This window comes from Panthera pardus, unplaced genomic scaffold, assembly GCF_024362965.1.
Source record: "Panthera pardus isolate Hobbes unplaced genomic scaffold, ASM2436296v1 HiC_scaffold_20, whole genome shotgun sequence".
In the NCBI taxonomy this organism is placed as follows: Eukaryota; Metazoa; Chordata; class Mammalia; order Carnivora; family Felidae; genus Panthera; species Panthera pardus.
In genome coordinates, this window is record NW_026526766.1 from 22,951,687 (window position 1) to 23,095,865 (window position 144,179).

Consider the following 144,179-nt stretch of genomic DNA (forward strand, 5'->3'; position numbering starts at 1 on the left):
TATTCAAGCAGAAAATGCTTCTCCAGCACTTTGAGGGAGAAGAAATTTCCCTAAAGAAATCATTTAGTCCTTGTTGAGAAAGCTCACAGTTTTCACAATAACATATCCTCTGATCAGAACAATCTTTCTTCAGCACAACCAAGAATATTAATCCTCCTCAATAAACGTTTGTTCTAATAGAGAGTGGGGGTGTTTCTGTGTAGTGCACTGGGATTGTGGGGTGGTGGCGTACAGGAGGGGGGACTTGTGCTTTGGGAAAGGAAGAAGTGAGTTCAGCTCTTACCGATTTCCTCTTTGGGCTTCTACATCCATACTGGTCCCTTGTAAGAAGCTTGACAGTGGCCTTTTCAGTTTTATCCTGGGGCCCTTTATTTGACCCTTTTCAGGGGTCCTGTATTTAAGACGTAGAATTGTTTTCATAAAAAGTACAAAAGGCTTACTCTGAAAACGTTCAGGCCTTCACCAAGTGAGAAAACCCCTTAAAGTCTACACCTTGGCTCCACCTGTTTGTTCATCTGCTCCCAAACTATCCTGACATATATACAGATGTAGGGTGCGATGAGGTACTATGGCATGTAGGCGTCACCTCCCGGAGCCTACTCAGGGCTTATGAGAGCACAGGGATACCATTTTGGCCTGAGAGAACACAAGATCGTCTTTGAGCATGAAGACAGCACCTCCAGGATGTTGTCAGGGAAGCTGTGCTCCTATATGGCGCCTGCTTTCCCAGACATGATACATTTTACACCAAAGTGACAGTAATTTAGAGGTGCATTAGTTATGAATTGCTGTGTAATGGATATCCCAAAATTTAGTGGCTTAAAAACACATATTTATCATCTGACAATTTTTGTGGGTCAGAATCTCAGGCTAGGCCTATCTGGATTTTCTGCTTCAGGGTCTCTCGAAAGGCTGTCATTAAGGTGTCAGCTGAGGCTAGGTTCTCATGTGAAGGCGTGCCTGGGGAAGGACCCACTTCTGTATTCACTTACAGTTGTTGGCAAGATGCATGCCTCAAAGCCTGTTGGCCTGAGGTCCTCAATACCCTGTTGGCCCTGGGTGGGAGTTCGCTGGTTCCTGGTCACGTGGGTTTCTCTGACACAGCAAGTTCCTTCATCAAAACTAGGAGAGAGTGTGCAAATAAGACAAAAGTTATAATCTTTTATAAACTAATAATGGAAGTGGCATCCCATTACCTTTCCTTTATTCTGTTGGAGACAAATCACTAAGGTCAACCAGTGCTCAAGGGGAGGGGTAATTACCTACAATTGTAAACTTCAGGAGGTGGGGATCATTGGAATCTTAGGAGTCTTCCTAAGGCAAGGGTTCCTTCTTGGACACCCTACTCAGTCCACTGAAGCAAAAGGGGCCAAAGGTGCCAACTGGATCCTTCTCCTCATCCATATCCATGTCCTCAAGGTCAAAGCTGTTTAATGGCTACGTGGAATGGCAGCTGGTAACAAAACATCCAACAGATTGGAGCATCCAAAGAAGGAAGAACAGGTGATACAGAGGTAAAGTTGATGTGGGGTCATCCTGAAAGTAAAGTAAAATGAACACTTGCAAGCACCTGACTCCCCAGCATTCAGACTTAAGAGGGGAAGAAAGCTTAGGTGCAGTATGGCTCATCCTATCTCTACCACTTTCTCCACTTTGCCCTAGCTCCCAGGCCTTAGGGCTAAGGAAGTAACCTTCAGCTTCTGTAGATATAGACAAACCAAGAGAGGAAGCAAACCCTACAGGCTGCAAGACTCAATTCCTATTATTAATATATTTAGTATAGCACATCTCTGAGTTCAAATTTGATTCTTCAACCTAGCACATCAGAGAGAATGAGTCGCCCAATTGATGGGAAAGCTAGCACTGGGATCTAAGAACATCTTGGGGTGTAACTCCCATCTTGGGATATCTTCCATGTACCTATGACTTGAGGACTTCTAACCAAAGGAGATGTCTTGGTTTAAAGGGGTTGAGTTAATGGCCTGGGGTCACATGACAAGTCACACCTAGTGTCCATTGCCTCCATTCTGAGAAAATATTGAATGAGTTAACGAGACAGAATTTGCATACTCAGAACATCCAGGACGTCATCTGTCTAAATGATATGGTAGTACCATCCATGAATGATCTTATACTTTTCTTCGGCTTCTAGGATTACTACTGCCCCTTCTTCAGATTCTTGTTCCTATAGGAAAGCAGTACTGTCATAAAAAGCAAGAAATTGTATTTGCTGAAAAATGACTGGACAGATGATCAATTTTTCCAGAAAAAGATGTGCTTTGTGCCTACTCTCAAGTATCGCTGTGTTATGAGAAGCCGGGGGAGTATCATTTACATGATATAGTGTTGCACCTCAAGAATTGTCACTGACTTATAATGCAGTGGGAATGGGCTACCTGAATTTTTACAACCTTAAATCTAACTCCAAACCTAATGTCAGGGTTGCCAAAATGCATGAATTGATTGGCACGTTGATACGTTGATACGGATTGGCCATTGGGACCCCAGATCCCAGCTTCAGGCACTGGGAACTTTTCTGCTGTCAGGTGCCGCCTAAGGCAATCAAGTTCATAGAGGCAGCCTTCAGAGGGATTAACATTGAGAACTGTGTCCCAATCAGCAGTCGCAGTGAAGGAGCTCAGGCCTCAAGAAGGGGCTCTTCTCTTGAGGCTTTTCCCCTAGGACTTCCATTGGCCCTGCATCAGAGACTAAATCAGGGTATTTTCCTGTCTCCCAAGGGCACATACGGTCTTCATTAGGCAGGCGAAGTGGCAGGTTCAGAGACTTGTGGAGGCTGCCTCCTTCTCTCCCAGGCGACTCAAGATCTATTCCTTCCTTCATAGGTGGGGTCGGGGAGCAGGGAAAGAACCGATTATTAAAGAAGTGTATCAGTGGGGGCACCCGGGCTGTTGAATTGCTTGAGCATCTGACTTCAGCTCAGGTCATGATCTTACGGTTCGTGAGTTTGAGCCCTGCATCAGGCTCTGTGTGGACAGCTCAGAACCTGGAGCCTGCCTAGGATTCTGTGTCTCCCTTTCTCTCTGCCCTTCCCCGCTTGGGCTCAGTCTCTCTCTCTCTCTCTCTCACAAATAAATGAACATGAAATAAAAATTAAGTGAAGCAGTGCTTCCCCCTGGGGTGGAGGCTGGGCTGGCAATGACAAGAGTGGGTCATTTTCCTCTGTAGGGATTCTTTCCAAGTTTGGGTAACCTTCATTTGAGGCAGGATAATTGACCAAACTATTGAATGCTTCCTCTCTATTCCCTGTCAGAGGTGACTCCAAAATGAATAAAAAGTTAACATCCCCTTTAGTCTTACAGGAAGCTCTGGGCTTCTCCTCTCAGGGGTCACAAACGGCCTTCATGTTTTCTGACCCCAAAGAGAAGTTGCGAGGCACGTATCTCACAGTCCTCTCAAGACTCTTATAAGTGAGATGAAAATCTGGCCAAGTGTCCTCAGGAGAGAGGAGAGACGGGATGACAGAAGTGCTAGGGTTAAAGGAGAGTTGCTTAAGGTACCAGTGGTCCAGCGACTTGATCATAATGATGTAAAGATGTGTTCCTTACGTAGAGGGTTCTGTGTGGCAGTTCTCTAGGAGACGAGACAATTCTTTCAAAGGATGAAATGATGTTTGCTGAGACGGTGAATCATCAACCCCATTATTTGGGAGCTGCCACAAAACACCACATTGCCCGCGCTCGGAATAGAGGCTCTACAACCAGCTGCCTTTCAATGGGCCAAATGAGCTTGGATGATGACCATCCCAGTAGCAACCATGGTGGGCTTAATCACAGAGGCTCTTTGGTATATACTTACTTGCCTGATAGCGAATATTTGCTTGATAGCAAAATTCTCCCCCACCAACCCCACTGACAGTCATGACTAATATAGGATGCCTTCCTTTGACATGGGGGCTTTGAACAAGATTTAATTTAATTCTGAAAAATTAGGCAATGCTTATTGCACTTCAATTTTGCAAAACATGCTTTTATGTGTATTTTCCCATTTAATATTTACGATCCTTCACAGGTTTCTTAATCCCCTCTTGTAGAAGGGCAATCTGGAGGACAGAGAAGGTAATATATATTTAGAGTGCTAGCATGGGAAGAGGGAGCTAGGCTGGAGAGTGCCCTTGCACTGTGAGGAATTATTTGGCTGTCAATGACAGCAAAAACAATGGGACTGACTTAAGAAGGAGAATCTGTTGACTCGGGTACCTGAGAAAATCTAGCAGTAAGGCTGGCGTCAGGCAGGACGGTTCAAGTTGGGGCTCAGTTGATGCCATCAAGGTTCAGTTTGTATCCGTTTCTTGGCACTATATTCTGGACTGACTTTCTGTCTGTCATTTTGTACCTTCACGTGTACTTTTCAAGCACTAAGTAGAGCTGAAAATGGGTTGTCTCTCTCATAGTCCCTGCAAAAGTCCCATTGTGCCTTACTGTCTCCAGCTGGGTCACATGCCGTCCCCGACCAGTCACTGCTGCCAAAAAGCATAAAACCATCTTTTGGCCAAGCCTTGAGTTATACACCCATCTTAAAATAAGACCGTCTGGGAAAGACAACTCCATCTTTACATGGACTGAGACTGAGAATGGGGTTAATTCCCTGGGGTCAACAGAGGGACTATTTCCAGAAGGTGAGTGAAGGCTGGGTGTCAAAACAAAACCAGATCGGCTACATCCCTCTCTCTCACTGCCCCAGTTCTGCCTTCTTGTCCGGAGTTATGCCACTGACTAATGCTTGGGAGTTGCAGGAAATGCTGATTCTGCACAGACCCTGGGACAGGCCAGAAGTGGGATGGAGCCCAGGACAGGAACTTGAGGTGGCAGCAATCACAGGCCCCAACATCCATGTGGACAGACCATCCCATAATCCGTCCTCTCACTGTCTACCCCTTCTCATCCTAGAGCCCTTTACCTGCATTCCAGTCTAGTTGTGGCCGTAGCCCAGAACTTATCACCGGGAACACTTCTGCTTCCTGAAAAAGCAGTCTGACATTCCACCCGGTTTTCTTCTTTCAGTTTATGCCCTCAGTATGCCAATTCTTCAACCTATTCAGCAGGAACTACAAGCCACTTTATATGTCTCCCTGGGCCTCTGACAGCGTTTTTCTTCATTTCTTCCCTCTCCAAGGAAAACTTCGTGGTCCACCACTTACTTAATCCCAAACCTAAAGAGCTCTACTCTCAACAGCTTTCCCCACTTGCCTTTCATCTGTCACCCTTGCCAAAGTCAGTTCTGTCCTTTTTAGACCCGTCTTCCGATAAGGGGCTGACCCCTCTTGGATAAAACCATACAAGAAAGTAACTGATGCCACCATAAATGTTCCATACCAGTGGTCAGCTCCAACACTGCCTGAAGACAATCCATTCCTTCCCTCGGTGTTTACTGTGTACTGGGCTTTCTTCTAAGCATTGGGGGCGCACGGGGAAGGAAACAAAGCTCCCTGTCTTCCTGGAGCTTCTAGGACGGTTCCTCAGTCAATTCTCTTGCCTAAGCGCTCAAAACGGTTTCACTCGCCTACAATTTCTCCACAATCCCCACTCGTCCAGCATGGGTGCTGGATCACCACAGGGAAATGAGAAGTCACCGGATCTTTTCATCGCTAGCAGATATCAAAGAGTAACAAAACCAAAACGTGAATCCCCATCCCTTCTTTCCTCTTTCCTTCCTATTATACTGTGAAGGGTTCCCCGGGGATCTGTCCCCGCTTCCCAATTTAGAACACTTTTCCCACTGTGCTGGAATGTTTGGCTTAGTCATCTACTTTTTTAGAGGACCGAACCATGCGTACCTCACCACAGTCTGGCTGGCAGACGCAACGGAGCTGGAAAACCTCTGGCGGGAAGTAGGAGCAAAGGGAGGCTTTTCCCAGGGGAGGTCGGTCTGGCCTTGGGCCACGTGCAGAGGCCAGTAACACTCCGGGGCGGCTCCGCCCCCAAAGTGAGCTGCACCCAGAGCGGGGCCACAGCCCCTTAAGGACAGGCGCAGAGGCGTGGCGACGTCCCGGAGAGCCACGCAGCGGGGCGAGTAGGGCCCAGGGAGTCACACGCAGGGGCGGTTCCGCGCTCAAAGGGAGCGGCACCAAGGGCGGGGCCACGTCCTGCTGGGGACACGCACAGAGGCGTGGCGACGTTCAGGGCTAGCCATATCAGGGGCGAACGGTCCCGGGAGCCACCCCCAGGGGCGGCCCCGAGAGGTTGTGATGTTTGCCCTGGCGATGGCGGCCATGTTGGGCAGTCTAACGGTTAGCCCTCTCACTTCAGACTTCTGGAATCTGTGTCCATCACTTCTGGAAGAGGAGAGTTTTGTTTGCCTCCAAGATAGATTTCGACGAAGGTTTCTGGATGCTGGTTGACCTCGTCTCCTGCGCTGACAGAGGGATCCTTCCCAAAGTCTGCCATTTCCATCCCGGCGGTTGCTCCTTCAGGCCGCGCAACCCCTGACTCCCTCCCACAGGAGGCTGCTGCCTGGGAAAACGTGCTGACGCCCGGGGGTGGGGCTGCGCCTGGGCCGCGGGGCCCCCTTTGCCGAGGTCACTGGATGGGGCTTGCGCGGGTGAACCTAGTGTGGACTGTAGCGGCGATATTGGCTGATGTTAAGACGTCACTTTACACCAGCTGCCTGGTCTTGCCCAAGAAGCCTTTCTCAGACGTCATCTCTAGGTGCAGAGATAAAATATCTCATAGGGGTGGTCCTGAGGCCTGGAATGATCAAATGAAGTTTTGAGTAGTGTTAAGCGCCGATGTTACTGCACGGGTTGGGGGTGCAGATGGTGACCACGTGGGCCTTGCAGCCCCTAGACGCCAGTGCCTTGGAAATGCCTGCACCAGTCAGGAGAGTGAGGCTTCGAGATGCAAGTTCGTACCCTAAATTAGGAATCCTCATTTCTGATTCCCTGCGAAACCTTGGTAACTGGTAGGATGCTCACAGTCTGCCAGTTGTTTTCAAAGGAGCCACAAGAGCTTTAATTGCTGCTTGGACCTAGCGGTGAGTCCAGGGGGAATGGTTTGGGCGAACCCCAGGTATAAGCCAATGGAGGCGTTCTGGATGGAGAGGAAGAGGCAGAACCTTCTTTCGGCCTTGCAAGATCAGGGATAGCAGGACGTGAGTCTCTCCATGAAGCGGATATCATGTTTTTTATTAGGCAGAAACTCTCAGGTAATTGCCCTAAATTGCAGGTATTGATGTATTGATGCCTCTGTGTGTCCTGGTTCCGTGTTGGGAAGCGTCACCATGTTTATCGTAGTAAGAGGTGGAAGAGAATCGTATTCGTGACTATTTCCCCTACTAGAAAGTGCACTGTTAGTGTATTTGGAAGATATGGAAAAGTAGTAGAGGAGAAACCTCATAGATTCCCAGCTTCAAAACAATCACCCTTACCCCTTTCGTGCATCCTAGAGATTTCGCTATTCCTGTTTTTTTTTTTTTTTTAATTTTTAATGTTTATTTAATTTTGAGAGACAGAGAATAAGTGAGCAGGGGAGGGGCAGAGACAGAGGCACAGAATGTAAAGGAGCTCCAGGCTCTGAACTGCTAGCAAATAGCTGGACGGGGGGCTTGAACCCGTGAACTGAACCGTGAGATCATGACCTAGGCTAAAGTCCTGCACCCCTTGGTGTGGCTGTTTTTAACATTGCTTAAATGATATGTAGTCCAAATGAAAAACACTACCATAAACATATTTATGTCATTGTGAACTTTCATAACCGTTGTATGATAACTTTTTATGAAGTGGTAGAATATGAAATTCTACTTTCTGTTGACATTTGGGTGGTTTCTGACTCTGAATTTTTAGTATTTTGCTTACCATGTTTAGTCATAATTGTGCTTGCTTATAAACCATCCTGTTCCAAACAGCACAAAGCTTTTCCTAAATGTCTGATTAACCCAGGAATCTGCCCTGGTCCAAATCCTTTCTCTTTCTCCAGCCTCTTTAGGTGAGTTATCTGCTCACGTGGTTAGGCGTTTCAGTGCCTGTACTCCTCTGAGTTTCAAAGCAAGGAAACCCCCTGCTTGCTAACACATCCTCAATGTAAGATCTTCCAAAGTTAACCTGTTGTCTTCCTTTATCTCCAACCTTCCCTTCCCCAGACGGTCTCAGTATCCGCAGCACCTGAACATCCAAAGAAGAAATACAAGAGTCATTTTACATTCCTCCCTCTTCATTTTTCCTGTAGCTACTCAGCTACTACCTAGAGGAACTGGAAAAATATGCTGTGCAGAAAAGTCCTAGAGGTCTCACAATATATCACATCCCTCCCAAATGGAAGGTAAGACCCTTCAGGTCATGAGCTACATTTTTGTATTTAATTTTTAATTGTGTTAGTAATATATATTCACATTCTCCTGAGTCAATATTGAAACATTTTTATTAAATTTGAATACCTCATTCCAAAACAAAAACCAGTGTCTCATTCCACGTCAATTAAGTAGTTAATTAATTTCCTTGCTATTTATATCAATATAGACAATTGGTTTCCCACTTGGTTTAATTCAGTCTGCCACTATCAATATTTTGGTGTCCAAATTGCCACATTTAGCTCATGACTTCAGTCTGACTTCTCTGTTCTCTTGATTTCTCTCAATCGATTTCTACTTTCTGACACAAAAAGATGTTTTAGACTCACTGTATACTTTTCCCTGCATAATCCTGGGTTCAGCCATTTTTCCAGGTAGCCCTGTTTTCTTTAACGGAGAATGGTATTGATAAGCCAAGATCAGTGTGCTAGATGTATTCGTTATTATTAGGACGTTGCTGCTTGTAGATTCTTTCAGTAAACAGAGCTAGAGAATATGTGTATGTATAAGCATGCACACACATACACACGTGTTCACACATTTAAATCTCAGTTTATTTCTGTCTATATCTATATATGTTGAGATTCACGAGTTCACACCAGTACCTCCAGTTACCATCTAACACCACAGGGTTCATTCTAGTTTTCTACCTTTCCAAGTTTTTAACTTCTTTCTCTAATAGTGAGAAATCTGGTTCCATTACTTTTTTAATATATGTACTTGTTCAATCAGTCATCCTGTATGGAAGCAATTTCTCATCACTGCCACTGTCTCCTCCATGTATGGATATCCACTTCTACTGCTTAGATATCAATGTGTGTGGCAGCTCTGTCACCTAGACACCCATGCTGCACCAGGCAACGCTTCTATGCCAAGCCTCTCTTCATGCTGCTTAGGCTCTGACTTTCAGCTCTGGGACACTGCCGATGCCTCTCTAAGTGCCCTCTTCTCGCCCTTTTGGTGTCTGTGCCCATTTTGCTTGGTTCACCTATTGGCTTTAAGACTGAATTACTCAGAAAGGGAAAGGAAGAGAAATACAGTATCTTCCCCCTACCCACCTTTCTTGAGACATAACTGATATGCAAAAAACTGCATACACATTAAAATGTACCCCTTGGTGAGTTTGAAACTGTCTTTTGTTTTAATGATTCTTTATTTTTTTGAGAGACAGACAAAGAATGAGGCGGGGGTGGGGGAGAGGTCAGAGAGAGATGGAGATACAGAATCTGAGGTAGGCCTCAGGCTCCGAGCTCTGCACAGAGCCAGATATGGGGCTTGAACTCATGAAGTGCGAGATCATGACCTGAGCTCAAGTTGTACACTTCACCGACTGAGCCACCCAGGCACCCCAGAACTTGATGAGTTTTGAATGAAATCGTAATCAAGCTCACAAACATTCATATCTTCCCATTCGTTTTGAGTGTTTAAAATTAAAGTTTTTATTTTGAGACGTAGGCAGATTCACATGCAGTTGTAAGAAATAGAGCTCGCTTCAGATTCTGTGTCTCCCTCTCTCTCTGTCCATTCCGTGGTCATGCTCTTTCTGTCTCTCAAAACTAAATAAACATAACAAAAATTTAAAAAAAGGAAATAGAGCTCATGTATACTTTATCCAGCTTCCTCCAATCAGAATATCTTACAAAACTATAGTATAATATGACAACCAAGATATTGACATTGATACAGTCAAGGTATAGAATACTCCTGTCACTAAGCTTTTCCTCCAATTGCCATTTTATAGCCACACTTCCCACATGCCCGTACCCTCCTGCATCTGTTTTTCCATTTTTATAATTTTGCCATTCCAGTAGTATTTTACATATATGGAATCATAGCCTGACGTAACTTGCTGGAATTTGCCTTTTTTACTCAGCTTAGTTCTCCGGAGATTCATCTAGGCTGTTGTGTGTATCAGTTCACTTTTTTTTAATGCTGAATACTATTCCATAGCATGGATGTTCTCCAGTCTTTTTAACCACTGGTTGAACAACAGCTGGGGTTTTCTGGTTTTGAATAAAAACACTGTGAACATTTGTGTACATGTTTTTGTATGAACATAAGTCTTTGTTTTTCTGTGATAAATGCCCAGTAGGATGATCACCAAGTTGCATGTTTAGTTTTTTTAAGATGCAGAAACTGTGGCTGTTCTGTTTTATATTTTCATCAACAGCGTGAGTGATCCAGTTTCTCATCATCCTTGCCAGCATCGGTGTTGTCACTATTAAAAAACTTTTTTTCTTTAGCCGTTCCAATAAGTGTGTAGTGATATATCATTGTGGTTAGAATTGCACTTCCTGAATGACAAATGATATTAAACATTTTTATTTGGCTTCTTTGCCATCTGTCTTTTGGTGAAAAAATGTCTCTTTGTGTTTTTTGTCCATGTTCTAATTGGATCATTTGTTTTGTTTTGTTTTGTTTTGTTTTGTTTTTGTTTTGTTTTGTTTTGTTTTACCAGCGAGTTGCCAGAGTTCTTTATATATTGTTGACACTAACGTTATGTGAGACATGTGATTTGCAAGTAGTATTTCCTCCCAGTCTATAGCTTGTCTTATCATCTTGTTAACAGTGTTTTGCAGAGCAATAGTTTTAAAGTTTGATGGAGATCAGTTGGTAAACTTTTCCTTTTATGGGTCATTTTTTGGTGTCACATCTAAGATCTCTGTGCCTGCCTTTAGATCTTGAAGAGTTTGTCCTATTTTTTTAAAGTTTATAGTATTATGTTTTATATTCAAATCTGTGATCCATTTGAGTTAATTTTTTAAAAGGTTTATTTATTTTGAGAGAGAGAGAGAGAGAGAGCGTGAGTGGGGGTGGGAGGGGCAGAGAGAGAGAGAGAGAGAGAGAGAGAATCCCAAGAAGGTCAGCTGTGCTGTCAGCACAGAGCCAGAGGCAGAGTTCTATCTCACAAACAGGGAGATCATGACTGAGCCAAAATTAAGAGTTGGACGCTTAATCAACTGAGCCACCCAGGCACCCCTAGTTTTTATGTAAGGTATGAGACTTTGGCTGAAGTTCATTTGTTCTGGCGAAATGATGTCCACTTGCTCCAGTGCTGTTTATTGAAAAGCTGGCTGTTGTACTTTGAATTGCTTTTGTACCTTGTCAAAAATTCATTGAACATATTTGTATGGTTCTATTTCTGGGGTCTCTATTCAGTTTCATTGATGTATGCGTCTATCCGTGTTAATTATGCACATAGTCTTGATTATTGTAGCTGTATTAAGCTAAGTTTTAAAATTGGATAGACTGATGCTTTCTGCTTTGCTCATTTTTTTCAAAATTGTGTTAGCTACTCCAGTTCCTTTGCTTTTCCATATAAATTGTAGACAGTTGTGTCTATTAAAAAAAAATCTACTGGCATTTTGATAGCAATTGTATGTCAGTGGGGGAGAACTGACTTTAGTATGTTGAATCTTCCAGACTATGAACATAGTATAGCTCTCCACTTGTGTCTTCTTAAATTTCTTTCGTAAATATTGTGTAACTCTCAGCATCTAAGTTCTGAACATGTTTTGTACACATAAATATTTTATTTTGTAGTGATTGTATGTGATAGTGCATTTTAAACTTTTGTGTCTGTGTTCTCACTGATAATATATACAAATAGAATAGATTTTGTATGCTTATTTTGTATTCTTTGACCTTGCTGACCTCACATATAAATTCTCAGAGATGTTTTTATAGATTCCTTTAGATTTTTTTTGGACAATCATATCATCTACAAATAGGGGCAGTTTTATTTCCCCCTTTATTATCTCTGTACTTTATTGCAGTGGCCAGAACTTTGAACACTGTGTTTATTTGGTGAGAGTGGGCAAACTTGCCTTGTTCCATATCTTAGGGTGGAAACATTCAGTGTTTCACCATAAACATCATGTTAACTGTAGGTTTTTTGTAGTTGCTCTTTGTCAAGTTGAAGAACTTCCCTCTTTTGCTCTTTTTCTGAGAGTTTTTTTTTTAATATGAAATTTATTGTCAAATTGGTTTCCATACAACACCCAGTGCTTCTCCCAACAGGTGCCCTCCTCAATGCCCATCACCCACCCTCCCCTCCCTCCCACGCCCCATCAACCCTCAGTTTATTCTCAGTTTTTAAGAGTTTCTTATGGTTTGGCTCTCTCCCTCTCTAACTTTTTTTTTTTTTTTTTCCTTCCCCTCCCCTATGGTCTTCTGTTAAGTTTCTTTCTGAGAGTTTTTAATCATGAATGGATGTTGAATTTCATCAAGTGTTTTCTGTATTAATGGATATGATCCTGTGATTAGTCTTCAGTCTCTTAAATAGGTGGATTATGCTGATTGATTTTCTAATACTGAACCAGCCTTGAATCCCTAGAGTAAATGCTACTTAGTTATGTATATAATTCCCTTTATGTAGTTGTTGAATTCTGTTTGCTAGTATTTTGTGAAGGATATTTACATGTGTATTCATGAATGACATTGGTCCGTAGTTTCCTTATTTTTGTACTGACTTTTTCTCATTTCTGTATCGGGGTTATATTTTGTAAAATGAATTAGAAAGTGTTCCCTCCTGCTCTGTTTTCTGGAAGTGATTTTGTGGAAGAAATTTTGTAGAATTGGTGGTATTTCTTCTTTAAACACTTGGTTGAATTTTCTAGTGCAACCGTAGGACTCTGGAGATTTTCTTTCTTGGGAGTTTTTAAATTAAAAATTCATTTCCTTTACAGTTACAAAGCTATTCAAATTATCTATTTCATATTAGCGAGTTGTGATAGTTGGCATGTCTTAAGAAATTTACCTATTCCATCTGAGTTTCCAGACTTATTGGTAAAAAATTGTTGAGAACATTCCCTTATTATTGTTCAAATATGCTGAGGGTCTGCAGTGATATTCGCCTTTTCATTCCTGATATTGGTAATTTGTGACTTCTTTAGTTTTTACCTGGTAAGTTTGGTTAGAGGTTTGTCGTTGTTGTTGTTGTTATTATTATTATTAATCTTTTCAGAGAACTAGTTTTTGGTTTAAATGATTTTCTCTACTTTTTTTTTTGTATGTGTTTTCTATTTTGTTGATTTCCTCTCGGGTTTTTATTATTTATTTTCTCTTACTTACGTTGGCTGTAATTTGCCCTTCTTTTTTTAGTTGCTTAAAGTAGAAGCTAAAGTCACTGATTTGAGACTTTTCTAATACAGGGATCTAGTGCTATAAATTTTTCTCTAAACACTGCTTTAACTGCATTGCAGTATGTTCAAATACTTTTGAACTGTTCAAAATACTTTTAATTTCCCTTTGGGTTTCTTCTTTGATCCGATTCATGGGTTATTTAGAAGTTTTATTTAATTACCAAATACAGTAAAACCTTGGTTTGCAAGCATAATTCATTCCAAAAACATGCTTGTAATCCAAAGCACTTGTATATCAAAGGGAATTTCCCCATAAGAAATAATGGAAACTCAGATGATTCGTTCCACAACCCCAAAATATTCATATAAAAGTGATTACAATAATCATATAAAATATATATATATATAGAATCATGTATAATTACATATAATATAAAATAATAAAGAAATACAAAATATAAAGAAAAATAAAGAATTAACCTGCACTAACCTTTGAAAACCTTCGTGGCTGGGATGAGGGAGATGACAGAGGCGGGTTATTGTGTAGGATGACTGTCACTGTCACTAATGGAATTTGACTACACTATAGTACTAGTAAACTGTTGTCATGTACTGTTTTAATGTAACTGGCAATAAGGCGGCAGAGGAGAAGGTCTATATCTGCAGGCAGCTTGACCTAGAATGAAGCAAAGCATTCCTAACCTTACTCTTGTACGGAAAAGCAAAAGACTATCCATAGGTGCTTTGAAGTGACAAAAATTTACACTAGTGGCAGTTGTGGGCACCTTCCAGTGTTCTGAAAAATCACTGATTTCTCCCAAACACCATGGCCTGAGACCGAGCATCTGAGCATGGGAGACGATCTCCCATAATCCTGCAGCAAGAGAGAGAGAGAGAGAAGAACCATCAGCTCAGCTGTGATTATGTGGTGTTTGGCATCACGTACTACTCGTATTGCAAGACATTGCTCATTTATCAAGTTAAAATTTACTAGGAATGTTCCCTCTTCTTGTGGAACACTTGCAGAACAAGTTCCTTGTAATCCAAGGTTGTACTGTATTTGGAGGATTTTGAAAGAGTTTTCTTTTATTTTAAAGTCTGTTCGTTTTGAGAGAGCACACGTGCACAAGCTGGGGAAGGGCAGAGAGAAGAGGGGGAGAGAGAGAGAGAGAGAGAGAGGGAGAGAATCCAAAGCAGGCTCGACACTCACTGTGGAGCCCCATGTGGGTCTCAGTCCCATGACTGTGATATCATGACCTGAGGCAAAATCAAGAGTTGGATGCTTAACCAACTGAGCTAATCAGGTGCCCCCAGATTTTTCTGATGTTGATTAAAAAATTCCCTGTGGTAGGTGGACACACTTTGTCCAATTTTAATAGTTAAATTTATTTGCTGTTGGTAGTGGTGGTGTGTGTGTGAGATTTATGTTTATGTTTCAATACAGAGTGTGTTTTATCTTGGTAAATCTTTCTTTTTTTTTTTTAAATGTTCATTTATTTTTGAGAGCGAGTGACTCAGCGTGAGCAGGGAAGGGGCAGAGAGAGAGGGAGATACAGAATCCTATGTAGGCTCCATACTCTGAGCTGTCAGCACAGAACTGGACGTGGGGCTCTAACTCATGACCATGAGATCATGACCGGAGCCAAAGTTGGACGTTAGCCAGCTGAGCCACCCAGGTGCTCCTATCTTAGTAAATCTTGTCTGTGTACTTGTATATTCTTTTGTTGCCTGGGGAGTATTGTATAAATGTTAATTATGTCAAATTCATTGACGTTAGGTTCAAATATTCTATGTCCGTAGTGATTGTTTTGTCTTTTTGGTCACTTACTGAGAGAGCACTATTGAAATCTTTGACTATAATTGTGGATTGACTATTTCTCCGGTAAGTCCTATTTTTCCTTCGTATATTTTGAAACTCTGTTATTAGGTACATCAGTGTTTAGGATTCTTATGTTCTATTGATCATTTGACCACTCTCTCGTTATAAAATGACCCTCATTCTCTCATGTAATCTTCTTTTCTCTAGAATTTACTTTGTCTGATGTTAATGTAAGTACATCAGCTTTCTTTTTTCTTTCAATTACATTTCACATATCTTATGTTTACTGATTCTGTCTTCAGCCTGCCCAAATCTGCTGTTAAATTCCTCTAGTGCATTTTTCATTTTAGGTAATGTACATTCCACCTTCAAGTTTTCTTTTTTTTTCTTTCTTTCCTTTGTTTTTCATTATTCTTTTAGTGTTTATTTAGTGAGAGAGAGCGAGACACAGAGAGACAGAGAGAGAGGGAGAAAGGACAAGCACGTAAAGGGCAGAGAGACAGGGAGACACAGAATCTGAAGCAGGCTCTATGCTCTGAGTTGTAGCACAGAGCCCGACAGGGGGCTCAAACTTATGAACTAAGCCACCCAGGTGCCCCTCCAGCTTCAACCTTTCTATTTGATTCCTTTTTGTAAGTCTGTCTCTTTTTTGATATTCTATATTGGTTGAAATGTCAGTTTCCTGATTTCCTTTAGTTCTTTGTCCATGGTTTCCTTTAGCTCTTTGGGTATATTTTAGGCAGTTTTTGTCTAGTGAGTCTAATGACTATACTTCTTAAGAACAGTTTTTGGTAATTTCCTTTTTTCTCTTTTGAGTGGAGCATACTTTTTTATTTCTCTGCATTCCTCATACTTTATTGTTGAAAACTGGACATTTTGAGTTTTAGGATGTTGTAACTCTGGAAATCAGATTCCTACTCATCCTCAGGCTTAGTTGTTTCTGGCTGTAGGTTCCAGGTTCTTTAGTGACTTTTTGAAACTGTTTTAAAAACAGTTTTATTTAAATCGATATACTGTGTTATCACTCTCAAGAGAAGCAAAATCTCAGGAGATAATCATACTTCAAATGAAGGAAATGAATTATTTGACATGAAACTGTCTTTATAAAAAATCTTACTGACTTTACATTTTTAATGGCAATAAGGCAACTGATTCCAAGTTGCAACTATGAACACTTCTCTTTGAATTTATTTTAAGCATTTATTTAAATCTTTTTCTCTGTAGTTGGACAATCTTTTTGATAATTTTCTAACCTGTCAGCTACCATTTTACTTTCCACGATAAATGGTTAACATTGGAAGTAGATATAAAATGTTTTACTTTTTCATACTTACGTGTTTTGAAATGAAGGAATCTTTAGTTAAAGGTGATATTTGATTTATTAATGATAACATATTTCATCCTAATAACTTGATGTATCTTAAATGTAGTCTCAACTATTGTTTTTCAGGTAATTAGCCTGATATCACTCTGAACCCATACATTTCCATGCTTATGTCTTTACATATGACGTGTGCTTACCAGGCTGGACTTCTTTGAACTCCTATATTGAATACTGAACAGGTTATTTCTATACTTATTTCTATACTTATTATGACACCTAGGTCATAAAAAAAAATAAAACCCTTGTTTTTGTTTGTTGCTGTTTAATCAAACCTTATCTTGTCACAATTCCCCCCAGTTCAGTGAATAGCAGCTTGTTTCTTTAGGTTTCTCAGGTCGCAACTTTGGGGTCACCTTTGCCTTCTTTCTCACTCATATATTCCATAATTGGTCCATCATTAAATCTTTTATAGTATATCCAGAATTTATCCAATTCTATTTCCTTCTTCTCTATCATAGTAATTCAAGCCACCATCATCTCTTGTCTGAAATCTTAAAGTAGCTTCCCAACTGTCTTCCTGCTTCCATGCTTACCTTATGCTCTGTTTTCTACCTTGAAGCCAGAGTGACTTCAAATATTTTTTTTTATGTTTATTTATTTTTGAGAAAGAGAGAGCTGGAGCATGAGCAGGGGAGGGTCAGAGAGAGAGGGAGACTCAGAATCTGAAGGAGGCTCCAGGCTCTGGAGTCAGCACAGAGTCCGACGCGGGGCTCGGACTCATGAACCGTGAGATCAAGACCTGAGCCAAAGTTGGACACTTAACCGACTGAACCATCCAGGTGCTGGGAAATCAGAGTGATATTTAAAATATATATGTAATTTTCCATCTCTGCTCAAAACTTTCAAAAGATTCTCTTTTTCACTAAGAAAAAAATGCCCAGTGGCCTCTGAGTACCTTCCATATGATCTCCATATGGCCTCATCTCCAATATTCTTTCCTTCCTCATTGTACTCTAGCCATGCTACTGGCCTTCTTGCTATTCTTTGAAGATACCCAGCATTTGCTTGCCTCAGGGCCTTTGCAATTATTATCTCTCAGTCTGGAGTGCTCTTTACTGTGGTGTTTGCTGGCTTAAATCCTTTAGATTTTTTGTTTGTTTGTGTTTTAAATCTCTGCTCAAATATCACCTTACCAGAAGGAGAATTCTTGATTGACCTAGGTAAAATACCATTTACCCCTTACATGCTACCTGTTTCCTTTTCCTATTTATTTTTTCTTTTTCTCATAGCCCTCACTAGACTATAAAGTCCATAGACTCAAAGGCTTTGTTTTTCTTATTAGGTATCCTCAATGCTTGAAACAGTGCCTAGCATGTAATTGGTGTTCAATTAATATTTGTGGAATAAATACATGAAAGCACCTTATGAGAGAAAGAATCTATTTTGTTCAGATTCTAAGGGTACCAGCTGAGTCAAGACACTTCCTGATGCTTCCTTGTCTTCCCTTTGTCTGGCTCCATCTCTGGTGAAAGCAGAGGCAAATTTGTATGTGGAGCTGGGTAAGGGGTGGGTAAGAAAATGGCATGGCAGGGAAATAGAGAAAAGGAAGACAGTATCTTTCTTTCCTCCCAGCCTAAAAGTACTACCAATTTGACAGAGGGAATTTTTCACTTTAAGTGTATTTGGTGTTTTGATTATTAAATTAGAGTGGACATTTTAATTACGGAGCTAGATTATTCTTGGCACTACAGCTGACTTAAAAGTAGAGTGTTTAAGGAAATTATGGAATCTCTTTTCACCCAACTTTTCCTTCAAAGAGTAAGAGAAAAATGAGTCTGTGGATGGGTTGCAAAGGGCCTGTGACGGGAACACATGAATATTCTGTTTGTCACTCCTCCTTTCCCCTCCCCTCCCCCCCCATATTCTCTGGAGTTCTGCCTATTCAACCCAATGGTCACCCTTCTATTGTGGCTTTTATCATAATGCTTAGTAGTCTATTGTTTACGTGTTTGTCTCCTTTACTAGACTCTGAGCTCAAGAAGGGAGGGTCAGTATTTTATTAATCCTGTTTATCTAAGACCTGCCATGGAGCCTGATACATGGCAACCATTTAGTATTTGTTGAACAATCTCCTGCCCCCATCTCAATTCAAGGATTATTTGAATACCAAAAATACCTTGAGTATCAAATATGCAGTAGTTGGTGATACAAAGGAGGCTGACTGCTTAGATATTTAAAGAGATTATATTGTATTCTAAGATTTATGTCCATTTACCAGGATGAAAACTCCCATTCTTTTAAAAAAAATTTTTTTTTGTTTATTTATTTTTGAGAAAGTGACAGAGCACGAATGGGGAAGGGGCAGAGAGAAAGGGGACAGGGAATTTGAAACAAGCTCCAGGCTCTGAACTGTCAGCACAGAGCCCAACATGGGGCTCGAACCCACAAACCATGAGATCATTACCTGAGCCAAAGTTGGGCACCCAACTGCCTGAGCCACCCAGGTGCCCGATGAAAACTCCCATTGTAAGGGAAAACACTTAACTTTTGAAATATATCACAGGAGTGGCTTTATCTTTTCCTTCTTGCTCAAGCTCTTAGCTACCTAATTTGTGTCCCTGTTGCAGCAGGACATGAATGTGACTTCTATGGAGCATGGTTGTTTGGAATAAATACTAAAATAATCCCCTTCCCTCCATAACTGGTATGGCTGTGATTTCTTTTTAAAGGTAGAGACTGAATCTTCATTACTTAAAAGTATGAAAGTCAACGTCTTGTGTATTCTTGTGGCAAATGCAAAAAATTGACAGTGTTTTCAAAGACTGTGATGAAGCTCTGTGTCAGTATGAAAACTATAGCATTATTATCACTGTGATCCAGAGATGAAAAGTTATAAAACATTTTGGCTCAATGATATGCCACATAAATTTAATAATTTTTATATGGATAATCATTTTCCAAACAAACTGTAGCCATGACTTAATCCCTCCTAGAAAGACAGGAGTATATCTTTTTTAAGTTTTTATTTATTTATTTTTTTTGAGAGAGAGAGAGAGAGAGAGAGAGAGACAGAGTGTGCACAAGAAAGGGAGGGGCAGGGGCGCCTGGGTGGCGCAGTCGGTTAAGCGTCCGACTTCAGCCAGGTCACGATCTCGCGGTCCGTGAGTTCGAGCCCCGCGTCAGGCTCTGGGCTGATGGCTCGGAGCCTGGAGCCTGTTTCCGATTCTGTGTCTCCCTCTCTCTCTGCCCCTCCCCCGTTCATGCTCTGTCTCTCTCTGTCCCAAAAATCAATAAAAAACGTTGAAAAAAAAAAATTAAAAAAAAAAAAAAAAAAAAAGAAAAAAAGAAAGGGAGGGGCAGAGAGAGAGGGGGACAGAGGATATGCAGTGGGTTCTGTGGGGGCGGCAGAGAGCCCGATGTGGGGCTCAAACCCATGAACCATGATAACATGACCCAGCCAAAGGCAGATGCTCAACCAACTGAGCCACCAAGGCGCCCCAGGAGTGTATCTTCAAACAAACTGCCTAAGCTGTTTATTCACAGTTTGCTTTTTGATTCAGCAAGATGGATTATGATGGGAAACAACCATGGCTGTGACAGCTTTGACTACATCCCACCTGGCATATAATCCTTTTCTCCTTAAAAAGCTTTCCAAGTTCATAATTCTACAAAAGGATTAGTCAAAGTCATTGGAGGGGTGCCTTGACTTGGGAATGGAGGAGGGAGGGATTTAACATGCCAATTTAAAAAATCCATTGTTATAGGAAAGTTCTTGGGTTCTTTTATTTGTATAGTGAAAGCAACCCAACTATGAATCTTATTTGAACAATGGTGCACTTGGGCTGACAATGAGGTGAACTAAAAACATTTAGGGCCTATCTCACTGATTTTAGTGAATCTTTCCTGTCAGTGACAGCCCAGTGAACCTTCTTTGGGCACAGTGAAGCGCCAGTTGCCTGGCCTGAAACACATCATTTCATCCACGGCACTCATCCACGATCACATTATATACAACACACATATGTGAATGTGAAACCTCCTCCATCGTATTCATTAGCTTATCTCCTTTTTCTAGTATGGTTGCATCACCTTCATTCCCCTCACCCTGGGTAGAACTGTCAGTAGGGAAGAAAAGAAAAATTATAATAGTCTTTCAGTGTATGGGAGAGTTCCAGACAGAGGAGTTGCAAAATATAGAACTAAATGGCTACCAAGTCTTTCTTTCAGTTCTGTGATGTCATGCAAGATACCTCACGGTTAGAATAGATGAGTTAGTGTTCGTTGTTTGAGGCCATATCTACTTTGTGATATGAGTATATTGGTTAATCTTCATCACTCATGAAACGTGTAGCAGATAATTTGCCATTAAGAATTCAAATGCTGATGTTTCAGAATAAATTACTTTAAAAAATGAGAGTTAGATCAAAGCTGCTTTTGTTTATAGTAAAATTATTTTTCCTTTACTCGCACTGAAACAGCGGAAGAGAGGGTGGAGTTAACATGGAGAATTGCTGACTATGTCTATGGGAGCGTGACATTCCTGGGAGGACATGTTAAGAACCAGATCAAGGCTCAAAGGCCCTATAAAATAGAAGCGATAGATGGCAAAATTAGATAGTCTTACACTCCTTCATACTCTGTCCTCATTCCCTGTGTGGAAAGTAATTTGGTGTCTGATGTTTCCTTCTTAAAGTAGTTTTTGAGACTTGGTTTCTAATATATAGCTACTTAGCATGCATTCAATCATATATGTTAAAAGAAAGGAAAACCCTTCAGTGAGAAACCATAAATCAAATCTTGCTTTGAGAATGAACTGTGGATTTCAACTACTTTATCAAACTTTGTATGCGAGTTGTTACGAAGTGCCAGCATTGTTTGCATCTGATGTCTTCTCCCTTTATTGCACACCTATGATGGAAGTGTTGAGCAGGAGGACAGAGGCACAAGGGTTCTCAACCAATGGGAAAAGGAAATACATTTTTAAAATTTGGTGTTTGGTCCCAGATGGTTTGGGTCATTCAAGAGTAGCAGTCTATTAACATGTGGATGTGTGGATATGGTGTCATCTGTTCAGGATATTCTAGTAACAACCAATCTTTGAAACTCTGAGTTTCAAGTTTAAGAAAAGCATGGAATGAGAATGTAGAATTATACAGGTCGTTTTCCCTCTTAGATTTTGATGGGTGTGTACAATTAACTTGATGCTTTTTTGTCTTTTGATTATTCAATTTAATTCTTTCTTTAATATTTTTCTCTTTAATTTTGTAATGGTTTTTGTGTTTTGCACATTTTGCACCATTATGTCAGGTCTGTTGGACCTGGGTTTCAAGTACAACTTGTTCATATTGTTGCACTTTTAGCAATACCTTGGAGATATATTGGATTCTGGCATAATCTTCTTTTCTGATTTTATGTTCCTATGTTTACTGACGTCAGTTAAGAACTGTGGTTTATGTATACATTTTTCTATTTGTAACATGTCTAAGTGCCTTACTAAAGATATGAATTAAAAGTATTAATATCTGGAATAGATAAATTCATATTATATTTTAGTCTGTACATATATAATATTCATTTTCAATGTATATATAGTCACAGATATTTTTCAGTGGCATTTGAAATTAAATTTTAATTTTTTATTCTATTTTTCTTTGAAATTGATCAGGATACCTGATTAAGTAATCAGATTTCAACTTTTTGTGTATGAAATGAATGTTTTTTGCTTTTACCTTTTAGGTAACAAGTGTACTTTTACGATAGCTAAGGTTTGGGGATGGGGCAATTGCAGAGAGTTCCCAGAATGAGGGTGTTAATTCTCTGAAGAAGCATAACTCTGAAGCTTCTATGCAGTGACAATTGTTTGGCACTGGCCTAGCACAAGCAGGTTTTAACATGCAAATCCTGTTTTGTTGCTCTTGTTTTCCTGGTACCCAAACAAAACCAAGATAATCATTTTCATCCCACCCACCATTGCTCAAAATGGGCTCTTATTCAATAAAGAATGACACTTTATTTTTGAAAGTCTGAGTTCTGTGGAAATACTCAGGCTAAGAACAGGGGAGGAAAACAAATAATTTTTTAAGTGATGACCATATGGCTAACATTATACTAAATGATATGAAATAGAAAAAAAAAAAGTCAACATTTCTATGAACAGGGACCTCCGGACAGGGCATACATAGGAGGCAATTAATAAACAACACATATTTTGTATAGGATTGGCATAATGCAGAAATTGTCGTTATGGACCCCTTGAAAAATCTATTATAAAAGTAATACATGGTCACACAAAATTTGTATGCAATTTTGGGGGGGTGCAACCAAGAACCCCTAAAATAGAGAACAGGACAATAATTTTAGGTTATCATTTCTTCACTATTTATTCAGAGAAATCTTAGCTAAGGACATTTATTACTTTCCTGTTCTTTCATAGCACCATTTATCTCACCTTAGATGTTCATGGTTATAAATTAGCATTTATTTGTGTGATTATTTGCTGAACATCTGTATCCTTAACTTGACTGTAAGCTCCATGGAGTCAGAAATATCCTTACTCATTGTTTTATTCTTCATGATGAGCACAGTCCCTGGGGCCTAATAATCACATAAATACATGTTGAATAAGTCAACAAATGAATGAAGATATGACATTAAATACAGAAGTTGGAGAATACAGCTAGAGTTATGTGTGCTAGAATTGTCAAAGTAAATTTCATGGGGGAGACAGCACCAGTTCAAATCATTTTTATTGAGCACTTACCATGGGTAGGGCCATGGGCTATGCATGGGGTGGGAGTGATATCTAGAGTTTGTTTGTGAAAGGTAGGAAGTTTTGATACTCACAGAGGTCACTTGGGAAATAGCAGGGAAACTTAAAGAGTTCTGTGGGTAAATACAGTGGATGAGAAAACTAGCACCCCCGGTAGATGATGGATAATTGCAGAAACATGGTGGGACCAAGTTCTGAACTGTTTTGACCAAGATGTCAGACAGCTAGATTCTTCATAAGCAGACCTTGTGATGAGGTTTTGTGTGCAAGTGATTTCTTAAGAAAGTCCTCCCAGATAAAATGAGTAAGGGAGTGAAAGGAAGGAGAAAAAGCCAAGCAAGGGTATGTGTGTTTTTAGGTAAAGTCCCTGTCTTAGTCTGGTCCTGTGAGGCCGTTCCAAAGTGCAAATTATACTCAGAATATGCCCGGATCCATAGACATTTATACTCCCACATTACTTAGGTATTGATTAAGGGCTACCCCAAGGGATATAAATCCCCAACCCTGTTTTCTCTGCAGGAGCAAGGAGGTAGTAGCTTTAGTCACACGAAGGCCATTATTAGAGAGTAGCATGTGCTGATGGTCATTAGAAACAAATCACTCTGGGGCACCTGGGTGACTCAGGCAGTGAAGCATCCAACACATGATTTTGGCTCAGGTCATGATATCACCAGTTCTTGAGTTTGAACCCTGCCTCTGGCTCCTTCAGCTGACAGTGCAGAGCCTGCTTGGGATTCTCTCTTTCTCCTTCTCTCTCTACTCCTCTGGCACTTACTCTCTCTCTCAAAATAAATAGATTAACTGAAAGAAAAAAAATCACACTGAAGCATGGGATGGGCACATAGAAAGGAATGGGAAAGAATCTGAGCATATTACCTGCAGGGTCTGCTACAGGAGTTCTAGTTTGACTTCATAGGCAGTAGAGATTCAACACAGTGGTTCCCAGACCTGGCTGTCCATTAAAAACACCCGAGAAACCTTTAAAGAAAATTTAATGACTGGGTTCCGCCCGAGATGAATTAAATCAGAACCTTTTTAGGTAGAACTTGGGCATCAATGCTTTTAAAAGCTCCTCCTCTGGGACCAAAGAATTGACTGGAGTATAGGCTCATGGGCAAGGGTGTGGCAGGATGTAAGTACTATGTTAGGGAGATAATTGGGCAGGGTTTTAAAGGCTAGAGTGAAGGGAAAAAAAAAAAAAAAACCCTGGAGACTAGAGTATTGGCAAAAGTTGATGATGTGGACTGCAGTGATGGCAGGAAAAATGGGAGACAGAGGAACAAACTTGACACATACTTAAGGGAAAAACCAGGAAATTTAGTAACTGATTGAAAATGAGGGCTTGAAGGGATAGAGGGGTCAAAGTTGGCTTGAAGATTTCCAGGCTGGGAGTCTGGCTTTGAAACAATGTTCATTGAGATATTGTGATGCTCAGACAGTATGGAAAATTGTGTCAGTAAAGCCCTTTGACATTTTCAGATGTAAAAGAGATGATGGTTATTATCAATGAGAAAGCGTATGCTGGGGCCTAGATTATTCTTGAGTCACAACTTAGAATTCTGCTAACTCTTGGGGCGCCTGGGTGGCTCAGTCGGTTAAGCATCCAACTTTGGCTCAGGTCAGGATCTCGTGGTTCTTGAGTTTGAGCCCAGCGTCAGGCTCTGTTCTGACAGCTCAGAGCCTGGAGCCTGCTTCGGATTCTGTCTCCCTCTCTCTCTCTGCCCCTCCCCTGCTCATGCTCTGTCCTCTCTGTCTCAAAAATAAAGAAAATATTTTTAAAAAATTTAGAATTCTGCTAACTCTTTCAGACTAAAAGTGATTGTTTAAATCAAAGATCTGTAATATCATTAAATATATCTTAGGTGGCCTGGGAAGTTTGTTCCCATGGAACGTGGAGCTTGGGTATTCAGAAGATGGTGTTCATCATCCTCTGTCGTACTGTGTAACAGTATTTTAGTTGACAGGTTTGCCATTGGTTAGTTCTGCTATTTTTATTATTGCTAAATATATGTTTATGGCCATCTATCTTATCTTTTTAGTCATAAATTATAATCCTTGAGGGAACATACATTACTAGATATATCGTTAACATTTTATGCTCTTTTAAAAATGTGGTGTGGTTCCTTTTATGTTTGTGGAATAGTGGGAACAACTTTTCTCACATGACACGGTAATTGTGCAAGCAATTGAAATTACATATTTTGCCCTAATTGTGTAATATTTCCTTATATGCACAAGGCAAAAAATAGTCATAACGACTGGTGCCACTCATTTTGTACAATACTTCTCAACAAATCCCATGAAGAGTCCGGTAAGGTAGGAAACTAAGTACTAGTATCCCCACTTGACATGTGTAATAGTTGAGGCCGGTACAGTGACTTGCCCGTGGTTGCTGAGTACATAAAGTGGTGGGAAGGAAGCACGAAATCAGGACTTTGGTTTCCCAACTCAAATCTCTTTCCTTTATGTACTTCTTTCTCATTGGAAAGCATTGGAAAGTGATTCTTCTGAGCTCTGCTCTTCCTAGGTGTAGTGATCATTGTGATTTGGTTCTCTTACTGGCCAAATGGGAGCTGTGGCTTTTAATTTGGAGCCACAGAAGTGGCAACAGCCACAGATCTCACTTTGATACTATCTGTTGGATGCCAGAGAATGTGCTTGGCATTTTACAAACATTTGCCTAATCTTCTCAATAATCCTATATGGTAGGTAAGTAATAACCCAATTTTGTAAATAAGAAAACTGATGTTTTCTTGACAGAATGATGTTTTTCTTTCACAAATCACAACAGTTGTATTTATTGTCAGTAGAGTTCAAAGGAAAGAAGAAATGGAAAAATGTATTCCTAATTTTAAAGTTCACACTATAGACAAATATTTATTGAAACCAAACTCTTCAAATAGCTTTCTTAATTGTATGCTTAATGTTTGACTTAGATTTCGATATGATTAATTTCTAATGATAGTTCTTTTTAGAATCATTTCTTCCTATCTCCCCTAAGACACATGTTAGTTTTTAAAGCCTGAAAAATTTTTGGATAATGAAGTATGGTAATCCTCCCTTCTCCACAATGGTATAGTCTAAGACCCCTAGTGGATGCTTGAAATCGCAGATAGTACTGAGCCCTATGTATGATGTGTTATTTCCTCTACATACATACCTATGGTAATGTTTAAATTTTTGAAGTTTTATTTTGTTTTTTAATTAAGCAAAAAACCAAAAACCCTTAATGTTTATTTTTGGGAGAGAGAGAGAGAGAGAGAGAGAGAGAGAGAGAGAGAATGAATCATAATCAGGCTCTGCATTCAGTGTGTAGTCTGACTCTGTGCTGGATCCCAAGATTGTGGGATCATGACTTGAACCGAAATCAAGAGCCAGACCAACAACTGGCAGAGCCACCCAGGCACCCCTTAAGTTTTTATTTTAATTGAATTCTAGTTGGTTAACATGCAGTGCTATATTAGTTTCAAGTGTACAATATAGTGATTCCACAATTCCATACATCACCTGGTGCTCATCATGACAAGTGCACTCTTTAATCCCCATCATCTATTTAACCCATCCCCCACCGACCTGTCTTCAGTGCTAACCATCAATTTATTCTCTAAGAGTTCATAGTCTGTTTCTTGCTTTCTCTGTCTCCCTTATTTTTCTCCCTTTGTTGTTTGTGACATTCCACATATGAATGGAATCATATGGTATTTGTCTTTCTCTGACTTATTTCACCTAGCGTTATACTCGTTAGCTCCATGCATATCGTTGCAAATGGCAAGATTTCATTCCTTTTATGGCTGAGTAATATGACATTATATGTCTTCTTTTCCTCTTCATCTATTGATGGACACCGGGCTGCTTCCATAGCTTGGCTATCGCAAATAATGCTGCTATAAACATAGGGGTGCATATATCCCTTTGAAGTAGTGTTCTTGTAGTCTTTGGGTAAATACTCAGCAGTGAAATTACTGGGTCATAAGGTAGCTCTATCTTTAATTTTTTGAGGAACCTCCATACTGTTTTCTGTAGTGGCTGCAGCAGTTTGCATTCCCACCAACAGTGCAAGAGGGTTCCTTTTTCTACACATCCTCACCAACACCTGTTACTTCTTGTGTTCTTGATTCTAGCCATCCTGACAGGTGTGAGGTGATACTGCATTGTAGTTTTGATTTGCATTTCCTTGATGATAAATGAAGATGAGCATCTTTCATCTTTTCATGTGTCTGTCGGCCATTCTTTGGAAAATTGTTCCTGCCTTCCGCCCATTTTTAATTGGATTATTTGTTTTTAGGGTGTTGAGTTTTATAAGTTCTTTGTCTATATTGGATACTAACCCTTTGTTGGGTATGTCATTTGCTAATAAATATCTTTTCCCATTCCATAGGTTGCCTTTTAGTTCTGAGGATTGTTTCCTTGCTGCGCAGGAGCTTTTTATGTTGAAGTGGTCCCAATAGTTTATTTTTGCTTTTGTTTTCCTCGCCTCAGGGGACCTATCTAGAAAAAAGTTGCTATGGCCGATGTCCGAGAAGTTACTACCTGTGTTCTCTTCTAGGGATTTTTTTTTATGGTTTCAGGTCTCACATCTAGGTCTTTAATTCATTTTGAATTGATTTTTGTATGTGGTGGAAGAAAGTGGTCCAGTTTCAATCTTTTACATGTTGCTGTCTAGTTTTCCCAGCAACATTTGTTGAAGAGACTGCCTTTTTTCCATTGGATATTCTTTTTTTCCATTGGATATTCTTTTTTCCATTGGATATTCTTTCCTGCTTTGGCAAACATTACTTGACCATATAATTGTGGGTTTCTTTCTGGGTTTTCTCTTCTGTTCCATTTATCTGTGCACCTGTTTCTGTGTTAGTGCCATACTGTCTTAATTATGACAGCTTTGTAATATAACTTGAAGTCTGGAATTGTGATGTCTCCAGCTCAGCTTTGCTTTCCTTTTTCAAGATTGCTTTGGCTATTCGGGGTCTTTAGTGGTCCATACAAATTTTAGGATTAGTGTTGTATCTGTGAAAAATGCTGTTGGTCTTTTGACCGGAATTACATTAAATGTGTAGATTGCTTTGGGTAATATAGACATTTTAACAATATTTGTTCTTCCATTCCATGAGCATGGAATTTCTTTCCATTTCTTTGTGTGGTCTTGAATTTCTTTCATCAGTGTTTTGCAGATTTTAGAGCATACATGTTTCACCTCTTTAGTTAGATTTATTCCTAGGTATCCTATGATTTTTGATGCAATTGTTTTTAATATTTCTTTGTTTTTGTTTTTGTTTATTGTTTTTCTTTCTTTTCTTTTTTCTTTTTCTTTTTTTTTTTTTTTGAGAGACACAGTGTGTGCACACTCATGTGAATTGGGGAAGGGGACAGGGAGAGAGAAAAATTAAGCAGGCTCCATACTCAGTGCAAGCCCAACATGGGGCTTGATCTCAGAGCCATGAGATCATGACTTGAGCTGAAATCAAGAGTTGGACACCTAATTTATTGAACCACCCAGGCACCCTAAGTTGTTGTTTTTGTAAATGAAGATTTCTTAATTTCTCTTTGTGCTGCTTTATTGTTGGTGTATACAAATGCAACAAATTTGTGTACATTAGTTTTGTATCCCGCAACCTTACTGAAGTAAAGTTGTTACCTCTATATGCATACCTATGATAAAGTTTAATTTTATTATTTATGCACAGTAAGAGATTAACAATAGAAAACAATAAAATACAACAGTTTTAACTTACTATAATATAAATCACACGAATGTGTTCTCTCTCTCTCTCTCCCAAGATATTTTATTGTACTGTACTCATTCTTTTTCTTGTGGTTGATGTGAGATGATAAAATGCTTGCTTGATGAGATGAAAAGTGAGGTGAATGATCTGAGCATCGTGATGTAATGTTAGGCTACTACTGACCTTCTGTTGATTGGTCAGAAGGAGGATAATATGCTTCCTGACTGAATTTGACCTTGGGTAACTAAAACATCTTAAAGCAAAATCATGCTTAAGGGTGGGGGGGGGGGGCTACTGTATTATTTGTGACCATTTGTAGTGGAGTAAAGATTATGTCTGTTCCCTATAAGTATTATCCTAGTGTTATTGTTATGCTTCCTTTTGGGGATTTTCTCTCCAGCACCCCATTCTTCCATCAGTGGGATGGAACCATTTACTTAAACAATTATTTCATTCACTAACCCTTAATAACAGTTTCTTTAAGAGTAGGTAAGTAGGAGTGTATAAGAAAGAATTTGGCCTAAATTCAAAGAGAAGTGTGGCCTTTGCCCCAGTCTTAAGAGGTAACCTCTAAACTCTTGCAATTTCTTGCTGTGAGTGTCTTTATTAGTCATGGTGGGCCTCTTGGACACACTTGGTAGTGTATTTTAAAAACGTGATTCATGGTGGGCCCCTCAGACCACATGGTGTCAGATGAACTTCTGGGAAGTATGTGCACTGGAGACTGAATGAAACCATGTAGGCAATTATTCCATCAATCATGCTTTATATTAAACCCCAAATAAAAACTCTAAACATGGAAACTTGGGTGAGCTTCTTTAGCTGTCAGTGCTCTTAGAGTATTGTCATATTTTGGTGCTGGGAGAATTAATGTGTCCCTGAAGATGAAGAAAACTGTGCATCATGAAATCTTCCAGACTTTTCCTCTAGGCATCTTTTCCTTTGGCTGGCTGGAATATGTATCCTTTTGCTCTAATAAAATCATAATGATAAATCTAATATTTTCCTGAGTCCTGTGGGTTGTTCTAGTGAATTATTGAAAATGACGGTGGACATGGGAACCCTTGAATTTGTATGCAGCTGATCTGAAGTGAGGCTAGTCTTTTGGAATCCTTGAACTCGTGACTGATGTCTAAAAAGCAGTCTTTGGACTGTTCCCTCTGATTTTGCACTTTGGCTTGATCATTGCTGTTGGTGTCAGAAGTTTTGAGCAGATTTGACAGTCTAGAGGATTGTCTTAAACCTTGAGTTTGACCAACTTCGGGTAAGGGTAAGTAGAGAATTCCATAGGATTGATATATAGATGGAGAGTGAAATTCTGTTTCTGGAAATGTTAAGCCGGGGATGTTAAGCTGGAAGGATATGGTTGGCTTGCTGGTGGCTATATGGACTACCTTGTGTGGATAGCTGCATGTAGAATGTAGGTAGGTAGAGTAATAGAATTATGAAATTGAGCAAAAACGATGGCCCTGATAATATTGTTTGAGCCCATGGATTTTCCTGTGCCAGACATCATATATACCATGGCTTCCCGATTCAGTAAATTATTAAATTTCCTTTTTGCTGAAACTAGTTTGAACTGGCCTTCACTATTTCAGTCAAAGAGTTGTCAAACAGCTGTTGTTTGGACCCAGTATTTCCCTGGAGAATCCAAAGTTCCACATGTATTACTGAATGAAATTTTGATCAAGACCTTCTATTTATTATGTAGCCCTGATAATCAGTCAGAACTTCATTTCACGTATATTTTAAATTTGTGTGTATTAACGAAGAAGTCTTTTGAAAACATTTCAATAATGAGGCCCATGTTTATCCCCCTGAATTTTATTCTTTATGTAACTATATATTGTTTGTGCAGAAATTGAGAATAAGGGACAAAATATAAAGTCAAAAATTTTTGGAAATATACTTCATATATACTCTCTTTTTTGAGGAAAAGAAATAACTAAATAAAAGTTCAATGTTTAGGTATACAGACATGAGATTGGAAGCAACATTTTTTGGATTAGAATTATGTGATGCATAAATTTCCATATACAGAATGTTGCCCATTTACAAATTAGCGAATAGATTGTACTCAAGTACAGATTCTAAATACCTATGCACATTAAAAAATAATGATTAAAAATTCCATAAGAGAAAGTAATAAATACCCATTTTAGAGAATGGAGGAAGTAGTCTATCAAGACATATTTCTTTAGCACTTAGTATTTTATGAGGCATTCTCAAATACAGCAGTGAACAAGACAGCTATACTTTTGCTCTCATGGAGATTAGATTTTAGTGGTGTACAGAGAAAACAAAAATTAGCCATAATCTTACTTTCTGAAAGAAAACGGTTGATATTTTAGTTTATTTTCAACACACATGCTTAAATGGTGTATGTATAGCACAATTGGAATTATGCTGTGTACAGTCTTGAATTCTGCTTTTTCCCCCCTTAGTTTTCTATCTTTAATCTTACCTTAAGCTATTTAACATTCTTTAAAAACATTATTTTATAATAACTGTTAAAAGTAAGTCATGTTTATTTACCTTTCTAGAAATCTTTTTTAAAATGCTAACAATGTGGTGAGTAGTGTGGTTTGTATATATTTGTCTAGGCCCTGAGTATTTCATTATGATACCTTCTTAGAAATGAACTGAATGGTTAAAAAGACAGGAGTGTTTTAAGGGTTCCCGGGTGGCTCAGGCAGTTAGGTGCCTGGCTCTTCGTTTGGGCTCAGTTCATGATGTCGTAATTTGTGGCTTTGGCGCCATCATGGCTTAGGGCTGACAGCGTGAAGCTTGCTTGGCATTCTTTTAGTCCTCTCTCTGCCTCTTCCCCAGTTGTGCTCTCTCTCTGAAAAAAAAAAAAAAAAAAAAAAAAAAAAACAAAAAAGGAGAGGAGTATTTTAAAGTTTCATTTTAATGTATACCAATTTTTTCCCCTAGAAAGAGTATATTCTATTAGATTCCTGTCAAATAAGAGTTAGAAAATGCTTATCTCATTTCACCTTTGACATCATTAAATATTGGTGTACATTTTTTTTCTAGCATTGTTGTGTACTTTTGTTTTTGTTTAAGGATGCTATTCTGTAATATACCTTCCAACTGGTTATTTCAGGCATGTAAGAAATGAATTGTTTTTTTCTCATGCATGCCTATTCTGCAGCAGTGGTCTGGATTTGGAGCAGCAACCAAAATCACAAGACACAATGGGTTTCATGCAGCTTTAAGTCAATTTAATATTAGGAAACATGCCGATAGATAAGAAACAGCATACACAACAAGATAGAAGAGGTTTTATGATTTTCAGGTACAGTTTCTAGTATCTCACCTACTTCACACTTGATATATTCTTGGACATTGGGAGATAAGGCTGTGTGGGCAGACCATCTCATCTTAGGGAAGCCATCAGTTCCAGGGGCCCTTCAAGCTTTCTTTTTTTTAAGGTTATTTATTTATTTTGAAAGAGCAAGAGCATGTGTGCATTTAGGGTAGGGGCAGAGAGAGAGGGAGAGAATCCCAAGCAGGCCCCATACTGTCAGTGCAGAGCCCAACATGGAGCTCAATCCCAACTGTGAGATCATGATCTGAGATGAAATCAAGAGTCATATTCTTAACTAACTGATCCACCCAGGTACCCCCAGGGGCCCTTCAACTTTTATACAGCTTATTGTGTAGCCTCTTTAGGGATACAGGAGTAGAGCTCATTCTCCAATGAGCTGCATCTTATCAATATAGATTCTTTACTACTTGGTAAATGAGGTGCAGATGCTTGGTCCAGTACAAATCCTTAGTGGAGATTTGTATCTTGGAACCACTATGAATATACTCCTAACAATTTTTTGAGTTGGTCATAGCCATCCTTGAGGCTAGGGGACAGAAACCAGTTGTAAACTCTTTTAATCTTAGATCTAGAGTATTATTTGTAATTCTGGCTTTTAGAGTTTATTACATTGGGTTTGTGAGTGTTATTGGTAAATAGTCATTTCATGTGCAAATATGAAAGAGGTGTTTATATTAAGGCTATGATCTCTGAAACCAGTGTGCCTGGAAGGTTCTTCTTCTCCTTTCACTTCCTCTCCTTCTTCTTCTCCTTCTTCTCCTTCTTCTCCTTCTTCTCCTCCTCCTCTTCCTCATCTTTTCCTTCTCCTTCTTCTCCTCCTCCCCCTTCTTCCCTCTTCCTCCTTCTCATTACATTTATGGATATCCATTTGCTCTAGCACCATTTCTAGAAAGTGTTCTTTACCAAATCGTTTTTATAATTTGACAGAATCAGTTGGACATATTTGTGTGGGTCTATTTCTGGGTTCTTTCTTCTGTTCCAGTGATCTATGTGTTTCTTTTTCCACTAATGCCACACAGTCTTAACTACTACATATATTACTATAGAATTATATTTGTATACATAGACATACACACATATACACATGTGTATACATAAGTACATATAAATGAAAACATACATATAAATATATGTTATATGATAAAATTTGAAACCATGTAGACTTATTTCCACATCTTCTTTCTTCTTTTTGAAAATCATTTTCACTATTCTAATTATTTTATCTTTCTATATACATTTTAGAATACAGTTATCTACAAGAAATCCTGCTGGGATTTTGATAGGAATTAGTTATGCCAGTGTATCAAGTTGGAGAAAAATAATAGCTTTACTGTGATGAGCTTCCAATTCATGAAAAATTGTTATAATCTTTATTTAGATATTCTTTGAATTTATTCATCAGTGGTTTGTAGTTTTCAGCATACAAGTCCTATATATTTTTTTACAATTGTATGTGGAATTCTTTTTTTAAATTTTGGGATCACATGCGAATTACTAATATGTAAAAATACAAAAAAAGTATAGGGGCGCCTGGGTGGCTCACTTGGTTAAGCGTCCAACTTTGGCTCAGGTCATGATCTCATGGTTCCTGGGTTTCAGCCCTGCATGGGGCTCTGTGTTGACAGCTCAACCATGGAGCGTGCTTCAGACTCTTTGTCTTTCTCTTTCTCTGTCTCTCCCCCATTTGCACTCTGTCTCTCAAATATAAATAAACATTTTTTATGAATTAAAAAAAATACAAAAAGTGTTTTTTCGTGTGACCTTGTTGAACTCACCTAGGTCTTAGAGTTTTCTTTAGGTTCCTTGAGATTTTCTATGTATACAATTCTGTCATCTGCAAATGTAGACAATTTCTTTATTTCTGATCTTCATTCATTAGTTTTGCTTACTGCAATGATTAGAATTTATTCTTATACTTGAGTAAGAGTGATGAGTGTGGACCCCCTTTATTCCCATTCTTAGTTTTTCACCATAAGTATCATGTTAGCAGTAGGTTTCTCTGAAGATGCTCTCTGTCAAGTTGAGGAAGTTCCCTTCTTTGTCTGTTTTTCTGAGAGTTATTAAAATATGAATGGATGTTGAATTTTGTCAAATGTTTGTTCTGTATAGAAATTCTGAGTTTCTTTAACCTGTTAGGTTACATTGTCAGATTTTCTATTGATACTTTGCATGTTAAACCACTGATAGTTTTTCTTTTTTTAATATTGAGCCAGCCACTCATCCACATAATAATTTCCAGTTAGTCATGATATATAATTCTTTTTTATATATTGCTGAATTCTATTTGTTAACATTTTGTTAAAGATTTTTTACACCTAGGGGCTCCAGGGTGGCTCAGTTGGTTAAACCTCCAACTTTGGCACAGGTCATGATCTCATGGTTCATGGGTTTGAGACCTGCATCAGGCTCTGAGCTGACAGCTCAGAGCCTGGGGCCTGCTTCAGATTCTGTGTCTCCCTCTCTCTCTGCCCTTTCCCTGCTCATGCTCTGCCTCTCTCCCAAAAATAGGTAAACATTAAAAAAATTTTGTTTAAGGGGCGCCTGGGTGGCTCAGTCGGTTAAGCGTCCGACTTCAGCTCAGGTCACGATCTCGCGGTCTGTGGGTTCGAGCCCCGCATCAGGCTCTGGGCTGATGGCTCAGAGCCTGGAGCCTGCTTCCGATTCTGTGTCTCCCTCTCTCTCTGCCCCTCCCCCGTTCATTCTCTGTCTCTCTCTGTCTCAAAAATAAATAAACGTTAAAAAAAAAAAAAAAAAAATTAAAAAAAAAAAATTTTGTTTAAGTGAATGTTGCAGTAAAGTGAGTCAAGTTAATTTTTTAAATTTCCCAGTGCATAAAAAAGTTATGTTTGCACCATACTGTAATTTTTTAAGTATGCAATAGCATTATGTCTAAAAGAGCTGTGTACACACTTTAATTAAAATGTATTGATTGCTAAAAAATGCTAACTATCATCTGAGTTTTCAGCAAGTCCTAATCTTTTAGCTGGTGGAGGGTCTCACCTGATGTTGATGGCTACTGACTGATCAGGGGGTGGTTGTTAAGGTTTGAAATGACTGTGGCAATTTCTTAAAATAAGGCAACAGTGAAGTTTGCTGCATCAATTGTCTTTCTCTCATGAATGACTTCTATGTAGCATGTGATGCTGTTTGATAGCTTTTTATCTACAGTAGAACTTCTTTCATAATTGGAGTCAATCTTCTCACCCTTGCCACTGCTTTATCAATTAATTTTCATATAATATTCTAAATGTTTTGTTGTCCTTTCAACAATCTTCATAGCATCTTCACCAGGAGTAGATTCCATCTCAAGAAACAACTTTCGTTGCTCATCCATAAGAAGCAACTCCTTAGCTGTTACAGTTTTATCATGAGATTGCAGCAATTCTGTCACATCTTCAGGCTCCACTTCTAATTCTGGTTTCCTTGCTCTTTCTACCACACCCACAGTTACTTCTTCCAATGAAGTCATGAACCCCTCAAAGTCATGAGGATTAGAATCAACTTCTAAATTCCTGTTCCTGTTGATATTTTGACTTCTTCCCATGAATCATGAATGATCTCAGGGACATCTAGAATGGTGAATCTTTTCCAGAATGTTTTCAATTTACATTGCCCATATCCATAAGAGGAATCACAGTCAGTGTCAGCAGTAGCCTTATGAATGGTATTTCTTAAATAATAAGACTTGAAATTTGGAATTCCTTTTTGATCTCTGGGCTACAGAATGATGTGTTAGGAGGCACGGACGTTAAACTTATAGTACATATCCATCGGAGTGATGGATGATAAGGTACATTGGTCTTGGGTAATCAGATACATTGTTAATGAACAGTAATACTTTGAAAGGAATCTTTTCTTTTCTGAGCAGGCCTCAGGAGGGGGCTTAAAATAACGAGTAATACAGAGCATAGGCAGAGTACACTTAACATAATTCTTAAGGGCCCTGGGATCATCAGAATGGTGAGTCAACATTGTCTTCAAATTAATATCTCCAAAGCTAGGCATTGACTTCTCCTCTCTAGCTATGAAAGTCCTCAATGGCATCTTCTTCCAATAGAGGCTGTTTTGTCTATATTACAAATCTGTTGTTTAGTGTAGCCACCTTCATTAATTATGTGGGCTAGATTGTGGGTAACTTTTTGCAGGTTCTACATCAGTACTTGTTGCTTTACCTTGCACCTTTATTTTATGCATATGGTTTCTCTCTTTAAATCTCATAAATCAACCTCTGCTAGCTTCAGACTTTTCTTTGGCAGCTTCCTCACCCCTATCAGCCTTCATAGCATTGAAGAGAGTTAGGGCCTTTTCCTGGATTAGGCTTTGGCTTAAAGGAATGTTGTGGCTGGTTTGATTTTCTATCCAGGCCACTTAAACTTTCTTCATATCAACAATAAGGCTGGTGGGGTTGTGTGTGTGTGTGTGTGTGTGTGTGTGTGTGTGTGTGTGTGTTTACCATTTCTGTACTCACTGGAGTAGCACTTCTCATTTCTTCAGGAACTTTTCTTTTGCCTTCACAACTTGGCTAACTGGCACAAGAGGCTGAGTCTTTTTGGCTTTCAACATCTCTGTCTCACAAGGCTTAATCATTTCTAACCTTTGATGTAAGGTGAGTGACATGGCTCTTCCCTTCACTTGAACACTGAGAGGGTTATTGTTCACTTGAACAGTATTGAACATTGTAGGGTTATGGACTGGCCCAATGTCAATATTGTTGTGTCTCAAGAAATAGAGAGTCCTGAAGAAAGGGAGAGACACATGGCATGACTGGTTGGTGAAGTCAAAACACATACAATTTTGCCATCTCCTATGGGTAGAGCTTGTGGTGCCCTAAATGCGATTCTAATAGTAATATCAAAGGTAACTGATCACACAGATCACCAGAATAAATACAATAATAATGGAAAAGTTTGCCGTATTATGAAAATTAACCACGTGCCACAGAGCCATGAAATGAACAAACGCTGTTGGCAAACTGGCATTGATAGACTTGCTCAATGCAGGGTTGCCACAAACTTTCAATTTGTAAAAAACGCGGTATCAGAGAAGTATAATAAAACAAGGTTTGCCTACGTTGTTCTTGCCAGGGCCCCATTTATAAGAACTTGGATTCCTTTGGGATCTTTATAAGCAATTTACAAGGAGACAAAGGCTTATCTAGGTTAAGAATCTCACGGTTGGTTTGTTGATTTCATGATTCCCGACTGAACCCTTGGACATGAAGCCTTATGTTTTCAAACTAACTCAACATGACACATTTTGACTTGGCCGTCATAAATTAGAGGGAAAATCTGTTCTGTCATTATGGTGTTTTGTAGCATCTTCCTGGTTGTCTCTTCCCGTCATTGTAAGGTGTAGTTATCTAGGAACTGTCAGGCTGGTAGTATGGCCTTTCCCTTGAAACAGAGATGTTTGTTTTTGGAGGTTGCCTATCTCTTCTTTTTGAATTTTCAGTCTCCTGTGACTTTCAGGTGGGATTCAACATCAATAGACTAGATAAATCACTAGAATTATGTAGATATTAAATGTTAAGAGAGGAAAGGTGAGCTAGGGTCAACCATTAAGAGTGCAAGATATTACTGGATGAGTGGTTTCTTAAAAGGTAAGGATATTCAAGATACTGAAGAATATAACCAGTCTCATTTAGGACGAAATACATTCTTTAACCTTCAGGAAAAATGTGTTTCCATTTCTTATATTTTTCTTACACATCTCCTACTTTTTTGCATATTGAGTTGCTTTCCATATTTCCGTCAGTCTTGACTGCATTTAGAAGAATTCTAATGCTTAGAAACCTTAGTCTCCAGTGAAAACTAATTGAGTAACCAATTGTGAACTGTCAGTGACATCAGGATTCCTTTTATGGCAAACTTATGAATCAATTAAGCACAGAGCATGTTATCCAAATATCCGTATCCAAATATCCTTAGTTTTCTGCATTAGTCAAAAGCTCAAACCTATGTTTTGTAAGGAATGCTTCAGCATTCCATCTGATTGGAACAGGCCTAAATATCCAATTAATTTAATCTAGTTTATCGTCCAAGCAAAACATTAACGTTTCAGGTTCTCAAAGACCCTGAAAGCTCACTTAACAATTAGCCATGACAACTTTGAGACAGACTTAATTATTTTAAGTCATCTTTTTTGTTGACAAATTGCAATAGAGATAACACAAGCTTATTTGACTTTCAGTAAACCTAAGTTAATTTTAATACTGATAACTCTAAAGACGTGTATCTGGGGTTTCTGTGTGTCTCAGTTGGTTAAGCATCTGACTTCAGCTCAGGTCATGATCTCATGCTTTGTGAGTTTGAGCCCTGTGTCCGGCTCTGTGGTGATAACTCAGAGCCTGGAGCCTGCTTCCGATTCTGTGTCTTCCTCTGTTAATGCCCCTCCCTGCTAATACTCTGTCTCTTTCTCAAAAATGAATAAATGTTAAAAAATTTTTTTTAAAGATATGTGTATCTTAATTAAACCAAAACTTAAATTAGTTTAAATACCGAATGTGTTCCATCTGTGCTCATTTTAAAGGTAATCAGTTTGTTCCCCAGTGTACACTTTTTCCTGGGACACACGTGGGGAAATCTGAAGTGGGAGGTCCAAATGGGGAGCTCTTTGCTCCTTGACTTGAGGGTGGGAGTAGTTGGGAGCCAGTGATGGCTGAGGATGGTATATTAACCAGTTTGTAGGCTGCACCCAAAGTGGTGCAGAAACAGGAGGGAGGAGGAGGCTGAAGAGGTGAGGTTCTGCCAAGAAGTCCAGAGGCAGCAAAAGCCCAGAGGGTAGAGAAAGAGGTCTCCCAGTACTAAACCCTGTCAGCTTGGAGCGATGAGCAGATACGGATTTCTTTTCTACCAACAAGTGGAAATAGGGAGTCCCTGTCAGGCCAGAGAAGATAGGGAAGTTCCCAAAACAGAGTTTGCCAGCTGCTTTGGAATATTTCTCAAAGTTCCAGCTGAGGTAGCCTAAAAAGAGACAGTTGATTCCAATTATCATCTGCATCATGTGGGAACATGCCAAATGTCGTCTCTCCCATCCCCCAGTGGGTATCAGGGAAAGAGGAAGGTGAGCCCAGCAGGCGTTAACGGAAGTCCTGCTCTCTACTCCACAAGAGACGTTTGAATATGAAAGGTCCAAAAATGGCGACCTGGGAGGTGAGACATGTCAAAATGTCAAAAATAGAAGCAAGTAGAGAGCCACCTTCCACTGTTATTGGGAAACCTGTTAGTAGGACCCCTTGGAAGTCACCCAAATCACTACTAGGAGGATACCCCAGGGATAAGTCCTGGGCTTTTCCACCCATTTCCCAAAGGGAGAGGCTGGCTAAGACAGAAAGAGGAGAATTCTACTGATAACCCAAACTGGCTGTCAGGGATCAGGTTCTGCCGACAGCCTTCAGGCATCCACCAACGAGTAACCTTGATCAGGACCCATCAGTTCCTGTTTGGCCTCTGATTGAGGTTTTTCTCAAAAGGAAGTTGGGATTGCACGATGCCAACGTTCCCAACTACATTAGGGGATCAGATGGGAGGAGACCAAGGATCCTGTCACCAGAGACTTGAGAATGGCAGCCTTGCTGTTCACTGTTAACTGGCTGAAGGGTGCCCATTATTTGGTTTAAGAGTTTTGTTTAGGACATAAAGAAAAGAGGGGGTGCTGCCTGCTCTTTACTTACAGATAGAAGACGTTGATATGCTGGATAAGTCCCCAATGTAAGGTTGTAGGATTTTTTACTACAGTACCCAGGATTCATTGTCTCACTGCTTCAAAGAATGAAGAGGTGTACACAAAATGAGTAGCAGGCACAAGTTTATTAGAGTAGAAGATTAGAAAGTAAGAATAGTAGGAAAGCTGTCTTTACAGAGAGGGTACATTCGAATGTGAATGCCTGCTGATTATATGCAAGGATCTTTGTTTTATAAGGCTTTTGTCAGCACCCCCTTCCCTTCTCCCTTATTCCTTCTCAGGTTCTATCCTTACTGACTGGACAACTCTAGGTGCTGGTTTGTCCATTCCTGATTGGCTTAACTCCACTGTGTGAGGAGTCAGTCAGGCTGGTTATACTGTCCCCTATATAACATAAGTTTTATGGTTTAGCTAGGTATTTTGATTGTCAAATTCCTGGGTAACCTGAGGGGTAGTAGGTGTGTCTCTTACATTCTTAAGAAGGATCTTAGGCCTGAGGGGGTTTGCTGTAGTCAAACACTCCCAGCATTGTTCCAAAATATGTATTTTTCCCCACCCAGACAACTCAGTTCCTAACCCTTTCCTCTCTGCCATTTTATCCTATCTTTCCCTATTATAGTGGTGCCCTTTCATTTTAGAATTAAATTCCCTGTGTATTGGACCTTATTTATGAATTAATTAATTAAGTTATTTATTTAAATAAATCAGGTCTCCTGGGTTTATATAGGGTGTGTTTCTAGTAACTGTCAGATCAGGTTTAGTGAGGATATGGTCTGCATATTCATTTAGTAATTTATGAATTAACCCAACCTCAAGTGAATAATTCAATAAAACATTATGGTCTTTATTTATTGATAGGTCTTCAGTGAGAAAAGTCTTTTATATACAATTATTGAGGTAATCTATCCCATTTTCCAGTTGTTGAAATAATCGTATGCCAATTGGGTCCTATTACTATTCACACAGAATAACACACGCAAAGATTGCCATATCTGTGCTATTGTGGCCATTCCTCTGAAGTTTAGTTCAAGTTGTGTGGTTTAGGCAAATGGACCTTTGAAGACAACCAGAACTAGAATTTAACTTCTGTAAAGGTGAGTTATTGAAACATAATTTTTCTCTCTGGACAACTTCATTTCCGGAGATAGCCAAATGAAGACTAATTCACTAGTAAACAAGTCTAATTTTTTTTAAATATGAAATTTGTTGTCAAATTGGTTTCCATACAACACCCAGTGCTTATCCCAACAGGTGCCCTCTTCAATACCCATCACGCACCCACCTCTCCCTCCCACCCCCCCATCAACCCTCAGTTTGTTCTCAGGTTTAAAGAGTCTCTTATGCTTTGGCTGCCTCCCTCTCTAACTTTTTTTCCCTTCCCCTCCCACCATGGTCTTCTGTTAATTTCTCAGGATCCACATAAGAGTGAAAACATGTGGTATCTGTCTTTCTCTGCATGACTCATTTCACTTAGCATCACACTCTCCAGTTCCATCCACATTGCTACAAAAGGCCATATTTCATTCTTTCTCATTGCCACATAGTATTCCCTTGTGTATATAAACCACAATTTCTTTATCCATTCATCAGTTCATGGACATTTAGGCTTTTCCCATAATTTGGCTATTGTTGGGAGTGCTGCTATAAACATTGGGGTACAAGTGCCCCTATGCATCAGTACTCCTGTATCCCTTGGGTAAATTCCTAGCAGTGCTATTGCTGGGTCATAGGGTAGGTGTATTTTTAATTTTTTGAGGAACCTCCACACTGTTTTCCAGAGTGGCTGCACCATTTTGCCTTCCCACCAATAGTGCAAGAGGGTTCCCATTTCTCCACATCCTTGCCAGCATCTATAGTCTCCTGATTTGTTCATTTTAGCCACTCAGACTGGTGTGAGGTGGTATCTGAGTGTGGTTTTGATTTGTATTTTCCTGAAGAGGAATGACATTGAGCATCTTTTCATGTGCCTGTTAGCCATCTGGATGTCTTCTTTAGAGAAGTATCTATTCATATTTTCTGTCCATTTCTTCACTGGATTATTTGTTTTTCAGGTGTGGAGTTTGGTGAGTTCTTTATAGATTTTGGATACTAGCCCTTTGTCTGATATGTCATTTGCAAGTATCTTTTCCCATTCAGTTGGTTGCCTTTTAGTTTTGTTGATTGTTCACTTTGCAGTGCAGAAGCTGTTTATCTTGATGAGGTCCCAGTAGTTCATTTTTGCTTTTATTTCCCTTGCCTTCAGACACATATTGAACAAGAAATTGCTGTAGCTGAGGTCAAAGAGGTTATTGCCTGTTTTCTCCTGTTGTGTTTTGATGGTTTCCTGTCTCACATTTAGGTCTTTCATCCATTTTGAGTTTATTTCTGTGAATGGTGTAAGAAAGTGGTCTAGTTTCATTCTTCTGCATGTTGCTCTCCAGTTCTCCCAGCACCATTTGTTAAAGAGACTGTCTTTTTTCCATTGGACATTCTTTCCTGCTTTGTCAAAGATTAGTTGGCCATACTTTTGTGGGTCCAGTTCTGGAGTCTCTATTCTATTCCATTGGTCTATGTGTCTGTATTTGTGCCAATACCATGCTATCTTAAACAAGTCTAATTTTAACTTGGTCTGCTTATTTATGTAAGCTTAGCAAGAATAGTGATTGATCATATAGATCTTAAAGTTTTTTTTTTTTTTTTTAATGTTTACTTATTTTTGAGAGAGAGAGAGAGAGCATGAGCATGAGCAGGAGAAGGGCAGAAAGAAAGGGAGACACAGAATCTGAAGCAGGCTCTGGGCTCTGAGCTGTAATCACTGAGCCCAATGTGGGGCTTGAACTCACAAACAGTGAGATCACGACCAGAGCTGAAGTTGGATGCTTAACCAACTGAGTCACCCAGGCGCCCCAATCATATAGCTCTTTTAAAGTTTGATTTGCCTGAACTTCTCATAAGGAATCTCCAGATTAAACTTTTAGTAGCCTCTCTAGGTCAGAAGCCATGCCACATACTTGTCATCAGACATGCCTGCAATACCTGGAGATTTGGGTGAACTCTTCTTCACGAGGTCCCCAAGATCCCTTGAGGTTCCTGCACCTGCCAGGAAGTGACCTTTTTCAGTCACCTGGTATGGCTACCTGAAACTGTGTAAGGAAGGTATCAGGCCAACATTTCCAAGGGGCTTAATTGTCTTCATGTTTCATAAAGTCAACTTTGTTTCCTTAGAGCTGTTTTGTCATACTTGAGTCTATGAATGTTGCTTTCAAATATGACATTCCAGTTAAAGTCTTGATAAAATAACCAGTATTTCCAATGATATTTTGTTACAAGGAGAACATATTCTTATTGAAGTTATGCAAATAAGTAATTGCTATGAAAGTAATATCACAGAGAGTCTTTGAATTTCAGAGGGTTTAGGTAGAGAGAAAGTTAAATGCTTTAGGTTGCTTACAAATGAATATTTATCACCTTTTTGTGTATCATAGGTATCTTAAGAGCATGTTTCCTTAATCTGGAAAAGCAAGCATTGGGGAACCAGCAATACTTTATTTATTTATTTATTTATTTATTTATTTATTTATTTATTTATTTTGTCCTTCCCCTTCCCCATGGATTTCTGTTAAGTTTCTCAGGATCTACATAAGAGTGAAAACATGTGGTATCTGTCTTTCTCTGTATGGCTTATTTCACTTAGCATAACACTCCCTAGTTCCATCCACGTTGCCACAAAGGGCCATATTTCATTCTTTCTCATTGCCACGTAGTACTCCATTGTGTATATAAACCACAATTTCTTTATCCATTCATCAGTTGATGGACATTTAGGCTCTTTCCATAATTTGGCTATTGTTGGGAGTGCTGCTATAAACATTGGGGTACAAGTGCCCCTATGCATCAGTACTCCTGTATCCCTTGGGTAAATTCCTAGCAGTGCTATTGCTGGATCATAGGGTAGGTGTATTTTTAATTTTTTGAGGAACCTCCACACTGTTTTCCAGAGTGGCTGCACCATTTTGCCTTCCCACCAATAGTGCAAGAGGGTTCCCGTTTCTCCACATCCTTGCCAGCATCTATAGTCTCCTGATTTGTTCATTTTGGCCACTCTGACTGGCATGAGGTGATATCTGAGTGTGGTTTTGATTTGTATTTCCCTGATGAGGAGCGAGGTTGAGCATCTTTTCATGTGCCTGTTGGCCATCCGGATGTCTTCTTTAGAGAAGTGTCTATTCATGTTGTCTGCCCATTTCTTCACTGGGTTATTTGTTTTTCAGGTGTGGAGTTTGGTGAGCTCTTTATAGATTTTGGATACTAGCCCTTTGTCCGATATGTCATTTGCAAATATCTTTTCCCATTCAGTTGGTTGCCTTTTAGTTTTGTTGTTTCCTTTGCTGTGCAGAAGCTTTTTATCTTCATAAGGTCCCAATAGTTCATTTTTGCTTTTAATTCCCTTGCCTTTGGTGATGTGTCAAGTAAGAAATTGCTGTAGCTGAGGTCGGAGAGGTCTTTTCCTGCTTTCTCCTCTAGGGTTTTGATGGTTTCCTGTCTCACATTCAGGTCCTTTATCCATTTTGAGTTTATTTTTGTGAATGGTGTGAGAAAGTGGTCTAGTTTCAATCTTCTGCGTGTTGCTGTCCAGTTCTCCCAGCACCATTTGTTAAAGAGACTGTCTTTTTTCCATTGGATGTTCTTTCCTGCTTTGTCAAAGATTAGTTGGCCATACATTTGTGGGTCTAGTTCTGGGGTTTCTATTCTATTCCATTGGTCTATGTGTCTGTTTTTGTGCCAATACCATGCTGTCTTGATGATTACAGCTTTGTGGTAGAGGCTAAAGTCTGGGATTGTGATGCCTCCTGCTTTGGTCTTCTTCTTCAAAATTACTTTGGCTATTCGGGGCCTTTTGTGGTTCCATATGAATTTTAGGATTGCTTGGAACCAGCAATACTTTAAAACAAGAGTCACAAAAACTATAATTTTCCTCACTCCATTTGGTCCCATGTTCCTAATTCTTGTTCAGTCTGAATGCAGCTTTTTAGTTCTGGAAATGTTTACCCATTTTAGTATTAATCTTAAAAAAATTCTTTAATGTTCATTTTTGAGAGAGAGAGAGAGAGCACGAGCAGGGGAGGGGCAGAGAGAAGGGGGAGGCACAGAATCCAACGTAGGCTCTAGACTCTGAGGTGTCAGCACAGAACCCAACGTGGGACTTGAACTCACAAACTGCAAGATCATGACCTGAGCCAAAGTCGGAAACTCAACCAAATAAGCCACCCAGACGTCCCTTAGTATTAATCTTAACAATGTCACATACCTATATTTGTCTAAAAGGTCCTTTTTATAAATCTCCTTGAAGATGAAAGAACATAAGAACAATAAGTATAAATGACAAAGTTTCAGAAATGGACATGGTTAACAATCTTATGAGAGTTCATTATGTTGCAATTGTCAAGGTAATCCAGTTATTTCTGTGACACATAATACTTTGATAATCAGAATATCAAGTGATGACTTTATACCAAAACATATTAAAACTTCAGTAATTGCATTTATATTTGAGCAGTTATAGCATTTACCCAAGCAATACAACCTAAGGTTTACTTAAGGTTATTTGTTTGACAGTGTTTTCAGAGTAAGTTAACATACCAAATAAAAAGGACTAATTGGTCAAAAAGACTTCATTTACAATTTAAATCTTAGGAAGTTTGTTAAAGCCTTTGAAAGTTATAGAGCACATCCTAAATAGGAATACGGATCACCACAAATCTTAAAACTTTAAATTATTTATTTAACTAAGATGGCAATAAGAGATTTCAAAAGCATGTATGTAGGGTTATATAGTCATATCAGATCGTAGCTCCTTTAACATTGGTAAGTTTTAAGTAAGTAATCAAAGACCTGAAGAAGACCAAACCCAAGCTTTGGTTTTCCCAACAGAAGAGAAAAAAACTTTTGCATATATTTTTTTGTCAAGAGCAGAACAATCCAAGAAAAGTTGTTTTTTTTTTTTTTTTAACATAGAGAAAAGCAGAATTTTAATCGTATACCAATGTATTTTTAAAATCCATTTTTTTTAACCTTAGTCCATCCTGACCAGACATAAAAGTCTTTCCAAAGATTTCCCTTCATGAACCTTCTACAACTTTCCTTTGTTTTCAGATTTTGTCCCAAGTTACTTCTCTCTGAACAACCAGTCTCATTTAGGACAAAGTTACTTTATTTTATCTTTAACAAATAATGTATTTCATTCCTTATATATTTCTCATGCATCTCCTAGTTTTTACATAGAGTTATTTCCCTTATTTCTATCAGTCTTAAATACATTTATCAGAATTTTAACTTTTAGAAACCTTAGTCTCCAGTGAAAGCTAAGTAGTAACTAATTGTGAATTGTTACACCAGAATTCTTTGGATGGCAAATTTCTGAATCAATTAAGCACAAAGCATGTTTTCCAACAGTCCGAAATACCCTTAGTTTCTCTGCAATGAGAAACCAAAAGCACAAACCTACATTTAGTAACCAGTGCTTCAGTATTTCATCTCATTAGGTATCCAATTAATTCAATGCCATTTATCATGCAAGCAAAACTTTAAAGATTCAGGTTACCGGGGCACCTGGGTAGCTCAGTCAGTTGAGCAACCGACTTCAGCTCATGTCATGATCTCATGGTTTGTGATTTCGAGCCCCATGTCGGGCTCTGTGCTGACAGCTTAGAGCCTGGAGCCTGCTTCTGATTCTGTGTCTCCCTCTCTCTCTGCCCCTCCCCCACTCATACTCTGTCTCTCTCTGTCTCAGAAATAAATAAACATAAAATAAATTAATAAAAAAAATAAAAAAGATTCAGGTAACCAAAGACTGAAAGCTATCTTAACAATTACTATGGAAAAATTTGAGACAAACAAAAATTAACCATTATTTTAAGTCACCTTTTTACTAACAAGTTGTAATGGGTAACATGAATTTACCTGACCTTCGGTAAACCTTGGTAGAATAAATTTTCATATTTAATGGTGATAACTCTATCTCAAACCAACAAACTTAAATTAGCTTAAACATTGAATATGTTCCACCTGCATCCACTTAAAGTCAATAAAATTTTCCCCATTGTCAGTTTTTACCTGGGTCACCAGTGGGGGAATCTGAAGTGGGTGGTCCCACCAAAGGGCATGCTCTTTGCTCCTCGACATTGAGGGTGGGAGGAGGAGCCAATGGTGCTTGAGACACCAAGGATAGTATAGAAGCCAGTTATGTTGGCCACACCCAAGGCGGTACAGAAACTGGAGGGGGTAGGTGGGAGGTAAGGGTGAAGAGGCAAAGTGCCAGAAGGCAGAGAGAGAGAGAGGTTTCCCAGTTGTAAACCTTGTCAGCTTGGACAAAGGAGCAGATGCCACATTTTTTCTCACCAAAGTAGAAATATGGAGTCCATGTCAGGCCAGGGAAGACAGGGAATTTCTCTGAAACAATTGGAGTTTGGGCAGCTGCTTGGGAATATTTATTAAAGTCTCTGTCCTGAAGTAGGCTAACCACAGTTGGTTCCAATTATCATAGCTATTGACCCAGGAAGTGAATGAGGGAGAAGCCCTCACATCTATTAAGAGGAGGAACAGAGAGAAAGAGTCATTGTCCCCTTTGTCAAGGGATGGCTTGTGTTTCCTCCAGCAAATGAGTTCTATCAGGAGGAGGACTTTTTAGACATCCAACGTCAGGAGGGAGTTTACTAGCCACACACATTTGGGCAAACACATTCTTCAAGAGGCCTTTTGGTCAGGGTCCTGATTTAGAGCCATGAAGACCTGGACCTAGGGCACTCCATCCATTTGCCCTGTTTACTAAGGCCATGCAGTGTCAGAAGAGATGAGTACTTTTCTAAATTTTGCTATCCAAATTGTTTCCAGTGGGTTAAAAAGGCATCCCAAGGGAGAGTCCTTGGCCACCAAAGAGAAGCTCCCCTGCTCCTCCTAGAGAGAGAAAAGTAGACAAGGTCCATTACCATGAAAATCCACCCCCAACACCCAGGTGGCATCCTACGTGTGGGATATGTTAGAGTTCCTGGTGTCAAAGTGACCAGAGTCATCCCTTGAATGAAATTGCTATGATCACTGACCAGCCAACCAAGGGCTCCTGCTTCCTCATTGCATCTTAGGCTATAGATGCATGCCAGCATATGGACCTAGTTTGCCTTGCTGAGAAGGCCATGAAGAAACTACTGTTTTTAATCCATGGAAAACATAGAAATGTTCTACAAGGGGGAATTACCCAATTTTGTAATTTAACCACTTAGTAGAGGACATTGATGAAAAAGAGTAAAGATAGAAACACATCATGGTCTAAGAGACATTCCAACACATATAGTCTTTACAGCCAACTTCCTAGGAAACGGTCCCTGGTTGGGTTTTAATTCAATCAGGTGCTGCTTTCGGTGGGCTTCCAGTGGAGATCCCAAAGCAGGAAGCAGCTAGAACAGGGATGTGGAGAGAATCACATTATACCAATGAGGAGGAAACCTCACACAGGAGCCTTAAGATTGACAGTCATACTGGTCATGTAGGTGGTTGAACCGTACCCAAGACAGACAACTTTGTACAAGGACAGGATTAAAGAGAGGACATCACGTTTCTGGGTCTTATTACCATTCTAGCCAGGGTACTAACTTCCAGCCAAAAGGCAGGCTTTCTTCTCCCTGTAGAGTATCCACAGGCTAGAGGATTGCAGCCTGAGCAATCGACATGAAAGTGTTCCAATAAAACCATATTTTTCGAAAAGCCCCTGAAATAAGAGTAAAGGAAGAAAAGAGAAAGTATATTCACCAAATTTTCACAGGCTCAGAGTCCCAATGAAAAGACTCGAAGCCCCATATTGGGAACCGAATGATGTTTTGAGTTGATGGGTGGTGGGCCAGAGCTGATGGTCAAGAAAGAATTTTTGAAGATGTCTTTGGTGCAAAAAGGTGATTTTATTAAAGCACTGGGAAAGGACCTGTGGGCCGAAAGAGCTGCACTGGGGTTGTGAAGAGTGACTGGTTATATACTATGGAGTTGGAGGGGGTGTAAAGTCAAGAGGGAGGTTTTTGTTTTTTTTTTTTTTTTAATTATTTTTTAAAATTTACATCCAAATTAGTTACCATGTATTGCTATAATAATTTCATGAGTAGATTCCAGTGATTCATCCCCTATGTATAATACCCAGTGCTCATCCTAATAAGTGTCATCCCTAGTGCCCCTTACCCATTTAGCCCATCCCCCCACCCACAACCCCTCCAGCATCCCTCAGTTCTCTGGATTTAAGAATCTCTTATGTTTTGTCCCCTTCCTTATTTTTATATTATTTTTGTGTCCCTTCCCTTAGTTCATCTGTTTTTTATCTTAATTTCCTCCTATGAGTGAAGTCATGTGATATTTGTCTTTCTCTGACTGGCTAATTTCGCTTAGCATAATACCCACTCGTCCCATCCACGTAGTTGCAAATGGCAAGATTTCATTCTTTTTGATTGCCAAATAATACTTCATTGTATATATATACATCTTTTTTATTCATTCATCTGTTGATGGACATTTGGGCTCTTTCCACACTTTGGCTATTGTCAATAGCGCTGCTATAAACATTGGGGTGCATGTGCTCCTTTGAAACAGCACACCTTTATCCCTTGGATAAATACCTAGTAGTGCAATTGCTGGGTCGTAGGGTAGTTCTATTTTTAATTTTTTGAAGAACCCCCATACTGTTTTCCAGAGTGACTGTACCAGTTTGCATTGCCACCAGCAGTGCAAAAGAGATCCTCTTTTTTCACATCGTTGCCAACATCTGTTGTTGCCTGAGTTGTTAATTTTAGCCATTCTGACTGGTGTGAGGTGGTATCTCATTGTGGTTTTCATTGTATTTCCCTCACAATGAGTGATGTTGAGCATCTTCGTGTGTCTGTTAGCCATTTGGATGTCCTCTTTGGAAAACACCGAAAGAAGTGTCTATTCATGTCTTTTGCCCATGGATTATTTGTTTGTTGGGAGTTGAGTTTGATAATTTCTTTGTAGATTTTGGACACTGACCCTTTATCTGATAGGTCATTTGCAAATATCTTCTTCCATTCTGTCATTTGCCCTTTAGTTTTGCTTGTTGTTTTCTTCGCTGTGCAGAAGATTTTATTTTGATGAAGTCCCAGTAGTTCATTTTGCTTTTGTTTCCCTTGCCTCCAGAGATGTGTTGAGTAAGAAGTTGCTGCAGCCCAGGTCAAAGAAGTTTTTTCCTGCTTTGTCCTTGAGGATTTTGATGGCTTCTTGTCTTACATTTAGGTGTTTCATCCATTTTGAGTTTATTTTTCTGTATGGTGTAAGAAATTGGTCCAGGTTCATTTTTGTGCATGTCGCTGTCCAGTTTTCCCAGCACCATTTGCTGAATACACTGTCTTTATCCATTGGATATTCTTTCTTGCCTTGTCAAAGATTAGTTGGCCATACATTTGTGGGTCCATTTCTGGGTTCTCTATTCTGTTCCATTGAACAGAATGTCTGTTTTTGTGCCAGTAGCATACTGTCTTGATGATACATCTTGGATACATCTGTAATACATCTTGAAGTTCAGGATTGTGATACCTCCAGCTTTGGTTTTCTATTTCAGGATTGCTTTGGCAATTTGGGGTCTTTTCTGGTTCCATACAAATTTTAGGATTGTTTGTTCTAGCTCTGTGAAGAATGCTGGGGTTATTTTGATAGGGATTGCATTGAATATGTAGATTGCTTTGGGTAGCATTGTCATTTTAACAATATTTGTTTTTCCAATCCATGAGCATGGATTATTTTCCCTTTTTTTTGTGTGTGTCTTCTTCAATTTCTTTCATGAGCTTTCTACAGTTTTCAGTGTATAGGTTATTCACCTCTTTGGTTAGGTTTATTTCTAGATATTTTATGATTCTTCGTTCAATTGTAAATGGAATCAATGCCTTGATTTCTTTCTGTTGCTTCATTATTGGTGTATAAAAATGCAGCCTGTTTTTGTGCATTGATTTTATATCCTGTGACTTTGCTGAATTCATGGATCAGTTCTAGCAATTTTTTTTTGGTGGAATCTTTTGGGTTTCCATATACAGTATCATGTCATCTGTGAAGAGTGAAAGTTTGAGTTCCTCCTTGCCAATTTGGATGCTTTTATTCCTTTGTGTTGTCTGATTGCTGAGGCTAGGACTTCCAATACTATGTTGAATAACAGTGGTGAGAGTGGACATCCCTGTCGTGTTCATGACCTTAGGGGGAAAGCTCGCAGTTTTTCCTCATTGAGGATGATATTAGCGGTGGATCTTTCATATATGGATTTATGATCTTGAGGTACAATCCTTCTATCCCAACATTCTTGAGGGTTTTTATCAAGAAAGGATGCTGTATTTTGTCAAATGCTTTCTCTGCATCTATTGAGAGGAACATATGGTTCTTGTCCTTTCTTTTATTGGTGTGATTTATCACATTGATTGTTTTGTGGATATCTTGTTGAGGATTTTTGCATCCATGTTCATCAGGGAAATTGGTCTGTAGTTCTCCTTTTTGTGGTATCTGTGCCTGATTTAGGAATCAAGGTAATGCTGGCTTCATAGAAAGAGTTTGGAAGTTTTCCTTCCATTTCTATTTTTTGGGACAGCTTCAAGAGAATAGGTGTTAACTCTTCTTTAAATGTTTCATAGAATTCCCCTGGGAAACTATCTGGCCCTGGATTCGTTTTTTGGGAGATTTTTGATTAATAATTCAATTTCTTTACTGGTTATGGGCCTGTTCAAATTTTCTATTTCTTCTTGTTTCAGTTTTGGTACTTTATATGTTTCTAGGAATTTGTCCAGTTCTTCAGATTGCCCATTTTATTGGCATATACTTGCTTATGATATTCTCTTATTATTGTTTGTGTTTTGCTGTGCTGATTGTGATCTTTCCTCCTTCATTCTTGATTTTATTTATTTTGGTCCTTTCCTTTTTCTTTTTGATAAAACTGGCTAGGGGTTTATCAATTTTTTAAATTCTTTCAAAGAACCAGCTTCTGGTTTCATTGATCTGTTCTACTAGTTTTTGTTTGTTTGTTTGTTTGTTTGTTGCAATGGTATTTATTTATGCTCTAATCTGTATTATTCCCTGTCTTCTGCTGGTTTTGGGCTTTATTTGCTGTTCTTTTTCCAGCTCTTTAAGGTGTAAGTTTAGGTTTTGTATTAGACCTTTCTTCCTTCTTTAGGAAGGCCTGGATTGCTATATACTTCTCTCTATTGACGACCTTTGCTGCATTCAAGAGGTTTTGGACTGTGGTGTTATCATTTTCATTGGCTTCTATGTACTCTTCAATTTCCCCTTTAACTTATTGGTTAGCCCATTCAGTTTTTAATAGGATGTTCTTTATTCTCCAATTATTTATCTTTCCAAATTTTTTCTTGTGGTTGATTTTGAGTTTCGTAGCGTTGTGGTCTGAAAATATGCATGGTATGGTCTCAATATTTTTGTACTAATTGAGGGCTGATTTGTGTCCCAGTATGTGATCTGTTCTGAAGAATGTTCCATGTGTTCTTAAGAAGAATCTGTATTCTGGTGCTTTAGGATGAAATGTTCTGAATACATCTGTTAACTCCATGCAGCCCAGTGTTTCATTCAAAGCCACTATTTCCTTGTTGATTTTCTGTTTAGATTATCTGTCCTCTGTTGTAAGTGGGGTGTTGAAGTACCCTACTATTATGGTATTGTTATCAATGATTTCCTTTATGTTTGTGATTAATTGATTTATATATTTGGGTTCCTCCATGTTTGGAGCATAAATGTTTACAATTGTTAGGTCTTCTTGGTGGATAGACCCCTTAATTATGATATAATGCCCTTCTTCATCTCTTGTCAAAGTCTTTATTTTAAAATCTAGATTTTACTCTAGATTTCTTCTTCTCTTATGGGTACCCTGGCTTTCTTTTGGTAACTGTTAGCATGATAGATGGTTCTCCATCCCCTTACTTGTCTCTTGTAAATAGCATATAGATGGATCTTATTTTCTTATCCATTGTATTGCCCTATGTCTTTTGATTGGAGCATTTAGTCCCTTGACATTTAGTGTGAGTTCTGAAAGATATGAATTTATTGCCATTATGTTGCCTGTAGAGTTGGAATTTCTGGAGGTGTTCTCTGGTCCTTTCCAGTCTTTGTTTCTTTTGGTCTTTTTTTTTCTTTTTTTTTTTTTTTTCCATCTTTTCTGCCCTCAGAGAGTTCCCCTGAAAATTTCTTGCAGGGTTGATTTAGTGGTCATGAATTCCTATGATTTTTGTTTGTCTGGGAAACTTTTCATCTCTCTTATTTTGAATGACAGCCTTGCTGGATAAAGAATTCTTGACTGCATATATTTCCAATTCAGCACATTGAATATATCCTGCCACTCCTTTCTGGCCTGCCAAGTTTCTGTGGATAGGTCTGCTGAGAGCCTGATCTTCTTCACTGTAGGTTAAGATCTTTTTTTTTCCCTTGCTGCTTCCATTATTCTTTCCTTTCCTGAGTATGTTGTGAACCTGATTCTGATATGCCTTGTTGATAGTTGGTTTTTGTTGAATCTAATGGGAGTCCTCTGTGCTTCCTGGATTTTGATGTCTGTGTCTTTCCCCAGGTTAGGAAGATTTTCCAATATGATTTGCTCAAATAAACCTTCTACCCCTTTTTCCTCTCTCTTCATCTTCTGGGACCCCTATGATTTGGATGTTATTCCTTTTTAATGAGGCACTGAGTTCTCTAATTCTTATATCATGCTCTTTGCCTTAGTTTCCCTCTTTTCTTCTGCTTCATTATTATCTGTAAGTTTGTCCTCTATATCACTGACTCACTGCTCTGCTTAATCTATCCTTGTCATCGTGGTATACATTCGAGATTGCAGCTCAGTTACAACATTTTTAATTTCATCCTGACTAGATTTTACTTCTTTTAACTCCACAGAAAGGGATCATATGCTTTTTTCAACCTCAGGTAGTATTCTTATTATCATGATTCTGAATTCTGGTTCAGACATCTTGCATGTATCTGTGTTGATTAAGTCCCTGGCTGTCATTTCTTGTTCTTTCTTTTGGGGTGAATTCCTTCGTGTCATCATTTTGAAGGAAGAAAAAGAATTAAAATAAAAAACAATAAAAAAGTCAAAAGTTGGGGCGCCTGGGTGGCTCAGTTGGTTAAGCGTCCGACTTCGGCTCAGGTCACGATCTTGCGGTATGTGAGTTCGAGCCCCGCGTCGGGCTCTGTGCTGACTGCTCGGAGCCTGGAGCCTGTTTCAGATTCTGTGTCTCCCTCTCTCTCTGACCCTCCCCCGTTCATGCTCTGTCTCTCTCTGTCTCAAAAATAAATAAACGTTAAAAAAAAAAATAAAAAAAAAAAGTTAAATTTAAAAACAACACAAAAAATCAAATAAATCCTGCCAGCTCCTAGATGTGTTTTGGTCTGGTTGTTGACAGAAGCTTGGAAGAATAGAGGGAATAAAAAAGAAAAGGAAAGGAAAACACTTGAAAATTAAAAAAGTGAATACAATAAAGTAGAATAAAATGAAATGATGAAAGTAAAATAACATTTAAAAAATTTTACAAAAAAGTAAAAAAATATAGTAGAAAAATTGCATAAAAATCTCTTTTATAAAATGAAAAATAAACATGAATTTTTTGTCTTTTTGTATTCAAGAATAAGAAAAGAAAAAGGAAAAAAATTGAATAGATGGACCTGTGAACAGAATGAGATACAATTGAAATAACATCCAGTTTCCCCTAGAAGTTCCTCTCTGAAGCACTTTATAGTCTGTATACTAAGCAGGAGGAGAGATTTGTGGTATTCCTCTAGAGCGCAGTTGGCCCAGTTGGGCAGGGCTTGGTGTAGTGGCTCTGTTCTCCACTGGATGGTGCTGCTTAGTTTACTGGGATGGATTGTTATGGTGCATGTAGGCATGTATGAGCATGCATAGGAGCGGTGAAATTGGCGTTACCCAGCTACCCAGTCCCTGGTATTGCTGGCAGAGAACTCTGTGCTCTTGCTGGCAGACAATCAAACACCCCTCTTTGGTCTCTGGATTCTATACACTCCTGGTGTCCACACTGTCTGTGACCAAGCCATCAGGCTATGAGGTGGCACCTGCCTCCTGAATTTTATCTCAGATGGGGCTATTTCCAAACCCCTCACTTCTGAGGGCCCTGCAGCTTTGACCCTTTCAGACCCTCTGAGAGAAGGTCTTGCTGACAATGGCCAGGTGCTGGCCCACCCCCTGGTATGTTAACATGATGGTGCTGCTGCAGATGCCCAGAGACTGCAGGTGCCAGCCCAGCACAGAAAAAGTTCACATGATCATGTAGCAGCAGTGGTTCAGGGACTATAGTAAATCACAACACCCATCTGGTGCCAGGCTTCACCCTTAATGTCTTTGTTCCAACACTAGCAAATGTGGCTGTTTGCTGGGTCCACTGGGACCTCTGAGTGTGAAGAGGCCATGCAGCCTCTACAAAATGTACTCCCAGTAGGGAATCTGCCTCTCTGCTGTGGCCTGAGGAGCCTTCAGACCTTGATGCCTCCTCCTAGGGAATTGCCTTTCCCACCAGAGCTCTACCACATATCGAGCTACAGAGTTTCAGACTCTGTGCTCCCCTGTTTATAGCATCTTAATGGAATTTAAACCCTGTCCTTTCTCCTTTCTTCCCTTTTTTGTTCAATCCCTTGCAGTCCCTTTCTCCTTTCTCCCTTTTTTTGTTCAGTCCACTCTTTCTCTTTCTTTCCAGCTGCTTTCAGGGGGGAGTGCTTTTCCTGTACTCTCCCCCTATCTCTGTCCTCTCTCTGCAAACAAAAACAACTCCCTACCCTCCGTGGCTTCTCTCTCCCCCAGTTCATCTCTTTGCACTGTGTACCTTCCAAGTTCTGTGGTTCAAGTTTGCAGATTGTTGTCTTAATCCTCAGATCAATTTTCTAGGTGGGCAAGATGGCTCAGTGTTGATCTAGCTGGTTTCAGGGAAGAGAGAGGCAAAAAGAAGTTGCATGCTGCTCCACCATCATGGCCAAGAGGAAGTTTCTTAATGGGATTTCCATATGCTAAGTAAGACTCACAGATACTGGAAGCCTAGTTGTTGTCAAGATATGGTTGTTTTTTTCCCCTCTAGCAAAGCATTAACATTAAGTTAGTAGGGAATTCCTGGACTTTGGGCTATTGATAAGATTTCCCTTTTCTTGTAGTATTACTAAGGTATTTGTGTACTGTTGGAGGCTATCATTTTAACCATTTGTGTTCTTTGTTTCCTTTGTTCTTGGGCAGTTAGGAGCACCTGAGGAATATCACACAAATCCCACCTAGGGGGTGGGGGCATTGTGCTAGCTTGTGCTTGGCCCTTACCTTGTCTTATGGTCTCTCATCAGACGATACATATATATACCCTCTGAATATCAAATTCATTTACAGTTTCTGTTATGTGTGTGTTCTTAAATTTTCTTTTTAATGTTTGTTATTTTTGAGAGAGAGATAGAGTGCAAGTGGGGAGGGGCAGAGAAAGAGGGAGACATATAATCTGAGGCATGCTCCAGGCTCAGAGCTGTCAGCACAGAATCCAATGTGAGGCTTGAACTCACAAACTGCAAGATCATGACCTGAGCTGAAGTTGGATACGTAAACAACTGAGCCACCCAGGTGCCCCCTGTTATGTGCACATTGTAGAGGATCAAAATTAAAATCCCAAAAAGCTTAACCTTAGAGCTTCATGCACACAGAATAAGGGCCATAGAATTTCAAGAAAAACAAACATTTTTTATTAAATATTTTAATATTAAAGTTGTTTGAAGGTAAAGAAAAAATAATAGATGAGCTAGAACTGAAATAATTTGAAAGCACAACAGTTATTTTGACATAAACTTCTGCTGAGCTAGGCAGACTAGAAGGAAAACAAATAACAAAAACAAATAAAAAACAACTGATACCACTTTAAGGTCTATTATCTGCCAATTACTTTCATACACATCATCACACCAAATTCTTATGACATTCCTTGAGATTGCCATTATCTCCTCCCCAAATTCCACCCCAGTTTTACATTTTTGGAAACAGGATCAGCAAGGAAAAGTAATTTGTTCAAGATCATATAGTTATTTAGTATCAGAGGCAGGATTTGAGTCCAGATTAGGCTCTTTCTACAACCTCCCTGTTTCTTTATAAGATACAACTAGAAGCTACAAAGATCTGTAATGCCAGCTAGAGTTGGAACAGCTCAGCTGAAACTATCATACACTGGGCTTCAGAATGCATTCAGCAGTTGCTCTGTGTGCTGGAGGTTTGTTACATTGCAGACCCTGAGCTTTAGCCTCTTCGGTATTATTTAATTTATAAACAAGTCTGGTCCCCTTCCTTGGGAATAGCAAACACAAGAGAAGAATCGGATTCGGTAGTGTTTGCTTCCACATAACCTGACCAAACAGGGGATGCCTTATTCTGATGCACCGCTTCCTTCTCATTTTCCTAAAAAGATTCACGAACCTTCTGCCAATATGATAAGTGTTAGGGGAAATGAGTTTCTGAATTGTCATTCTAGGAATTGCCTTTTGCAGCTGAAACTTCACCACTTAGTCAAGCCCTCCCCTGCCATCTGCTCAGCTCCCAAACTGCTGTAAAGGTAGAGAGGAGCCACTTAAATTACAAAGAACCTCATCTATGATGGAAATTCCATGCCATGGGACTCTCTCTCATCTTTCCAGCTTGTTGAACGCTGGCTCCAGAAGATCACACTTTTAGGGTCGCCAGGGCACTATCATGAGGTATCAGGTCTTCAGAGGCAACCTGTTTACCAACAGCTCATTGTTCACAAAAATGCATCTGAACCAGCCTCAGAGTCCATGTTTGCAAAGTCATCTCATTCTCAACTCTGGGGCCAATCAAGTCTGAGAGAATTTAAGGAAACCTGTGCCAGTTTTGATGGCTTAGTATTGTCTCAGTCTGTTAGTGTGTGAGTGATTTGCTGGCACACAGTAGGCACTATTCTTCAGGTCTAATTGTTAGACCCTTCTCCAGTTTTTGTATGGAACCTTCTTGTGCTGCCATTCTGGAAGCTACACCCTATCTTGTCTTCCTGTGCTCAAGTTTTTAGCTTATCGAGGACTGCAGTTCTTTCATGATCAGTTCAGCCCTCCTGGAGGCCTGGGTACGTCTTTGATGCTTTCTTCCATTGTCTTTCTAACATTTACTACTTCATTTGTTCATTCATCATTTGTTCAATGTGTTTATTAGAGAATTTTTGCCAGATATTAATGCCTGTCGGGGAGATACAAAGTGTCTTAGGTCGTGTTCCCTAGAAGCAGAGATTGAGGTGGGAAGTCTTCTGCAAGCAGTAAACTGAGGGAATGCTGGAAAGGTGGGGGGTGGAAAGGAGCAGGGCTGTTACACCCGATTGGCTATGGACCACCCTGGGGGTGAGTGGGAGCAGAGGCTGGTGTAGACTCCCAAGCGCCTCCAGACGCTTCTGTGAGGCGAGGACATTTCCTGTGGGAGACTTGAGGTTGAGCCTTAGTAGCCAGTACCCATGCCATCTGGGGGATGAGGGCACTGCGATGACAAAGGGGATGTGCGTGGAGGAGCAGTAGCATCTGCCAAACACTCTGCTGGTGAATCTCAGGCTTTTGTGTGCTAAAATCATCTAGAGGAGTTTGATTTAAAAAAAAAAATGTGGATTGTTAGGTCTCATGCCTAGAGAATCAACAGGTCTAAGGTAGTCTAGGAAATCTGTATATTTAATCACCCAAATGACTTGAATGCAAGTGGTCCATAGACCACAGATGGAAAGATGTCAAATATACAGTGTAATTTATTTTTTTATCTGATGTCACTGATGCAATATCATTTTCCCCCTGTGGATGCCCAGGTGTTCCAGCACCATTTATTATGGTGAACCATTCTTTCCCCACTTCCTGTAGTTTCATTTTTGTCATGAAACAAGTGTCATCTATACATGGGTTCCAAACATGACCCTCCTATTTTATCATTTCAGTATAATTCTTATCATTGTCTATTGCAAACATACTTTGAAAAATTCCACTGTGGCCTAAAGGGCAAGAAATCTCGGGAAACTCCATGGGTCATTTTGTGACTGGACATTATATCCGTAAAATTTAGAGATGGCCGTTGACAAAGGAATACCCAGCTCTCCTTGGCATCTTCATTTAAATACACTGTTTGGCCTACAGAGTACAGGTTCTGGTGTTTGTAGAAATTGGTCTGTAGCTCAGTGACACCCAGGAATTACTCTGTTCCCCTCCCAGCTGTCATTGCTTCCTTATCCAAAACCTCTTTTACCAGGTCAGCAGTACAACATTTTAGAGAGTGAGTCACCTTTTATGAAGAGCATCCTGTCTTACCTCAGGTATCATTAGGGAAGAAAGATGAAATACAGACTTGGCAGTATTTACCTCTCAGGTCTGCTTTTGAACAAACTTTCCCCTCCCTGCAATTTGCTGTTGTCTCAAATGGGGTGCCTATTATAAATTCAGCTTCACTGAATCCAGCTTAAAAATGAGAAAAACAACAGATTGTACATATTTTCCCACTGGAACAAAAGGCTATCATTCAAATATGGTTTGATACCAGGGTGCCTGGCTAACTCAGTCAGTGGAGCATGTGACTCTTGATCTCGGGGTTGTGAGTTCGAGCCCCATGTTAGGAGTAGAGATTACTTAAAAATGAAATATTGTTTAAAAATGTGGCTTGATGCCAACAAATGAGTTTGATATACTGTCAAGCAAACTCTTAACAACATCTTTTATTTTTATAGTATTATATGATGCAGGTTAAAAAGCATTGCAATGAATTGTGGGTGGGGAACATGGGGCATAGTGATGTGAGATTATTTAAGTAAAACCATGAAGGAAATTGTATACACACCAGAGATTCCACTGCCTTGTCTTGCTCAATGAGTTCTGGGGTGGGAGGCAGTTAGCCAGCTGGATTCCCAAGAAGGGCAAAAGCTTTCCATTAGACATGGTTCAAGTTTCCATTTACATCTGCAGTCATGGATAGTCAAGCAGTGACCCGGCTGGCCACAGGAAATGTGTGGACTAAAGGAAGGGTTTCCATGCAGACACTTACAGTGCATGGCCACTTCAGGTTCTCAACACTGATACCTCAACAGCACAGAAAGCTGTTTGTTTTCTCCCCCAGCATAGGGGTGTGATCCACTCAGACTAGGCTGCATCATGTAGTTAAGTATTCTGTCTCCATTCTCTGCCAGTGAAAAACCCAACAACTGAGTGTTGAAAGCACAAAAGTTGTTCTGCACTTGGTCACACCGTTCTTGGGGCCTGAACTCGTGGTTTGATAGTCACTTGAGAAGAAGCAAATGGATTTGGAGACCCAAGAAATCACCCACAGACACTGCACTAATGGAAGATGTTCATGGGCTTTCTTCCTTCTGCACAGAGTCTAGTATCTCTTTTATACATAATTAGCTGAAAATTTTCTTCAGTAGCCTGTGTAATTCTCCCAGTGATGTTGTCTATACTTGTATTTTCCCTGCACTAGCACAGTTATATTTTACTGTTAAATTGGAAATAAAGGTCATTATGTTAATTGAAGTTGATATTTTCTTAGACAGCCACATGCCTAACAGGCCAAGGGACAGTGCTGGGGAAAAAGGGTGGTGAACTGTTTGAGGATGGAATAGAAGTTCCTCTTGAAAACGTTTCTCAAGCTCCCTGATAATAAGATTTACCTGAAGTGTTGGACCAATGTTTGAATTTCCATTCTTTTCCTTTGTGATACTGATTCAGATGGCTTGAGATATATCCCCAGAATGTGTATTTAAACATCCATGTGATTGTCATTAGGGTAATATGGTAAGACTGCCCTAGGAAATATGATTTTGAGAAGGTGATTAGAGTCAGAGAGGCCTGATTCCCAAATATCCCTGATTGTTCCCATGGGGGTATTTTTGTCTTTCTTAGTCCTTTTCCAACCTGTGTTCTGTACCTCCCACCAAATGCCATTCAAAGTTTGCTGACCTTGGTCTAAGATAGGTTTCTGTATATTCTTTGACTATCAATTAAGCCAGGAGCTCCTTGAAAGCAGAGGACTAATATAGTTTCTCTCTGTATCTTCAGTGTTCAAGTCCAGAATGAATGAAAGTAACCTAACCCACCTGTATGAAAAATCATGCTTCCTGACCCCAACCTTAAAGACTGTGGGAAGGAACCATTGAAAACCAGACATATGGTGGCTTTCTACTAGGACAGGTTGGGTTGATTTTCAGGAAGATCTGTAGCAAGTACTCTGATCTTGATGTGCTGCAAAGGGTTGCTTCTGTTCTCGTTTCAGCAGTTCAGGGATGGGAAGACAGGGATGTGGGGGGAGCGACCAGTGCAACTTTTGCTGCCCCAAGAGAATTTTCATACCTAAGGATCTCCCGAAGGTATTTTATGAGGATGTCCCAGTGTTTGGGTGCTGGGCAGCAGTGGTCAATGAATAGATGCACTGGCATCTTGGGTTGTTTGTATTCCCAAACTCAGTCATCTCGGCGGGCAAATTCTCTCTTAACATTTGGTACCGTGTGAAAAAGGAGATGGTTGGGAGGCAACTGTAGCCTGTTCTCTGTACTCCTTCCTTTGTTTCAATGCTCTTGTTGACTTTCCCTACATATGTAAATACGGGAAATGACTAGAATGTAGGTTAGTTTTTGTAAGAAATTTATACATCTAATGCCTTGCTTGAAAAGGCATTGGAAAGGGCCCAGGAAAATAGTCTTGCCAGTTTCCTTAATAAGTAAGCCAGAGATGGCAGTTATGTACCAAGTTCATTACCACTCTGGCCCTTCTCACCCTCCCACTGTCATACATCACTAATAGATGCCTGCATTCTTTCAGAAAAAGAGAGCCCCCGAATCCTTCTTAAAATCAGGTAACTGCCACCAATTAGTCCGACCTGGCACATGAGATGAAATCTTACCTGACAAAGCTGGTTTTACATATTTCTAGGTGTGAGAATATTATTCCAGTTTTTATTTCTTCCTTAGCTCCTCATGTGGAAACTGATCCAGGCCTTGAAGGCAGGAAGGGGAGGCCTGGCAAATCAAGGTATCCTCAGCAGAATGCTGAGCTCAAAGATGTGAGGTGACCAGCTAGAGTAAAGCAGAGTGTGCTGTGGAAAGTCACACGAAGTGAATGTGGACTAGGAAGAAGGAGCTAGTTTAAGGTAAGCATTGGCATCCAGGCCAAGACATTTGAATGTGATTTGGAAAGTCAGTGTTCCTGAAGGTTGGTCAGTGTATTATTACTCAGGGTTCTCCAGAGAAACAGAGCCAATAGGATGGGATATGTATATATACACACCCACATACAGAGCAACAGAGAACAGAAAGAAACAGAGAGGCAGAGAGACAGAGGCGTAAGAGTGGGGATTTGTTTCAAGGAGTTGGCTCTTTTGAGTGTGGTAGTTGGCAAGTTTAAAATCTGCAGTGCAGGCCAGCAGGCTGGAAATTCCAGCAGCAGTTGATGTTGCAGTCTTGAATCTTAAGGCAGTCTGGAGGCAGAATTCCTTCTTCAGAGGACTTCAGTTTTTCCTTTTAAGCCCTTCACCTGATTGGATGAGGCTCACTCATGTTTTGGAGGGTCATCTGCTTTGCCCAGAGTTTACTGATTTAAATTTTAATCACATCTAACAGCAATTTCACAGAAATTATTGGTTAGAACAAAGTTAGTTTATTTAAGTGAAACAGAGTTGATTTAAAGAAAATTATTAAATAAATATCAGGTGCAGCTGGTATAGGGATATGTCGAGTATATATCTTCTAAAATGGCTGAGATCAGAGAATGGTAAGTGACAGAATCCCTAAACTCTTGTAACAAGGAAACGTCATAAGAAAATGGGGTTTAAGGAGATTAATTCTGTTACCCTGAACAAAGGTCATAGTAAAATAATGTCTTTCTAAAGATGCTTTTTTTCCAAGCTTCCTGAATATAATTTTCCAAATCTACTTTTTTAGAAGTTGTTTATGATTTTTTTCCCCTGTAACAAATAGAAGTTTTCCATTTTATGTAATCTGAACAGCTGGGTCTTTTGTGTTATGATTTCTTAAAAGGATTTGAAGCTTAGGAAATCATCCTGGGTTCTAAATTTGCAGGTATAACACCTTGTTTGGGCATTTGGAAAAGGCTAGTTTTTAAAATATTTACTATTTTCATGTATCTGGGATTTATTTTAGTATGCACTATGAGGGATGAATCTAAACTAATTTTATTTTACTTAAATTCCTACTGAGTTATTCCTTTACAAGTTCATGAAATAGCTCTTCCTTTCTGGTGGTGTCATTTTTATTTTCTAGCAAATTCTTATATGGAACAAAATCAGTTTCTGGACTAGCTAGTCTGTGTTCTGTAATTATATACATTTTTTTCTTCTTTCAGTAGTAGATTATTTTAATTATATGGTGTTACATTTAAATATCTAGTGTGGCTAGTTCCATCTCATATTCTTCCTTCAAAATTTTCTGTGACAAAATTATTTATTTTTCTTCCTGTGAATATCAGAATCTCGTTAGATTCTCCTGAAGTTTCATAGAATGTTAATTGGATTTTGTGTAAATCATTATGAGGGTTATAATGAATTTATGTATAATTCATTTATGTATGAATTTATGCACATTTTCAATCAGCTTTTGATGTTTGTGACTATAGGGCACAGATAAGAGTCAATGAATTAATCTAAAATAATAATGAAGACATTTTATCTCAGGTGCCTTCTTCACTTGAGCAATTCAGATGTATAAATAGTCAAGTTGAATTGAAGTCCCTTCATTTTTGCCCCTAAATGTCTGGTGTAGATGTAATCCAACAATCAAGGATCCAATGACTGCCCTCAGGGAGCAGAATAAAAGAAAAAGTAATAAACATTATCATTGAATGGGGGTGCCTGGGTTGCTCAGTCAGTTAAGCTTGGCTTAAGTCTTGGTCTCATGGTTCATGAGTTGGCTCAAGTCTTGGTCTCATGGTTCATGAGTTTGTGCCCCGCATTGTGCTCTGTGCTGACAAGGCATAACCTGGAGACTGCTTCACATTTTGTGTCTCCCTCTCTCTGCCCCTCCCTCAATCACACTCTGTCTCTCTCTCTCAAATATAAATTTTAAAACATTAAAAAAATCAGTGAATGAATTTAGACACTCTTGAAGGGTAATTCACATTTCAATTTTTATTTTAACTTTTTATTTTTTTATTTTTTTAGTAGTCTCCATGCCAAACTGGGGCACGAGCTTATAACCCTGAGATCAAGACTCAGATGCTCTACCAACTGAGCCACACAAGCACCCATTAATTTTCATTTTAATTCCCTAGTACTTCAGATGGAAACCTATGTATGATCCCTTCTGCAAGGATCTTCACCTGGTCTGTTTTAGAATTTCTTTTTCTCATTTCCTTTTCCCTTCTCATGCTGGTGGTATCTCCTGGCCCTGGCTAATTCTTGGTATTCCTGAATCTCTCCTGACAGATCAAAGCAGTGATCAGACAGGTTGAAGGATTCAATGGAAATGTAATCTGATCTCATCTTAGCTTCATGTAAGATGCAGCCCGCTGTGAACCAGAATGTAATGCTTGGAATTATCTGATTCCTGCAGCCCCCTCTTCTTTCCGTGCCCTGGTGAATGATGGCTAAGGAAATTTAAAGCATGTAAAACATGGCAAACATTGATTTGTTGACTTGGCCATTGATCCAGATATCTTGCCTTCTTGTAGGTAAAACTAAAGATCTCAAATTCTAGATTGTATGTATAAGGGCAAAACATGTAAGGGTATTCACTTCAGTTGCTTCTTGATTCACAGATATCTTCTTTTCCTTAAACTGTACTTCCAGGTTTGGAGCCAGATGCAAAAGCAAAAGCAAGACAAAAAGCGACCAAAATCCAAAGGAATCTCTGTGAGTAGAACACCTGAGCTGCATAGATGGAGAGCGGAGTTGACACAATTGTGATTTGTTGGTTCACAGACATGAAGGAAAGGAATCCTCAGTTTGCAGCTGGCTATGGAAGGCCAGTTACTATGCAGGAAAGCTGAGAACTGGTGAGAGTAAATGGAGAAAGTTACAGGAAAAGAGAGAAAAACTAGATATAAGGAAATTATAGGGACAGAAGACACAGCAAAATTTAGAGTTGGTGTGGACAACATTGAAGAAGTTTCTGGCGACCACTGTTACATTGCTGGCCTCCAATGATCCACATCTCCCTGAATTTGCCCTTGTATTGTGTTCTCTCCTGGAACTGGAATAGAGACTGTGACTTATTCTAAATGACTGGAAGTGGCAGAGGGATCCTAAACAGCTTCCTGGTCTAAGCCTTGAGAAGTTCTGCTTCCAGGCTCTTAGCCCTGATCTCCTTTATAAGGACTCTCTTACTCTGCTGGAGCTATGTGGAGAGGCCATGGGAGATGCTATGTAAGAGGGAGAGGCCCTGAGAGAAAAGCCCAGCCATTCAGGGCCTAGCCAAGCCCAGGCCCCGGCTGACCTACCAGCTGAATGAATTCATAGTGAACACTGGCAAAATCAACAGAGTTACCCAGCTCAGCCCCGGCCGTAATCCCCGAATTGTGAGCAAATGAAATGTCCATTGTTTTAAACCATGAAATTTTGGGGTGGTTTCTCATTTCACACAAAATAGTTGCTGGTATGGTAACAGAGAAGCATTGAAGATAATGGCCCGGTGACTCTGCTTTCTGGGACAGCATCCTGCAGAGAGAATGTGCAGGCCTGGGACTATGGCAAGCTCTGGTCATAACCTTGCTCTTTTCCTTTTTGCTCTGTGGCCTGGGGCAAGTTATTTAATCTTTCAGGGCCTCAGTTTTGTTATCTGTAAAATGAGAAAAATATTTCTTCCCTCACAGTATAGTTAAAGGGGATGAGTGAAAGTTTGGGGCACATAATAAGTATGGACCAAACAAGAGTTCTGTTCCACTTCATCCTTGTGGTTCCCTCCCTCACTGCCCCCCGCCTCTTGGGGTGTGACCTAATCTACATTAATTCTCAAGGGCAGTCCTGTGACCTGCGAAAGCCCATTATTTCTTAGGTCAATTTTGAACTGTGTATTTTATAAACAATCACTACATTTATATGAAAAAGAAGTAATCCACTAAATTCTAAGTGGTGGATTTTTTTTTATGATGGTAGGTTTTGGCGCCAATGTGCATGTGTCTACATGCCGGAACTTCTGCACTGGCTCCTCTGGAGTACCACAGCAGTTTATTAGACTAAGCTTGGGTCGTGAAGGAACGTTACATTCGGTTTATTTTAGTGCAGGAGGGGTGAAGGCACACACTGTATTTCCATTAGATTTTCACAAAAAAGCATTACTATCTCAATTGTTTGTAAGTCCACTTAGGCAAAAAATGCACATTTTTTTAAAGTTGATTTTGAGAGAGAGAGAAAGAAAGAGAATGCAAGTGGGGGGAGGGGCAACAAGAGAGGGAGAGATAGAAGCCCAAGCAGGCTCCAAGCGGTCAGTGCGAAGCTCATTGTGGGGCTTGATTCCAGGAACCACAAGATCATGACCTCAGCTGAAACCAAGAGTCAGATGCTTAACTGACTAAGCCACCCAGATTCCCCAAAATTGCACATTTTGAGGTGTACTGGGTAAAATTTGGTGCTTATTGAACCTCTGCCTTCATACTAGAAGGCAAATTAGGGCCCTGGAAAGAAAGTCCTATATTGAGTGTGTGAATTATGTTAAAACTGTACAGACTCCAACTTTCCAAGCCCTCTGAGAGAAAACACACACACACATACACACACACACACACTCACATGCACACCCATATATGAAAGAGAGGATTAAGGAGAGAAGAAGTCACCCTGCTTGGCCTCAGTTTCCAATTTGTAAAATGAGATAGCCAGACTAGAAGGTTCTCCAAGGTCCTTTCCAGCTCTGAGTGTAGGAGACAATCTCAAATCCTGTGCCTGTATTAGCCCTTTGTGGACAGGGAGATTAAAAACACAGGTGGCTCTCCTGCAAAACTTTAATTGCAGAGCTTTAATTAGAAAAAGAATCAAAATACTCTTTCAGATTATGTTTTCTTAATTTTATTTTTAATTGTGTTTTTATTGTTTCCATTTTATTTTAAGAGAGAAATGAAAGCTGCAGTTTGCTGAAGTGCTGCCCCCGTTTCCCTGCTTTACAACTGCCTTAGCAAGGTAACGTAAAACAGTTTCTAAAATGTATTTTTAATGAGAAACCAAGGTCCCTGAAATTTGTCGTCAACATTTTTTTTTCCCCCTTTAGACCTCTTATGGGGCTCTGGAGTTTCCATAATTCATTGCCAAGAGCATGGCAAAGGATTTTGGCTTAGTTTAGTAATTACCTTGTGTTAGTCTCACTCAAAGTTCTTTTTCTCTTAATGGGTTAGGAGAGCCATTCAGAGGCTTTGATTCTAGTAATTAAAGTTGCAATGGGAGGGGGACCTGTATGGCTCAGTTGATTAAGTGTCTGACTTCAGCTCAGGTCATGATCTCAACAGCCCGTGAGAGTTCAAACCCCACATTGGGCTCTTTGCTGACAGCTCAGAGCCTGGACCCTGCTTGGGATTCTGCGTCTCCCTCTCTCTGCCTGCTGCCCCTCTCCACTTGCATTCTCTCTCTCTCTCTCTCTCTCGCTCTCTCTCTCTCCCTCTCAAAAATAAACAAAAAAAAAAAATATCTGATGGGCAGGGAAGCTGAAGGTGCATGTAATGTTTAGCCTATTAAAATGGCCATATCCAGAGCTTACACAGGGTAAATTCTTACCAGAGACTCTGAATAGGGCAGGTCAACATGGAAGAAGGCATGAGAAAATGACAGAGCTGAGGGAAGTCTGGGAGTATCTTTCCCTCTCCAAATTAGGTCCCACAATTAGAGTGGACATTTTTTTTTTTTGCCCCCCGTCATGGCATGAGGGAAAGATCTTCCCAAGTCTCCCTGTGTGCTTCCAGAATGCTGACTCACTCCCAGACTTCAAGGTGGAGCATGCAAATTAGACCATAGTTTCTCAAACTTTCTGTGGTGGAGGACCAGTTTGCTTCCTCCCCCTGCTCCCCCATGTACTCTGGGCTGATACTTGCCTAAGATACAATGCAAATGAATCACGAAAACAATGACACACAAAAAAAAGACAAACAAAATACAAACGTTGGATTTTAATTATTAGATTTAATTACTCTGTAAAATTGCAATAGAAGGTTCTAACCATCCTCAATTTCTATACTTGGTGCAGATGGTGACAAAAATGTGGGAACAAGTACTGGCCCACGGACCACACTTTGAGTAGCGCTGGCTAAGACCAGGGCAACAGTATTTTCTGGTTCCCAGTAATTATTTCAAGGGTGTTCTTATGACCTGAGCTAGTCCCATTCACCTGAATTTTGGGACTTAATTGAGAACACCGGGACAACAATTCTGTTTTTCTGGCTGGATACCATCTTGGGACCGCAAGAGAAGTGGCTTGAGAATGAGTCAATACTGAGAAAGCAGAACCAAGGGATAGTGAGTCAGAAGCTGGATCTTCTCCTCTATTGCAGAGGAGTATAAGCCAATAAATTAAAATTAAGGAAGCCAGAATTCATCTGGTTTTCTATCATCTGCAAGGGAGCCTTATGTGATACAGTGATTAATTTGCATATTTCCTCATGAGTTCTCAACAGCTTCTCTTTTGCCAGCCGCTTACATAGATATCTGGGTATGCCATTCTTTTGGTTATGAAGCTTCCCATGGCCTTAGCTTCCCACTGTGCTCAGCACAAAGTTCAAGTTCCTTAAACCGTCATTCAAAGGCTTTCATAGCAATTTCCCTTCTTATTTTTCAGCCTGTTTTTTGCTACTCTCCTCCTCAGGCACATACCTGTATATCATATTCCATTGTACAGATATACCATGTTTTGTTTATACATTGATTTGTTTGATTTGTTAAATATTTGGGTTATTTCTGCTTTTTGGCTATATTGATTGAATAAATCTGCTATGAACATTTCTCTACATGTTTTGGTGTGGATGTACATTTTCATTTCTTGCTTATTCATTTTTATAACTACTTAAAGTCAGACTTCGTCTAAGCATGTCTCTTTCTTAGATTTGGGGAGTAAAACCATATTTGTTCCCTATGAAATGAGGTCTCTGTGGTCTAAATGCAACTTTTATCAAATATCTGGGTGTGTGACCAGACATGTGTTTTTATATATGTTACATAGGTTTACTCTTGTTCCCACTGGCTGGATTGCATTTACTCTTCCCACACATTTTTCTGACTTTCTAAGATTAGAATGTTGAGAACATAAGGTGTTCTTTATTCTTAAATGTTAAACATTATGCACCACCACCATTCCTCCTGATTCAAGGGCTAATTTTGCAAGTGTTAGCAGGAGGGCAAATTGATGCACCCAGATATTTAATAAAAGTTGCATTTAGACACCAGAGATCGCATTTCACAGGGAACGAATATGGTTTTACTCCCCAAATCTAAGAAAGAGACATGCTTAGATGAAGTCTGACTTTAAGTAGTTATAAAAATGAATAAGCAAGAAATGAAAATGTACATCCACACCAAAACATGTAGAGAAATGTTCATAGCAGATTTATTCAATCAATATAGCCAAAAAGCAGAAACAACCCAAATATTTAACAAATCAATGTATGAACAAAACATGGTATCTGTCCAATGGAATATAATTTGCCAAAAAATGGCATGTTACATGTTACATCATGGACACATTTTACATGTTACAACATGGGTGATACATGTTACCACGTGGATGAAGGTTGAAACATTATGAAAGAAGCCAGATATAAAAGGTCACATGTTGCATGATTCCATGCATACAATGTCCAGAATTGACAAATCCATAGAAAAAGTAGATTAGTGGTAACCTAGGGGGTGGGCAGGAGGAATGAGAAGACTGAAGGATGCATGAAACCTATGGGGAAAAACTTCTGTTTTGAATAATGAAAAAGTTCTAAAGTTGACTGTGGTGACTGACTGCACAACATTGTGAATACACTAAAAGCCACTGAATTGTACACTTTTAGTGGGTGAATTGTAGGGTATGTGAATTAAGTCTCAATAAAGTGGTCTAAAACAAAAGATTATAGGAGCTTTATTCATACTTGCCAAACCTGGGAAGCAGCCAAGGTGTCCTTCCATAGGTGAGTGGATAAATCAACTCTGGTTTCTCCAGACAGTGGATATTATCCAACGCTAAAAGGGCATAAGCCACTAAGTCATGAAAACACATGGAAGATCCTTAAATGCTTATTACTAAGTGGAAGAAGCCAATCTGAAAAGGCCACACACTGTATAATCATACGATATGAAAGTCTGGAAAAGAAACAACTCTGAAGACAGTAAAAAATCAGTGGGTGCCAGGGATAAGGGGGCAAGATGGGATGAATAGGCAGAGCACAGAGGATTTTAGGGCAGTGCAACTACTCTGTGTGACACTACAGTGGAGGACACATGTCATCACACATGTTCAAGCCCATAGAACGTCCAACACCAAGAGTGAACACTAATGTAAAGTATGACTTTGAGTGATAGTGATGTGTCAGTGTAGGTCCACTGATTGTAATAACTGCCCCATGCTGGTTCTGGGCGTTGATAGTGGGGGGAGGCTGTGTGTGTGTGGTAGGGAGGAAGAGGGGCATATGGGAACTCTGTACTTTCTGCCCAATTGTGCTGTGAACTTATAAAACTGCTCTAAAACTGCTCTACAGAAAGAAAAAGAGGAGGAGGAAACAGAAGAAAGAAGAGGAAGAAGTCCCGAATACCTCACAAGGTTCAGCTCAGTTGGCACCTGTTGTAAAAATTTCTCTGGCCTTCTCTCTTCTCCTTCCTGGGAGAAGAACTGATTACTCTGATTTCTGCGTTTTCATTATGTTCTTATTCCTACTTCCTTTACTGTTCATACCACTTTTCGTAGCCATTTACAGGACTCACTAAACTATGACCTGCCCAAGCGTTGAGGCGATACCATATTTTGTTGATATTTCTACTAGAAATACTACACTGTAGAGTTCTAAAAGTTTGGTGTGTGAATAACGAGAGACTACTTACAGCCAGCTAGTATTTTAAATGCAGTTTAAACAGATTTTGCCCGAGACTCTGTTCTACAGGCTTTCTGGAATCCTGAAAATAGCCATTCCCCATGTGGCTCATCCCAGGGACAGTGATGAGGATGGGAAAAAGAGAGAGCATTGGGGACTGGTCCTAGAAAATGGAAAAGATATGAGAATCTTAAACCAATGAATTCTCTAGACTTATCTATATGGAGTCTCTTCAAATACAAGCATATCATTCTCCTAGAGCTTTTGGAAAATACTTCTCCTTGGAGACAGTCTAACCTAGTGCAGTGTGAAGTCAAGGACCAGACTTTTGTGTGGTGACACAGGTCAGCTGGGAACATGTCACAGCTGACATGTGAGAACATGCTCACAGCTTACATGTGAGAACACCTCACTCTACCAAAAGCCATCTCTGCCACCTCTGGATGGCTGCCTGAAATGCTCTGTGAGAGCTTTATATTAAGGCTTAGGAGTTAGATGTATATGAACTGTGTGAGATGTATGGAATTTTAAATTTTGTTATTCATTTATGCCTTCTTGAGAGTCATACATAATCCAGTTCTGGAAAGCAGGTTCTCAGAAGGCAATAGAAGAAACCTATAAAGACATCGGTGCCAGGAGTGAAAAGGAAAAAGTACCTAAGGGGATGATAGAATAACAAGAACGTTTCTTCTCAGACTTGCCAGCATTTAATAGACAAAGTGAATATTCGTAGCCACACAACTGCTTCAATTGTAGGACTAGGGTGACTCTTTATTTTAAGAAGTCACTTAATGTTTAAAAGAGAGGTGTTGAGAACATTGGGGATTTCACTGTCAGGGCTCTGCTACTTCCTAGCTAGGTGATCTTGAGAAGTCATTTACCCTCTCTTAGCTTCAGTTTTGTTCTTTGATAAAAGGGGCAGTAGATACCTGTCCTGCTTACATCATGGGTGATTGTGAAAACTGCTTGCATCATAGAGTGATTGTGAGGTTGCTGCAAGTAAAATGCTTAGGTGTTGGCAAATCATTTATAATTGATGTTAGCATAGATATTGGCAAATCATTTGTTATTTGATGTTAGCTGTGAACCTCCCCTACTAAATATCAGTGGAGGTAATTTCGGTGCTGTCAAAAAAAAAAAAAAAATGATGTACCATCAATCCCTCATTCCTTTAAATTTTGAAGGCTCTTTGGGGTGCCTGGGTGGCTCAGTCAGTTAAGCATCTGACTTCGGCTCAGGTCATGATCTCACAGTTTCTGAGTTTGAGCCCTATGTTGGGCTCTGTGCTGTCAGTTCAGATCCGGGAGCTTGCTTTGGATTCTGTGTCTCCCTCTCCCTCTGCCCCTCCCCTGCTCACACTGTCTCTCTCAAAAAATGAATGAACGTTAAAAAAAATTAATTTTGAAGGAGTTTTTACCAGGTTCTGAAGAAAGTTTTAAGTCAAGAGGCACAAATGGCTGTCTAGGCAAAATATGCATTTGTAAAAGACAAAAGCCATTCATTGACCATCTTCTCAAAGAATCATTAATTTGTATCAGGAAATGGGAGATTTTAGACATGCAGAGAGAGCATCACTTCTAAGAAGCATGATATATTTGAGCATTTATGACCCACGGCACCTGCTGCTTCCCTCATCTATTCCAGAGATCACCTGGCATCCACACATGCAGCAGGACACCTGTCCTGTGTCCTTGTGTAACTCTTAGCCTGTGCAGGGCTTTCCCTGGAGCAGCCCCATGAGGTCCTTAAGGACAGAGACCAGGCCTTACAGGTGCTGTGTCTCCTAGTTTCCAACAGTAAATATTCCTTAAATGAAAACTTGGCTGAGTCTGTATGTCAAGGTCAGGGGGAAGTGGCGCCTCCTGGCAGAGTTTATCCTCAAGGCAGGTTACCTATTCCTGCATAATTGAAAGGAGACTCAGCTGGGCGGGTGTGAAGGCTGTCCTGCCCTTTCCCAGATGATCAAGTAATAGTGCCATGCCAGAGGTGTCAAATAAAGGACATTACAGTTTAAGAAAGACAGGACAGATTAGGAGGCAGTTCAGAGGACAGCTGGAGCTTCTCAACCCTTTTTCTTGGCAACGCACTCTTAGGAAAAGGTTAGATTTACAGAGCCCACAAGTGTAATCAGTCAGCTGAGGCTGCTCCAGACTAGGTTGTGCCCTAAGGCTATGACACTCCTAGGTCCTGTCCTGCCCCCAGAGGACTGAAGGGATCAACAGCTTAGCACCTGGTAACTTATCCTGGCCTTTGGGGAATGGTATGAACTGATGTGTTTCTCCCCAGTCATAGGTTGAAACCCTAATCCCAATGTGAAGGTATTAGGAGTTGGGGATTTGGGGAGGTGATTAGGTCATGAGGGTGAGGTACTCATAAATGGGATTAGTGCCCTTAGGAAAAGAGATCCCAGAAATCTGTCACCCACTTGTAAGGAAAAGATATACCTGTGTGTGAAAGTTGATCTCAACAGACATTGAATCTGCCTGTGTCTTGATATTGGACTTCACAGCCTCTAAAACTGTGAAAAATGCATGTGTGTTGTTTAAGACCACTCAGTCTATGGTATTTCTGGTTTAACACCCCAACTCACTGAGAAGGGATTTGTACACCTATTAGGGAATTGATGTAGAGAACAGAGACTGTATGTATTTTAAGTAGAGTAAGAAGAAGTAGGGTCAAAGTTTTATGAAAGATTGAAATAAAAGGAGAAACTACATTCTTCAACTTGAAAATACTGGATCGCTTTGTCAAAGGATCTGTGTGTGTGTGTGTGTGTGTGTGTGTGTGTAGCATGTCCCCCAATTTTTATGCAGTTTACGCTTCACTAACTTCAGAAAAGTAAGTGCTATACAGGCTTAACCCAAGATTATTTGAAGATTTAATTATTTACATTTATTTTATACTGATTTTAGTTTGGGGAATATTTAAATAATGAATTATTGATTTTAGTTGAGTTGTCCTCTCTGAAGATGGTAAAGGCTGAGTGAACCATAAAACTAAAATGTGGTATGTAACATGTATAAAACTCAGTAAGAGTGAAAAAATTTAAGGTCTATATCTGGATTCATGGAAGGCAAAAACATTCTATAGGAAAGATGGATTTGAGGACATATGTGATCCTGAGTGTAAATTTCTGAGTACAAGCAAATATTTCTGGTACCTTTGCAGACTTTCAAGGCAGTGGAGCCGGTGAGACCCAAGTCAAGGTCTCCAAACAGTAAAGGGGCACCCAAGTAATATATAGGTTTTAGATGGAACAAGCAGAAAATTTCATTAAGTTAAGTATATGATACTCATGAAGTTTTGACATGATTGGGTGGTGGGGCAGTCCAGAGCCGATGGCCAAGAAAGAATTCTTGAAGACATCTTTGGTGCAAAAAGGTGATTTTTTAAAGCACTGGGACAGGACCCATGGGCAGAAAGAGCTGCACTATAGGTGTGAAGGGTGACTATTTTATTCAGTCGGTGGAGATAAAGTCAAGAGAGAGTTCCTAAAGGGATTTTCATATGCTGAAGACTCAGATTATTGGAGGCCTAGCTATTGTCAAGTTAAGGTTGTTTTTCCATCAGGCAAAGCATTAACATTGACAGTAGGGAGTTCCTGAACTTTAGGCTGTTGATGGGATTGCCTTTTTCTGGTAAACTGGTGAAGACTTTTATCAGTTTAGCCATTTGCTTTTTGTCCTTTCTTGTTTTGGGGTAGTTGGGACTGTCCAAGGAATATCACACATATCCCACCTTGGGGGGGGGGGTGCGGTGCTAGCTTGTGCTTGCCCCTCAGCTGCCTCATACTCCCTCATCATATCCCCTCTTTTGACCCTTAAATCTTTAAGGTTGTTGAAGGTGGAAGGTCTCACCTTCTGTACCTTCTAACTGCTGAATAGGGGCATAGAGGTGTCTCTACCTATGGGTCAATATTGACCAGATGGGGAACATAAAGGGGAGTTACTATAGTAAAGGCAGCTGAATTCAACGTGGAGAGTAAGGTGGTATCTTTGTGGTTAAAGATCATCTGTCATCGAGAAGTCACTGTAGTGATGGAGTCTTGGCACCAAGATGACAGTCGTCGAAAAAGGCAACAGATTAGGATTAGCATGACCAGAAGAATGAAAAGTCCAGCAGAGACCCTTAAGAGTCAACCATAAACCTCCCCCAAACCTGGAACTTAACCAATCACTGAAAGAGAGAAAGACTTTGTAAGGCCTCAATTTGGGTATTCATATCTTTTAAGAGCCCTGAGACATTTTTGTGATAGTCTGGGATGTATACCCAGCATTCTGTTTTAATAATAGCACGTGTGCCACCTTGGGCCACTGTTAAAACATCTAAAGCCCTTCTATTTTGTAAAACTGCTTTGTGCATCTGTGTGGCTTCAGTGTCCAGTAAGGAGATGCTGTTTTGTGAGTCATTGAGTGCCTTTATAGTGTATTTATTAAGGGCATCCATATGTCAACTTACACTTTCTAACCCTACAGATGGAGCAAACATGGATGCCAAATGATCATACCATTGGAAAACAGATCATGTCCATCTTTATTTTCAACTTGGAAAATTTCTTTTCTCACACTTAGGTCTTTCATCCATTTTGAGTTTATTTTTGTGTATGGTGTAAGAAAGTGGTCAGTTTCATTCTTCTATATGTTTCTGTCCAGTTCTCCCAGCACCATTTGCTAAAGAGACTATCTTTTTTCCATTGAATATTTTCCTGATAGTCAAAGATTGGTTGGCCATACATTTGTGGGTCCACTTCTGGGTTCTCTATCTATTCCATTGGTCTGTCTGTTTTTTGCCAATACCATACTGTCCTGATGATTAGAGCTTTGTAGTAGAGGCTAAAGTCTGGGATTGTGATGCCTCCTGCTTTGAGTTTCTTCTTTAGTATTACTTTGGCTATTCAGGGTCTTTTGTGGTTCCATACAAATTTTAGGATTGTTTGTTCTAGCTTTGAGAAGAATGCTGGTGCAATTTTGATTAAGATTGCACTGAATGTGTAGATTGCCGTGGGTATTAAATTTTAATTTAATATTTACTCTTCCAATCCATGAGCATGGAATGTTTTTCCATTTCTTTGTGTCCTCCTCAATTTCCTTCATAAGCTTTCCACAGTTTTCAGCATACAGTTGAGATCTTTTACATCTTTAGGTAGGTTTATTCCTAGGCATTTTATGGTTCTTGGTGCAATTGTAAATGGGATCAGTTTCTTTTTTTCTCTTTCTCTTGCTTCATTATTGATGTATAAAAAAGCAACCGATTTCTGTATATTTATTTTGTACCCTGACTTTGCTGAATTTGTGTATCACTTCTAGCAGTCTTTTGGTGGAGTCTTTCAGGTTTTCCATGTAGAGTATCATGTTGTCTGCAAAAAGTGAAAGTTTGACTTCTTCGACAATTTTGATGCCTTTGATTTCATTTTGTTGTCTGATTGCTGAGGCTAGGACTTCCAACACTATGTTAAACAGTGGTGCGAGTGGACATCCCTGTTGTGTTTGTGATCTCAGGGGGAAAGCTCTCAATTTTTCCCCATTGAGGATATTAACTGTGGGCTTTTCATATATGGCTTTTATGATGTTGAAGTATGTTCCTTCTATCCTCACTTTCTTGAGGGTTTTTATCAAGAAAGGATGCTGTATATTGTGAAATGTTTTCTGCATCTATTGTCAGGATCATATGGTTTTTATCCTTTCTTTTATTAATGTGATGTATCACATTGATTGATTTGCAAATATTGAACCAGCCCTGCAGCCCAGGAATGAATCCCACTTGATCCTGGTGAATAATTCTTTTTATATGCTGTTGAATTTGATTTGCTACTATCTTGTTGAGAATTTTTGCATCCATGTTCATCAGGGATATTGGCCTGTAGTTATTTTTTGTGGGGTCTCTATCTGGTTTGGGAATTAAAGTAATGCTGGCTTCACAGAATGAGTCAGGAAGTTTTCCTTCCATTTCTCTTTTTGGAACAGCTTGAGAAGGATTGATATGAACTCTGCTTTAAATGTCTGGTAGAATTCCCCAGGGAAGCCATCTGGTCCAGGACTCTTATTTGTTGGGAGATTTTTGATAACTGATTCAATTTCTTTACTAGTTATGGGTCTGTTCAAATTTTCTATTTCTTCTCAGTTGAGTTTTGATAGTGTGTGGGTGTTTAGGAATTTTTCCGTTTCTTCCAGGGTGTCCAGTTTGTTGGCATATAATTTTTCATAGTATTCTCTGATAATTGCTTGTATTTCTGAGGGATTAGTTGTAATAAATCCACTAATCTGAGGGATTAGTTGTAATAAATCAATAAATCATGATTTATTTGGGTCTTCTCTCTTTTCTTTTTGAGAATCCTGGCTAGAGGTTTATTTTTTCAAAAAGCCACCTCTTAGTTTCATTGATCTGTTCTACTGTTTGTGTGTGTGTGTGTGTGTGTGTGTGTGTGTGTGTGTGTGTATTCTATATTGTTTATTTCTACTCTGATCTTTATTATTTCTCTTCTTCTGCTGGGTTTGGGGTATCTTTGCTATTCTGCTTCATGTTCCTTTGGGTGTGCTGCTAGATTCTGTATTTGGGATTTTTCTTGCTTCTTGAGATAGGCCTGAATTGCAATGTATTTTCCTCTTAGAACTGCCTTTGCTGCATCCCAGAGGGTTTGGATTGTTGTGTTTTCATTTTTATTTGTTTCCATATATTTTTAAATTTCTTCTTTAATTGCCTGGTTGACCCATTCATTCTTTAGTAGGATGTTCTTTAACCTCCATGCATTTGGAGGTTTTTCAAACTTTTTCCTGTGGTTGATTTCAAGTTTCATAGCATTGTGATCTGAAAGTATGCATGGTATGATCTCAATTCTTTTATATTTATTAAGGGCTGTTTAACATCAAAACCCTAGAGGAGAAAGCAGGCAACAACCTCTTTGACCTCAGCTGCAGCAATTTCTTATGCGGCACATCTTCAAAGGCAAGGGAATTAAAAGCAAAAGTGAACTATTGGGACTTCATCAAGATAAAAAGCTTCTGCAATGCAAAGGAAACAGTCAACAAAACTAAAAAGCAACCAATGGAATGGGAAAAGATATCTGCAAATGACATATTGGATAAAGGGCTAGTATCCAAAATCTATAAAGAAATCCCCAAACTCCACACCCAAAAAACAAATAATCCTGTGAAGAAATGGGCAGAAGACATGAGTAGACACTGTTCCAAAGAAGACATCCAGATAGCCAAGAGACACATGAAACTATGCTCAACATCACTCATCATCAGGGAAATAGAAACCAAAGCCACACTGAGATACAACCACATGCTGGTCAGAGTGGGTAAAATGAACAAATCAGGAGACTGTGGATGCTGGTGAGGATGTAGAGAAACATGAACCCTCTTGCAGTGTTCAAGGGTGCAGCTGCTTTGGAAAACAGTATGGAGGTTCCTCAAAAAATTAAAAATAGAACTACCTATGATCCAGCAACAGCACTGCTAAGAATTTACCCAAGGGATACAGGAGTGCTGTTGCATAGGGGCATATGTACCCCAATGTTTATAGCAGTGCTTTCAACAATAGCGAAATTATGGAAAGAACCTAAATGTCCATCAACTGATGAGTGGATAAAGATGTGGTTTATATATACAATGGAATACTAATTGGCAATAAGAATAAAATGATGCCATTTGCAGCAACACAGATGGAACTGGAGGGTATTATGCTAAGTGAAATAAGTCAGTCAGAGAAAGACAGATACATGTTTTCACTCATATGTGGATCTTGAGAAACTTAACAGAAGACCATGGGGAAAGGGAAGGGGAAAAATATAGTTACAAACAGAGAGGGAGGGAGGCAAACCACAAGAGATTTAAATACAGAGAACTGCGGGTTGATGGTGGGGGAGGGAGGTGAAAGTGGGTGATGGGCATTGAGGAGGGCACCTGTTGGGATGAGCACTGGGTGTTGTATGTAAGCCAATCTGACAATGAATTATATTTTAAAAAATGAATTTGGAAAGTTAGCTGGGGTAGTGATAATTTTAACCATGTGTCCAAGAATCCAGGCAAAACCTAAGGTACAATGACCTATTGATCCTGGAGGGAGGCAGGGCCATAGATTAGTTCCACATATCCAGTTAGTTCCATTTGGAGCTAGCCATCTGACCCCAGGTCGCCCTATCCAAATAGTAGCAAACCAGTTGGTAGCCTGAAGTACAATTGTTTGGGAGCATGTTTCTAGTGGTAGCCAACCTAGATAACGTGTGTTACTTGCCCAGGTATCATATGTATGATTTCTTTGTTCCTAGCCTAAAACTGCCTTTTGGCTGAGCTGTATAATGGTGGATGTGAGCCATAGGAATATATCTCAAATTTGATATGTCATTTTCAGTATAGTGATAAGTAGGGTTTTGTAACTTAGGCACTTGGTGGACATTAATTTGTGGGTTTGCAAAATCAGTTAATATTCTAATAGTTTGAGGGTATGAAAAATTCTGGTTATGTCCCCGCAAATTCCACGTTTTATTCATCATGGGCTGGGAAGAAACATTTTGATTGGTAATAGGTTTATCTTGAAATATAGTATCTTCATATATTATCTCTGAAATGTAAGCATACAGGGAGTGCCAGTTGTAACCTCATACTAGATGTACTCAACATGGGCAAAACTCCACATATCCAGCAAGCCATCTGATTTTGTAGTTCGGCATAATGCTGTGCCCACTGCAGAAAGGAATTTGTCAGCTAAGATACATGCATAGAGAATAAAGAGAAAATATTCAACCTTCATTGTCGTTTGAAGAGGAGTTTGAGATCTTCTACAGGATCACAGGAATAAGAAGGCACATTTGTTTGCTCATTGCTTCCTGTGAAGGAGGTATAGGTTTTATTCTGCATACGTGAGTCCATGAAGATTGCCCCTATAAATTTACTGCAGTGGGAATACATAATATGACCCAATATGGGCCTTTCCATTTTGGAGTTCAGTCTCCTATGTATTTGACTTCCAATCCTTTAGATAAACCATGTCTCTAGGACTTACATGGGGTGGGTTTTCAGTTACAGTTAAATCAAAATCATACTAACTTATGAATTAGATCAGCCTCAAGTGAATAATTTAATAATATATTATAATCTTCATCTACTAACAAGTCCACTGTAAGAAATGGTTTTCCATATAACAACTCAAAAGGGCTGAGTCCCAGAGGTTGCTCTGAAGTGGTTCTTGCTCTGAAAAGTCCTATTGGTAAAAGAGTAACCCAATTTTGCTGGGTCTCTAAGCTAAGTTTAGCATGGTGTCGTTTTAAAATATGATTAGCTTTGTCCGCCTTTCCAGAAGATTGTGGATGTCAAGCTGAATTTAGAAAATATTTGATTTTTAAAGCCTGTGCTATTTGTTGGGTTATTTGTGCAGTAAAAGAAGGACCATTGTCACTTTGCAGGGATTACGGAAGGCCAAATCTGGGAATAATTTCTCATAGTGAAACTTTGGTTACTACTTTGGCCTTTCCAGTTTTGCATGGAAAGGCCTCGATCCACCCGGTGAAAGTATCAACAAACACTGATAGGAATTTATAGCCTTTGCAAGGAGGCATCTGTGTGTAATCAAGCTGCCAGTCCTCTCCTGGATATGATCCACACCTTTGGTTTGGTTTAAAAGTGGGGGTGGGTGCAGACTGCACTCTCTGGGTTTACCTGTGCACAAACAACACAGGATTGGCAGACCTGTTTTATCGTAGCTGTTAAATTTTCTCCATCAAACACATTGCTGATTAAACATCTTAGAGCATCTTTGCCCAAATAGGTAGCTTGGTGTAAACCTTGTATTACCTTCCATTGATTATTTTTGGGTATAAAGATTTTTCCCTCGCTGTTAACAAACCAGTTCCGTGTATCTTTAGTGTAACCTCATTTCTGGGCTATGAGGATCTCCTGGTCTGAATAGCTTGGAGTTATGGACTCCATTGAGGTTAAGACTGGTATTAGATTTAGCGTCTGTTTATTTTGTCCTGCCAATTTGGCTGCACAGTCTGCTAAATTGTTTCCTTTAGATTCTAGGGTCATATCCTTTGATGACCTTTCAGGTGAATCACAGCTACCTCCTTATGTAGGTGTACAGCCTCAAGAAGAGCAAGAATTTCAGGCCCATATTTGATTGGGGAATTATGGCTTGATAACTGTCCCCTTTTCTTCCAAGTTGCTCCATGGTCATGTAACACCAGAAAGGCATATTTGGAGTCAGTAGAAATAGTAATTTTCATACCCTTTGCCAATTGAAGAGCATGAGTAAGTGCTATTTAGTTCAGCCTTTTGAGAAGAAGTGTTGGTTGGAAGGGCTTTTGCCTCAGTGGTCTTAATTAAACTATTGCATATCCAGCTTTTCTTTCTCCTTTATCCATGAAGCAACTACCATCAGTAAACCAACTGTCATCTACATTTTTAATAGGGGAGTCCTTTAAATCTGGCCTGCTAGAGTAAACAAGATCAATAATTTGTGAGCAATCATGCTCTATCCTGGAAGTATAAATGTCAGGTCCAGGCATAAGGGTAGCTGGGTTTAGAATCTGGCATGCTTTAAGGATTATTTCAGGCATATCTAAAAGCATAGCTTGGTATTTAGTTAGTTGGCCTCCCATCATGCATTGGTAGCCCTTAGTCTCTAGGACACTCTGGACTCGATGTGGAGTCGTCACTGTCAGGGACTGTCCCATACTAAATTTTGAGGCCTCGTCTACCAGGAGGGCTGTTGCAGCCACTGCTGGAAGACAAGCAGCCACCCTGGGGCTACTTTTCAAGTGACTTTGAAACGGAGTCCACCGCTTCTGTCTCATTTCCTAATTTCCGAGTAAGAACTCCCAAGGCTTGTCCCTGTTTCTCTGGTACGTATAAAGTAAAAGTTTTTTCCAAAACCAGGGCTGATGAAAGCCTAACCTTTAATGTTTGAAAAGCCAGCTGGTAAGCTTTTGTCCAGAGTAAAGTTTCCTCAATTAAGGGGAAATCCAGGAATCCATATACGGCAAAAACCTGCCATACCTAGGAAAGTACTTTTTTTTTTTTTTTTTTTTTTTTTTTTTTTTGGAGTTGGGGGTCCAAGGTGTAATATAGCCTTTTTCCTGTCAAAGGACATGGTATAGTGGTGACCTGGCGTTCGCTCATATCCCAAATATTTTATCTTTTGTTTGGATATTTGCACCATTTTTGGAGAGACACGATACCCTGTCTGCCAAGAAATTAAGTAAAGTTATGGAATTGCTATCAGACATTTCTTTTGTGGGACCACAGATTGAGATATCATCCACATATTAGACTATAGTTCCTTGAGGCAGGGAGATATCATGAAGATCTTTGCTGAGTACAGCCCTGAATAAGTGAGGACTGTCTTGAAATCCCTGAGGCAGGACTGTCCAAGTTAATTGAGCAGCTTGTGGGCTAGAGGGTGAGGCCCACTCAAAGGCAAATAGTGGCTACATTTCCAGACTCAGGAATGCAAAAGAAGGCATCTTTTAAATCCAATATCGTAACCAGTTGGCATCACCGGGGATGTCAAGGTAAGGCTTTAGCTCTCCAAGTATTAAAGAGAATAAGCCACCCTCTTCTTTAGTAAGAGGAAATCTGCTTCCCAGTTTATACATTAAGTCTCATCCAAGTAATGGAGTGAGACAAGACAGAAGAACTAGGAAAACATGAGTAACCGAATGATTTTTATATTTACAGGTGAAAGGCATTGTCTGATGGCACGTTTTAGTTTCTCCTTCTATGCCAACAATTTAATGGTTAGAAAGACAAGTAGGACTGGAATGATGAATAAGAACAGAGTAAGTGGTTCTTGTATCAATAAGGAAATTGATAAACTTACCTCCCACATCCAGGATAATCTGAGGCTCAGTCATCTTGATGTCAGAGGGAGCTGGACCAGCCTCAGGGACCCATCATGTCAGATTTTCCAGTCTCAGCTCTTGGGCAGGGAAGTGAGTGCCTGACCTCCTCTTTCTCTGGAGATGAGGACAGTCTCTCTTCCACTGTCCTTCCTCTTTACAAGCAGGACATGGTCCAGGAAGAGAGCTCTTGTTGAGAAATTCTTTGTTCCAGTATCCCACTTGGTCACATCTGAAACATGGGGTCTTACCTGATCTTTTATCTGGAGCCCACCCTTGACCTTGCCCGTGGTTAGTCCAGTGTTGTTGGGAGTTCACAATAGTGGCAGCCAATATTTGAGCCTATATCTTACCCTGTAATTTAGCCCTCTTCCTGTTCCTGTCTAACTGCTATATCTCTATTATTAAAAGCTCCTGTAGCCACCTCCAAGAGGTATTGAGTAGGAGTTTGAGGGCCTAAAGCCATTTTAGTTAATTTCTGACAGATATCAGGTGCAGCAGATTGGTTTATGAAATGCAGGTTTAAAATGGTCACTCCCTCAGGTGTAGTTAGGCCCAAATTTGTATAGTCATGGATAGTTTCTACTAATTGACACTGAAATACAATGGGATTTTCATCAACTCCTTGGGTGACCCATTGAATCCTGTCACAGTATACAGGTTTAGGGAACCCCTTTTCCTTTCCTTCTATCAGGTAGATAATCATACAATCTTGTCTTTCCCTTCCATGATTATCCTCCTGGTAGTTCCCGTGGGGTTCAGTGTTTGGAGCAGCAGAGCCCCCCACTGGATAGCGTTCACTATCTCTCATCGCTACTTCATTAGCGAACTCCTAGGCTCATGCCCAAATTTGTTCTTCTTCCTCAGGGGTACAACAATGAGCTAGTATGATATATATATCTTGCCAAGTGAAATCAAACATAATAGATACTTGTTGAAAGTCCTCAATAAGTTGAGAAGGGTTCTCAGAATACTGTCCTAGTTGTTTTATCTGAGCTAGGTCTGTCATGGAGAAGAGCACATGGACTCTAATTGTGCCCATTTCTCCATTAGCGGCCTCCATAAGAGGATGCATTCCAAACTTGGGTGGAACTCCTGGAAGATAGGGGTTTCCTCTCCTAGTATGTCTAGCTGGCCTGGAGGCAGAGCGGTCTTGGGGTCTATAAGGAGAAGGGATAGTAACAGAACAAGCCTCCTCTTTGGACAGGCCAGTGATTGCCCCTGAAGCCAAGGCTTACTAGGAGGAATGGGCCTATTTAGACAATCATTATCCAATATGTCCCAAGTGGGTCTATTAACCTGCTAGGTCATTAGGCACATTCTGCAAGAGGCCCTCAGGTCCAATTCCTCATTTAGAGCCATAAAAGCCTAGACATAGGGGACTTCAGTTCACCTGCCTTGCTTCTTGCAGAAGAGATTCAAACAATAGATCATATTGAAGCTTAATGTCCCATTAATGGCCACTTTCCTTGTCTCCTAAGGGGTACTGAAGCCATGTCTTGTTACAGTAGGAGATTAGTTTTTCTTCTTTAGATCTTGTAATCCAAATTGTTTCCAGTGGTCCAAAAGGCATCCGAAGGGAGATTCCTTGGGGACAGAAGAAGAGGCTCCCATGCTTTTCCTTAGGAGAAAAGTAGAGAGAAAAGAAAGAGAAGGTCCATTATCCCTGAGAATGACCCCCAACTCCCAGGTGGCATCCCTTGTGCAGGATATGTCAAAGGTTCCTGGTGTCAAAGTGACGGGAGATGTTTCTTGAAGTTGCTATGACCACCAATCAGCCAACCAAGGACTCCTGAAGGGGGAATGCTACCATCCCCCTGCTTCCCCATTGCATTCTAGATTAGACGGGTGCCTGTTGTAGGGACCAAAATAATGTACCCTGAAAGCAGTGCCCTAAAAGACCATGCCTTGAAGAATATGCCCTGATGGCCATGCCTTGATTACTTAGTCTTTGATGAGCATGCTGTGGAGGCCATGCTTTAGTTTCTCAAAAAACCTAAGGTTTTTAGCCCATGAAAAACACGAGAAAATTTACGGGGTGGGGGAGAGCTACCCCATTTTGTATTTTAAGTAGTTAGTAGAGGATAATGACTGAAAACAGTAAAGAGAGGAATCCATCATGATCTAAGTGACATTCCAACACATATAGCCTTTACAGCCAACTTCCCTAGAAAACAGTCCCTGACTGGGTTTTAATTCCTGTGAGTAGGACCCCTTGGAAGTCACCCAGGTCACTCCTAGGAGGATACCCCAGGGATAAGTCCTGGGCTTTTCCACCCATTTCCCAAAGGGAGAGGCTGGCCAAGACAGAAAGAGGAGATTTCCACCGATACCCAAACTGGAGGTCAGGGATCAGGTTCTGCCTACAGCCTTCAGGCATCCACTAAAGAGTAGCCTTGGCCAGGATTCATCAGTTCCTGTTCGGCCTCCGATTGAGGTTTTCCTCAAAAGGAAATTGGGATTGCACGATGCCAATGTTCCCAACTACATTGGGGGATCAGATGGGGGGAGACCAAGGATCCTGTCACCAGAGACTTGAGAATGGCAGCCTCGCTGTTTGCTGTTAACTGGCTGAAGGGTGCCCGTTATGTGGTTTAAGAGTTTTGTTGAGGAGATAAAGAAAAGAGGGGGTGCTGCCTGCTCTTTCCTTACAGATAGAAGATGTTGATATCCCAGACGAGCCCCCATAGTAAGGTTGCAGGGTTTTTTACCACAGTACCTGGGATTCGTTGTCTTGCCGCTTCAAGAATGAAGAGGTGGACACAAAATGTGTAGCAGGCACAAGTTTATTAGAGTATAAGTTTAGAAAATAAGACTAGTAGGAAAACTCTCTTTATAGCGAGGGGACATTCAAAAGTGAATGCCCGCAGACTATAGGCAAAGATCTTTGTTTTATAAGGGTCTGGTTAGCACCCCCTTCCCTTCTCCCTCATTCCTTCTCAGGTTCTACCATTATTGACTGGACAGCTGTAGGTGCTGGGTTGTCCATTCCTGACTGGCTCAACTCCATTGTGTGAGGAGTCAGGCTGGTTATACTGTCCCCTGTATGACGTAAGTTTTATGGTTTAGCTAGGTATTTTGATTGTCAAATTCCTGACGGGAACCTGAGGGGGAGTAGGTGCGTCTCTTCCATTCTTAACAGGGACCTTAGGCCCGAGGGGGTTTGTTGTAGTCAAACACTTGCAGCATTGTTCCCAAATATGTGTTTTTCCCCTTCTAGGGACCTCAGGTCCTAACCCTTCCCTCTCTGCCATCTTATCCTGTTTCCCTATTATAGTGGTGCCCTTCCATTTTGGAATTAAATCCCCCTTTTCTTTTTTTCTTTTTCCTTCTTTCTTTCTTTCTTTCTTTCTTTCTTTCTTTCTTTCTTTCTTTCTTTCTTCTTTCTCTTCTTTCTTTTTCTTTCTTTCTTTCTTTCTTTCTTTCTTTCTTTCTTTCTTTCTTTCTTTTCTTCTTTCTCTTCTTTCTTTTTCTTTCTTTCTTTCTTTCTTTCTTTCTTTCTTTCTTTCTTTCTTTCTTTCTTCTTTCCTTTTCTCTTTCTTCCTTCCTTCCTCCCTCCCTACTTCCCTTTCTTCCTTCCTTCCTTCCTTCCTTCCTTCCTTCCTTCCTTCCTTCCTTCCTGTCTGTCAGCCTGTCTGTCTGTCTGCCTGCCTGCCTGCCTTTTAAATAAACCAGTCTTCTCAGTTCTAGTAACTGTCAGATCAGGTTTAGGGAGGACATGGTCGGCATACTCGTTTAGATATTTATGAATCACCCAGGCCTCAAATGAATAATTTAATAAAGCACTATAGTTTTATCTATTGATAGGTCTACAGTGAGAAAAGTCTTTTATGTACAATTGGTGCAGGAATCCATCCCATTTTCCAGTCACTTAAGTAATCATATGCCCATGTTGTCTTGTTATTATCTGCACAGAATAACAAGCACAAAGATTGGCATATCTGTGCTACTGTCACCATTGCTCTGAAGTTTGCTTCAAGTTGTCTAGTTTAGGCTACGATTTAAAGCAATCAGAACTAGAATTCACATCAATAAAGGTATGTCATTGAAACTTTTTTTTTCTCTCTCAACCCCTCATTTCCAGAGATAGCCAAATGAAGACTATTTTGCTTGTAAAACAAGTCTAATTTTGATTTGGTCTTGGGGCTCCTGGGTGGTTCAGTCAGTTCAGCATCCAACTTGGGCTGGGGTCATGATCTCATGGTTCGTGGGTTAGAGCCCCGCAGCACAGAACCTGGAGCCTGCTTCAGGTTCTGTGTTTCCCTTTCTCTGCACCTCCCTCACTTGCACTCTGTCTCTCTACTCTCAAAAATAAATTAAAAAAAAGAAAAGAGATTCCAATGTGGAGTCTAGGTGAATGTGCATGTAATGGTTAGCCTATTAATATGGCTGTATCCAGAGGTTATGCAGTGTAAATTCTTACCAGAGACTCTGTATAAGGGCAGGTCAACAAGGAAGAAGGCATGAGAAAATGAGTGAGAGCTGAGGTAAGTATCCATCCCTTTCCAAATTAAGTCCCATGATTAGAGTGGAAATTTTTATTTTTGCCCCCTCTCATGGCATGAGGGAAAGATCTCCCCAAAGTCTCCCTGTGTGCTTCCAGAATGCTGACTCACTACCAGGCTTCACAGTGGAGTATGTTCATTAGACCACAGTTTCTCAAACTTTCTGTGGTGGAGGACCAGTTTGCTTCCTCCCCTGCTCCTCCGTCTACTGTGGGCTGATACTTTCATAAAATACAATGTAAATGAATCACTGAAAAAATGACACACAAAACAAGACAAACAAAATACAAACCTGAGATTTAAATTACTAGGTTCAAATATTCTGTCAAATTGCAACAGACAAAATACATCAGTGGTAACCTAGTGGGGCAGGAGGAATGAGAAGACTGAAGGATGCATGAAACCTATGGGGAAAAGCTTCTTTTTTGAATAATGAAAAAGTTCTAAAGTTGACTGTGGTGACTGAATGCACAACACTGTGAATACACTAAAAGCCACTGAATTGTACACTTTTAGTGGGTGAATTGTAGGGTATGTGAATTAAGTCTCAATAAAGTGGTCTAAAACAAAAGATTATAGGAGCTTTATTCATACTTGCCAAACCTGGGAAGCAGCCAAGGTGTCCTTCCATAGGTGAGTGGATAAATCAACTCTGGTTTCTCCAGACAGTGGATATTATCCAACGCTAAAAGGGCATAAGCCACTAAGTCATGAAAACACATGGAAGATCCTTAAATGCTTATTACTAAGTGGAAGAAGCCAATCTGAAAAGGCCACACACTGTATAATCATACGATATGAAAGTCTGGAAAAGAAACAACTCTGAAGACAGTAAAAAATCAGTGGGTGCCAGGGATAAGGGGGCAAGATGGGATGAATAGGCAGAGCACAGAGGATTTTAGGGCAGTGCAACTACTCTGTGTGACACTACAGTGGAGGACACATGTCATCACACATGTTCAAGCCCATAGAACGTCCAACACCAAGAGTGAACGCTAATGTAAAGTATGACTTTGAGTGATAGTGATGTGTCAGTGTAGGTCCACTGATTGTAATAACTGCCCCATGCTGGTTCTGGGCGTTGATAGTGGGGGGAGGCTGTGTGTGTGTGGTAGGGAGGAAGAGGGGCATATGGGAACTCTGTACTTTCTGCCCAATTGTGCTGTGAACTTATAAAACTGCTCTAAAACTGCTCTACAGAAAGAAAAAGAGGAGGAGGAAACAGAAGAAAGAAGAGGAAGAAGTCCCGAATACCTCACAAGGTTCAGCTCAGTTGGCACCTGTTGTAAAAATTTCTCTGGCCTTCTCTCTTCTCCTTCCTGGGAGAAGAACTGATTACTCCGATTTCTGCGTTTTCATTATGTTCTTATTCCTACTTCCTTTACTGTTCATACCACTTTTCATAGCCATTTACAGGACTCACTAAACTATGACCCGCCCAAGCGTTGAGGCGATACCATATTTTGTTGATATTTCTACTAGAAATACTACACTGTAGAGTTCAATAAAAGTTTGGTGTGTGATGGAACGAGAGACATTTTATAGCCAGTTAGTATCTTAAATGCAGTTTAAACAGATTTTGCCCAAGACTCTGTTCTATAGGCTTTTTGGAATCCTTAAAATAGCCGTTCCCCATGTGGCTCATCCCAGGGACAGTGATGAGGATGGGAAAGAGAGAGCACTGGGGACTGGTCCTACGAAATGGAAAACATATGAGAATCATTTTTTAAATCTTTTTTAATGTGGGGCACCTGGGTGACTCAGTCGGTTGAGCGTCCGACTTCAGCTCAGGTCATGATCTCAAGGTTCATGGGTTCGACCCCCACATCAGGCTCTGTGGTGGTAGCTCGGAGCCTGGAGCCTGAATCGGATTCTGTGTCCCTCTCTCTCTGCCGCTCCCCTGCTCACCATCTGTCTCTCTGTCTCACTCTCAAAAATAAATAAAAACATTTGAAATGTTTTTTAATGTTTGTTTTTTGAGAGAGAGAGAGAGAGAGAGACCATGAGCAGGGGAGAGACAGAGAGAGAGGGAAACACAGAATCCTGGAGACACAGTCCCCAGGAAGATGTCACAGCTGACATGTGAGAACACCTCACTCTACCAAAAGCCATCTCTGCTACCTCGGGATGGCTGCCTGAACTGCTCCTGTGAGAGCTTTATATTAAGGCTTAAGGGTTAGATGTATGTAAACTCTGTGAGATGTATGGCATGTTAAGATTTGTTATTCATTTATGACTTCCTGAGAGTCGTACATAATCTAGTTCTTGAAAGCAGGTTCTCAGAGGGCAATAGAAGAAACCTATAAAGACTTTGGTGCCACGAATGAAAAGGAAAAAGTACCTAAGGGGATGATAGAATAACAACAACAAAAATTTTCTTCTAGCATGTAATACACAAAGTAAACATTCGTAGCCACACAACTGCTTTAATTGTAGGACTAGGGTGACTCTTTATTTTAAGAAGTCACTTAATGTTTAAAAGAGGTGTTGAGAACATTGGGGATTTCATTGTCAGGGCTCTGCTATTTTCTAGCTAGGTGATCTTGAGAAGTCATTTACCCTCCCTTAGCTTCAGTTTTGTTCTTTGATAAAAGGGGCAGTACATACCTGTCCTGCTTACATCAACGGGTGATTGTGAAAACTGCTTGCATCATAGGGTGAATTTGAGGTTGCTGCAAGTAAAATGCTTAAGTGTTGGCAAATGATTTATAATTGATGTTAGCATAGACATTGGCAAATTATTTGTATTTGATGTTAGCTGTGAACCTCTCCTACTAAATATCAGTGGAGGTAATTTCAGTGCTGTCAACAACAACAAAAAACCCGCCAAAAACAGGTGTACCATCAATCCCTCATTCCTTTAAATTTTGAAGGCTCTTTGGGGCGCCTGGGTGGCTCAGTTGGTTAAACGTCCCACTTCAGCTCAGGTCATGATATCACAGTTTCCAGAGGGCCAAAAGGCATCTGAAGGGAGATTCCTTGGGGACGGAAGAAGAAGCTCCTATGCTTCTGTTTAGAGGAAAGGAGAAAAGGGGGAGAAGATCCATTAACCCTGAGAATGACCCCCAACTCCCAGGTGGCATCCCTTGTGCAGGATATGTCAAAGGTTCCTGGTTTCAAAGTGACTGGAGGTGTTTCTTGAAGTTGCTATGACCACCAATCAGCCAACCAAGGACTCCTGAAGGGGGAATGCTACCATCCCCCTGCTTCCCCATTGCATTCTAGATTACAGACTGGTGCCTGTTGTAGCGACCAAAATAATGTACCCTGAAAGCAGTGCCCTAAAAGGCTATGCCTTGAAGAATATGCCCTGATGGCCATGGCTTGATTACCTAGTCTTTGATGAACATGCTGTGGAGGCCATGCTTTAGTTTCTCGAAAAACCTAAGATTTTTAGCCCATGAAAAACACGAGAAAATTTACGGGGTGGGGGAGAGCTACCCCATTTTGTATTTTAAGTAGTTAGTAGAGGATATTGACTGAAAACAGTAAAGAGAGGAATCCATCATGATCTAAGTGACATTCCAAAACATATAGCCTTTACAGCCAACTTCCCTAGAAAACGGTCCCTGACTGGGTTTTAATTCAATCAGGTACTGATTTGGCTGGCTCCCAGTGGAGGTCTCCCAGCCTGAAGCAGCTAGATCAGAGATGTGGAGGAGATCACATCAGACCAATGAGGAGGAAACCTCACATGAGAGTCTTAAGATTGGCACCTGTCCTGGTTATTTAGGTGGCTGTCCCATGCCCAAGACAGACAACTTTGTATAAAGGACAAGAATAAAGAGAGGGCATCAAGTTTCTGGGTCTTATTACCATTCTAGCCAGGGTACTAACTTCCAGCCAAAAGGCAGGCTTTCTTCTCCCTGTAGAGTAGCCATGGGTTAGAGAATTGCAGCCTGAGAAATCGATATGAAAGTGTTCCAATAAGACCATATTTCTTGGAAAGCCCCTGAAATAAGAGTAAAGGAAGAAAAGAGAGTATACTCACTGAATTTGCACCGTCTCAGAGTCCCAATGAAAAGACTCAACGTGCCATGCTGGGGATCAAATGATGAAGTTTTGAGGTGACGGTGGGGGGACGGTCTGGAGCCGATGGCCAAGAAAGAATTCTTGAAGATGTCTTTGGTACAAAAAGGTGGTTTTATTAAAGCACAGGGACAGGACCCATGGGCAGAAAGAGCTGGACTATAAGTGTTGGGGGATACTTTTATGGAGTAGGGGGAGACAAAGTCAAGAGAGAGTTCCTAAAGGGATTTTCATAGTCTAAAGACTCAGATAATTGGAGGCCTGGCTATAGTCAGGATAAGGTTGTTTTTCCCTCAGGCAAAGCATTAACATTAAGACAGTAGGGGGTTCCTGGACATTAGGCTGTTGACAGGATTGCCTTTTTCTGGTGAACTGGTGGAGACTCTTTATCAGTTCAGCCATTTGTTTTTTGTCCTTTCTTGGTTTTGAGTAGCCTGGAGTTATCTAAGGAATATCACACATTGCCCACAGTTGGCAGGTAGGGGATTGTGTGCTAGCTTGTGCTTGGCCCCTCAGCCAGCCTCATGCTCCCTCATCAATATGATGAAAAGATGAGGTAGGAAAACAGGATGGCAGGGTAGGGCAGAGGGACCTGCAGGAGGAGAGGTGGAGGGACCTTCTGGGCTGGTAGGTGGGGGAGGGGTTTGGGGCACACCCTCTCCAATTGTCCCCTCCCTCAACCCTCAGAAACCTTTTGTGACTTTTCAGTGCTCTGTGATGTAAGCCTGGAGAGTTATATAGTCAGGCATCGGCACACTCGGAGCTCAGTTACCTATAGGCAGCCTTGCTATTCAGTTACCTATAGGCAGCTTTGTGATTCTCTCATTTCAGAATAGTGCTACTGAACCATGTTGTGCTTTGGCTCAACATGCTTCGAGACTGACCCCAACTTCACCTTCTTGTATGGGTTGGGGTTGCTTCTTCTGTTCCTGTGCTACCTGATGGGGATTCCATTTCCAACTGGGAACACCAAACCCATCCAAAAGGTAAGGAATCCTGGGGGAGTCCTGAACAGACATTCGTATTGTTTCTACTTCTAGTCCCAAATTTTAAAATGAGTTTCGTAGGATTAGACACAACTAAAATGGGAAGTCTAAAAGAAGAGACATTCACTCCTCTAGGAAGAGAGATCTGGCAGGGCTAAGGGTTAAGAAAGTACTAAGGTTTAGTACTTATCTGGCTGTGGTGGCGGGTCTTGGATAAAATCCCAAACATAAGGATTCTGTAGTCTTAGTTTGGGTTTAGAGAGTATGGGATGTGTGTAAGAGAACAAGGTTCCCCAGCACTTGATCATGGGTCACCTTCTCATGTAAGATTTTACTCGACCGAGCCTTCATGTTGGGCTGATCAGGAGAAGAGTGCTAAGCCTCTGAGACACACTGAGCAGAGACTAGGGTCCAAGCTCTGTCCCAGGATACAGGGTCCTACCTGATGGAGCACTGATGTGACTGTTAGTCCTCCGTTTCTGTTTTTTTTCCTTATGTTAGAAAGTATACACATGCGCACGTGCGCATACACACACACACACACACACACACACACACACACACACACAAAGAGGGTGGCCCCAGGAGGAGCAGAGAGAGGGGGAGAGAGAATCCCAAGCGGTCTCTGCTCTGACAGCACAGATGGGGACCTTGAATTCACTGGAGACCAGTGACCAGAGATCATGACCTGAGCCGAAATCAAGTGTCAAACACTTAACTGTCTGAGCCACCCAGGCACCCCAAGAATGTCTCCATTTCTGAGAGCAGAGTGAGAGATGAGTCCCAGGGTCCTCATTCTTTCATTTTCATTCTAGCGTCAGGGCAGAGCCAAGAGGAGGAGGAAAGGCGGTACACTGAAAGGTAAGGTTCTGCTTGTTCCACGTGAGCTCTCCAAGGGTGACCCTTCCTGTCCTTTCCATGAGGTTCCAGTTCCATGATTTCTGAGGATGTCAGCTACTAGACACAGTGCCCCCCTGAAAATGGAGGCCTCAGAACACTCAGAACTGGAGGCCCTTAGATTCCTTGCTCTGCCCAGCCCTGAGTGTGGAGCCATGGTGGACCTGGGCAATCAATGGTTGTTGCCCAGTGGTGGCCGTGTGAGATGTCAGGAGTCAGAACTTCTGTCTCCTGATTTTGTGCAAGACCTGTGACGTCACGGATACTCAGGATTCCTCCCTGAGGTAACCACTGACTTCTGTGCTTCACAGAGGTGGTTTGAGCATCACATGATGTAATGTAAATGAAATACTTTAATGCTATACCATGTGTCACATCATTGACCATTTGACCTCATCTACCGATTATTGGGGCATCCAGAATCTAATATCGCAAGGGTGTGTCACAAAGGGACTCCTGTATAATACCTGTGTTTCCACCTTCACTACATATAACCCACTCTCCTGGTTTCCCAGGTTGGAAATGCCTTCAGAGAGAAGAGGAAGAGATAAGGACGCTGATGTGTAATATAAGGAGGTGACTACTCTTTCCCCTTCTATCCTGATCCCTCCTAGAGCATGATTTATGCAATTGTATGAATTCAGTGCAACCTGCCAGTCATGGGAGGGGGGTAGCCATAGGAACGGGTACGTGAATGAGGACCCTGGGGTGAAGGTTACTGAGTATATTATGAAGTCATAAATGTGGGGCATTGTGAAGGAGCAGCAGGCTTCAGGTGGCCCCTCCCTTGGCAGGTCAGCATGGGCTCCTTCCCTTGTTCTGGCCCTGGCTGCAGCTTTGTACCTCCTGTCTCCTGCAGCCCCCTAGGCTGGCAACGTGATACAATCCACTTTCGTCAACTGTTATGTCCAGACCCCTTCTGTGAGGTGTGTAATAACACAACTGCTGAGATCAATCGGATGCTGTACCCAGAGGCCCTCGAAGATGCTACTCCCTTGGGTTCCACAGCTCCTGTGACTGACTCATTGTTCACTTCATCCCCTGCCTTCTCAGCAGACCCTCCAGGAGACCTAATATCAGCTTCTCTGCCTGAGCCTTCCCTGCCACTTGCCTCCACCTTCCCACCTAACCCAATGACCCCCTTGGCTGACTATGTTCCACTCTCAGCGCCGGATCACTCTTGGCCACCACAGCCTTGTCCTCCCTTGGAATCTGATTTCCCTGAGGACCATTTCCCACCCCAACCCCTTGCCGTTTCCCCTCTCCCACCATGTGATGCTCAGACAGTGGACCCTGTTGTTCAACCAGAGGCCAAATTGTCTCTAAATACCATCTCTCTTGACTCCCCCGTTTCCCAAGATGTCAACTCCTTATCGGAGTTGTCCCAGACAAAGAATCCCACTGAGACCTGTGCTTGTCATCATGCACCACCAACCCTGTCTGCTTCACCACCACCAGACAGCACTTTAACTGTGGCTCAACCTAAATCAGTTTCCATCACCTTGAAGCCTGTTCCGGAGAACTCATCTCCAGATGGCCCTGTTGGATTGTCCACTCATATCCCAACAACCACAGGCACTGACCATGCAAGCTTGTGTGTCTCAGACTTCTCTTGGTGCAAAACTCATGCCAAAGACTTCTTCCCTTCTACCTTGGCTCAATGGGATTTCAGCCAAGAGATTCTTGCCCTCCGTTCTGAGGCTTCTTCCAGGGGAGACCCTGTGCCCTACGTTGTAGAGCCTGGCGGCCTGTCTTTCCTCAGCCCTGAAGTCCTGGCACTTCTGGAGAAACAAGTCCAAAAGAGGAGTGATTTCTTGATATGGAAGGGAAAGAAGGGTTCTCTTCCAAAACAACTCAGGCCAGACTACACACTAAATTCTTTGGGAAAAATGTCAGAGTCAGTTGCTGCCCAGCCTGACTTGGCAGCCTCCCTTCCTTTCTGGAACAGCAAAGACAAATCAAAGGAGCTACATGTGCATCAGCAGCCCCCCTATCCTACAACCTTGGTAGAGGTCCATTTACAGCCAACACCTTTGCAGCTCTTCTGGGGTCTCCCAACTCTGGATACTGAGTCTTTGCCCCCTGTTGCCCATGTCTCAGAGGATTGTTCCTCAACCTTTATTTTCAATAGAATCTCTACCTCCACAGACCAGGAATCCCCAGGACTTCCCCCTCCACTTCCTCAGGCCCTGCCTGAGATCCAGCCTCAACCCCAGCCTCAACCCCAGCCTCAACCCCAGCCCCTACCTCCCCCTCAAGTCCAGCCTGAGACCTACCTTCAGTCCCCACTCCCAATCCTGCCATCTAGTCCTCTACCCCAGATTAAGAGCTGTGGAGTGTGTTTTCATAGACCCCAGAATGAGTTGGAGTCTCTCATCCCCTCTGAAATTCAAGACCTAGAATGGAATGTTTTGCAGAAGCAACAGGCAAGTTTGTGGGGTTTACCCGCTGTGGTTCAAAGATCCCATGAGGCCTTTTGTCCTTCGGCTCCTAACTTGTCTAACCGCCGGGCCTTCCAGGCCCATGGTGCAGTCTCTATCCTTCCTGGACAGTTTCCTCTCAGTGATGAGCTTCGTAAGAAACTAGAGCATCACCTCCGAAAGAGGCTCATCCAGCACCGGTGGGGCCTTCCCCGCAGGATCCATGAGTCTCTATCACTGATGAGGCCTCCGAAGAATTTTTCAAACATACCTGAGGTGGGGCACTATCGTAGACTCCAACAGACCTCTAAGAGTCAGAGTAGCAACACTCTAAATGTTGGGTTGAGCCAACCTGAAAGCTTCCATGAGGGGGACTCAGAAATGCTTCAGCTAGAGGACCCCTTTGGGAAGGATCTGGGAAACAACCCAGAGAATGGGCCAAAAGATCATCTGTTGAGTGACCCAGAGAGCTCTTCAGATAAGGATATGGGGTATGATGCTGAGGAAGAACTTATGAGCCCACCCGAGAATACATCAAGAGCATCTGTGGAGAGACTAGGCCAAAGGCAACTTGAAAATGTCCTCAGAATACATCTGAGCAAAAAGTTGGAGGAAATCAATGAGGGTCAGCTCCCCGGGACCGTGCATAGTTCATGGCATACTATGAATCAGACATTGCTTCATCCTGAGAAATCCCACACTGAAATACAACAGAGAGTTCTGCCACCATCAGTGGGTGGGGAATATTGCCTGAATACCTCCCGGGAGCTTTCCTTCATTGAATCCAATGCACAGCAGATGCCGGAGTCCCATATTAAACAATGCCATCACAGAATGGTAGAGGGCCTTCCCCCTAAGGACCTTGAATCCATAGCTATCTTTAAATTGAAAGAGGCCCCATCCCAGTCCTTATCCCATTCGAACCTGGCCTGCTCAACCAACCTGATTTCTGGGTCCAACTCAAAATCTGGGGACTTCAAGTCCCTTAGAGGAAGCTCTAAATCTCTCCATGGAGACAAAGTGGGAACAGCAAATTCAGCCCCCATCCTGGATGGGCTGCTGCCTGCCACCTCAACTGTGGGCAAGGAAGGACAGGGAATCCCAGCAAAATCACCGCGTCCTATCAACCATGGGCTTGCAGAGGAAGTTCAGGAAATGAAGGATGGCACACAGACTCTTCAACCTATCAGACAGAGCAGCATAGGCAAAGCAAGCCAGACACAGACTGTACCAGCCAACAGATGGCCCTTAAAGCAGCCCGCAAGGCAAGCTGGCACCAGGCATGAGCCAAAGGATAAGACCGTAAATCCCAGCGATAGAGTCAAGATGCAACAGGGCAAGATGGTGGTGAATCCAGAACCTGTTTCTGTGCCCAAAGTGTCCAGGGAGTCATTCAGGGTTGAGGAGCCAGATGGGCGTCAATCAAAACCTAGAGATATCTTGACAACCAGCCAGCCAGGAAGCCCCCAAATGATAAATGTGAATGTAAATGAGGACAAACGTACTGTGACCATTAAAAGCCACCCAGCAAACACATCAATTCCCCAGGATCCTAATTTAACAGAACGGCTGTATAAGGAATTAAAGCTTAAATCGGAGCAAAGACAGCAGAGGTGGGCCCAGAGCAAAGACAACGACCTGCCCCCCTCGACTTCCAAGGCCTCCCTGACTCATGACCAGGAGGACTCCAGTGGGGACATGGGAGCTTCCCAGGTGCTTCACGTCCGTGTGCAGGACACAGGAATTAGCACGGAACAGCAGCAGGATACTTGGGTCCCTAAGCATGTCTTAAGGAAGCACCAGCACAAGAATCTCCCACCAGCTACAGAGACAGTGAGCCCTCCGTGTTCCAAAGCACAAGAGTTTGGTGGAGGGGATGCAGGGTTGGGGACATCCCAGCCTATAAGGAAGAGTTGCCCTCTTCGGGACGTGGCACTGGCGGAGAAGCCTGGGAGCCAATCCTCCCGCACCCTATCACAGAAAGGTCAGCCTCCCCGTGAAAGCCTTTTTAGAAAAAAAGTGAAGGCTATTTTACAATGGCTTAATCCTGGCAGAAAGTGCAAAAGACAAGAAAACTCCCAGGAAAAGGGCATCCTGCCATGTGTGCAAAGCAGAGGCATGGTTCAAGGTAGAGCTGCCTTTACTGGGAGGACCGAAGCTCAGAAACTCAGGAAAGATGTTGGGAAGTTCTTAGAAGAGAAGATGGGGCACCGGCATGCTACAGATAGCGCCTGTCCTCAACAGCCCCTTCTGTCCTCAGCCAAGTTTGGGAAAACTCGGAAGGAAGCACAAGTGCAGGCCCAGGCACAGCCTGCCCAGGGGCCTCCTCTCAGTTACAGGGCTCCCTCCTGTAAAGAGAGAAATACCAAGTCCTGTCACCAACAAGCTGTCTTTGTGGGCCACAGCCATTGTCCAAGTATTAGACAGATCAGGGACAAGGGCAGACACCGGCAGGAAGCTGTGGCACTTAAGGGCCAGCTGCTGTGGCAGAACCATCGCCTGTCTGTGCCCCACAGGGAGCCTGTGCCCCACCCACACTGCACCTTCAGGCATCAAGCTGGCCAGGGGCCTCCAGCCACTCTCACCAGTGCTAAAGGCACAGTATTTGGAGATCTGTGTCTATCATTTAGACAGAAAACCCTTGTCCAGAATTTCAAGAGGGGGAAATTTCGCAGCCCAAATCCCACAAAATAATCCCTTTGATTCTCCCCAATAAACATTCCTCTAACAGTGATGTCTGTTCTGTGTACTGTGTTGGTTCAAGGTGACCAGTCCCCCTGTTGAGGGGGATCTCTTGGGGGACCATGTAGTCCAAGCCCATTTCCTCTCTGATGAAATTTGAGGAGATGGGCTCTGTTCTGCTGCCTCTTAGCAGCTCTCTCCTTTACCCTCTTTGAACGCTTTATACCTTTTAGAGTAAGTCTTCTCCATCTGAGGAGGATCAAAGACAGGTATAGTTTTCAGAACATAATGATTAAGCCACTGTTTCCTTCTTGCCTGCTAGTGTTACAGTGGCTTCCAGTTACCAGAGGATCCCACAGGTGGGTGAACTCTGAATGGGAGTGTCTGGGCTGGTTGGGGTAGGGTCGAGGAACAGCATACATGCTGCTTAAGCATCTGTCGTGTGAGTCATGTTAAACTTGACATGGGGGTTTCCTACTGGAAGCTGTCAAGCTTGGCACCCCCTTTTGGAGACGGGGACCTCAAGTTCCACACTTGATGGCAATATACAAGATCTTGCCTTTAGTGTGGACAGTTCTCCCATTACAATGGAGGTACCACCTTTGATATTCATGGCCTTAGTGGAGCCAAGGTAGATCTCCTCCAGAAGACCTGCAAGTTATGAACCAGAGGTGAGTTCTACACGGTGCACCAGCATACAGATAATTGGGGGCTTTTCCATGGAATGCTGTTTTTTGTTTTTTGGTTTTTTTTTTTTGGCCAAGACAGCACACCTACCCACCCTTACAATAGGACTCTCCCACGCTTACAATAGGATTCTGGAGGGAAGGCGATGCCACATGAGGCTGGAACTCAAAAATGGAGTGAGTGTCCTAGTGAATGTTCAGTGTTAAAAAACCATTGACGCCCTCTTTGAACAAGAAGATACAAATGTGGTATCCTTCTGGTCAAGGTCATGCCATTGACCCTACAGTCTCTGAACATTAAGGTCACACAACGAATGCAGAGTCTGATTCTGTGGAGGTCCCGAGAGAGACAATAGGTGAGATGGGGCCCAGGGCAGGCAACATGAAGAGAAAGTACTGGAGGTTGTAACATCTATGTGGATAGATCAGCCAATAACCCACTGTCCCAGTTTCTACATAATCTCATTTTAGAGTCCTTTACTGCCCATCCGGTGCAGTTACTGACACCCTGTAGATCTTAATACTGGGAATACTTCTGCCATCAGGAATATTATAGTCTGACATTCTCTCCTTTTACCTCCTCCTCCTATCCTTCCGGCTTATATGCCCCCTGGTACCAACTCCACATCATTCATTTTTCTACTTGTTGTCTATGTTCCAAGGCCTTGTCTTCCTGATCATCTATCAGGTAACCAACATTTAAAAAGCTCCAGGGGCACCTGGGTGGCTCAGTCGGGTAAGCGTCCAGCTTCGGCTCAGGTCATGATCTCGTGGTCCGTCAGTTCGAGCCCCAAGTGGGGCTCGGTGCTAACAGCCCAGAGCCTGGAGCCTGCTTGGTATTCTGTGTCTCCGTCTCTCTCTCTGCCCCTTCGTCAGCTCACACTCTGTGTCTCTCCCTCTCTTCCTGAAAAATAACCATTAAAAAAAAATTAAAAAAACAGGGTTGACTGGGTGGCTCAGTCATTTTAGCGGCTGACTCTTGCTCTTCGCTCAGGTCATGATCTCGCACAGGCTCTGCACAGAACCTGCTTGGGATTCTGTCTCTCCTTCTCTGCCTCTCCCCCACTTGTGTTCTCCTCGTGTCTCTCTCGAAATAAATAAACATTAAAAATTTTTAAATAAAAACCTCCAGTACAAATGGGCCCCATCCAATCCCCGTCAGTCCTTCTTGTCTGGCAAATTCTTGTCTCTCTGCTTTTTCTAGAAATACCTTTCTCCAAGTTACTGATCACTATTGGAAATATCACAATTGAGTCTATTGATGGCACAAGAAATTCAGTCCCAGCACTACTTGCAAATCATTCATTCATCTCACAAATACTTATCCCAGGCTTACATGTAAACAAAAGAATTGGAGCGAGGTCACTATTTCCTTCATCTGTTCTCTAGCCAATTCTACTCAGATCTATTTTAAATTTCCTTCACTTTCCTCAACTTAGGCCCTCTTCATCTTCCCTGCAGATGTGCTGGACCACAGTTCACAGAGGAGCTAGAAAGCCATGAGATGGGAGCTCTTCATCAGAACACAACACAGCGAAACCTTCCAACAATATTTCCCCATTCTTCCTTCCTTCCCAGTGTCGAAGGAAATACTCTTTATTGAGAGATCCCTGTATTCTAGTCTTGATGGGACTGAGCCTCCCTTGCCAGGTCTCCTACTGCTCCTTTCTCTCTTTTACTTTTTTCAGCCTTTTTACTACAGAAATGTTTAAAAGTGCACAAGAGCAGCTAGAACAATAGAACTTCCCACACGCCCCTCACCCAAGTTGCACCATTATCATCTGGCAGGTGTGATTACGATTAAAGTGCAAAAGCCCCGGTTAAGCATCTGACTCTTGGTTTAGGATCAGGTAATAATCTCAGGTTCACGAGTTCCAGCCTCACATCAGCCTCACACACTGTGTTGCTGGTGTGGAGCCTGCTTGGGATTCTCTCTGCTCCTCCTCCTCCCTCTCTCTCTGCTCTCCCCCTTCGTGCTCTCTCTCTCTCTCTGTCTCTCAAAATAAACAAACATAAACAAATAAACATCTCGCCATCCATCTCTAAGACATATGCTATGTGCCCATGCCAAAGCTCTCACATTTCTTTGATATTTATCACCTGTGGAACATAGTTATTCACAATAGATGTACGCAGCATTGGTGACAAAATAGCACTGGGCGTATAGGCACTTTGGCAATCACTTCTGCTCTGCCTTGCAGTCAACCCTGAGGAGCCCTTTGAGTGAATTCCTCACCTCCACATGAGAAGTAATCTTACAGAGCAAATTCAGGGCACGATCTCACTGTCCCTTCATCACACAGTAAGTATAACATGCAAAAAGTATAGAAGAACACTATACATGTTGATAAAGACTCAACACTGCTCTATGTGTTTTCAAATATTTAGAAGAAAAACTTTTCCCGCCACTTTTAAAACGAACTATTGTGTTTCAAGTTAAACACAGTAGATCAAACACTCCTCTCTTTCCCCCAAGGCCATTAAAAGTAAAAGATTAGATGAAAAACTGCTCGATGCCATTAGCCATCAGGGAAATGCAAATCAAAACCAGTATTTCACAGCACTTCACACCCACAAGGATGGCTAGAATCAAAAAGATAATCCAAGTGTTGGTGGGACTGTGGAGAATTTAGAACCCCATATGATGCTGGTGGGAATGGAAACTATTGCAGCTGTTTTGGAAAACAGTCTGGCAGTTGCTCAAAATGTTAAACATCCAGTTATCATATAACCCAGCACATGACGCCTAGGTGTCTACTCGAGAGCACTGAAAACAGAGGTCTACACAAAAACTTGTATACAAATGTTCACAGCTATATTATTCATAACGTCACCAGATGGAAACAACACAAACATGCATCAAGTGATAAATGGGTAAATAAAACAGGACATACCCACACGATGTATTTTTTGGCAATAAAAAGACCAATACGTGCCACAACATGGATGAACCTTGAAAACATGTTCAGTGAAAGAAGCCAGTCAGAAATGACCACACATGATTCCATTCACATGAAATGTCCAGAATAGGGAAATCGGGAGACAGAAAGTAGATTCAGCCTAGAGCTGGGGCCTGGAGGTGGGGTGGAGGGGGGCTGAGGGGACAGGGGAATGATAGGCAAAAGGTTGCAGGTGGTTTTCTCTGAAGTCATGGAAATGTTTTAGAATTGTGATGCACATGTCTGTGCATATACTGAAAATCACGGACTTATCCACGTCAAATGGGTGAATTATATGGTATGTGAAATATATTTCAATAAAGGTGTGGAAAAGAAGTACTTACGGATGACAAAAAAGGGGAGCGGGTAAGGAAAAAGATGTCAACACATTTTTGGAAGATGGGAATCTGGTGGAGGAGCAGTAACTGACTAGCAGAGCAAATGAGGTGCTAGCAAACCAATTCACACCGCAGAACCCAGAAGACAATAACCTGGAAGCACTAGATAAAAAAGACGTTAGGGGTTGCATGTAGTATACATGATGACGTTTTGTTCTTTTTGTTTGTTTTATATTGTGTATAATTTCTAAAATATTGTTTCTTTTTTTGGTTTTGAATGGGGTTGTTCTTTGCCAGTATTTTGTTAAAACCTTGGTGAAATGTTAGCATGCTTCATATGTGCAGACCATCCCAGGGTTCTCGTCTGGGACAGAGCTCGAGACAACTGTTTTAAAGTTGGCATTGCGCACTTCTGGGGTCTGGGTATGGTGGCGGCAGCAGCTCCTGGAATCAAAGCCAGATATCTCAAAGGTTGGGTTAAATTCATTTTTAAAGTATATATATTTGAAAATAAATTGTGGAGAAGTCGCATAGATGGTACAGCCATATACCCTTTACCCAGATTTACCTACTAACAGTTTGAACTATTTACAATTTCTGTCTGCTTTCCTCCTTTCTCTTCTCTCTCAACACGAACACACAGATACATGTGTGAAAAACATACATATGTTCTTGAACGTTTGAGAATATATTCCATGCATCATGTACTTTCGCCCTGAATATTTCACTGTGTAATTCTTTTTTTTTTTTTTTTAATTTTAACGTTTATTTAGTTCTGAGAGAGAGAGAGCGTGCAAGTAGGGGAAGAGCAGGGAGAGAGGGAGACACAGAATACAAAGCAGGTTCCAGGCTCTGAGCTGTCAGCACAGAGCCCGACATGGGACTCGAATTCACTGCCCGCGAGTTCACGACCTGAGATGAAGTTGGACGATTAGACAACTGAGCCACCCAGGCGCCCCTTCATTGTGTATTTCTTAAGAAGAGTTTCTCTTACAGCACAGTTATCGCAGTGATAAGAGTTTAACATTGACATAAAGTTTTTAATTTCGCATTCATATTCCATTTTTGTCACTTTATGTTTTTAAGTTTATTTTGAAGAGAGAGTGCATGTGCATGTGGCAGGGGAGGGGCATAGAGAGCAGGAGAGAGAGGATCCGAAGTAGGACCTGAGACATCCGCGCAGAGCCCCAGGGGGTACTTGATCCCAGAAACTGTGAGATGATGACCTGAGCCTAAATCAAGAGTCAGATGCTTAACCCACTGAGCAGCCATCCTGGTGCCCCCAAATTTGTGGATTTAAATCAAGTAACGTCCTTTGTGTAGTTTTTCTTAAACTTCCTTTACAGGATTCGGTCTAGAATCACATACTACACATAGTTGCTGTGTCTCTCTAGTTTCCTTTAATCTGGGTCAGTTTCTTAGGCTTTTTTATAATAAGAGCCCATTTTTGAATACTATATCTGATGTGCCATATTTATAACCCCTCCTCACCTAGAAACTTTTTTTTCGGTGGAACTGATCTCGCCGGATGTTAAAGGATATTGTTATAGTTGTGAGTGAGTCCTGGGAGCCTTAGGGACCGTCAGGACCACACTTTCTATTAAAAAGCAATACTAGTGATGCAAAGATATGTGCAGGGATTTTCCTTAACAGAGAAACCTCCTGCAGTCAAGGGAAGGTATGTGCCCCAGGCGGGCTGAGCTTGAAGTGCACCTTCCTTCTGGGTAGAGACAATGGTGAAGTTGTGGGTGCAGGAGAAGAGAGGTAAAGGAAGGAGTTACCATTACTGATAAACCCTCCTCATATCAGAGGGAAAGAATTGGGTGTCTGTGGCCAAGACTGATTCATCAGAGACGGAATGCAGGCAAGTCAAATCAGGAGATGATACAGGGCTTAATTTCAACAGTCTGTAATATAAACAATGAAGCTAGTTGTAAGGGGTACAACTATTAAATGACTAGCTAGCATGTGGAGATGAATACATATACACGATCAACAAGAATGACATTATTGTTAAAAAATGGATGGAGATGTCAATAGGTATTTTGGTGAAACGTTAACAATTATGCTGGGAAAAACTAATGAAACTTTTCATGGAAGAAGTAACCACAGGTGTGATTCAAAATACTCCAAATGGTATTGTTACATATAATTACAATTGTGCTCATGAGACGTTATGCTAAAGAGAAGCCCGCTTCCTAGATTAAGATGAGTTTGGTCCTGTGGGCTGTGATTCAACATTACTGCTCTGTAACAAAGGAATAATTAAAATTGTGGGGAGGGGCGCCTGGGTGGCTCAGGCCAACCAGTTGGTCCGACTCTTGATTTCAGCACAGGTCATGCTCTTGTGGCTCATGAGATCGAGGCCCCCATCAAGCTGCAGGCTGCTTGGGATTCTCTCTCTTCTTCTCTACTCCTCCCCCGCTCATGCTCACAAGCCCTCTGTCACTCAAAATAAAGTTTAAAAAATAAAAAAAAATACAAATGTTGAGGGGAGAGGTGGCATTAGGCAGAGAGAAGAGGGAGCCTCAGGGTGAGACACCGTATGGGTAGAAGAGACCCTCTAGGGCATGAATAGCCTAAGAGGGGTATGGGGAAATAAAAGAATTACTAAAGGATTTTAAGTTGTTTGCCACAGGTCCATGGGGCACCATGCCCCCGTGTCCCTCTTTGCCATGCTTTCTGTTCTTTGGTAGAGGCTACTCTGCTCTCTTATGCTCTTTGGTGAGTGTGGATTCTTTTGAGGAAATATGGGGGGTAGGGCTGCCTCTCAGTATATTTCTCAGTTCATAAAAGTAAAAATGCACTACTGGGGAAAACTGCAGCTGAAGGCAGAGTAGATGTTGGGGATGTAGATCTCTGGGCATAGCAAACCTTCGGCGACAATGTGGGGTCTAAAAGGAGATCACCAAGCCGTAAAAAGGGTCTCAGGTAATATCAGGGAAACAGGTGGAATATGATGATGTCACTGAGGTAAATATATGAAATGGTGAATAGGTGGAGTTGGAAGGTAAGTTAAGGCATCTAAGAGATCATGGAAGGATGGACAGATTTGCTGGGCTGTCAGGGGCTAAGACGCTTCTCAGTTTTCCTTGTTCTGCCCATCCCTAAGCACAAAGCAGTGATGGACCTGGTCAATGGGTGCTGCCCAAGGTGGCCGTGTGACTGTCAAGAGTCAGAACTTCTGTCTCCTGACTTTGTGAAAGACTGGAGACATCATTCCTATTCAGATTCCTCTTGAAAGTAATCATTGACCTATGTCCCTCATAGAGTTTTTTTCAAGATCACGTGGGATAGTATATATGAAAGTCCTTTGTGAACGCTATAACAACACACCTGTGTGAGTCTTGTTATTATCATTGACTATGTGATCTTATATCCTCATTCTTGGGGCTCTCCAAATCCAATCTACCAAGGGTATCTCTTAAAGGACACTGTTCGGCCTCTCATAATATCTCTTGCTTCGACCTTCACCAATCTCCTGGTTTCCCAGGTTGGAGAACTTGCCAGAATGAAGTTGAGGAGATAAGAAAGGTGATTTCTCTTCTGCAAAGGTGACTAAACATTACCTCCTTTCCTGACATCCCCGCCCCACCTTTTTTAGCAGAGTCTATGAATTTCTAGGGCTTCAGGGAAGCCTGGGGTTGACATGGGATAGAAAATCCTCAGAGTCAGAATGGGAGAGCCTTCGGGATGGGGGGTGGCACTACTTTTGCCAGAACTGCCAGAGCCACATATGTTTGTTTTGGCCGTGGCTGCAGCTTTGTACCTCCTGTCTCCTGCAGCCCCCTGTGCCGGCATCATGATACCATGCACTTTCGTCAACTGTTATGTCCAGACCCCTTCTGTGAGGTGTGTAATAGTACAACTGCTGAGGTCAATTGGCTGCTGTTCCTGGAGGTCCTGGAAGATGCTACTCTCTCTGTGATCCCCTTGGCTGCCACAGCCCCTGTGACAGACTCATCATTCTGTCCATCCCCTGCCTTCACAGCAGTCCCTCCAGGAGACCTAAAACCAGCCCTTTTGCCTGAGCCGTCCCCACCACCCCTCCCTTTTCTCACCTAAGGTTTTCTTATCCTCATGACCAGGTCACTCTCTGCCACCAGAGTCTTTTCCTCCTTTGAGTTCCAGATTCCCATGGGCCATTCTACACCCCAACCCACTGTCTTTACCCCTCTCCTACTACATGACGTTCAGAAAGGGGATCCTATTGCCCAAGCCGAGTCCACTTTACCTCTGAATACCATCTTTTTTCTTGACCCCACCTATTTCCAAGACATCAACCTCTTACCACGTCTGTCCCAGACAAAGAATCCCACTGATTCATTTGCTCATCATCATGCACACCAGCCCTGTCTGTTTCCCCACCACCAGACTGCACTTTAACTGCGACTCAATCTAAATCCATTTCAATCTCCTTGAAGCCTGTTCCAGAGAACTCATCTCCAGATAGCCCTGGTGGATGGTCCACTTGTACCCCAACAATCAGAGGTAGTGGTCATTTAAGCTCGTCAATTTCCGGATTCTCCTGTTGGCAGGCTCATGCACAGAACATTTCCCCACCCCCCCCCCCCCCCCCCCCCGCATTATCACACTCTAATTTTCAGCAAGAGCGAGATTACTTCCATCTACCAGATACCCATCTCTGGGGAGAACCTGCTAACAGGCACAAGGAGGCTAGTGGAGTTTCTTTCCTTGACCTTAACATACAGGCAGTCTTAGAGAGACAAATGAAAAAGAGAATGCCTTTCCAGATTTTGGAGAAGAAAGAAAAAGAAGAGGGACCATTTTCAAAACACACATGGCCAGAATACCAAAGGACATCTTCAGTGAATTCACTGCAGCCCTTCGATGTACAGGTCACCACAGCCCCCAAACTGGCTGGAATGTTGAAGGCAAACCAGAGCACCTGCGCATTTGTCAGCAGCTCCTCGATCTCAAGTGTTTGGGGGAAAACTTGTATCAGAAATATAGCCAGCTCGTCTGGGGTCTTCCCTCCTTGCATAGTGAGTCCTTAGTAGCCACTCTCCTGGTTTCTACTAGTACTTCCCCACTAGGGTCTCACTTTGTCTTATTCAATGGATGCCGTAATGCTTCCGCAGTCAAAATGCAGGATCAAGAAGTTCTACTCCACCCTCATTCCCATCGCCTTCCTCTCCCCGGTTTATATTCCCGACCCTGGCCTCAAAACTTGTCCCAATCCCAGCCACTACCTTTCACTCAGGTGAACCCCCAGGCCCACCTTTAACCTCACCTACCAATCATACCATAGTCTTCTTCACCCCAGAATAGGGACTGTGGAGTGTTTTTCCAAGGATCCAAGAATGAGTCAGACTCTCCTATCTTGACTGAAAACTAGCATGTGCCATGGCACGTGTTGAAGAAGCACCAGGAAAGTTTGTGGGGTTTAGTCCCCGGGTTCCCAAGATCTCCTGAAGCCATTTGTCCTCAAGCCCCCAACTTTCCATTGGTTAGCCGGTCAATCCATGCCAGTATACCAGGCTCCATCATTCCTGGCCATTTCCATATTACCTGTGAACCCCAGGAGAAACTGGAGTTTCACGGTCCAAGGAAGGTAATCCCATGCTGGTGCCTGCATGTCTGTAGAAATCTAGAGTCTCTAGCACTGATGGAGTCTCAGTGTACATGAACAGAAATGTCTCAGCAAAAAAGCAGACATGTTTGCTCAAAATACTCTGAGCTCCAGGGCCACAGTAGCCAAGGGATCTAGCAGAGACTGAATCGAGTTTCCCAGGAAGTTTCCATGAGAGGGTCCCACAGAGTTCCAGCTAAGGATGAACATGATGAGGATCTTGGGTAAATATAGAGAAGAGCCCAGAAGGCAGCCCACAAAGGGTCTCAGAATGTTACCTAGCGAAGGGTCTTAGGGCTTCTTTGGAGGCAAAAGTAACTGTGTGTGTCATTCAAGGAATCACTCAGGGAATGAATTGCTAAACGTCTCAAGGAGGGACACAGACCAGAACCAAATGAAATATGACCTTACACTACATTTGAACAAGAAATTTTGGTAGATTACTGCGGGTAGGATTCCTACAGGTGTGTGTTGTTCATGGCTGGCTGATGACAATGCACTGCCTTTGTGTGGGAGTTCCCAGACTAAAATGGAAAGCACAAATCAAAAAAGACAATGGTGGGTAGGGTTTGCTGCCAGATTACCATTCTGGAGCCTTCCTTTCTCGATCCCGATACCCGACGGCTGCTAGAAGTCCATATTGTAAGATTTCGGATGAGTCAGAGGTGGGGTCTACTGCTCAGGGTTCTTGAATCCATAAAATTCTGTATGTTGAGAGAAGCCACAACATGGCCTCTTCCCCAATTAGACATTCCCTCCTCAGCCATGCATATTTCTCTGGTGGATTCCAAAGCTGAGTTTTCTAACCCCCGTGAGAGAAGCTCTAAAACTTTTCATGGCAACAGGAGGAGAACACCAAATTCAGTCCCCACCCTGGATCATTCTCTCCCTGCCATGTCACCTATGGGCAATGAAGGACAGAGGGCCCTGAAAGCATCACTCTCTGACACCAACCATGAGTTTGCACAGGGTATCCAGACAGCTGCGTATGGAAGTCAGACTTTCCAGTCCCTTACACACAGCATCATAGCTCAAGTGAGACAGAGGGCGGCTGTACTAGACAGCAGATGTGGCCCAGAGGTACCCCCAAAGCAAGCTGAAGCTGGACATGAGCCAAAGGATGAGAATGTGAGTCCTGGCGATGGAACTGAAATGGCTCAGGGCAGAGTGATGGTGCAGAAGAATTTAGACCATGTTGCAAAGCACAACTTGTCCAGGGGCGTATTCAACACCGAGGAGCTGTGTACTCTTCAATCCCAATCTCGTGAAGTCTTGACAACCAGTGAGTTGGAAAGCTCCAAAATGACAAATGTCAGTTTGAGTAAGGTAGAAGCTGTGCCGACCACTGAACAGTCCTCACCAAAAACACTGGCTCCCCAAGATTCTAAACTATCAGACCTTAAAAGACAGCTCCTTAGTGAGTTAAAGTTGAAACTGTAGAGGGAGGACCACAATCAAGCTCAAGCATGGATGCCACTGGCATGCCCCTTACTTCCGACAGCTTGACGTCCAAGGCCTCACTGACTCAGTCCCAGAGTGACTGTAGTGGGGATATGGGAGCGTCCCAGGTGCCGCATGTCCACTTGGAGGACAACACAGCACGGAGCAGCAGCAGGAGTCCTGGCCCTCTAAGCTGGTCTTAGGTAAGTGCCAGCCTAAGAATTTTCCACAAAGAAAAAGTGCAGAGAAAGTGAAACCTCAGGGTTCCAAAGCAGGAAAATGTAGAAGGGAGGATTCAGGGGTAGGGACATCGGTAGCCAGAAAGAAGAGCCACCGTGTTGAGGACAGAAAATTAGAGAGTGCTTCCTCACCTCTGTCACAGAATGAACAGTTTCATCCCGAGAATTACTTCAGAAAAAAGATGAGGCGATGTATCAAGTGGATCAAGGCCATGAAAAAAATCACAAAGCAGGAAAGTTGCCAGCACCGAGACCCAGTTGAAAGTGTGACTGACTGCTCTTGTGAGTGCTGGGCCTCCTGAAGCTCATGAGTTCATGACTGCCACTGGGAAGATCCTAGGCGTGAAGGTGGCAGGTAGGTATGAATCTGAGGCCTCAGAGTTAAGCCAGCAGAAGGAAGAACTCCAGGCCCAGGCAGGGCCTGACAAGAGGCATCCCTCCAACTATCAGGCTTTCTCTGACACACCACACGGCAAACGGGCCAGGATCGAGTTCTGTAGCCAAGAAGCTGTCTCTGCGAACAGAAGTGTCTTACAAGTGTCAGGCAGAACAGACACAGGACCGGAAATCCCCAGAAAGTTGGGGCCTTCAAGAAGCAGCTATTAACTCCAAGCCAACTCGCTTCTTCTCTGTCCTCCAGGGAGCCCGTGCATCACCTAGGCCCCACCTGTGTGCATCAAGTATGCCAGGTCCTTGCATCCCCCTCACCGCTGATGAAAGTACTCTGTTCAGACATTTGACTCTTCTATTCAAGCAGAAAATGCTTCTCCAGCACTTTGAGGGAGAAGAAATTTCCCTAAAGAAATCGTTTAGTCCTTGTTGAGAAAGCCTCACAGTTTTCACGATAACATATCCTCTGATCAGAACAATCTTTCTTCAGCACAACCAAGAATATTAATCCTCCTCAATAAACGTTTGTTGTAATAGAGAGTGGGGGTGTTTCTGTGTAGTGCACTGGGATTGTGGGGTGGTGGCGTATAGGAGGGAGGGACTTGTGCTTTGGGAAAGGAAGAAGTGAGTTCAGCTCTTACCGATTTCCTCTTTGGACTTCTACATCCATACTGGTCCCTTGTAAGAAGCTTGACAGTGGACTTCTCAGTTTTATCCTGTGGCCCTTTATTTGATCCTGCTCAGGTGTCCTGTATTTAAAACATAGAATTGTTTTCATAAAAAGTACAAAAGGCTTACTCTGAAAACGTTCAGGCCTTCACCAAGTGAGAAAACCCCTTAAAGTCTACACCTTGGCTCCACCTGTTTGTTCATCTGCTCCCAAACTATCCTGACATATATACAGCTGTAGGGTGGGATGAGGTACTATGGCATGTAGGCGTCACCTCCCGGAGACTACTCAGGGCTTATGAGAGCACAGGGATACCATTTTGGCCTAAGAGAACTCAAGATCGTCTTTGAGCGTGAAGACAGCACCTCCAGGATGTTGTCAGGGAAGCTGTGCTCCTATATGGTGCCTGCTTTCCCAGACATGCTACATTTTACACCAAAGTGACAGTAATTTAGAGGTGCATTAGTTATGAGTTGCTGTGTAATGGATATCCCAAAATTTAGTGGCTTAAAAATACATATTTATCATCTGACAATTTTTGTGGGTCAGAATCTCAGGCTAGGCCTATCTGGATTTTCTGCTTCAGGGTCTCTCGAAAGGCTGTCATTAAGGTGTCAGCTGAGGCTAGGTTCTCATGTGAAGGCGTGACTGGGGAAGGACCCACTTCTGTATTCACTTACAGTTGTTGGCAAGATGCATGCCTCAAAGCCTGTTGGCCTGAGGTCCTCAATACCCTGTTGGCCCTGGGTGGGAGTTCGCTGGTTCCTGGTCACGTGGGTTTCTCTGACACAGCAACTTCCTTCATCAAAACTAGGAGAGAGTTTGCAAACAAGACAGATTTATAATCTTTTATAAACTAATAATGGAAGTGGCATCCCATTACCTTTCCTTTATTCTGTTGGAGACAAATCACTAAGGTCAACCAGTGCTCAAGGGGAGGGGTAATTACCCACAATTGTAAACTTCAGGAGGTGAGGAATCATTGGAATCTTAGGAGTCTTCCTAAGGCAAGGGTTCCTTCTTGGACACCCTACTCAGTCCACTGAAGCAAAAGGGGCCAAAGGTGCCAACTGGATCCTTCTCCTCATCCATATCCATGTCCTCAAGGTCAAAGCTGTTTAATGGCTATGTGGAATGGCAGCTGGTAACAAAACATCCAACAGATTGGAGCATCCAAAGAAGGAAAAACAGGTGATACAGAGGGAAAGTTGGTGTGGGGTCATCCTGAAAGGTAAAGTAAAATGAACACTTGCAAGCACCTGACTCCCCAGCATTCAGAATTAAGAGGGGAAGAAAGCTTAGGTGCAGTATGGCTCATCCTATCTCTACCACTTTCTCCACTTTGCCCTAGCTCCCAGGCCTTAGGGCTAAGGAAGTAACCTTCAGCTTCTGTAGATATAAACAAACCAAGAGAGGAAGCAAACCCTACAGGCTGCAAGACTCAATTCCTATTATTAATATATTTAGTATAGCATATCTCTGAGTTCAAATTTGATTCTTCAGCCTAGCACATCAGAGAGAATGAGTCGCCCAATTGATGGGAAAGCTAGCACTGGGATCTTAGAACATCTTGGGATGTAACTCCCATCTTGGGATATCTTCCATGTACCTATGGCTTGAGGACTTCTAACCAAGGGAGATGTCGTGGTTTAAAGGGGTTGAATTAATGGCCTGGGGTCACATGACAAGTCACACCTAGTGTCCATTGCCTCCATTCTGAGAAAATATTGAATGAGTTAACGAGACAGAATTTGCATACTCAGAACATCCAGGACGTCATCTGTCTAAATGATATGGTAGTACCATCCATGAATGATCTTATACTTTTCTTCGGCTTCTAGGATTACTATTGCCCCTTCTTCAGATTCTTGTTCCTATAGGAAAGCAGTACTGTCATAAAAAGCAAGAAATTGTATTTGCTGAAAAATCACTGGACAGATGATCAATTTTTCCAGAAAAAGATGTGCTTTGTGCCTACTCTCAAGTATCGCTGTGTTATGAGAAGCCGGGGGAGTATCATTTACATGATATAGTGTTGTGCCTCAAGAATTTTCACTGACTTATAATGCAGTGGGAATGGGCTACCTGAATTTTTACAACCTTAAATCTAACTCCAAACCTAATGTCAGGGTTGTCAAAATGCATGAATTTATTGGTACATTGATACAGATTGGCCATGGGGACCCCAGATCCCAGCTTCAGGCACTGGGAACTTTTCTGCTGTCAGGTGCCGCCTAAGGCAATCAAGTTCATAGAGGCAGCCTTCAGAGGGATTAACATTGAGAACTGTGTCCCAATCAGCAGTCGCAGTGAAGGAGCTCAGGCCTCAAGAAGGGGCTCTTCTCTTGAGGCTTTTCCCCTAGGACTTCCATTGGCCCTGCATCAGAGACTAAATCAGGGTATTTTCCTGTCTCCCAAGGGCACATACGGTCTTCATTAGGCAGGCGAAGTGGCAGGTTCAGAGACTTGTGGAGGCTGCCTCCTTCTCTCCCAGGCGATTCAAGATCTATTCCTTCCTTCATAGGTGGGGTCGGGGAGCAGGGAAAGAACCGATTATTAAAGAAGTGTATCAGTGGGGGCACCCGGGCTGTTGAGTTGCTTGAGCATCTGACTTCAGCTCAGGTCATGATCTCATGGCTTGTGAGTTTGAGCCCCCCGTCGGGCTCTGTGTGGACAGCTCAGAGCCTGGAGCCTGCTTAGGATTCTGTGTCTCCCTTTCTCTCTGCCCTTCCCCGCTTGGGCTCAGTCTCTCTCTCTCTCTCTCTCTCTCTCACAAATAAATGAACATGAAATAAAAATTAAGTGAAGCAGTGCTTCCCCCTGGGGTGGAGGCTGGGCTGGCAATGACAAGAGTGGGTCATTTTCCTCTGTAGGGATTCATTCCAAGTTTGGGTAACCTTCATTTGAGGCAGGATAATTGACCAAACTATTGAATGCTTCCTCTCTATTCCCTGTCAGAGGTGACTCCAAAAGAAATAAAAAGTTAACGTCCCCTTTAGTCTTACAGGAAGCTCTGGGCTTCTCCTCTCAGGGGTCACAAACGGCCTTCATGTTTTCTGACCCCAAAGAGAAGTTGAGAGGCACGTATCGCACAGTCCTCTCAAGACTCTTATAAGTGAGATGAAAATCTGGCCAAGTGTCCTCAGGAGAGAGGAGAGACGGGATGACAGAAGTGCTAGGGTGAAAGGAGAGTTGCTTAAGGTACCAGTGGTCCAGCGACTTGATCATAATGATGTAAAGATGTGTTCCTTACGTAGAGGGTTCTGTGTGGCAGTTCTCTAGGAGACGAGACAATTCTTTCAAAGGATGAAATGATGTTTGCTGAGACGATGAATCATCAAGCCCCATTATTTGGGAGCTGCCACAAAACACCACATTGCCTGCGCTCGGAATAGAGGCTCTACAACCAGCTGCCTTTCAATGGGCCAAATGAGCTTGGACAATGACCATCCCAGTAGCAACCATGGTGGGATTAATCACAGAGGCTCTTTGGTATATACTTACTTGCCTGATAGCGAATATTTGCTTGATAGCAAAATCCTCCCCCACCAACCCCACTGACAGTCATGACTAATACAGGATGCCTTCCTTTGACATGGGGGCTTTGAACAAGATTTAATTTAATTCTGAAAAATTAGGCAATGCTTATTGCACTTCAATTTTGCAAAACATGCTTTTATGTGTATTTTCCCATTTAATATTTACGATCCTTCACAGTGGGTTTCTTAATCCCCTCTTGTAGAAGGGCAATCTGGAGGACAGAGAAGGTAATATATATTTAGAGTGCTAGCATGGGAAGAGGGAGCTAGGCTGGAGAGTGCCCTTGCACTGTGAGGAATTATTTGGCTGTCAATGACAGCAAAAACAATGGGACTGACTTAAGAAAGAGAATCTGTTGACTCGGGTACCTGAGAAAATCTAGCAGTAAGGCTGGCGTCAGGCAGGACAGTTCAAGTTGGGGCTCAGTTGATGCCATCAAGGTTCAGTTTGTATCCGTTTCTTGGCACTATACTCCGGACTGACTTTCTGTCTGTCATTTTGTACCTTCACGTGTACTTTTCAAGCACTAAGTAGAGCTGAAAATGGGTTGTCTCTCTCATAGTCCCTGCAAAAGTCCCATTGTGCCTTACTGTCTCCAGCTGGGTCACATGCCGTCCCCGACCAGTCACTGCTGCCAAAAAGCATAAAACCATCTTTTGGCCAAGCCTTGAGTTATACACCCATCTTAAAATAAGACCGTCTGGGAAAGACAACTCCATCTTTACATGGACTGAGACTGAGAATGGGGTTAATTCCCTGGGGGTCAACAGAGGGACTATTTCCAGAAGGTGAGTGAAGGCTGGGTGTCAAAACAAAACCAGATCGGCTACATCCCTCTCTCTCACTGCCCCAGTTCTGCCTTCTTGTCTGGAGTTATGCCACTGACTAATGCTTGGGAGTTGCAGGAAATGCTGATTCTGCACAGACCCTGGGACAGGCCAGAAGTGGGATGGGGCCCAGGACAGGAACTTGAGGTGGTAGCAATCAGTCAGAGGCCCCAACGTCCATGTGGACAGACCATCCCATAATCCGTCCTCTCACTGTCTACCCCTTCTCATCCTAGAGCCCTTTACCTGCATTCCAGTCTAGTTGTGGCCGTAGCCCAGAACTTATCACCGGGAACACTTCTGCCTCCTGAAAAGGCAGTCTGACATTCCACCCGGTTTTCTTCTTTCAGTTTATGCCCTCAGTATGCCAATTCTTCAACCTATTCAGCAGGAACCACAAGCCACTTTATATGTCTCCCTGGGCCTCTGACAGCGCTTTTCTTCATTTCTTCCCTCTCCAAGGAAAACTTCGTTAATCCCAAACCTAAAGAGCTCTACTCTCAACAGCTTTCCCCACTTGCCTTTCATCTGTCACTCTTGCCAAAATCAGTTCTGTCCTTTTTAGACCCGTCTTCCGATAAGGGGCTGACCCCTCTTGGATAAAACCACACAAGAAAGTAACTGATGCCACCATAAATGTTCCATACCAGTGGTCAGCTCCAACACTGCCTGAAGACAATCCATTCCTTCCCTCGGTGTTTACTGTGTACTGGGCTTTCTTCTAAGCATTGGGGGCGCACAGGGAAGGAAACAAAGCTCCCTGTCTTCGTGGAGCTTCTAGGACGGTTCCTCAGTCAATTCTCTTGCCTAAGCGCTCAGAACGGTTTCACTCGCCTACAATTTCGCCACAATCCCCACTCGTCCAGCATGGGTGCTGGATCACCACAGGGAAATGAGAAGTCACCGGATCTTTTCATCGCTAGCAGATATCAAAGAGTAACAAAACCAAAATGTGAATCCCCATCCCTTCTTTCCTCTTTCCCTCCTATTATACTGTGAAGGGTTCCCCGGGGATCTGTCCCCGCTTCCCAATTTAGAACACTTTTCCCACTGTGCTGGAATGTTTGGCTTAGTCATCTGCTTTTCTAGAGGACCGAACCATGCGTACCTCACCACAGTCTGGCTGGCAGACGCAACGGAGCTGGAAAACCTCTGGCGGGAAGTAGGAGCAAAGGGAGGCTTTTCCCAGGGGAGGTCGGTCTGGCCTTGGGCCACGTGCAGAGGCCAGTCACACCCCGGGGCGGCTCCGCCCCCAAAGCGAGCTGCACCCAGAGCGCCCGGGGCCAAGGCCCCTTAAGGACAGGCGCAGAGGCGTGGCGACGTCCCGGAGAGCCACGCAGCGGGGCGAGTAGGGCCCAGGGAGTCACACGCAGGGGCGGCTCTGCGCCCAAAGGGAGCGGCACCAAGGGCGGGGCCACGTCCTGCTGGGGACACGCACAGAGGCTTGGCGACGTTCAGGGCTAGCCATATCAGGGGCGAACGGTCCCGAGAGCCACCCCCAGGGGCGGCCCCGAGAGGTTGTGGTGTTTGCCCTGGCGATGGCGGCCATGTTGGGCAGTCTAACGGTTAGCCCTCTCACCTCAGACTTCTGGAATCTGTGTCCATCACTTCTGGAAGAGGAGAGTTTTGTTTGCCTCCAAGATAGATTTCGACGAAGGTTTCTGGATGCTGGTTGACCTCGTCTCCTGCGCTGACAGAGGGATCCTTCCCAAAGTCTGCCATTTCCATCCCGGCGGTTGCTCCTTCAGGCCGCGCAACCCCTGACTCCCTCCCACAGGAGGCTGCTGCCTGGGAAAACGTGCTGACGCCCGGGGGTGGGGCTGCGCCTGGGCCGCGGGGCCCCCTTTGCCGAGGTCACTGGATGGGGCTTGCGCGGGTGAACCTAGTGTGGACTGTAGCGGCGATATTGGCTGATGTTAAGACGTCACTTTACACCAGCTGCCTGGTCTTGCCCAAGAAGCCTTTCTCAGACGTCATCTCTAGGTGCAGAGATAAAATATCTCATAGGGGTGGTCCTGAGGCCTGGAATGATCAAATGAAGTTTTGAGTAGTGTTAAGCGCCGATGTTACTGCACGGGTTGGGGGTGCAGATGGTGACCACGTGGGCCTTGCAGCCCCTAGACGCCAGTGCCTTGGAAATGCCTGCACCGGTCAGGAGAGTGAGGCTTCAAGATGCAAGTTCGTACCCTAAATTAGGAATCCTCATTTCTGATTCCCTGCGAAACCGGTAACTGGTAGGATGCTCACAGTCTGCCAGTTGTTTTCAAAGGAGCCACAAGAGCTTTAATTGCTCTTTGGATCTAGCTGTGAGTCTAGTAGGAATGGTTCAGGGGGAACCCCAGGTATAAGCCAATTGAGGCCTTCTGGACGGAGAGGAAGAGGCAGAACCATTTGTCCCACCTTTCAGGATCCCGGATAGCAGGAGGTGAGTCTCTCCAGCAGGCGGATTACATGTTTTTTATTAGGCAGAAACTCTCACGTAATTGCCTTAAATTGCAGGTATTGATATATTTATGCCACTCTGTGTCCGGTTCTGTGTTAAGAAGCGTCACCATGTTTATCGTAGTAGGAGGTGGAAGAGAATCGTATTTGTGACTATTTCCACTACTAGAAAGTGCACTATTAGTGTATTTGAAATATGTGGAAAATTAGAGGAGAATCCTCATAGAGTCCCACCTTCAAGACAATTACCATTAGCTTTTTCATGCATCTTCTTAGAGGATGCATGCTATGCCTACTTTCAACATTTCTTAGGTAATGTGAACTTAAAGGAAAAACAGTATCATAGACATTTTTGTACTATTATATGCTTTCATAACATTTTTATGATAATCTAATATATAGTAGAGTAGTATATTCACTTTTTGTTGACATTTGGGTGGAGTCTGAATTATTTGAATTTTAATATTTTGTTTAGTACGTTTGGTCATAATTGTACTTGATTATAAACCGTCCTGTTCCAAACAGAAGAAAGCTTTTCCTAAATGTCTGATTAACCCAGGATTCTGTTCCCAGGAACAAATGCTTTTCCTCTTTCTCCATGCTCCTAGATGAATTATCCACTCAGGTGTTTACGTGTTTCAGCGCTGGATTCTCCTCTGAGATTCTTTTTCTTTTTTAATATGAAATTTATTGTCAAATTGGTTTCCATACAACACCCAGTGCTCATCCCAACAGGTGCCCTCCTCAATACCTCTGAGTTTCAAGGCAACGAAACCACCTGCTTGCTAATACGTCCTCAGTGTAAGATCTTCCAAACTTAACCTGTAGTCTTCCTTTATCGCTAACCTTCCCTTCCCCAGTCTCAGTCTCAGTAGCACCTGAACACCAATCAAGAAACCCAATCAAGAAACACAAGAGCCATTTTACATTCCTCCCTCTCCTTTTTTCCTGTAGCTAGTCAGCTAGTACATGGAGGAACTGAAAAATATGTTGTGCAGAGAAATCCTAGAGCTCTCACAATATACTGTATTCCCCACAAATAGAAGGTAAGACCCTTCAGGTCCTGAGCTATGTTTTATAATTAAATTTTTAATTAGTAATGTATGTTTACATCCCCCGAGTCAAAATTAAAACATTCTTATTAAAGTTAAATACCGCATTCCAAAACAAAATCCAGCATCTCATTCCATATCAATTAATTAATTAATTAATTAATTAATTTTCTTGGTATTTATATCAATATAGATGATCGGTTTCCTACTTGATTTAATTCAGTATGCTACTGTCAATATTTTGGTGCCTAAATTGTCACATTTACTCATTACTTCAGTCTGACATCTGTGTTATTTTGATATCCCAATCAGTTTCTATTTTCTGACACAAAGAGGTCTTTTAGACTCATTGTATGCTTTCCCCTGCATGATCCTGGGTTCAGCCGTTTTTCCAGGTAGCCCTGTTCTCTTATTGGAGAATGGTAGCCGAGGTACCTCGGTACCTCGAGGGAAGCCGAGGTAATTATGGTAGAAGTATTCATTATTATTAGGATGTTGCTGCTTGCAGGTTCTTTCAGTAAATAGGGCTAGGAAATATGTATATGTAAAATCACACACGCACACACACTCACACATTTAAATATTAGTTTATTTCTCTCTATATCTATATATGTTGAGATTCACGAGTTCACACCAATACCTCCATTTCCTATGTACTACCAGAGGGTTCTTTCTAGTTTTCTACCTTTCCAAGTTTTTATCTTCTTTGTCTAACAATGAGAAATCTGGTTGCATTAATTTTTTAACATATGTACTTGTTCAATCTGTCATCCTGTATGGAAGCAATTTCTCATCACCACCACTGTCTCCTCCAAGTATGGTTATCCTCTTTTACTGCTTAGATATTAACGTGTGTGGCAGCTGTGTCATGTAGACACCAATACGCACCAGGCAACTCTTCTATGCGAAGCCCCTCTGCATACTGCTTGGGTTCTGACTCAGCTCTGGGACACTGCTGACACCTCTCTAACTGCCCTCTTCTAGCCCTTTTGGTATGGATGCCGATTTTGCTTGGTTCACCTATTGGCTCTAAGAGGGGGGAATACTAAGAGCAATACTGTATCTTGCCCCCACCCACCTTTCTTGAGACATAATTGATATGCAAAAAAGTGCATGTACTTAAAAGTGTACACCTTGGTGAGTTTTGAAACTGTCTTTATTTTTTAATGTTTATTTAATTTTTTTTGAGAGAGAGAGAGAGAGAGCCAGCAAGGGGAGGAGAAGGGAGCCAGGGAGATAGAGAATCTGAAGTAGGCTCCAGGCTTTGAGCTGTTAGCACAGAGCCTTTATGTGGGGCTCAAACTCACGAACTGCGAGATCATGACCTGAACCCAAGTGGGATGCTTAACCAACTGAGCCACCCAAGAGCCCTACAACTTGATGAGTTTTGATAGTGAAATCATAAGCAAGCTAACAAACATAGTCCTATCTTCCCATTCATTTTGAGCTTTTAAAATTAAAGTTTTTATTGTGAGACAAAAGCAGATTCACATGCAGTTGTAAGAAATAGAGCTTGCTTCAGATTCTGTCTCACTCTCGCTCTGCCCCTTCCCTCCTTATGCTCTTTCTCTCTCTCTCAAAAATAAATAAACGCTAACAAAAATTAAAATAAAAAAGATATAGAGCTTATGTATACTTTTTCCAGCTGTCTCAATCATAATATCTCATAAAACTATAGCATAATATGACAACTGAGATATTGACATTGATACAGTCAAGGTATAGAATACTCCTATCACTGCAGGTATTCTGCCTGTTGTCATTGTATAGCCATGCTTCCCTCCTGCCCCTACTCTCCTGCATGTGTTTTTCCATTTTTATAGTTAAGCAATTTCAGTAGTATTTTATGTATATGGAATCATATTCTATGTAACTTGCTGGAATTTGCCGTTTTTACTCAGCTTAGTTCTCTGGAGATTCATCTAGGCTGTTGTGTGTTTCAGTTCACTTTTTGTTTTTAATTGCTGAGTAGTATTCCATAGCTTGGATGTTCTACAGTCTTTTTAACCATTGGCTGAACAACAGGTGGGGTTTTCCAATTGTGAATAAAAATACTGTGAACATTTGTGTACAGGTTTTTGTGTGAACATAAGTTTTCATTTTTCTGTGATAAATGTACCATAGGATGATCACCAAATTGCATGTTTAGTTTTTTAAGATACGGAAACTGTGGTTGTTTCTTTTATATTTTCCATCAACAGCATGATGATCTAGTTTGTCCTCATCCTTGCCAGCATTGGTGTTGTCAGTATTAAAAAAAAATTTCTTTAGCCGTTCCAATAAGTGTGTAGCGATATATCATTGTGGTTAGAATTGTACTTCCTGAATGACAAATGATATTAAACATTTTTCTTTGACTTCTTTGCCATCTGTCTTTTGGTGAAAAATGCCTCTTCATGTCTTTCATCCATGTTATAATTGGATTATTTGCTTTTTTTTTTTATTTTTACCAGTGAGTTGCCAGAGTTCTTTACATATTGTTGATACTAACCTTATGTTGGACATGTAGTTTGCAAGTAGTATTTCCTCCCAATCCATGGCTTGTCTTTTCATCCTATTACCAGTGTTTTGCAGAGCAATAGTTTTAATGTTTGATGAAGATCAGTTGGTAAACTTTTCCTTTTATGGGTCATTTTTTTGGTGTCACATCTAAAAACTCTGTGCCTTGTTTTAGATCTTGAAGAGTTTCTCTTATTTTTTTTAAAGTTTTATGGTATTATGTTTTACATTCAAGTCTGTGATCCATTTTGAGTTAATTTTTTAAAAGGCTTCTTTATTTTGAGTGAGAGACTGGGAGCACCTGAGCTAGGGAGGGGCAGAGAGAGAGAGAGAGAGAGAGAGAGAGAGGGAGAGAGAGACAGAGAGAGAGAGAGAATCTCAAGCAGTCAGCTGTGCTGTCAGCGCAGAGCCAGAGGCAGAGCTCTATCTCACAAACAGGAAGATCATGACTGAGCTGAAATTAAGAGTTGGATGCTTAACCAACTGAGTCACCCAGGCACCCTGAATTAATTTTTACATGAGGAATGAGACCTAGGCTGAAGTTTATTTGTTTGGCGTATGGATGTCCACTTGCTCCAGCATTATTTATTGAAAAACTAGCTTTACTTCGTTGAATTGTTTTTGTACTTTGTCAAAAATTCATTGAACATATTTGTATGGTTCTATTTCTTGGTTCTCTATTCAGTGTCAGTGATGTATGTATCTATCTGTGATAATTATACACATAGTCTTGATTATTGTAGCTGTAATAGGCTAAGTTTTAAAATTGGATAGACTGATTCTTTCTGCTTTATTCATCTTTTTCAAAATTGTGTTAGTTATTCCAGTTCCATTGCCTTTCATTATAAATTGTAGAAAATTGTGTCTATAAAAAAATCTGCTGGGATTTTGATAGCAATTGTGTTGAGTGTATATGTCAATTGAGGGAGAATTCACATCTTTAGTATGTTGAATCTTCCAACCTATGAACATAGTATAGCTATTCATTTATGTTTTCTTGAATTTCTTTCATAAATATTGTGTAGCTCTCAACATCTAAGTTTTGAACATGTTTTGTACACATAAATATTTTTTTAGTGATTATAAATGATAGTGCATTTTAAGCTTTTGTGTCTGTGTTCTCATTGATAACATATACAAATAGATTTTGTATGTTTATTTTATATTCTTTTACCTTGCTGACCTCACATATAAATTCATAGAGATGTTTTTGTAGATTCCTTTAGATTTTTTATGTAGAGAATTATATCATCTACAAATAGAGGCAGTTTTATTTCCACCTTTCTGATCTCTGTGCTTTATTTGCACTGGCCAGAGCTTTGAACACTGCGTTTATTAATAAGAATGGTGAGAGCAGACAGACTTGCCTTGTTTCCGATCTTAGGGTGGTAACATTCAGTTTTTCACCATAAAAGTCATGTTAACTGTAGGTTTTTTGTAGTTGCTCTTTGTCAAGTTGAAGAACTTCCCTCTTTTGCTATTTGCCTGAGAGTTTTTAATCATGAATGGGTGTTGAATTTCATCAAGTGTTTTCTGTATTAATAGATGTGATCCTGTGATTAGTCTTCTTCAGTCTGTTAAATAAGGTGGATTATTCTGATTGATTTTCTAATACTGAACCAGTTTTGAATTCCTGGAATAAATGCTACTTAGTTATGTGTATAATTCCCTTTATGTAGATGTTGAATTCTCTTTGCTAATATTTTGTGAGGGATATTTACATGTGTATTCATGAATGATATTGGTCTGTAGTTTCCTTATTTTTGTACTGACTTTTTCTCATTTCTGTATCGGGGTTGTATTTCATAAAATGAATTGGAACATGTTCCGTCCTCCTCTATTTTCTGGAAGTGATTTTGTGGAAGAAATTTTGTAGAATTGGTGGTATTTCTTCTTTAAACACTTGGTTGAATTTTCCAGTGCAACCATAGGACTCTGGAGATTTTCTTTTTTGGGAGTTTTTAAATTATAAATTTATTTCCTTTACAGTTACAGAGCTATTCAAATTATCTATTTCATATTCGTGTGTTCAGATAGTTTGTGTTTCTTAAGAAACATCCATACTGTTTTTTTTTTTTTTTTGTCTGTTTGGTCACTTACTGAGAGAGGGCTATTGAAATATTTGACTGTAATTGTGGATTTGTCTGTTTCTCCACTAAATGCTATTTTTCCTTCTTGTATTTTGAAACTCTGTTATTAGGGATATCAATGTTTAGGATTCTTGGTTGATTGATTTGACCACTTTTTTATTATAAAATGACCCTCGTTCTCTCATGTAATATTATTTTCTCTGTAATTTAGTTTGTCTGATATAATGTAAGTACGTCAGTTTTCTTTTTTCTTTCAATTACATTTAACATATCTTCATGTTTGCTGATTCTTTCTTCAGCCTGCAGAAATCTGATGTTAAATTCCTGTAGTGAATTTTCCATTTTTTTAAAATGTATTCCAGCTTCAATATTTATATTTGGTGCCTTTTTATAAGTTCTGTCTGTTTTTTGATATTCTCTTTTGGTTGAAATGTCAATTTCCTGATTTCCTTTAGTTCTTTGTCCATGGTTTCCTTTAGCTCTTTGAGTATTTTTAAGATAGTTTTTGTCTAGCAAGTCTAATGACTATACTTCTTAGGATGAGTTTCTGATAAGTTCTTTTTTCTATTGTGAATGGAGCATACTTTTTTATTTCTTTGCATTCCTCGTAGTTTATTGTTGAAAACTGGGCATTTTGAGTTTTAGGATGTTGTAACTCTGGAGATCATATTCCTACCCACCCCCAGGATTAGTTGTTGCTGACTGTAGGTTGTTGTTTGTTTAGTGACTTTTTGAAACTAGTTTAAAAAGAGTTTATTTAGATATAATTCATGTACCACATAGTTCACCAATTTAAAGTCTATAATTCAATGATTTTTTAATATATTCATAGATATGTGCAGTCATTACACAGTCAATTTTGGTCGACACTATTTTGTTTTGTGTTTTTTAAATTTTTATTTAAATTCCAGTTAGTTAACATACAGTATGATATTATTTTTAGGTGTTCAGTATAGTGATTCAACACTCCATTTTGGTCTATACCATTTTTATAAAGACTATTTTTTGTTGCGTGTGGTTTTGAAGCCCCTGTTTCTTCAGCTTAGTGCTCAATTAGTTGCTTGTTAGAGACTTTCTTACATGATTGGAGAAAAGAAAAAGAAAAGAAAGAAAAGACTCCAGGTCTTTGCAGATTGGCTCCGTGCTGGAGCACTCACTTCTTGTTTTTGTTGAGCCTAAAGATTAGCTACAGGTGAAACCCTATTGTCTTCCCAGGTATTTTCAGTACATATGGTCTGCTGTGTACAGGTGTGTGGATTTCTCTGGTGTATGGGAGAGCTTTTCAAAGCTTCCTGGAGTCCTGTCATCTACCATTTTGTATCACTTTCCTCATGGTTTATCTTTTTCTTTCTTTTTGAAAATTTAGACAGTTTGTTTCTTTATATTTAAAGTGGGTTTCTTATAGGTAGTGTATAGTTGGGTCTTGCTTTTTAATCCATTTTGACAGTTTGTATCTTTTAATGAATGTTTAAACTATGTGGTAGGTAGAATAATGGCCCCTTACAGATGTTCATGTCCTCATCCTTGGAACCTGTGAATATGGTACCTTACATAGTATAAGGTAATTAAGTTTTCAGATGGAATTTAGGTTGTTTACCGGCTGTCCTTAAAATGGGGAGATCTTGTAATAACACGTGGACTAGTGTAATCATGTGAGCCCTTAATATCTGAGAACTTTTCCCAGCAGAAATCAGAGATTTGAAGACAGAAGGAGAGGCGGGAGAAATTCAAAATGTGAGAGAATCTTTGATCTTCTGTTGGTGGTTTTGAAGATGGAGGAAGGCAACAATGAGCTCAGACAGTTACTAGGAGTTACAACAGCCCTCAGCTGATAGAAAGTGAAAGACTTCATGTCTACAAATTGGAAGGGTCTTAATTCTGCCAACAACTTGAATGAGCAAGGAAATAGATTGAGAGTCTCTACGAAGGGATACATCTAGTAGTAGACATCTTGGCTGTAGCTAGATGAGGCCTGTACCAGAGTTTCATTGTTGAGAACTGTAAGATAATTAATTTGTGTTGTTTCAAGACCGTAAGTTTGTGGTAACTTGTTATGGTAGCAGTGGAAAACTAATACAGCCTGTTTACACTTAATGTGATTATTGATTTACTTGGGTTTAAATATACTTTCTTGGTATTCATTGGCTCTTTGTCCAATGGCTCTTTGTCCCTTGTATTATTTGGAATTCTTTTGCACTTTTCACTCCTCATTTGGCTTGAATGCTTTTTATATCATTTTCTTCCTATTTTGGGGCATATTAGCTCTGTGTTTTTTAGTGGTTAGATTTAGTCTGGAAAAGTTCCTCAGTTGATACTTTCTTTATTTTTGTGAGTCTGAGTTCTGTGGAAATACTAGGCTAAGAACAGGGTGAGGAAAACAAATAATTTGTTAAGTGATGACCATATGGCTAACATTATACTAAATGATATCAAATACAAAAAAAAAAGTTAACATTTCTATGAACAGGTACCTACAGACAGGGCACACGTAGGAGGCAATTAATAAACAAGACATGTTTTGTATAGGTTTGGCATCATGCAAAAATTGTGGTTATGGACCCCTTGAAAATCTATTAAAAAAGTAATACATGGTCACACAAAATTTGTATGCAATTTTGGGGGGTGCAACCAAAAACCCTAAAATAGAGAACAGGATGAAAATTTGGGGTCATCATTTCTTCATTATTTATTCAGAGAAGTCTTAGCTAAGGACATTTGTTACTTTCCTGTTCTTTCATAGCACCATTTATCTCACCTTAGATGTTCATGGTTATAAAAAAAAAATTGTTTTTTAATGTTTATTTCTGAGACAGAGAGAGACAGAGCATGAGTGGGGGAGGGACAGAGAGAGAGGGAGACACAATCAGAAGCAGGCTCCAGGCTCTGAGGTGTCAGCACAGAGCCCGACGCGGGGCTTGAACCCACAAACCGTGAGATTATGACCTGAGCTGAAGTTGGTCGCTCAACCGACTGAGCCAACCAGGCACCCCTAGATGTTCATGGTTATAAATCAGCATTTATTTGTGTGATTATTTGCTGAACATCTGTATCCTTAACTTGAATGTAAGCTCCATGGAGTCCGAAATATCCTTACTCATTTTTTCATTCTTCATGATGAGCACAGTCCCTAGGGCCTAATAATCACATAAATATCTATTGAATAAGTCAACAAATGAATGAGGATATGACATTAAATATAGAAGTTGGAGAATACACCTAGAGTTTTGTGTGCTAGAATTGTCAAAGCAGCACCAGTTCAAACCACATTTGTTGAACACTTATCATAGGTAGGGCCTTGGGCTATGCATGGGGTGGGAGTGCTATCTAGAGCTTGTTTGTGAAAGGTAGGAAGTTTTGATACTCACAGAGGTCACTTGGGAAATAGCAGGCTTAAAGAGTTCTGTGGGTGAGTACAGTGGATGAGAAAACTAGCACCACAGGTAGATAATGAATGGTTGCAGAAAACTTGGTGGGACCAAGTTCTGAACTGTTTTGACCAAGATTTCAGACAGGTTGGATTCTTCATAAGCAGACCTTGTGATGAGGTTTTGTGTGCAAGTGATTTCTTTCTTTTTCTTTTTTCTTTTTAATGTTTATTTTTGGGAGAGAGACAGAGGGTGAGTGGGGGAGGGACGGAGAGAGGGAAACATAGAATCCAAAGGAGGCTCCAGGCTCCAAGCCAGATGAGGGGCTCAAATCAAGGGAACACAAGATCATGACATGAGTTGAAATCAGATGCTTAATGAACTGAGCCACCCAGGCACCCCGCAAGTGATTTCTTAAGGAAGTGCTCCCAGATGAAATGAGTAAGGGAATGAAAGGAAGGAGAAGAAGCCAAGCAAAGGTATGTGTGTTTTTAGGTAAAGTCCCTGTCTCAGTCTGGTCCTGCAAGGGAGGTCCAAAGTGTAAATTATACCCAGAATATGCCTGGATCCATAGACATTTATACTCCCACATTACGTAGGCATTGATTAAGGGCTACCCCCAAGGGATATAAACCCCCAGACCCTTTCTGTTTTCTCTGCAGGAGCAAGGAGGCAGTAGCTCTAGTACACAAGGGGAGTCATCAGAGAGTAGCATATGCTGATGGCAATTAGAAACAAATCACTCTGGGGTACCTGGGTGACTTGGGCAGTGAAGCATCCAGTTCTTGATTTTGGCTCAGGTCATGATATCACCAGTTCTTGAGTCTGAACCCTGCTTCTGGCTCCTCCCGCTGACAGTGCAGAGCCTGCTTGGGATTCTCTCCACCCCTCCGGCACATGCTCTCTCTCTCTCAAAATAAATAAATTAACGTAAAGAAAAAGAAACAAATGACACTGAAGCCATGGGATGGGCACAGCGAAAGGGCAAAGGAACAGGAAGGAATCTGAGCATATTACCTGCAGTGTCTGCCACAGGAGTTTTAGTTTGACTTAATAGGCGGTAGAGATTCATTGCAGTGGTTCCCAGACGTGGATGTCCATTAGAAACAACTGAGAAACCTTTAAAGAAAATTTAATGACTGGGCTCCGTCTCAGATGAATTAAATCAGAAACTTTTTAGGTAGAACTTGGGCATCAATGCTATTAAAAGCTCCTCCTCTGAGATTGAAGGATTGACTGGAGTATAGGCTCATGGGCAAGGGTGTGGCAGGATATAAGTACTATGTTAGGGAGATAATTGGGCAGGGTTTTAAAGGTGAGATGGAAGGGAGAGAAAAAAAAACCTGGAGACTAGAGTATTGGCAAAAGTTGATGATGTGGACTGCAATGGTGGCAGGAAAAATGGAGACAGGAACAAATTTGAGACATGTCTTAAGGAAAAAACCAGGAAATTTAGTAACTGATTGAATGTGAGGGCTTGAAGGGATAGAGGACTCAAAGGTGGGTTGAATGGGAGTCTGGCTTTGAAGCAGTGTTCATTGAAATATGGTGATGCTCAGACAGTATGGAAAATTGTATCAGTAAAGCCCTTTGACCTTTTCAGATAGAAAAGGAATGATGGTTATTATTAATGAGGAAGCTTGTGTTGGGGCCTAGATTATTCTTTGGTCACAACTTAGAAATTCCTCTCTTTCAGACTAAAAGTGATTGTTTAAATTGTTTGATCCGTAATATAATAAAACTAAAATATATCTTATGTGGCCTGGGAAATTTGTTCCCATGGAACTTGGAGCTTGGGTATTTGAAAGATGTTCATAATCCTCTATCATGCTGTGTTAGTATCAGTATTCTGGTTGATGGGATTGCCATTCGTTAGTTCTGTTATTATTATTATTATTATTATTATTATTGCTAAATGTATGTTATAGCCATCTATGTTATCTTCTTAGTCATAAATGATAAGCCTGGACGGGAACATGTATTACTAGATATATCGGTAACATAATTTTATGTGTTTTTTTTTTTAATGTGGCAAGGTGTGTCTTGTTTGTGGAATAATGGGAACAACTTTTCTCTTTTAACACAGTAATTATCCAAGCAATTGAAGTTTATGTATCTTGCCCTAATTGGGTACTATTTCTTTATATGTACAAGGCAAAAAAATAGTTTGACCAACTTTGCGTAAGGTAAGTAGAAAATTCCATAGGATTGATATACTGATGGACAGTGAGATTCTATTTCTGAAAATGTTAACTTGGGGATGGTAAGCTGAAAAGGTATGATTGGTTTTTTGGTGGCTAAATGACTACCATGTGAAGATAGCTGCATGCAGAATGTAGGTAGGTAGAGTAATAGAATCATGAAGTGGAGAGAGAAAGATAGCCCTGATAATACTGTTTGAGCCCGTTGATTTTCCTGTGTCAGACGTCATATGTATTCTTGGCTTCCTGATTCAGTAAATCATTAAATTTCCTTTTTGCTGAAACTAGTTTGAACTGGCCTTCACTATTTCAGTCAAAGAGTTTGTCAACAGCTGTTGTTTGGAACCAGTGTTTCTCCTGGAGAATCACAATGCTCCACATGTATTCATGAAATTTTGATCAAGACTTTATTTTTGTGTAGCCCTGATAATCAGTCAGAACTTCATTTCACATATATTTTAAATTTGTATTAAAGAAGAAGCCTTATGAAAACATTTCATTAATGAGGCCCAAGTTTATCTCCTTGAATTATATTCTTTATCTAACTATATTTTTTTTGGTGCAAAAATAGAGAATAAGGGGGAAAACATAACGTCAAAAAGATTCTGGAAATATACTTCCTAAATATTCTTTTTTTTTGAGCAAAGGAAATAACTAAATAAAAAAATTCAATGTTTGGGTATATAGACATGAGATTAGAAGCAACATTTTTTTGGATTAGAATTATGTGATACATAAATTTCCATATACAGAAAGTTGCCCATTTACAAATTAGTAAATAGGATTTAATTCAAATAGAGATTCTAAAGACATATATACATTAAAAAATAACAATTGAAAATGCCATAAGAGAAAGTAATAAATACTTATTTTAGAGAATGGAGGAAGTATTCTATCTAGATATATTTCTTTACCACTTAGTATTTTATGAAGCATTCTAAAATATAGCAGTGAACAAGACAGATATACTTTTGCTCTCATGGAGATTATATTTTAGTGGTGTACAGAGAAAACAAAAATTAGCCATAATCTTACTCTCTGAAAGAAAATGGTTGATATTTTAGTTTATTTTCAACATACATGCTTAAATGGTGTGTGTATAGCACAATTGGAATTATGTTCTATACAGTCTTGGATTCTGCTTTTTTCCCCCTTAGTATTCTATCTTTAATCTTACCTTAAGCTATTTAACATACTTTAAAAACATTATTTTATAATGACTACTATAAGTAAGTCATGTTTATTTACCTTTCTAGAAATCTTTTTTAAAATTCTAACACTGTGATGAGTAGTGTGGTTTGTATATATTTGTCTAGGCCCTGAGTATTTCATTATGATACCTTCTTAGAAATGAACTGAATGGTTAAAAAGACAGGAGTATTTTAGGGGTGCCTGGGTGGCTCAGGCAGTTAGGTGCCTGGCTCTTCGTTTCGGCTCAGGTCATGATCTCGTAGTTTGTGGCTTTGAACCCTGCATGGCTTAGGGCTGACAGTGTGAAGCCTGCTTGGCATTCTCTCTGCCTCTTCCCATTTCTGCTATCTCTCACAAAAATAAATAAACAACAACAACAAAAATGACAGAAGTATTTTAAAGTTTCATTTTAATGTATATCAATTTTTTCCCCTAGAAAGAGTGTATTCTATTAGATTCCTGCCAAAGAAAAGTTAGAAAATCCTTATCTCATTTCACCTTTGCCATCATTAAATATTGGAGTACATTTTTTTCTAGCATTATTGTATACTTTTGTTTTTGTTTAAGGATGCTATTCTGCAGTATACCTTCTAACTAGTTATTTCAGGCATATAAGAAATGAACTGATTTTTTCTCATGCAATGCCTGTTCTGTATGATTGGTCTGGTTTTGGAGCAGCAACTGAAATCACAAGATACGATGGGTTTCATGCAGCTTTAAGTCAATTTAACATTAGGAAAAATACAGATAGACATGAAAACAGCATGCACAACAACAACATAGAAGAGGTTTTATGATTTTCAGGCACAGCTTCCAATATCCCAGCTACTTCACACTTGATATATTCACAGACATTAGGAGATAAGGCTGTGTGGGCAGTCCATCTCAACTTAGGGAAGCCATCAATTCCAGGGGCCCTTCGAGTTTGTTTTTTTTTTAAGGTTATATATTTATTTTGAGAGAGAGAGCATGCGTGCATGCAGGGTAGGGGCAGAGAGAGAGGGATAGGGAGAATCCCAAGCAGGCTCCATACTGTCAGTGCAGAGCCCAGTGTGGGGCTCGATCCCACCAACTGTGAGATCATGACCTGAGCTGAAATCAAGAGTCAAATGCTTAACTAACTGATCCACCCAGGCACCACCAGGGGCCCTTCAGCTTTTATACAGCTTATTGTGTAGCCTCTTTAGGGATACAGGAGTAGAGCCCATACTCCAGTGAGCTGTGTCTAATCAATATAAATTCTCTACTATTTGATTGATAAATTCAACAGTGAGGTGCAGGTGCTTGGTCCAGTACAAATCCTTAGTGAAGATTTTTATCTTGGAACCACTGTAAATATACTCCTAACAATTTTTTGATTTAGTTATAGCCATCCTGGAGGTTAGGAGGAAGAAACCAGTTGTAAACTCTTTTAATCTTGTATCTAGAATATTATTTGTAATTCTGGCTTTTAGGGTTTATTATCTTGTGTTTGTGAGTGTTATTGGTAAATAGTTATTTCATGTGCAAATTATGAAAGAGGTGTGTATATTGAAGCTATGATCTCTGACACCAGTGTGCCTGCGAGCAAATCCCAACTCCTGCCGTTATTACTTTAATTCTCCATCTTTTACCTGTGAAATGAAGATAACAATGGCATCCATGTAATAGAATTGCTTTATGAATTCAATGAGTTAATGTATGTAAGGCAATTAATTCTGGCACCTAATATTGTATTAGGTGCTATTTTATATTCTGCTTAGTAGTTGTACTTCTTATTTCTCCTTAATGTCTTATTGCAAGGTTAGTTTCCAAAGACTTTAACACTTTGATAATAAGTATATTGCTTGGGTTCTTGTGGAGAACTCTTTAGCGCTCATTGGTAAATAGGTTTATTGTTAAGTTAAAGACATTGTTATCACTACTTATTTTAGCCACGTATTTCTTATATTTGTATATTTGTTAGGTTGGTTTTGGCCACAAGTAACAGATATCAACATACTGACTAAACTGTGTCACCATAAACAAACAAACAAACAAAAAAACACTGCTTTCTATCCATATTATTCACTCCATACTTAGATTGTTTTCCCTCATGGTCTGATGGTGGATTCCACTAATAGCACTGTACACATTAACATTGAGCAAATGAGAAAAGTCAATTTCTTATAAATCTCTTAAGAGTAAGAAATATACTTTCCTAATAAATTTATATTTACCTATCCCTGAATTAATCATTGACTGTAGGAAGAGATTGGCCTAAATTAACCAGGACCTAAATTAAGTCAAGAAATAAGATGGAATCAGTGTTGGAAGTCAACCATAATAGTCACTGCCAGGAGACTCCCCAATATGTCTAGTTTTAAAAAAATAAATAGGGCACCTGGGTGGCTCAGTTGGTTAAGTGTCCAACTCTTGACTTTGGCTCAGGTCATGATCTCGTGGTTTCATGGATTCGAGCCCCACGTGGTGGTCTGTGAGCTGATCTCATGGAGCCTGCTTGGGATTCTCTGTCTCCCTCTCTCTCTGCCCCCCTCCCCCCAACCCCTGTTCATGTTCTTTCTGTCTCTATCAAAAATAAAAATATATATATAATAAAATAAAACAACTGTATATGTATTGACTTTAATCAACTATGCTTCTGCTAAAAGGAACTTAATTTAAAAAAAAACTCAGGATGTCTGGGTGGCTCAGTCGGTTGGGCGGCTGACTTTGGGTCAGGTCATGATCTCACAGCTAGTGAGTTCAAGACCCCCCCATTGGGCTCTGTGCTGACAGCTCAGAGCCTGGATCCTTCTTCGGATTCTGTGTCTCCCTCTCTTTCTGCCCCATCCCTGCTCTCTCTCTCTCTCTCTCTCCCTCTCTCTCTCTCAAAAATAAACATTAAAAAATTAAAAAAAAAACTCAGAATTTTGGCACATGTTAATATATTTATTTCTTAAACCATCCTTAAAGTCTTGGAATGAATCCTACTTGGTCATAGTGGATGGTTCATAAATAATTCAGTTACACTTGTTTTAGTATTTTTTTTGTAGGATATATAGTAATAAATGAAATCTGTCAACTTATATGTATGATTGCTATTTATATTATATATTATTATGTTACATTATATTATGTTACATTACATTATATTTTTAGTAGCCTAATTCACATCCCATATAATCCAACCATTTAAAATGTACATTCTGTAGCTTTTATTAAATTCACAGTTATGCATCCCTTGCCACAATCAATTTTAGTACATTTTCTCATTCTAAAAAGAAACCTCATCTTTAGCTGTCACCCGCCTCCCATTACACTGTGTCTCTTTTGTCCCATTAGTCCCAGGCAACCATCGATATCTTTAACATCTATGTTTAGATTTGCCTGTTCTAGACATTTCATATACATGGAATCATACAGTATGTGGTCCTTTGTGACTGTTTTTTTTCCCTTAGTATGTTTTGCTATTATTTAAAATTAGTATTTCGTATAATTTTAATGTTAATTTCATAAGATTATTTGGGTCATTTTGCACCTTTAAAAATATTTGCATGTAATTTCTATAACATGGGTGTCATTTGTTCATTAGAAGTTACAAATAATCAATAGTAAAATTATCTGGCCTTCAAGTGATTTTATGTTAGCTTTTCTTTTCTCTCTCTCTCTCTGCAGAGTTCAGGAAGTCCCCAAGGCACCTTCACTTCTGACACCAGCTGCAAGTTTGGTGTCTCCAAGACTGCCTTTTAAAAGTTCATTAGAAGTATTTATGGAATGCCACAAAGCTGTTATACTCACTGTTACAGTTTATTATAGTGAAAAGAAACATTAAAATCAACCAAGGCAAGAGATGCATAAGGCAGGATACAGGAGACCCCATCTACAGAGCTTTTACTGGGGCTTGGTCATGTTGATATGGTTGACTACCTATGTGACTGATCTTAGTCTGTAGCCCTTCCAGAGGTTAAGGTGCTGCCACGTGGCTCAAAGGTGCCCTCACCTCCAACCAAGGTCCCTTCACCTCTAACCATAAATCATATTATTAGCATAGACTATTTGTCATGGCTCATGGTCCTGCTGCTCTCTCTCTCTTTGTTTTTGTATGGATAATGCCCTTGGTGTCAAGTCTATGAGTTCTTTGCCTGCTTTAGATTCCAAAGGTTTTCTTCTATGTTTTTTTCTAAAAGATTTAGAGTTTTACATTTAAGTCTTTGATCCATTTTGAACAAATTTTTATATAAGGTATGAGGATTAGGTTGAGGTTCTTCTTCTTTTTAAATTTATGGATGTCCATTTGCTCTAGCACCATTTATGGAAGGACTTCTTTAGCATATTGTTTTTTATACTTTGTCAAAATTGGTTGGACATATTTGTGTGGGTCTGTTTCTGGGTTCTTTATTCTGTTCCATTGATCTATATGTTTGTTTCTCCATTAATGCCACACAATCTTGACTATTATATATATTATTATAGAATTATATTTATGTACCTATACATGCACACATATGCACGTGCATATATAAGTACACAAAAATGAAAACATACATATAAAAATATACTGTATAATAAACTTTGAAATCATGTAGACTTATTCCTACCACTTTATTCTTTTTTTTTCAAAATCATTTTAGCTATGCTAATTATTTTATCTTTGTATATTCATTTTAGAATAATATTGTCTACAAGAAATCTTGCTGGGATTTTGATAGGAATTATGTTATGCCAGTGTATCAAGTTGGGGAGAAATTATATCTTTACTGTGATGAGCTTCAAATCTATGAACATGTTATATCTTTTCTTTTATTTAGATATTCTTTGAATTCATCAGTGTTGTGTAGTCCTTAGCATACAAGTCCTATATACTTTTTTAAGCAATTGTAAATAGAATCATTTTTTTTAATTTTGAGATTCACATGTTCATTGCTAATATGTAAAAATACAAAAAATATTTACTTTGTATCATATGACCTTGTTGAAGTCACTTAATTCTTAGAGGGTTTTTAGGTTCCTTGGGATTTTCTTAAATTTTTTTTTTTTTCAACGTTTTTTATTTATTTTTGGGACAGAGAGAGACAGAGCATGAACGGGGGAGGGGCAGAGAGAGAGGGAGACACAGAATCGGAAACAGGCTCCAGGCTCCGAGCCATCAGCCCAGAGCCTGACGCGGGGCTCGAACTCACGGACTGCGAGATCGTGACCTGGCTGAAGTCGGACGCTTAACCGACTGCGCCACCCAGGCGCCCCCCTTGGGATTTTCTAAGTACACAATTCTGTCATCTGCAAATCAGACAATTTCTTTCTTTTTTAAAAAAAATATTTTTGTAATGTTTATTCATTTTTGAGAGAGAGAGAGAGAGAGAGAGCGCGAGAGCACAAGCAGGAGAGGGGCAGAGAAAGAGTGAGACACAGAAACTGAAGCAGGCGCTCAGAGTGATCAGCACAGAGCCTGAAGCAGGGCTCAAACTCACAAACCATGAGATCATGACCTGAGCAGAAGTCAGATGCTTAACCGACTGAGCCACCCAGGTGCCCTGACACTTTCTTTCTTTCTGATCTTCATTCATTAGGTTTGCTTACTGTACTAATTGGACTTTATTTTTATTTTTATTTACTTTATTTTTTTTAATTTTTTAAGATGATATTTATTGTCAAATTGGTTTCCATAAAACACCCAGTGCTCATCCCAACAGGTGCCCTCCTCAATGCCCATTGGAATTTATTTTTAATATTTGAGAGAGTGATGATTGTGGACCCCCTTTGTTCCCAGTCTTAGTTTTTCACCATAGTATCGCATTAGCGCTGGGTTTCTTTGTAGATCCTCTCTCTCAAGTTGAGGAAGTTCCCTTCTTTGTCACTTTTTTAGACTTAATTCTTTAGACTTTTTAGGCTTTTTTTTAAAACTTGAAGGATGTTGAATTTTATCAGATGTTTTTTCTGCATTGATATTCTGTGAGTTTCTTTAGCCTCTTAGATTACATTGACAGATCGTCTGTTGATACTTTGTATGTTAAACCACTGATAGTTTTTCTTATTTAATATTGAGCCAGCCTTTCATCCCTTTAATAATTTCAAGTTAGTCATGCTATATAATTCTTTTTATATATTGATGAATTCTATTTGTTAATATTTTGTTAAGGATTTTTACACCTATACTCATGTGAATATTGGTCTGTAGTTTGTATGTGTGTGTGACTTGTCTGTCTGGTTTTCGTATCATGGTAACACTAACTTCAGAAAATGAAGTGTCTCATGACCATGAGATCATGACCTGAGGTGAAATTAAGAGTCAGATACTTAATTGAATGAGGCTTTAAAGATAATTCAAGTTTCTTATTAGTTATGGGGCTATTCATCTAATACTCATATGATGTGAGTTGCAATAATTTGTGATTTTTGAGGAATTGGTCCCTTTCATCTAAATGTGTTGTTTATAGTGTTTTATTATTATCTTTTAAATACCTATAGGGTCTGTACTTATATCATTTGTTTCATTACTGATAACAGAAATTTGTGTCATTTTCCTTTCTTTTTTCTTTGTATTTCCTGCTAGAGCATTGCCAATGTTACTGATTTTTCTAAAAAACCAGCTCTTTGTTTCACTGATATTTTCCTTTTTTTTTTCCTTTTTTATTTTATTAATTTCTGCTCATATTTTTATTGTTTTATTCCTTATGGTTGCTTTGGGTTTATTTTGTTCTTCTAGGTTCTTGAGTTGGGAACATAAATTATTGGTTGAGGGGCGCCTGGGTGGCGCAGTCGGTTGAGCGTCCGACTTCAGCCAGGTCACGATCTCGCGGTCCGTGAGTTCGAGCCCCGCGTCAGGCTCTGGGCTGATGGCTCGGAGCCTGGAGCCTGTTTCCGATTCTGTGTCTCCCTCTCTCTCTGCCCCTCCCCCGTTCATGCTCTGTCTCTCTCTGTCCCAAAAATAAATAAAAAACGTTGAACAAAAAAAAAAACACAAAAAACTATTGGTTGAGACTTCTTTGTGATGTATGCATTTTGTATACAGAATGCATACAGAATTTGTATAAATTTCCACCTTAGCACTTCTTTTACTATGTCTCACAAATTTTGATATGTTAAGTTTTTATTTTCATCCATTCAACTAATATTTTGTTATTCCCCTGAAGACCTTTTTTTTTAACCCACAGTTTATTTCAGAATTGTTTTATTTAGATTAGTTTATTTCAGAATTGTTTTATTTAGATTCCAAGTGTTCGGAGGTTTTCCTATTATCTTTCTTTTATTGATTTCAAGTTTGATTTCATCATTGTCAAAGAAAACACCTATGATTTCTATTATTTTAAATTTGTTATAGTTTATTTTGTTGTCCTGGATATAGTTTATCTTGGTACATGTTCTATGGGCATTTGAAAAGAATGTATATTCTGCTCTGGTTGGGTATAATGTTCTATGAATATTAATCAAGTCCTCTTGGTTGATGGTGTGGTTGAATTCTTCTGTATCCTTCTTGCTCTTTTTCAGTCTAGTTCTATGAATTGTTGAGAGAGGATTTTTGATGTCTTCAACTATAATTGTACATATTTCTACTTCTTTTCAGTTCTAATAGTTTTTACTTTGCATATTTGCAGCTGTATTGTTTGGTATATATATATTTAAGATTGTTAATCTTCTTAGTGGATTGATGCTTATATTATTATATAATGTCCCTCATTCTTTCTGGTAAATTTCTTTGCTCTGTAGTTTATTTTATCTGATTTAATGCAGCCACTTCTGCTTTTTTTGATTAATTGTTGCTTTATATCTTTTTTCAACCCTTTATTTTTAACCTATCTATATTGTTATATTTGAAATGAATTTCTTGCAGATAGCATACAGTTGGGTCACACTTCTTAATCCACTGTCCTATTCTCTGTGTTTTAATAGTGTATTTGACTATGTATATTAATACAATTTTGATATGCTAGGGCTTAAGTCTGCTATCTTACTTGTTTTCCCTTGTTCCCTCTGTTTTTCCCCTTTCTTGTCATTTTCTTGCCTTCCTGTGAATCACTGAAAATTTTTTGAGTTATCATAAAATCTCATTTTGATTTATTTATAGTGGTTTTGAGTGTATCTCTTATATAGCTTTTTTTCTTTTTTAGGGACTAAATTTAGAAATTTATTATTTTCTTTTTTTTAATTTTCTTTTGAATTTTTTAAAATTTACATCCAAATTAGCATATAGTGCAACAGTGATTTCAGGAGTAAATTCCTTAGTGCCCCTTATCCATTTAGCCCATCCCCCCTCCCACACCCCCTCCAATAACCCTTAATTTGTTCTCCATATTTACGAGACTCTTCTGTTTTGTCCCCTTTCCTGTTTTTATATTATTTTTGTTTCCCTTCCCTTATGTTAATCTGTTTTGTCTCTTAAAGTCATCATATGAGGGAAATCATATGATTTTTTTTCTTTCTCTGACTGACTAATTTCACTTAGCATAATACTCTCCAGTTCCATCCACATAGTTGCAAATGGCAAGATATCATTCTTTTTGATTGCCGAGTAATACTACATTGTGTGTATGTATATATATATACACACACACACATATATATATATATATATATATATATATATACACACACACATACACACACACCCACCACATCTTCTTTATCCATTCATCCATCGATGGACATTTGGGCTCTTTCCATATTTTGGCTATTGTTGATAGTGCTGCTATAAACATGGGGGTGTATGTGTCCCTTCGAAACAGCACACCTGTATCCCTTGGATAAATGCCTAGTAGTGCAATTGGTAGGTCGTAGGGTAGTTCTATTTTTAGTTTTTTGAGGAACCTCCATACTGTTTTCCAGAGTGGCTGCACCATCTTGCATTCCCACCAACAATGCAAAAGAGATCCTCTTACTCTGCATCGTCACCAACATCTGTTGTTGCCTGAGTTGTTAATGTTAGCCATTCTGACAGGTGTAAGGTGGTATCTCATTGTGGTTTTGATTTGTATTTCTCTGATGATGAGTGATGTTGAGCATTTTTTCATGTGCTGTTTGGCCATCTGGATGTCTTTTCTTTGGAGAAGTGTCTATTCATGTTTTTTGCCCATTTCTTCACTGGATTATTTGTTTTTTGGGTGTTGAGTTTGATAAGTTCTTTATAGATTTTAGATACTAACCCTTTATCTGATATGTCATTTGCAAATATCTTCTCCCATTCTGTTGGTTGCCTTTTAGTTTTGCTGATTGTTTCCTTCCCTGTGCAGAAGATTTTATTTTGATGAGGCCCCAGTAGTTCATTTTTGCTTTTGTTTCCCTTGCCTCTGGAGACGTGTTGAGTAAGAAGTTGCTGCGGCCAAGATCAAAGAGGTTTTTGCCTGCTTTCTCCTTGAGAATTTTGATGGCTTCCTGTTTTACATTGAGGTCTTTCATCCATTTTGAGTTTATTTTTCTGTATGGTGTAAGAAAGTGGTCCAGGTTCATTCTTCTGCATGTTGCTGTCCAGTTTTCCCAGCACCACTTACTGAAGAGACTGTCTTTATCCCATTGGATATTCTTTCCTGCTTTGTCAAAGATTAGTTGGCCATATGTTTGTAGATCCATTTCTGGGTTCTCTATTGTGTTCCATTGATCTGAATGTCTGTTCTTGTGCCAGTACCATACTGTCTTGATGATTACAGCTTTGTAGTATAGCTTTGGTTTTCTTTTTCAAGATTGCTTTGGCTATTTTGGGTCTTTTCTGGTTCCATAAAAATTTTAGGATTGTTTGTTCTAGCTCTGTGAAGAATGCTGGTGTTATTTTGATAGGGATTGCATTGAATATGTAGATTGCTTTGGGTAGTATCGACATTTTAGCAATATTTGTTCTTCCTATCCAGGAGCATGGAATCTTTTTCCATTTTTTTGTGTCTTCTTCAATTTCTTTCATAAGCTTTCTATAGTTTTCAGTGTATAGATTTTTCACGGTTTGGTTATTTTTATTCCTAGGTATTTTATGGTTTTTGGTGCAATTGTAAATGGGATCGATTCCTTGATTTCTCTTTCTGTTGCTTCATTCTTGGTGTATAGGAATGCAACCGATTTCTGTGTACTGATTTTATATCCTGCAACTTTGCTGAATTCATGAATCAATTCTAGCAGATTTTTGGTGGAGTCTTTAGGGTTTTCCATATAGAATATCATGTCATCTGTGAAGGGTGAAAGTTTGACCTCCTCCTGGTCGATTTGGATGCCTTTTATTTCTTTGTGTTGTCTGATTGCAGAGGCTAAGACTTCCAATACTATGTTGAATAACAGTGGTGAGAGTGGACATCCCTGTCTTGTTCCTGACTTCAGGGGGAAAGCTCTCAGGTTTTCCCCACTGAGGATCATATTAGTGTTGGGTCATTCATATATGGCTTTTATGATCTCTAGGTGTACTCCTTCTATCCCTACATTCTTGAGGGTTTTTATCAAGCAAGGATGCTGTATTTTGTCGAATGCTTTCTCTGCGTCTGTTGAGAGGATCATATGGTTCTTGTCCTTTCTTTTATTGATTTGATGAATCATGTTAATTGTTTTGCAGATATTGAACCAGCCCTGCATCCCAGGTATAAATCCCACTTGAATAATTTTTTTAAGGTATTGTTGATGCCGGTTGGCTAATATCTTGTTGAGTATTTTTGCATCCATGTTCATCAGGGAAATTGGTCTGTAGTTCTTTTTTAGTGGAGTCTTTGTCTGGTTTTGGAATCAAGGTAATGCTGGCTTCATAGAAAGAGTTTGCAAGTTTTCCTTCCATTTCTATTTTTTGGAACAGTTTCAAGACAATAGGTGTTAACTCTTCCTTAAATGTTTGGTAGAATTCCCCTGGAAAGCCATCTGGCCCTGGACTCTTGGTTTTTGGGAGATTTTTGATTACTACTTCGATTTCTTTGCTGGTTATGAGTCTGTTAAAATTTTCTGTTTCTTCCTGTTTCAGGTTTGGTAGTTTATATTTTTTAAGGAATTTGTCCATTTCTTCCAGATTGCCCATTCTATTGGCATATATTACTTGTAATATTCTCTTATTATTGTTTGTTTTTCTGCTGTGTTGATTGTGGTATCTCCTCTTTCATTCTTGATTTTATTCATTTGGGTACTTTACTTTTTCTTTTTGATCAAATTGGCTGGGGGTTTATCAATTTTTTAAATTCTTTCAAAGAACCAGATCCTGGTTTCATTGATCTGTTCTACTGGTTTTTTGGTTTTTTTTGGTTTTGATAGCATTCATTTCTGCTCTTATCTTTATTATTCCCCATCTTCTTCTGGTTTGGGGTTTTATTTGCTGTTCTTTTTCCAGCTCTTTAAGGTGTGAGCTTAGGTTGTGTGTCTGAGACATTTTTTCTTTCTTTAGGAAGGCCTGGATTGCTATATACTTTCCTCTTATGACCACCTTTGCTGTGTCCCAGAGGTTTTGAGCTGTGGTGTTATCATTTTCATTGGCTTCCATTACTTTTTAATTTCCTCCTTAATTTCTTGGTTAGCCCATTCATTCTTTAGTAGGATTTCTTTAGTCTCCAAGTATTTGTTACCTTTCCAAATTTTTTCTTGTGGTTGATTTCCAGTTTCATAGCACTGTGGTCTGAAAGCATGCATGGTAAAATCTCAATCTTTTTGTACTTGATCTTTTGTAGTTGGTGAGGGCTGTGTCCCAGTATGTGGTCTATTCTGGAGAATGTTCCATGTGAACTGGAGAAGAATGTATCTTCCACTGCTTTAGTATGAAATGTTCTGAATATATCTGTTAAGTCCATCTGGCCAGTGTGTCATTCAAAGCCATAGTTTCCTTGTTGATTTTCTGATTAGATGATCTGTCCATTGTTGTAAGTGGGGTGTTGAAGTCCCCTACTATTATGGTATTATTATCCATGAGTTTCTTTATGTTTGTGGTTAATTGATTTATATATTTGGGTTCCTTCACATTTAGAGCATAAATGTTTATAATTGTTAGGTCTTCTTGGTGGATAGACCTCTTAATTATGACATAATGCCCTTCTTCGTATCTTCTTACAGTCTTTACTTGAATGTCTAGATTTTCTGATATAAGTGTTGGTACTGTGGCTCTCTTTTATTGACCATTAGCATGATAGATGGTTCTCCATCCCCTTAATTTCAATCTGAAGGTGTCTTTAGGTCTAAAGTTGGTCTCTTGTAAACAGCATATGGATGGATCTTGTTTTGTTATCTATTCTGTTATCTTATGTCTTTTGATTGGAGCATTTAATCCATTGACATTTAAAATAGTACTGAAAGATAAGAATGTATTGCCATTATGTTGCTTGTAGAGTTGATGTTTCTGGTGGTGTTCTCTGGTCCTTTCTAGTCTTTGTTGCCTTTTTTTCCCCATCTTTTCTCCCCTCAGAGAATCCTCTTTAAAATTTCTTGCAGGGTGGTTTAGTAGTCACGAACTCCTTTAATTTTTGTTTGTGTGGGAAACTCTCTCTCTCTCCTTCTATTTTGAATTACAGCCTTGCTGGATAAAGAATTCTTGGCTGCATATTTTTTTCTGATTCAGCTCATTGAATATATCCTGCCACTCCTTTCTGGCCTGCCAAATTTCTGTGGATAGGTCTGCTGGGATCCTGATCTGTCTTCACTTGTAGGTTAAGGACTTTTTTCTCTTACTGCTTTCATGATTCTTTCCTTGCCTTAGTATTTTGAGAATCTATTAAAGCCTTGTCGATGATCAGTTTTCTGTTGATCAGGAATCTAATGGGATTCCTCTGTGCTTCCTGGATTTTGATATCTGTGTCTTTCCCCAGGTTAGGAAAATTTAGCTATGATTTGCTCACATAACCTTCTACCATTTTCTCTGTCTTCATCTTTTGGGACCCCTATGATTCTGATGTTGTTCCTTTTTAATGAGTCACTGATTTCTATAATTCTTAATCATGCTCTTTTGCGTTAGTCTCCCTCTTTTTTTTCCTGCTTCATTATTCTCCATAAGTTTGCCCTCTACATCGCTGATTCACTGCTCTGCCTCATCCATCTTTGCTGCTGTGGCAACCATTCGAGACTGCATCTCAGTTATAGCATTTTTTTATTTCATCCTGACTAGCTTTTACTTCTTTTATCTCTGCAGAAAAGGACTCTAATCTATTTTCAGCCCCAGCTAGTATTCTTATTATCGTGATTCTAAATTCTGGTTCAGACATCTTGCTTGTATCTGTGTTAAGTCCCTGGCTGTCATTACTTCCTGTCTTTCTTTTGGGGTGAATTGCTTTGTTTCATCATTTTGAAGGAAGAAAATGAATCATAAAGTAAAAAAAATAAAATTAAAAATTAAAAACGACAAACACACACACACACACACACACACACACACAAATCAAATAAATGATGTTGGATCCTAGGTGTGTTTTGGTCTGGGTGCTGAAAGGGGCTTGATAGATTAGAGACAAAAGGGACAAAGACAAAATAAGGAAAACATTTGAAAATATGAAATAATGAATGCATGGTATAGAATAAAATGAAATGATGAAAGTAAAATAGAATTTGAAAAATTTATAAAAAAGTAAAAAAATCGTGGAATAAAATTAAAAATATTTTTAATAAAAATTGAAAATAAAAATAAATGTTTTCTCTTTCTGTATTCAAGAAAAAGAAAAGAAATGACAAAGAAAAAAAGAAAATTGAATAGTTGGAAGAGCGAACTGACTGAAATATGATTGAAATTACTTCTTTTTCCCCTACAAGTCAAACTATGAAGCACTTTATAGTCTGTAAAATAAGCAGGCGGAGAGACCTGTGGTGTTCCTGAAGAGGGAGATTGGCCCAGTTAGGTGGGGCTTAGCATAATGGTTCTGTTCTCTACTAGATGGCGCTGCTTGCTGCTTAATTACTGGGGTGGATTGTTGTGGCACTTGTAGGTATGTATGTGCATTCATGGGAGGGTTGAAAATGGCGTCACCCAGCTACCCAGTCTCTAGTATTGGAACTCTGTCCTCCCAGATCAGTAATCGCCCACCTGTCCTTTGTGTCCGGCTTCTGTCCGCTCCCTGCTTTTACACTGTCCGTGCTCAAGCTGTCAGGTTGCCAGGCGGCACCTCCCTCTTGAGGTTTATCTCAGATGCGGCTGTGTTTCCCGACCCCTGCCTTCTGAAGGACTGCGGCTTTGACCTGCTCAGACCTCCTTGGGGAGGATCTCACTGAGCAATGGCCAGGTGCTGGCCACACCCAGGAATGTTTGCGGGACAGTGCTTCTGCTGATGCACAGAGACTGCTGCTGGGTGCCAGCCTGCCCCAGAAAAAGTTCACATGATCGTGTAGCAGCAGCATTTCAGGGATTATGGAAAATCACAACACACATCTGGCACCATCCTTCACCCTTAACCACCTTGTTCTAGCACCAGCAAATATGGTTGT

At 40.6% G+C, this 144,179-nt stretch overlaps 2 protein-coding genes and 1 long non-coding RNA gene across 3 annotated transcripts in view; all 3 read left to right on the forward strand.

Annotated features, from left to right (window-relative positions):
- The window catches only part of LOC128778588 (spermatogenesis-associated protein 31D1-like), a 5,256-nt gene extending 5,105 nt beyond the window's left edge, over nucleotides 1-151 (forward strand). The window contains exon 3 of the mRNA XM_053908000.1: nucleotides 1-151. This exon is cut by the window's left edge and continues 1,846 nt beyond it. The gene's annotated coding sequence lies outside the window, so the exon portion shown is untranslated.
- A 7,949-nt stretch (nucleotides 152-8,100) lies between these two features.
- On the forward strand, nucleotides 8,101-70,756 carry LOC128778568 (uncharacterized). The gene is made up of 4 exons (XR_008424158.1): nucleotides 8,101-8,273; nucleotides 64,822-64,884; nucleotides 67,078-67,146; nucleotides 70,689-70,756. It is a non-coding gene; the product is annotated as an uncharacterized LOC128778568 (long non-coding RNA).
- A 20,749-nt stretch (nucleotides 70,757-91,505) lies between these two features.
- On the forward strand, nucleotides 91,506-98,425 carry LOC109258880 (spermatogenesis-associated protein 31D4-like). The gene is made up of 4 exons (XM_053907830.1): nucleotides 91,506-92,374; nucleotides 93,190-93,235; nucleotides 93,787-93,847; nucleotides 94,131-98,425. Exons 1-4 carry the CDS (start codon nucleotides 92,237-92,239, stop codon nucleotides 98,383-98,385), a joined length of 4,500 nt encoding a protein of 1,499 aa, XP_053763805.1. The 5' UTR covers nucleotides 91,506-92,236; the 3' UTR covers nucleotides 98,386-98,425.
- Nucleotides 98,426-144,179: the final 45,754 nt, after the last annotated feature.

Coding starts and splice junctions, on each gene's coding strand:
- LOC109258880 (XM_053907830.1), top strand. CDS start 92,237: ATGTTGTGCTTTGGCTCAACATGCTTCGAGACTGACCCCAACTTCACC. Junction 93,236..93,786: donor GAAAGGCGGTACACTGAAAG/GTAAGGTTCTGC, acceptor CTGGTTTCCCAG/GTTGGAAATGCCTTCAGAGA. Junction 93,848..94,130: donor CTGATGTGTAATATAAGGAG/GTGACTACTCTT, acceptor TGTCTCCTGCAG/CCCCCTAGGCTGGCAACGTG.